The sequence below is a fragment of the Mesoplodon bidens genome, assembly GCF_964165515.1.
Source record: "Mesoplodon bidens genome assembly, chromosome: 2".
NCBI classification, from domain to species: domain Eukaryota; kingdom Metazoa; phylum Chordata; class Mammalia; order Artiodactyla; family Ziphiidae; genus Mesoplodon; species Mesoplodon bidens.
This window is the reverse complement of record NC_138177.1, coordinates 115327111-115471289: the sequence shown is the minus strand read 5'-3', so window position 1 is coordinate 115471289 and position 144179 is coordinate 115327111. Positions and strand designations below refer to the sequence as shown.

The 144179-nt window shown below is 35.7% G+C and overlaps 1 long non-coding RNA gene across 2 annotated transcripts; it reads right to left on the bottom strand.

Moving 5' to 3' along the window:
* Positions 1-59920: 59920 nt before the first annotated feature.
* On the bottom strand, positions 59921-135257 carry LOC308612933. Of its 2 annotated transcripts, XR_014015183.1 has the most exons (5): positions 135029-135257; positions 133493-133582; positions 74961-75876; positions 65847-65922; positions 59921-60038 (listed from the first exon to the last, which is right to left on the bottom strand). It is a non-coding gene; the product is annotated as an uncharacterized lncRNA (long non-coding RNA). The 2 variants fall into 2 exon arrangements; XR_014015184.1 differs by lacking the exons at positions 133493-133582; positions 135029-135257 and adding an exon at positions 81756-82194.
* Positions 135258-144179: the final 8922 nt, after the last annotated feature.

Below are 144179 nucleotides of genomic sequence, written 5' to 3'. Positions count from 1 at the left end.
CACTTCTCCAAGGAACACTATCTCTTTTTATTGGAAAATGGTACTTAGAAACCAAGATTTGGGCTTTTGTTGTGCTTATTACTACTAGTAGGTGTCACTGCTTAGGGTATACCTCAGGGGACAGAGCTAGAAAGAATATATATGTGTATACTCACCTATGGATATAATTATATCTGTATCTATCTGCATATATTTGAACTAAACATGAGGTCAATCTGATATCTTTGAGACTGACAAAATTTCCAAATGCAACTATTAAGTCAGCACAGATTTCATTCAAATATCCACACATTTAGACTGTGAGTTTTTTAAAAGCACTCTCAGAGTAGTCAGAGTTATAATCAAGTTCACTCTTGTCTAATGTTTTAAGTATTGTATTACATTGAACTTACTTGAAACAAAATAAGCAAATGTTACTTTACTAAAGAATTAAACTGACTACACATTGATTCCACAAGCATTTACTGAACACTTACTAAGCACAGAGAAAAGTAACAAGAGTAAGAATTTCAAGGCCCCTTAACTCATAGAATTTTATTTAGAGAGTACTATGCAATATTTCTATTGTTTTAATTGCCAATAATATACTAAGTTTTGTTGTATGTTTCATCATAAAAATACCTTCAAAATTCTTCTTGACCTCAGAATATTTGTGCTCCAAAGGGACAATATAAAGATGTCATAAAACTTTTACCTTCATCATATGAACATATATGAACATATTTTTTTAGATTCAGTTCCTATTTAAAATGTTTTTTGCCCTGTTTAATTCTCCATTTTTCTTAATAAGGTCTTAATGATCAATCAAATCAAAAGTATTGAAATGCTTGTTAGAATAAGTAATGTCATTTATGCCTTAAATAACTGATTAAACCCATCACAACAGCTTATATGAGATCAGGACTAACAGACTTCTTAGCAATATCAGTTGGAAATGAAGCCTTGATACCTATAGTTGTTGTATATACTTGGCCTCTTGACTGCCAAACCCATACCCATCTGTTTAGATGGCAGGTTGCCTACTCATAAGTTGGCTAGCCTCTTATACTAGACATGAGTTCCAGCCAATGAGAGCTAACAAAATGCTTCAGGAGGCAGCTCTTCTTACAGGAGGTCCTTTCTCATACCAGAGTTAGAAGCAGTTGGCATTATGCATCCATTTAAACTTTATTACACCTGTTGACAATTTTGTGCCAAAAGCAGACAATGCAACAAATGAACAAGAGAAAGCACAATGGATTGAATGAAGCTTAAAAATAACCCTTCTCACCCTCTTAGAAATAGATGCTTACTTTCATTGCTGATTACTTACACAGTTGACATTTAATTAATAGTAAGTGAGGATTGCCTTCTAGGTGACCAGAAAAGAGTGTGCAATAAGGTTCCTACATCTCCAGGATTTGGGCCTTTAACACTCCATATTGTGTCATGCAGTGAAAGTCAATAGTTACACTAAATATCTCTTTTGTATATCTTTCAAAAAATGCAGACATATGCCAATCAAAGAAGATCTCTTTTAAGGTATTTTTCTTTTACTAGAGAATTAAGGTAATTATTCCAATGATTCAGGCTCTCAAATGTACTGAAACTTAGATCGTCTCTTTTCTAGAACAGGTAAAGGCCAGTAGATGGGGAAGCGGGGGAGGTCCATTGTAACACTGTTCCAGAACTTCATTTTAACAAACATCAGATGACCACTTAAAGTATACATATTTCAATAAAATATTATGTTCAAATATAAGAATAAAATATGTTTATTTACGATTATATTCATTGCTTATATTGTTTTAATTAGCTGTGATTTACTGAGTTTTGTTGTATTTTTATCACAAACATACTCCAAAAATATGTCTCTGTAGATCAAATGAATTGTGTTTTCAGCAAGCGCTTTAATTAGGAGAGTGAAAAATTCCTCACCCCCTTCCTTAATTCTACTTAAATTGACACAAAGCTAGCACATCAGTTTTCTATTCAATGTCATAGAAACAATTCTGAGAAACAGGAAAAGTATTCACTTGTAATAATAATAATAAAAAAACCATAAAATGATTACAGTGGCAATACATAACGTCTCAAAGATTATAGGAAGTGGATGGGGTATCTAGTTGCCCTGCAAGAATCACAGTGGGCTCTTCCCAGCTTATTTCACAAGTGGAACAGCAACAGTAACAACGACAGCAGCAACTAGCATTTACTGATGACTTATTGTTTATCAATAAACAATTTAGGTTCTATGCTAAATTCCTTAGATTCATACCTCATCGAATGCTCAAAACACCGATTGAGAGACCATTTCTCCCTTTCACAGATAAGTAAACTGAAGCCCAGAGAGATTAAATAACTTGCCTCAGTGTAATAAGGAATAAGTGACACAGTACACCTTCAAATTCAAGCAGTCTGTCTTTTGAGACGCCAATCTTAATGACTGTATAACTCCAACTCATCTCTCATCGCTTTTATTTCATACTCTGTACTCCAATGGATACTGAACTATTTTTTTCCTTTGATTTAATTGAATTTTATTTTTTTAATAGATCTTTATTGGAGTATAATTGCTTCACAATACTGTGTTAGTTTCTGTTGCACAACAAAGTGAATCAGCTATATACATACACGTGTCCCCATATCCCCTCCCTCTTGAGCCTTCCTGCCATCCTCCCTATCCCACCCCTCTAGGTCATCGCAAAGCATGGAGCGGATCCCCCTGTGCTATGCTGCTGCTTCCCACCAGACAACTATTTTATATGTGGTAGTGTATATATGTCGATGCTACTCTCACTTCGCCCCGGATTTGACTTCCTACCCCATGTCCTCAAGTCCATTCTCTATGCCTACCTCTTTATTCTTGCTCTGCAACTAGGTTCATCAGTACCTTTTTTTTTTTTTTTTTTTTTTTTAGGTTCCATATATATGCGTTAGCATACTGGTATTTGTTTTTCTCTTTCTGACTTATTTCACTCTGTATGACAGACTCTAGGTCCATCCACCTCACTACAAATAACTCAGTTTTGTTTCTTTTTATGGCTGAGTAATATTCCATTGTATATATGTGCCACGTCTTCTTTATCCATTCATCTGTCGATGGACATTTAGGTTGGTTCCATGTCCTGGTTATTGTAGATAATGCTGCAATGAACATTGTAGTACATGTCTTTTTTAAAATTATGGTTTCCTTAGGGTATATGCCTAGTAGTGGAATTGCTGGGTCATATGGTAGTTCTATTTTTAATTTTTTAAGGAATCTCCATACTGTTTTCCTTAGTGGTTGTATCAATTTACATATCCACCAACAGTGCAGGAAGGTTCAATTTTAAAGTTCTTCCAACATACCATTCTCACTTGAACCCATTTTTTGCCTGAATTATACCCTTCCTCCCACTCACTTCTAAGGGATAACTTCTATTTGTCTTTAAGGTCCCAAAATTGATATCACTCTCTTCCTTGGTTTGATATCACTGCCTTCCTTGATGCCTCAAATTTTGGATCAGTATTTCTCCTGCATGTTCCCATTATACAGCTCTAAGAGCGTTTTTCATGTGGTATAGAAATTGAGTAAATTAATGTCTCTCTTCCAATCTAGATTATTGGTATTTTGAAGAGGAAGACCCCATCTATCTTGTTGACTTTGTAATTGCAGCACCTATCAAAGTGAACAACACCTAACCTATTCTTAGTAATTATCTGCTTTTCTATTCAATCATTCAGCAACTAGTATATGGCAGGCAGTGTTCTGGGGCTTAGGGATACAACAGTGAACATGATAGATAAAATGCTTGTTCTCATGAAGCTTATTTTTTTTGTTAAGGATTGGGTTAAGTAATAAAATGAATATGTAAACTAAGCAATAGATGGTAATAAATGCTGTAGAGAAAAGTAAGACAGTGAGCAAGAATAGAGTTTGTTGTTGGTTGAAGACTAAATAAGGAAGTTAAGGAAATCTTCATGGGGAAAGTGACATTGGAGGAAAGACTAAAAGGAGTAAGTGGTGAGCTGTATTAATATCTAGTGAGAGGGGCAGTTCAAAGTTGGAAGAAAAGTCAAAAGCAAATGTCCTTAAGCAGAAGCATGAATTGACTCATGGATTTAGCAACATGGCAGTCATTGGCACCCTTGGCGAGAACAGTTATGGTGGAGTGGTAGGAGAATCCTGACTGGAATGAAGACATGGAATAGAGATAACAAGGAGTTTATCTATGAAGAACAGCAGAGAAATGACAGTTGGAGGAGGAAGGAAGGTCATGAAAAGTTTTTTTTTTTTTTTAAGATAGTAGGAATAACATTATGTTTGTATAATGATGGGTAAATTCGAGCGAGAGTGAAAACTTGTTGATAGAGAAGGATTGCTAAACCTATGTACTTGAATAGATGAGATAGGAGAGTATCTTTATATAGAAGATCTGATTTGGCAATTACTTTTAAAAGATTGAAGTTTATTTTTCATCCATGTAATTGCCAATGTTCCTTCCTGGATACATCTTTCATATGAGAAGTATAACAACTTATACTTCAAGTTATTAATGTAGCAATTATTAATCACATGGTGATTTTCTGTTTATATGTTTTCCCATTAGATGCAAAGAAATATTCTTGAAAAATATTGACAAAAATATTAGATAGATGATAGATAGATAGATAGATAGATAGATAGATGGTGTACTCTATAAAGGTTGGTTGTGCTTATAGTGTTATGTGAAGTCAAGTTCAAATTCTAACTGTATTTTACACAGATTTTTGACTATGCAACCATTCTCTCTGTCTCATTTTACCCATTTATAAAATACGAATATTAATGTTATCTTTGTTATGGACTTAATGTTTGTGTACCCCAAAATTCATATGTTGAAATCCTTCCCGCAATGTGATGGTATTAGGAGGGAGGGGCTTTGAGAGGTGACTTGGATTAGATGAGGTCATGAGATTAGAGCCCTCATACATGGAATTAGTGCCTTTATAAAAGTCAGGAGAGAACTTGATGCTCTTGCTTTTGGCCATGTGGGAATTCAAGGAGAAGTTGGTAGCCTGTAACCTGGAAGAGGGCCTCACCAGAACTCAACTATGCCAACACACTGATCTAAGACTTCTAGAAGCATCCAGAACTCTGAGAAATTTCTTTTGTTTATAAGAACCAGTCTCTGGTACATTGTTAGAGCACCCCAACCAAATTAATACAATCTTATGTTTGTTATGATTAAATAAAATAGTAAATAATAACGTCTTTATTCAATTCCCAATGTATAAGGTACATAATGTATTTTCACTTAACTATATCTCCTTTCAGAAGATTGTATACCCCATGAAGGCAGAGATTTTATATTACTCACCACTGCATCCCCAATTAACAGTACCTGAATACTAGGTGCTAAATAAATAAATGTGAATGATTGTGAAGCCACTGATTCTAGCATTTTTTGCAAGCAGTATGAAAACATGACCCAGAGCCTGAGGTCTTTTTCCTTTCCAGAATTTTTTTTTTTATTATTACGTAGCTTCTGCCACTATACAGGCCCATTGCTCTATTATCATCACCTAAAAATAAGTGGTCCCATATGTTTGTTTATTGTATGTACATCAGATTGACCAACCTGATATCATTTTAAGTCAGTTTGTACCAATGTCAAAGGGCTTGAAGTTGTGCTGTCAGTATCTTTGTGTATCTTGTACCCATTGTGCTTGGATAACCCAGAGATCATTCATACTCCACAAAAGCCAGCCCAGTGGATTGTTTTAATATGAACTATAGTGCACATTTCTTTAATTAGCCTGGTCAGGCACCACCTGCTTGGTGCTGGGAAACTTTTACATCAAAGTAGAGAAATACTGGGATGCTGATTAAAATGTTTGAGAGACTGGATGTTAATATCTGTGACCCTACCAGTAGACCAGCAATATTGAAGGATAGAAACTTGTACTGCTCAGTGGACTATTTGCTTATTTTTTTAGAAATGGTCTATTAATGAATCAGAAATGAATTATCTTACATTTTGCCTTTATTCCTCTTGCTTAGTCAGAATATTAAATTCCATTTTGTGAAACAATATTTGATTAGTATCATTTCTGAAGACGTATGAAGTATTACTCCAGTAGACTGAGGTTCAACATTTTTGCAAAGTACTTGTAAAAATGCCTTCCATTGCAAATCCTCACCTAGACTTCTTTTACAACTGTATTTGAAAATTAACACTGCTTTTTTAATGGCATCATAAATAAAATATATTTTACTCCAAAAGTAAAAATGATATAAAATATTTTCAGGAAAAAAAAAAACTACAGGGCTTCCCTGGTGGCGCAGTTGTTGAGAATGTGCCTGCCGATGCAGGGGACACGGGTTCGTGCCCCGGTCTGGGAAAATCCCACATGCCGCAGAGTGGCTAGGCCCATGAGCCATGGCCGCTGAGCCTGCGCGTCCAGAGCCTGTGCTCCACAATGGGAGAGGCCACAACAGTGAGAGGCCCACGTACCGCAAAAAAAAAAAAAAAAAACTACAAAAGACTTTTTTTTCCTGGGTAGTTATAAATTACCAATACTGTATTATAGTCATGCCTGCTTTAAAAGAAATGAGGGAACAATAGATCTTGTTTATAAACTATGGTTTAAACTTAGGGTAGGAAAGAAACTATATTTTAAAAGTGTGTGCTTTCCACAAATTTCACTTTCTCTAAACCCTTTCCTCCCTTTATGCATCAGACCAAATCTCACTTTTACCCTGAAGGGAAGCTTTACATTCCACAAAAAAAAAGAAGAAACCAGCTGAAAACAACTATTCTCTAAACAAAGGAGTCTATATGTCTGAAGGCTTTTTCTTTTTTTAATGACTTTTTTTGCTAAGAAGGGAACATCTACTGTCTGGGTAGAGGTTTTGTAAGTATTTTTTAGTCCATATTTGTTACACTTTTATTAGCCTCAAAAATAGTTTCCATGGTAATAGCTCCATTTATATCTAATCTTAGAGCTGAATTATAGAAAACCTTCCCACTGGGTTGCACTTAATACCATTTGACGGTTTCATCTAGCCTATTATTTAGAGTAGGAATGATTTTAAATACTATCAAGTTGTTATATTCTATTCATGACTTCTCTTTTGTAACTCTCAAGTTAGTGAAATCCTTTGGTGTGTAATTTTGGAAGAACTGTGTTTAATTTCAATATGTATTCTTAATAATTTTTTATTACTTCTCTTTTTATAACTGCTTTATAAGCTTAGACATAGATGATAGTTTATTTTCTAACTTAAAACTCAAAAGGAATTATCAAAAAAACACAATTTTTAACATAAAATCTGTATTAAATCATTATATTATCGACTTCTAAGAACTCTTATATATAAGGGAATCACTTTCTCTAAAATGTACTCATAACTTATGAACAAGAGTCATAAATAAATGAACCATGAGCATAGATCCACAGGCTTTAACGGAACTTTGAGAGGTCATCTAGTTTATTCTTCCAAATTTAGTCTGAACAGAAATTAAATCATCCAATATGACCCCTTTCTAAAGAACATTCTGTAAAGATGACATTTCTATCTTCCATGATAATATATTTCAAAGTTTTACAACCTTTATTTTTCAGAAATCCTTCCCAGTTTTTAACTGAGGTGCATCCTGCATCAGTTCTACTACACCTTCCCTGGCTCTGTGTTATATTTTCCTACTGATGTCTCTAAAACGATCCTCGGAAAGTCTCTAATATGCTTTAAATTGAAATGTTGTTAACAACAGCAACCAGAAAATGAAGAAATGTAAAGAAACCATGTATTGACAATATAAGATTACTAGGAAAACAGATAAATCTACATACTAAAGAACCTCTAAAAATATTGGTTAAAAAGACTATTTTCAAATGAAAAGCCTTATGAAACATTGTAAAAGAAAAGGAGTCTATCACATTGTAGCATGAACAGATTTAAAAACATGTGCATATAGAAACAGAATAAAATGATATTTGCTCTGTTACAATATTGAAACAAGATATTTTTTCATATTCCATTTGCCAAGTTTTCACAATGTTTCATTATTTTATAATTTTTTTTTAAAGAGTAATGAATAAAAAGGATGGGGCAAGTACTATATGAAGCTAATCCAACCCCCATTTCAACTTTTCCTCTCTTGTTTGCCTTCACTTTATAAGCTAAAAGAGGCAAAATACAACCAAACCCTTCCCCAACTTCCTCAACAGAGAGTAATAATAATACAATGGAGTGTGGATGCTGAGATATAAGCAGACATCCAAGAAAACATGTGCTTTCCTGCTAAAAATGACAGATAGCTATTTGCTAGTCCTTTATCCCCTACTTACTCACCTATTTTTACAGCCTTTAACAGAGTCTTCATGTCTACACTGGATCCTCTATCTAAGAACCACTACAGAAAGTCTAATGTTGGTTTTGATAACATTTAGCTACTCCACCAACAGCAGCAATTTTGAGACTCCTGACATGAGAGAAAAATAAACCTGTATTTGTTTCAGCTACTACTGCCCAGATTTTCTGTTTCTTTCAGGCAAAATAATTTCTCTTTGATCTAATATGGCACATACAATTTCAATATCACTATGAGTTTGATACTTTTGTATCTCTATATGAAAAACCTTTTAAGAAATTTATCCTGCTTCCCAAATTCCTGGATTACAGAATAACTTGAACACTTTTGTGTTTAAATTTATTAAGGTTATATTATTTGCTAGTTGTTTAAAAAAAACTTTAAGGAATGCAAACATTTTCAATTGAAAAGATTAGTGCCACTAAATATGAATTAGCTCTCACAAAGATTTTGATGATGAAAAAATAGTATACATGAATGTCAAGTCAATGATTGTGTTTTTCCTGTATATGACAGTTTTACATATTCAAAGAAACAGGCTTGGCAAAATGCAGTTGTAATTTATCAAGACAAAGTTGCTTGGTTTTGAGTTTTTCTAGCTTTTGATTAATCTTTACCAAGTTAGCAAGACTGAAATTATCAACAAGTATGCTTTCTAAAAGAAATTTTAGTAACTCAGTAAACTATTATTATTTACATTGCAAAAGTTCCTCCAGAATACATGTGTCTTATGGATTATTGGGTCATGTTATCGAGTTAGTTAATGCTAACTTCAAGAATAAAATAAGAGATTTTGTGCTTTCATAGATGAATCAAAAGTATTAGAGAACATAAACCAAGAAAATGTCCTCATTTTGACACAGTCTTTTTGAACTCTATACAAATTTGGAGATTGCTATTTTTATTTTAACAAGTAGAAGGAGAGGCTGTCAAAATGGAGATAAGAGTAGGATCCGATCGTAAGTGGAGTGTCTCTGACTCCTCGCAGTTATTCCATTATTTCTGCCAGAGAAGTGGCAAAGATACCACCCACATTGCTCACCTTAGTATTTTTCTGAAAGTCATTCAGGCAAAGAATTTCCAATGCAATTTTCTTTAATAGGAATCCATCTACAACCATACTATTTTTCTTAGTGAAATCCAATGGCTCTCTTTCTTCATAAGGGATATTAATGTTCATTAACTTTCCTACTCCTGTGCATCACAGAAGCAACATCTTACTCTGCTTTTGCATGACCATGCTGAAATCCACAATCTTTGGAAATGTTCAGAAATTAGACACAAATGTTCTAAATAAAAGAGTAAAAGACCTGTTGGTACAGAGCATGTTTCCAGTAGTTCTTTGTAAAAACCATTTTAATACACTTTTCACACCATCTTTTTTCTTTACGAAAGAACATAGTTTTCTTTTCACTCTACAAATGTTCCTGGAAAACCACTTGTCTCCCAGGTAGGATTTCACCATTGAACAGTGGTTTCTTTACCTGGATGAGAAAAGATTATCACAAGAGAAGAAAATGGCAATATTGGGTGAATGCTGGATTTATGATTATAGTTACACTGCACAGTATTTTAAATATTTTTGTCATTAAAAATGTTAACATTTAAAAATATTATTTTCCTGGGCTTCCCTGGTGGCACAGTGGTTGAGAGTCCGCCTCCCAATGCAGGGGGTGCAGGTTCGTGCCGCAGTCTGGGAGGATCCCACATGCCGCAGTGCAGCTGGGCCCGTGTGCCATGGCCACTGAGTCTGCGCATCTGCAGCCTGTGCTCCACAACGGGAGAGGCCACAGCGCTGAGAGGCCCACATACTGCAAAAAAAAAAAAAAAAAAAAAAATTTCCAATTACATATTTATGATCTTATTTTTTATTATAAAAATTTCAGGGGCCTCCCTGGTGGCGCAGTGGTTGAGAGTCCGCCTGCCGATGCAGGGGATACGGGTTCGTGCCCCGGTCTGGGAGGATCCCATATGCCGTGGAGCGGCTGGGCCCGTGAGCCATGGCCGCTGGGCCTGCGCATCCGGAGCCTGTGCTCCGCAACGGGAGAGGCCACAACAGTGAGAGGCCCGCATACCGCAAAAAAAAAAAAAAAAAAAAAAAAAAAATTCAGTTTGACTGCCAAGATCTATGAAAATCCTCTTTAACTCCACTATTATTCTTAACATTTCTCATATAAAAATAAAGCTAATTTAAATAAAGCAATACTATCAGTGAATGTGTCTGAAATAAAAATGCTTCACATTTTATTATTACCTATTTATGTACCAAACTTTTCCTTTCAACTACAACAGTTTTCATCAATAACATCTTCAAAGATGTTTAATTATTAAGTAGCTCATACATGATTTGCAACTCTCCTTTGCTCCTTCATCCTTGCTACAAAAAGTTCCTGCAGTGTATCTAACCTACTGAAGTGTTTATGCCAAGGTAGGTATGAATAGGCTCACATATTTATGTTGTGTTTCAGTACGCATAATAATCCAAACTGATTTTCTCTGTCAGTAAAAATAGACCTGCTGTTCTAGGAACAATTGAACAAGAAAATATTTGATAAATTGAGCACAGGCAATTTAAGACCAATAAGAAAATAAGTAATCTTATGTGTTCTTATAAACAGATCGTTGGTGATATTTCCAAGAAACAAATTAAGTAAATTTTAACAGGAAGTATAACTATTTTGATTAAATAATCCTAATGTCATCCATTTAATGGAAATAAATGCCCTCCTATAACAGGAAGAATGGAATGAGAAGGATAAGAATTGAGATGACTTTCAGCAAGAAAAAGAATTTTAACACCTGTCTTATATATGGCTTTTTTTTTTTCCACACTAGTCATTGGGATAAACTGGCTTGGGGGTGGAGCCGAAGGAAGAACACTTAAATATATTCTGAGTTCTAATTGTCCTGAATGAAAAGATTTAAACTTATACTACTTTCAAAATTGTTTAACAGTCTCTGCCTGTGTAAGAATCACAATATTAAAATGTGGTTTATTTCTTAGTCAAATATCAAGAAATAAATTAAGCCAATTTAAAAAAGGTAATCATAAAGTTTTCTACCATTAAGTACCAGTAGGGTTGAAAATAGGTCAAATTTAGAACTTGATAACTGGTCCTTTTTTTTTTTAAGTGTGAGAAATAAAACACCATCAGGTGAAATGGACTTTGCCATGTTTGCAAACTTTATTAGAAATTAGCCGTTTTCAGGAAGCTAAAACATTTCAGCTGGAGCCAAGAGTGCAGAAGGGAGGAGATTTTGTGTTTTGAAAGAATAATGAAACCGAAGAGTTGCAGCCAAATTTTGAAGGAGAATCTGAATGCTGTTTGGGGAAAAGATGACTGAATGAATTACCAGTGGCTGTTTGTCACCTCCCAAAGTTCTGCTACAGAAAGACAGTACTGAATGCCTTTTATAATCTTTCTTTTAATCCTTTTCTTTCAAATCAATGCAAGCAGAATATAGTTAAAGGCTTAATTTTCACTGAAATCTTCCCTGCGAAATTAGACCTTCCAAATCCAACTTTTCCCAGCCATCTTTTTTCTTAAAACAGTAAGTAATCAGTGTTTAATTACTTGACTTTTACATGGTACAGCCTTTGAAACTTTGCTGACTTATTGAGGCCTCAACGTGCATTGTTCAGAATGTTCAGTGACCCTGGATGTCTTGTTAGTACTACCAATGCTAAGATTAGAAATGGGGAAAGTGGACTGTAACTCGCTCTTTGAGTACCATTGGAAACTCTCTAAAAGTCTTAGATTATTTAATTTTTGACGTGATTGGACATAAGGTAGAAATGGAAGTATAGTTCCATGCTTATGTGTTTGCTAATGAATGCAGTTTCATTACTGATAATTGGAGCTTGAGGCTTTCAGATGAGAGATATTGTTTTGTGAGTACAAAACAGAAAATGAAGAAAAGAGATGGAAGAAGTCCTTTTATTTTATTAGAAGAGACAAATGTGTATTTCAGAACCAAATTACTTTATTTATAATTTATAATCTTTATTTAGGTGAAGTATATTACCTCTTTTATTTAAAGTTTTGCATTGTTATAAAGCAGAAACTAATAAAAATAAATAAATAAATAAAAATAAAGTTTTGCAGATATAAGCTATAAGTGGAAAATTTTAAACTGACCCAAATTTAAACTTACATTACTTTCAAACTTGGTTTACAGTCTCTACCTGTATAAAAATCATAATATTAATATGTGGTTTTATTTCTTATTTTTAAATCAAATATTGGGAAATCTATGAAACCAATTTTTAAAAAGAAATCATAAAGCTCTCTACCTTTAAAGACCAGTAATGAATCAAAGATTTGCCTGTAATTTATGGAAAAATGAATCAAAAGAACTTGTGTGGTATTACATGTAATTTCTACCCTACTAACACCAAAGTTTCCTTTGAGATTTGTTACACCAGAGTACATATATAATAAAACACATATATAACAAAAGATCAAGTAGAAATCAAAAATCAAAAATCATAGAAATAATGACTTCATCTTAGCAAGACCTCATAATATGGAATTATTCATCAATTATTTTAATCTTTCAGGTTTATTACTTGTAATGAGTATAACCTGTTTCTGGTATTTTCTCTTCCAAAAACATTTTGACTCCTAGTGGGACAAGGTAGTACCACACTCTACCATCTTAAACATTTCTCATACTCCACATAGATAGAAATTTAATACACAATATTTTACAAATACTTTTCCCAGTGTCTTAAAGTATATGTCTTGATTCAAATCCCCCTAGAATAAGTTCATTAAGAAAAATTTGCCTTGAAATTTTTTTTTTTTATTCAACAAGGAAGAGGATGCTGGTGGGATGAATTGGGAGATTCAGATTGACATATATACACTAATATGTGTAAAATAGATAACTAATAAGAACCTGTTGAAAAAAAATAAACAAATAAAATAAAATTCAAAATAAAAAAACAAAGAAGAGGAAACAGAGGAAGAAAAGAAGGGGGAAGATTGAGAAGGAAGAAGAGAATCTTATGCTATTTTATATCTTGCAGCTTTTCTTTTCCCTTGCAGGTGTAAACTGTGTACCTGAATTATTTGTGTAATTCTAATATTCTTTCCTATTTATATACTACTATTGCTACTATTTATAGATGTCTCACATAACAAATTAGGTCATTTACATAAAAATAATCTCATTTAATTTATACAACTATCCTGTAAGATGGATATTTTCTCCATGTTAAAGATGAAACTGAGATTCACAGAGTCACACAAACAAAGAAAAGACTCAGACAGAATTTAAACTCCAGTTATTTATGCATATATGATTTTTTCAATCTTAATTTATATTTTCACTTAATATATTTTTTGCTATTCTAATGGCTAAAGTAATTTTTTTAATCATGTATTTAAGGATGTAATATGAACAGCAGCAGAAATTTTCATTTTAAAATTGTTATTTTGACACCTGTGCATAACAGGTGATTAGTACAGTTACCACACCTTTCCCCAATCACTTTTCCCCATGCTCCTCATGCTCCCTACACCTCAGACGGCCCTGTTACATTATTCTTTATCCCATAAATACTCCAGCCCTTTCTCTTCAAGGAGCCAGATTTGAGATTTGTTCTCCTGTCTACTCCTTGGCTGCCTTATGAATAAGCCATTTCTTTGCTGGAAACCTTGGATGCTTCAGTGTTTTTGGTTTGCTGTGTTTCTGACAAAGGGAGTCTGGCTTGGATAAATAACCCAGCAAAGAAAAATCCAAGATACAAGTCAATTGTTTACTCCAAGTGGCTGACAGAATCTTGGTGTTCTGGCCAGAAGTCAGGCCTAAGCCTCTGAGGTGGGAGAGTCGAGTTCAGGACATTGGATCACTGGAGGCCTCCTGGAACCATGTAATATCAGTCATTGAGAGCTCTCTCAGAGATCTCTGTTGATGCTAAGACCCAGCTCCACTCAATGACCAGCAAGCAATAGTGCTGGACACCCCATGCCAAACAACTAGCAAGACAGGAACACAAACCCACCCATTAGCAGAGAGGCTGTCTAAAAGCATAATAAATTCACAGACACCCCAAAACACACCATTGTATGCAGTCCTGCCAACCAGAAAGACAAGATCCAGCCTCATCCACCAGAACACAGCACCAGTCCCCTACACCAGGAAGCCTACACAATGCACTAAACAACTTTAGCCACTGGGGGCAGATACCAAAAACAGTGGGAACTACGAATGTGCAGCCTGTGAAAAGGATGCCTCAAACACAGTAAGTTAAGCAAAATGAGAAGACAGAGAATACACAGCAGATGAAGGAGCAAAGTAAAAACTCACTAGACCAAACAAATGAAGAGAAAATAGGTAGTCTACCTGAAAAAGAATTCAGAGTAATGATAGTAAAGTTGATCCAAAATCATGGAAATAGAATGGAGAAAATACAAGAAATGTATAACAAGGACCAAGAAGAACAAAAGAGCAAACAAATGATGATGAACAACACAATAAATGAAATTAAAAATTATCTAGAAGGAATCAATAGCAAAATAACTGAGCCAGAAGAACGGATAAGTGACCTGGAAGATAAAATATTGGAAATAACTACTGCAGAGCAGAATAAAGATAAAAGAAAGAAAGGAATCAAAGACAGTCTCAGAGACCTCTGGGACAACATTAAACACACCAACATTTGAATTATAGGGGTCCCAGAAGAAGAACAGAAAAAGAAAGGGACTAAGAAAATATTTGAAGATATTGTAGTTAAAAACTTCCTTAAATGGGAAAGGAAATAGTCAATCAAGTCCAGGAAGTACAGAGAGTCCCATACAGGATAAATCCAAGGAGAAACATGCCAAGACTCATATTAATCAAACTACTGAAAATTAAATACAAAGAAAAAATATTAAAAGCAGCAAGGAAAAGCAAAATATAATATACAAGGGAATCCTCCATAATGTTACAAGCTGATCTTTCAGCAGAAATTCTGCAAGCCAGAAGGGAGTGGCAGGACATATTTAAAGTGATGAAAGGGAAAAACCTAAAACCAAGATAAGTCTATCCACCAAGGATCTCATTCAGACTCGACAGAGAAATAAAAACCTCTACAGACAAGCAAAAGCTAAGAGAATTAAGCACCAAACCAACTTTAAAACAAATGCTAAAGGAACTTCTATAAGCAGAAACAAAAGAGAAGGAAAAGACCTACTATAACAAACTAAAACAATTAAGAAATGGTAATAGAAATATACATATTGATAATTACCTTAAATGTAAATGGATTTTCATGCAGTGGACTATGTACCGAAGGTTGCATCTTCACACCCCTCTTTACTCTCCAAGAATTTTGGACCTTTTGTTCAGTATTCTGGAAAAAAAAATGTAAATGGATTAAATGCTCCAACCAAAAGACATAGACTGGCTGAATGGACACAAAAACAAGATCTGTATATATGCTGTCTACAGGAGACCCACTTACAACCTAGGGACACATACAGACTGAGAGTGAGGGGATGGTAAAACATATCCATGCAAATGGAAATCAAAAGAAAGCTGGAGTAAAAATTCTCATATCAGACAAAATAAACTTTAAAACAAAGACTATTATAAGAGACAAAAAAGGACATTACATAATGATCAAGGGATCAATCCAAGAAGATATAAAAAATGTAAACATCTATGCAACCAAAATAGGAGAACCTCAATACATAAGGTAAATGCTAACAGCTATAAAAGGCGAAATCAACAGTAACACAAAGTACTAGGGGATTTTAACACCTCACATTCACCAATGGACAGGTCATCCAAAATGAAAATAAATAAGGAAACACAAGCTTAAATGACACTTTAAACAAGGTGGACTTAACTGATATTAATAGGACATTCCATCCAAAAATATCAGAATACACTTTCTTCTCAGGTGCTCATGGAACATTCTCCAAGATACATCATATCTTGGGTCACAAATCAAGCCTTGGTAAATTTAAGAAAATTGAAATCATATCAAGTATACTTTCCAAGCACAATGCAATGAGACTAGATATCAATTACAGGAAAAAAGTGGGAAAAAATACAAAGACATCGAGGCTAAACAATACACTACTAAAAAAACCAAGAGATCACTGAAGAAATCAAAGAGGAAATCAGAAAATACTTACAAACAAATGACGATGAAATCATGATGACCCAAAATCTATGGGATGCAGAAAAAGCAGTTCTAAGAGGAAAGTTTTAGCAACACAGTCCTACCTCTAGAAACAAGAAAAATCTCACACAAACAACCTTACCTTCCACATAAAACAATTAGAGAAAGAAGAACAAAAAACTCCCAAACTTAGCAGAAGGAAAGAGATCATAAATCTCAGATCAGAAATAAATGAAAAAAATGAAGGAAATGATAGCAAAGATCAATAAAACTAAAAGGTGGTGCTCTGAGAAGATAAAAAACTTGATAAACCATTAACCAGACTCATCAAGAAAAAAAGGGAGAAAACTCAAATCAATAGAATTAGAAATGAAAAAGGAGAAGTAATAACTGACACTGCAGAAATACAAAGGATCATGAGAGATTACTACAAGCAACTCTATGCCAATAAAATGGACAATCTGGGAGAAATGGAAAAATTCTTTAAAAAGCACAACCTTCCAAGACTGAACCAGGAAGAAATAGAAAATATGAACAGACCAATCACAAGCACTGAAATTGAGACTGTGATTAAAAATCTTCCAACAAACTAAAGCCCAGGACCAGATGGCTTCACAGGAGAATTCTAACAAACAATAGAGAAGACCTAACACCTATGCTTCTCAAACTCTTCCAAAATATAGCAGAAGGAGAAACACTCCCAAACTCATTCTATGAGGCCTCCATCATCCTGATACCAAAACCATATAAAGATACTACAAAAAAGGAAAACTACAGGCCAATATCACTGATGAACATAGGTGTAGAAAGTCTCAACAAAATACTAGCAAACAGAATCCAACAGCACATTAAGAGGATTGTACACCATGATCAAGTGGGGTTTATTCCAGGAATGCAAGGATTCTTCAATATACACAAATCACTCAATGTGATACACCATATTAACAAGTTGAAGGAGAAAAACCATATGATCATCTCAATAGATGCAGAAAAAGCTTTTGACAAAATTCAACACCCATTTATGATAAAAACTCTCCAGAAAGTAGGCATAGAGGGAACTAACCTCAACATAATAAAGGCCATATGTGACAAAAACACAGACAACATTGTTCTCAATGGTGAAAAAGTGAAACCATTTCCACTATGATCAGGAACAAGATAAGGATGCCCCTCTCACCACTATTATTCAACATAGATTTGGAAGTTTTAGCCACAGCAATCAGAGACAAAAAAGAAGTAAAAGGAATCCAAATTGGAAAAGAAGAATTAAAACTGTGACTCTCTATAGATAACATGATACTCTACATAGAGAATCCGAAATATGCTACCAGAAAACTACTAAAGGTAATCAATGAATTTGGTAAAGTAGAAGGATACAAAATTAATGCACAGAAATCTCTTGCATTCTTATACACTAATGCTGAAAAATCTGAAAGGGAAATTAAGGAAACACTCCCATTTACCATTGCAACAAGAAGAATAAAATACCTAGGAATAAACCTACCTAAGGAGACAAAAGATCTGTATGCATATAACTATAAGACACTGATGAAAGAAATTAAAGATGATACAAACAGATGGAGAGATATACCATGTTCTTGGTTTGGAAAAATCAACATTGTGAAAATGACTATACTACCCAAAGAAATCTACAGATTCAATGTAATCCTTACCAAACTACCACTGGCATTTTTCCAGAACTAGAACAAAAATTTTCAAAATTTGTATGGAAAAAAAAAGACCCCAACTAGCTAAAGCAATCTTGAGAAAGAAAAACAGAGCTGGAAGAATCAGACTCCCTAACTTCAGACTATTCTACAAAGCTACAATAACCAAGACAGTATGGTACTGGCACAAAAACAGAAATATAGATCTATACAACAGGGGAGACATTCCAGAGATAAACCCATGCACATATGGTCACCTTCTCTTTGACAAAGGAGGCAAGAATACACAATGGAGAAAAGACAGCCTCTTCAATAAGTGGTGCTGGGAAAACTGGACAGCTACATGGAAAGGAATGAAATCAGAAGACTCCCTAACACCATACACAAAAATAAACTGAAAATGGATTAAAAACCTAAACGTAAGACCAGACACTATGAAACTCTTAGAGGAAAATATAGGCAGAACATTCTATGACATAAATCACAGCAAGATACTTTTGGACCCACCTCCTAGAGAAATGGAAATAAAAACAAAAATAAACAAATGGGACCTAATGAAACTTAAGGTCTTTTGCACAGCAAAGGAAACCATAAACAAGACGAAAGGACAACCCTCAGAAAGGGAGAAAATATTCTCCAATGAAGCAACTGACAAAGGATTAATCTCCAAACTATATAAGCGGCTCATGCAGCTCAATATCAAAAAAAAGGAAAAAGCCAATCCAAAAATGGGCAGAAGACCTAAATAGACATTTCTCCAAAGAAGCTATATAGATTGCCAACAAACACGTGAAAGTATGTTCAACAGCACTAATCCTTAGAGAAATGCAAATCAAAACTGCAATGAGGTATCACCTCACACTAATCAGAATGGCCATCATCAAAACATCTACAAACAATAAATGTTGGAGAGGGTGTGGAGAAAAGAGAACCTTCTTGCATTGTTGGTGGGAGTGTAAATTGATACAGCCACTATGGAGAATACTATGGAGGTTCTTTAAAAAACTAAAAATAGAACTACTTTATGACCCAGGAATCCCACTCTTGGGCATACACTCTGAGAAAATTATAATTCAAAAAGAGTCATGTAATAGTTCACTGCAACGCTATTTAAAATAGCCAGAACATGGAAGAACCTAAGTGTCCATTGACAAATGGATAAAAATGATGTGACACATATATACAATGGAATATTACTCAGTCATAAAAGAAATGAAATTGAGTTATTTTAGTGAGAAGGATGGACCTCGAGTCTGTCATATAGAGTGAAGTAGGTCAGAAAGAGAAAAACAAAACCATATGTTAACACATATATATGGAATCAAAGAAAATATGGTTCTGAAGAACTTAGGGGCAGGACAGGAATAAAGACGCAGATGTAGAGAATGGACTTGAGGACACAGGGAGGGGGAAAGGTAAGCTGGGACAAAGTGAGAAGGTAGCACTGACATATATACACTACCAAATGCAAAATAGGTAGCTAGTGGGAAGCAGCCACATAGCACAGGGAGATCAGCTCGGTGCTTTGTGACCACCTAGAGGGGTGGGATATGGAGGGTGGGAGGGAGACACAAGAGGGAGGGTATATGAGGATATATGTATACGTATAGCTGATTTACTTTGTCATACAGCAGCAACTAACACAACAGTGTAAAGCAATTATACATCAATAAAGATGTTAATAAAAAATAGTTATTTTCTGCCTACAATACAGATGATTGCTTAAATTCAAGAGGCAATGAATTTCTTCTGTAACATTTTCAACCAAAATAAGAAGCAGTATTGTTTTTGCTTTACTCACTTCAAATATGGAAACTCTCCTCCATTAAAATATTCCTTTCAACTATTGACAAATAGAATATTCTGGATTATTTCATTGTTGCTGATTTTGAAATGTAAAATAAATTAGAAAAATAATGAGCAAAATCTTCTACATTTTTAAATTTAGAGTTTTTTATTAAATTCATATCACATACATCCTTTATTGTTACCTTGGAAAAAAAGCCTTATTTTCTTTACCCCCCCTTCAATACCCAAAACATATTTTTTTTGTCTACCTATTTTATCTGCACCTGATGTACTGAAGCAAAAATATTTAAATTTTCTATTTTAAAAAGTTACAAGTAAAATACCATTTGACTAATTATCCCACATTTCAAAAATTATTTTCATTTAATTTTAGTTATCTTTAAGCTAAAGCATTCTCCCAGTAAGTATATAAATTTTATATTTTATTTTCTCCAATGGTTTTATAGCTATCTGATGATTGGTTAGTCACCAAATTTGTAAAATTGCCATTTTTGTCTGGATTCTTTCCCTTTTTCAAGGAAACAAATACAAGTGATTGATATATTTTCTTGGTTGAGTCTGGTTTGAAGCTTGAAATAACTTGGAAGTAAACAACTGACCTAATGGTGTATGCAGTGGAGGTATTTAACAAACAACATACAAAGGCTGCCTTTCTTAAGTACAAAATAGAAGTGCTAGACTGTGTCCTCCTGTTCCTGTAGAAGTCATCACCATGACAGCATATTACATCAACTACCTGCCTAACACGAATAGTTCTTTACATCACAGACAATCCAGTTTGATAATAGAGGTTATGAAATGTGGGAAGAAAGTTAAAGCATTCAGAAGTTCTTCTTCAATCTGTATTTCTTTTCTTTAAAATGGTTAGGTTTTGGCTTCTTATTTTTGTTTTGGGGGATTGGGTTGTTTTTTGTTTGTTTGTTTATTTGTTTGTTTGTTTTTGGTTTTCAGGGTACGTAAGATTTCTCCCCGAATTGGAGAGAGTGGCTGGGGAGAAAACAAAGGAGGGGATATACTTACATTAAGAACAAAAAAGGAAAGAGATAAACTTTTCTTTCAAAACTGCATTATAGGAATATATGTATATCAATGAATTCAGGTGCCCTACCTGAATGGCCACAAATAGAAGTCACCTGTATCTTTGGGCTGCCAGGCTATGATAAAGTCTAAAGGGTTTCTGTTCAAAGATGATTTAATACTATTAACAGGGAAAGAATCAGCAGGGCATATCCTTTGGAGACTAATATTCTTCATATCTGAAATTCAGCTTTGGTTAAGGACTCCAAAAGAGACTTTAGACATTTGGGAACCTGCATGCTTTTGCACTGGAATTTGACAAGCATGACACTTCTTACATATCAGCCATGCCAGGTAGACTCATGAGAGAATCCTAGTTGCTTGTGTTTTTTGCTAAATTATAAGTTATTTTACAATACACAATTATCTTCAGATTTCAACTCTGAATATGTTTTGAAGTATGCATGTGTGTGTGTATGTCAGACAGGAGAGTTGGATTACCAATTGAAAAATTTGAAAACAGAAAGCAGTGAAGCCTTCCTCTTTTTTCCCCAAATCAGATATGAATAGTTAATTGAATTATTTCTTTTAACTTAATTGAAGAAAAATTAACAAATAAAATTGTATGTATTTGAAATGTACAGTGTGGTATTTTGATGTACATATACATTGTGGAATAATTACAAAGACTAAGATAATTAACACATCCATCACCTCACATAGTTAATTTTGTGTTTGTGTGGGTGTGTCTGTGTGTGAGTGTGTGTGTGTGGTGAGAATACCTAGGATCTACTCGTATACTTTCAAGTATACAAAAGCATATTATTAACTACAGTCATCATGCTGTACATATTGACTTACATCACCCCACTCTTCCTCCTCCCAGCCTCTGACAACCAACATTTTACTCTCTGTTTCTATAAAACTGGCTTTTTTCTCTTCTTTGATTCTACATGTAAGTGGTATACGTATTTGTCTTTCTCTATTTGGCTTACTTCACTGAGCACGATCCAGGTCTTTCCATGTCACAAAAGCAGGGGTTCCTTTTTTATGGCTGAATAAAATTTCATCACATATATATATACATATATATATATATATATATATATATACACATAGAGAGAGAGATGATAGATATACTTCATGTGTGTGTATATATATATTACCTTATATACATATATATCACATATTCTTTATTCACTCATTCATTGGTTGAAGGACATTTAGGTTGTTTTATATCTTACTTTGTGAGTAATGAGTCAATGAACATGGATGTGTGGCTATCTCTTCAAAATATTGATTTCAGTTCCTTTGGATATATACTCAGGAGTGAGAATACTGGATGATATGGTAGTTCAATTTTTAGTTTTTTGAGAAACTGCTATATTGTTTTCCATAGTGGCTGTATCAGTTTTCATTGCCATCCAAAGTGTATAAAGTGTCACATCCATGCCAACATTTCTCTCTTCTCTTTTTTATAAGAGCTATTCTAACAGGTGTGAGATGAAATCTCATTATGGTTTTGATTTGCATTTTCTTGATGATAAGTGATGTTGAGTACCTTTTCATGTACCTATTGGTCATTTGTATATCTTCTTTGGAAAAATGTCTATTTATGTTCTTTGCATTTTAATTGGATTACTTGTTTTATTGCTGTTGAATTTTATGAGTTCTTTTTATATTATCAATTGACAAATATATCCCCCTTTTTCAGTTTACTGATTATTTCCTTTGATGTGCAGTTTGATTTTTTCCTTTGATCTTCCTTTCTCTTTAGTTTGATGTGGTCCTCCCTGTTTATTTAAGCTTTTGTTGCCTAAGATTTTGTGTCTTATCCAAGAAATCATTGCCAAGACGAAGGTCAAAGATCTTTTTTTCTGTGTTTTCTTTGAGGAGTTTCAGTTTCAGGTCATACATATAAGTGTTTGGTTGTTTTTGAGTTAATTTTTCTGAGTGGTGTAAGAAAGAGGTCCACTTTCATTCTTCTGGATATTGCGGATATCCAATTTTTCTGAACCTATTTATTGAAGAGGCTATCCTTTCCCTACTCTATATTCTTGACATCCTTGTCAAAAATTAGTTAAACATATATGCACGGGTTTATGTCTGGGCTGTCTATTCTGTTCCACTGGTCTATGCACCTGTTTTTATGTCAGTGCCATACTGCAGGGGTCCCCAACCCCTGGTATTGGTCTGTGACCTGTTAAGAACTGGGCCACACAGCAGGAAGTGAGCAGCGGGCAAGCGAGCGAATTTTCATCTGTATTTAGAGCTGCTCCTCATCGCTGGCATTACTGCCTGAGCTCCGCCTCCTGTCAGATCAGCGGTGGCATTGTATCCTCACAGGAGCTCAAACCCTACTGTGTACTGTGCATGCAAGGGATCTATGTTGCACACTCCTTATGAGACCATAATGCCTGATGATCTGAGGTGGAGCTGAGGCGGTGATGCTAGCGCTGGGGAGTGGCTGCAGATACAGATTATCATTAGCAGAGAGGTTTGACTGCACAAAGACCATAATAAATCAGTTGCTTGCAGACTCATATCAAAACCCATCAGCGAGTGTCAAGTAACAATTAAGCTGCATCTGGTGGCAGGATTTAAGTCAGAATTGGACACTTATTTTAGTCCGTATATGGCCCACCCATTATTTTATTTACCACTTCCATCTGTGCCTCTTTCCTGCACTGCGTACTTGTCTCAGTCACAGTTTTGGTAAGCTCACAAGCTAACCCTAGCCAAAATGAGTAAAAAGCAAACGTCCCTGGAGAGCTTCTTTGAAAAGGGGGAAAGACCCAATGATCAGAGAGCAGAACACTCTAAGACTGCCAACAAAAAGAAAGCTGCATTTAAAAGAAAATACCAGGAGTCCTACTTAAACTACAGGTTCATTACAACAGGTGATTCACATTCTCCAAGCCATCTTTGTATAATATGTGATGACTAGCTATCCAATGAAGCCATGAAATCTTCAAAACTGCTTCATCACATGGAGACCAAGCATCCTGCATTAAAAAACAAGCCTTTGGAGTTTTTCAAAAGAAAAAATTGTGAACATGAAGAACAGAAGCAATTATTGAAGGCCACCACTTCATCAAATGTGTCTGCACTGAGATCATCATTCTTGGTGGCTAACTGCATTGCTAAAGCTAAGAAGCCCTTTATTATTGGTGAAGAGTTGATCCTGCCTGTTGCTAAGGACATTTGCCGTGAACTTTTAGGATAGGCTGCAGTTCAAAAGGTGGCACATGTTCCTCTTTCGGCTAGCACCATAACTAGACAAACTGATGAAATAGCAGGGGATACTGAGACACAATTGTTAGAGAGAACTAATGAGTCACCATGGTACGCAATCCAGGTTGACGAGTCTACCGATGTTGACAACAAGGCAACAATGTTTGCTTTTGTGTGATATATTTTTCGGGAGGATGTGCATGAGGATATGTTATGCACACTTTTGTTGCCAACCAACACCACAGCTGTGGAACTATTCAAGTCTTTGAATGATTACATATCAGGAAAACTGAATTGGTCATTTTGTGTCAGTATACACACAGACGGAACGGCTGACATGACTGGATGGCTTTCTGGTTTCACTACTCGGATCAAAGAGGTCGCTTCTGAATGTAAGTCTATGCGCTGTGTCACCCATAGAGAAATGCTGGCTAGCCGAGAAATGTCACCTGAACTTAACAACGTTTTGCAGGATGTGATTAAAATTATCAACCACATTAAAGTACATGCCCTTAACTTGCATCTGTTTGCACAGCTCTGTGAGGAAACGGACGCAGAGCACACACGTCTTCTCTGATATACAGAAGTGGGATGGCTTTCTAAAGGTAGATCACTGGCCAGAGTTTCTGAGTTATGAGAGCTGCTTCAAAGATTTCTTTTAGAAGAACAGTCACGACTGGCAGCATATTTCAGTGACACAGAATGGGTTGCAAAACTTGCTTACTTGTGTGACATATTCAACCTGCTCAATGAACTTAATCTGCCACGTCAGGGGAGAACAACAACTGTGTTCAAGTTGGCAGATGATGTGGCTGCATCAAAGCCAAACTAGAATTATGGGGACAACAAGTGAACATTGGGATTTCTGACATGTTCCAAACATTAGCAGAGATTTTGAAAGAGACTGAACCAGGGCCTTCTTTCTCCCAGCCAGTGCACGATCACTGATCTCAGCTTTCAAAAGAGTTTGAGCATTACTTCCCAACCACAAAAGACCTCTGAACTGGGAAGGAATGGATCTGTGACCCATTTGTGAATAAGCCAGGTGAATAGACTTTGTCCATGCTAGAAGAGGATCAACTGCTTGAGATTGCAAATGACGGTGGCCTTAAAACTATGTTGGAGACAACTTCAAATCTCCATACATTCTGGATTAAAGTCAAGGTGAGATGTCCTGAGATTGCCACAAAAGCAATGAAAAGCCTACTTCCATTTCCAATATCCTATCTTTGTGAAACAGGGTTTTCTGCAGTGACAGCAATCAAAACGAGATTATGGAGTAGACTAGACATAAGCAACACATGTCAGTGTCACTGTCTCCCATCACCTCCAGATGGGACCATTTAGTTGCAGGAAACAAGCTCAGGCCTCCCACTGATTCTACTTTATGGTGAGCTGTATAATTATTTCATTATATATTACAATGTAGTAATAATAGAAATAAAGTGTACAATAAATGTAATGTGTTTGAATCATACCAAAACCACCTCCCTCCCCCAGTCCATGGGAAAATTTTCTTCCATGAAACCGGTCTCTGGTGCCAGAAAAGTTGGGGAACTGCTGCCATACTGTTTTGATTACAAAAGCTTTGTAATATAGCTTGTAATCAGAAAGCTTGATGACTCCAGCTTTGTTTTTCTTTCTCAGGATTGTTTTGGTTATTCAGGGATTTTTGTGGTTTCATACATATTTTAAGATAATTTTCCTATTTCTGTGAAAAATGCCATTGGAATTTTGACAGGGAGTGCATTCGATCTGTAGATTGCTTTGGATGATATGGACTTTTTCACAATATTAATTTTTCCGATCCAAGAACATGAGATGTCTTTCCATTTATTTGTGTTTTCTTCAATCTCTGTCATCAATGCCTTATAGTTTACAGTATGCAGGTCTTCACTTCCTTGATTAAATTTATTCATAAGTATTTTATTGTTTTTTGATATTATTGTAAATGAAGTTTCTTAATTTTTCTTTTAGATAATTTGTTATTTGTGTATAGAAATACAACTGATTTCTGTAGTTGATTTTATGTCCTGCAAATTTACTGAATTCATTTATTAATTTTAACAGTATTTTTGGTGGAGTCTTCAGGGTTTTATAAATATAAGATTATGTCCTCTGCAAACAGATACAACTGTACTTCTTCTTTTTTGATTTGTATGGCTGATTTCTTTTAATTGCCTAGTTGCTCTGGCTAGAAATCTCAGTGCTATGTTAACGGAAAGACAGTGTTATAGAAACGGAAGGACTGGGTTCCCTTGTGTTCTTCCTGTTCTTAGAGGAAAGTCTTTAAATTTTTAACAGAGTATGATGTTAACTGTGGACTTGTCAAATATAGTCTTTAATATGTTGAGGAACATTCCCTCAATATATTAAAGTTATGCAATAATTTGAGAATTTTTATTATGAAAAGTTGTTGCTCTTTGTTAAATGCTTTTTCTACATCTATTGAAATGATCTTATGATTTTTATTCTTCATTCTGTGAATGTGGTGTATTACATTTACTGACCTACATATGTTGAATCATCCTGGCATCCCAGGAATGAATCCCACTTGATCATGTTGTATAATTCTTTTAATGTGCTCTTGAATTCAGTTTGCAAATATTTGTTCAGGATGTTTACATCTATGTTCTTCAAGGACATGGCCTGTAATTTTCTTTTCTTGTAATGTCTATGTCTGGTTTTGTATCAGGGTAATGGTGGCCTGGTAAAATGAGTTTGGAAGTGTTCCTTCCTCTTCAATTCTTTGGAAGAATTTGAGAAGGACTGGTATTAATTCTTCTTTGAATATTTGGTAGATTTCACCTGTGAAGCCATCTGGTCCTGTGCTTTTATTTGTTGGGGAATTTTTGACCACAGTTCAATCTCCTGGCCTGTTATTGGACTGCTTAGATTTTCTATTACTTCATGATTCAGTCTTAGTAAGTTGTGTGTTTCTAGAAATTTATCTATTTATCCTAATTTATCTGATTTGTTAGCACATAACTGCTCATAGTAGTTTCATTATTCTCTGTACCTCTGTGGTATCAGTTGTAAAGTCTCATTGTTTGTTAATTATTTTATTAATTTATGTCATCACTCATTTTTTCTGAGTTAGTTTTGCTAAAGATTTGTCAATTTTGTTTTTCTTTTCTAAAAACCAACTCAGTTTCATTAACCTTTTCTGTTGTCTTTTTAGTCTCTCATTTGTTTCTGGTCTGATCTCATTACTTCCTTCCTTCAGCTAAATGTAGGCTTAGTTTGTTCTTCCTTTTCTGGTTCTTTGAGATAAACTATTTTCAAATCTTCACAATAGTACTAATAATTTCTGAGTACATGTCACATAAATACAATTTCTTTCTCCTTAGGATAAATTTCCAAAATTCTTCCTTAGAACATGTTGTATTGAGCTTCTTACTTTCCTTCCACCTGATAGAGAATTTGAACTCAGAGCAGTTCAGTTTTAATAGTTAGCATCTATTGAAATTTGTCTTAACCTAGGCTTATAATATTATTAAATTCTTAAATGTAATATGTGTATATATATGTAGGTGCAATACCAATCCTAATTCTATTTTTTAAGAATGGCTTTCCCTAGTGGTATAGGAAAAGAAAATAATATGTGTTATTTAAAAAATCAGTTTGCAAAACACAATCTGAAATTTGAGGATAAAAAAATGAGCATATAATTTGTCAAAAGATGACTTCTTGAATAAATTCTTTAGGTAAAATAAAAACACTACATAATTTTACCCCAATTACATACATGTAAAGAAAAACAAGTCACTTTTCATGGATGAATGTAGATATGTCTATATTTTAAAACATTGAAACCACAAAATAATTATTTCATATCTGAATTATATAAGAATACAATGTACTGGAGAAAGATATAGAGATGAATGTGAAAAAAACAACTTCCCTTTTTGCACTGACAATCTAGAAGTAAATATTTTTCAGATGAACATATGAATAGGAAAATACATGGAATTAAGGGCAATTTTTAAAGAATATTTCTTAATTAAATATTTTTAAACCTTTGCCTTCTTTTTCAGAGGTGTAATAATGTTGCTGGACATACATGAGACAAAATGCTCTGCTGAAATATCTATTAATAGACTATACAAAATATATTGATTTTGTAAATTGTCTGCATACCAGCAGGATAATATCTTGTATTAAAACCTTTGCTAGACATGGAAAAAATATCTGATTCAGGAATAGTTTAATACAATATTATATTTGGCTAATCATGTTCTAACATAAAAAATGTCATTCAAGTCAGAAGTTATTTTGTCTTTTTGTAAAGTACGTTTTGCTGTTTATTCCAGCTTTGTTTGTTGTTTAGGTCTTTGGGCATAAAGGCTTAGAGCATTGGCTCTTGAAGCATCAAATGATCAGCAACTGTACACGGACCTTCTACCTCTAAACTGAATAAATTCAGACAGTTCTTTACCCTATTACAAATATCTCTAACCTCCCTTAACCTCAGTAACAGTATATTGCTTATAGTTTTTTCTGTATGAATTAAATAAGTTATTCTAGGTAGAGTTTGTTAGTTTGCCTAGGACATAGTAAATACTATATAAGCATTAGCTATTTTATCTGGAGGCATTGATCTTTACATGTGATAAATACTAACATCTAATTAAGTTACTACTCAATACTAACATCTAATTAAGTTGCTCTTTGTGCTTAGCAGTTGAAACTTAATCCATTTAATAATGTTAGCCTCATTTAATATATTTATTATAAATAACAAAAAATATTTCTTGGCTATTATAAGGGCATTAATGAATTATAAGAAAAGGCTAAATAGTTAAAGGTTTGGCTAATTTTGATTCAATTCCCTGTTCATTTTTCCTGCTCATTTTTCTCTTTTTTAACTATGGAAGGGAAGAGTCAATAGCTTTTACCATCTCTCTGTCTGTCCATCTATTATTTATCAGTCTATTCCTGGGGTGCCTATTGTTGTTCAACTAGTGTTCTGTCTAGTGCATATTGCAAGCTTCAGAGAAGCAACATGAAAAGGGAATTTGCAGAAGGCCTTGATTTGGCAGATCCAAAGGGAAAGGATTTTCAGGTGCAAGGGGCTTTGTTGTCTAGTGGGATAACAGGACAAAGAAAAAATATAGAGGATGAGCCAAGAGAGTTCTGAGCAATAGAAAGGAAATAAGGTATTTAAGTATTGTCAAATTTCTGAGAGTAAGAAGAGAATTAATGTCACATTTACGAACCAGGTAGTTTCCCAAAGAAGTTGCCTCTATTCAAAGCTTTACTGGCTTCAGAGTTTTCTTTCAAAGCAATATTTTTTCACTGGGGGAGGCATTTTATAACACACATGCATTTATAAAACACATTATTTTAAAGTCTCACATTTGGGGGATTTCACAGAAATCCTTTTTCCCTGAACATTTTCTGTAGGAATATATAGGTTCATTGGATTAATGGAAGTATCTTAAAGCAAAGATGTGAAACTCATAAAATCAGCTTAAATATTTTACCTACTCATATCTTTGACAAAAAAATTGTGTGAGTTGGTTACTATCATAATGAATGAATGAACCCAGTTAACTGAGGCTCATGGAGCTTCAATAACTGGACTGAGTTCACAGCTAATTTATGTGCCAGAGGTAAGATCCAAGTTCAGATCTGGGGAGATGAGTAAAGAATGGGCTACACAGAAACTACAAGTGAGGGATGTGTGTATGTGTGTGGGTGCACACATGCGCAGGGTGAGGGGAGAGGGAGGTTAGAGGAAAATCCAAACAGGCAAACATAACCCTTGGCAAAAGGAGAATGGTGAACTTTTGAACTCTGCCAGTATACAAAGCATGCAATAATACCCACCCACCCCGTTCTGCAGGTAATACAATCACAATTCTCAGAGTAAATAAAGTCTAATCTCACCAGAGTGTACTTCAAATAAGAACTTTGTTTCACTGGTATTAGTTCCTTATTTTTTCAGTTGTTTCTAAGTTCTTACATATTTGTATCATCAGTATCGCTCTGAGCTTCTATGCCTTTAAAGATAAAGACCAATAGTTTAAAAATTTTAAAAATTAAAAATAGTTTAAAAATTACCTAGTAATATACCAAGAATATAGAATATTTTATATAAATGCATAATACATGTTTTTTAATTATAATGGCATTTTCTGCTTATATTTCCCAAATGTAGATTAAATGTTTAATTATCTAATTCCATGTTAATTAAATAATTTTGGTATGTCATAAAAAGTGAATAAAATAATTCTTTTCAGAGATTAAAAAATTACTTTGTTACACATCTTAACTTCATAGGGCACAATTAAAAGAAGAGAAAAAAAATTTGTTGTTCTATCTTTCTAACATGTTTTAGTCCACCTAGTATAATCTGCATATTCATTGGATTTTATCTTTTTATTTTATTTTTTTATTTTTTATTTATTTATTTTTTTTTTGCTGTACGCAGGCCTCTCACTGTTGTGGCCTCTCCCGTTGTGGAGCAGAGGCTCAGGACGCACAGGCTCAGCAGCCATGGCTCACGGGCCCAGCCACCCCACGGCATGTGGGATCTTCCCGGACCAGGGCATGAACCCGTGTCCTCTGCATCAGCAGGCAGGCTCTCAACCACTGAGCCACCAGGGAAGCCCGATTTTATCATTTTTTTAATCTTTACTACTATTCAAGTTTGGCAACTCGTACCAAAAATGCAAGATGATTATTTTCAGACAAACTGTGAGCTAATGAATATCTATTGTTCATCCTCTTGCTTTTGACCAAAATATTACCAAGGTGAGGGGAAAAAAATCACATACAGGAAACTATGACAATGAAAAGCATGTGTGTGTACTCAAAATGGCAACACCAGATAATAATGCTGATGTTTATTGTATATAACATCACTTGGAATGTTATCATTCAGGGGAAGGAAAGCTAGGGGGGCACCCTGAAAATCAAGCAGAGGTATTTGAGGGTGGAGTAGCTTCAGCTTAATTGTAAGCAGAGAAGTAAATAAAAGACGAGAAGAGCAAGCCTGTAGGAAGGGCAATCATTGCTTCAGGAATATCCCACAGAGGAAAGGGATGAAGGCGTAAACGTAGAAAGACTCATGTGGATACACAGAAGAATGGGAATGGGCAGGAGGATGGCTGGGGGAGTTTATGCCCACGTGTCTATTTCTTCTGAGAGAAGGCAGCTGGGACCACCGTCATGGGGGAGGGAAAACAGTTGAGAGCAAGAGACTGGTAGAAGGATAAACATACAGAAAAGTGAGTCTGGGGAGTGGGTGAGAAAGGCAGCTCCATGTGATACAAGGTAGCTGAGAAGCCCTGAAATGTCACCTCAGATGGAGAAAATGTGTGAAATCAGACTGCTTATAGGAAGATCATCAGTGATGCCTGTCTTGTTCTATTCAATGGATGTGTTTCAATTTCTTTCTGAAGTATCAGTAGCATTCAACATTTTGAGTCTTCCTCCTTTCTTGAAATGCTTGTTTTTTCCATGAAATCGTACTCTCCTACCTTATGGCTCACTCCTTCTCAATCTGTTACTCCACTGCACAATCTCTGAAATATTAATGTTCCTTCGAGTTTGGTACCAGAAGCTTTTTAAATCCACTTTTGTCCTGTATGATTCCAACCACTCCAATAGCTTCATATCCCATCCAAACGCTGATGACGCCCCAACTTGTATCTCCTTTTGCTCAGATCCATTTGCCCAATGACCATTCTGACATCACCTTTTGTGAAGGTCTCACAGGGGTCTCAAATAAAATATGTGCCCTTAAAAAAAAAATAAAAATAAAAATAAAAAAATAAATAATGCTGATGTTTACCAATTGTTTCCTAATTACCAGCATTTGCTGTGGATTACTTAACTTCTCCTCCTGTATTCTTTGGAGTGGGTTCTATTACAATCTTCCCACTTTACAAGTGAGAAAAAAAGAGGCAGCAAGAAGTCATTTTTCCAAGAGGACACAACAAATAATTGCTAGAGCTAAGAGCCTTATACCAGGTCCCTGAACTTGACTTTACTTTCTTTTGTGAATTGTGATCTTTTGAGATTTAAACAAATAAATATTAGACTTCTTTTTCAATGTTTCTGGTTTTCTGCTACAGTTCTTTGAACATCAAAAATAAGAGTAAATGAACTATTAGACTGTTATAAAGTAAATTGAAGGTGTTCTCTATAATGCATGGCATTTGCTTTTTGTCACACAATCTGACCCAAATGTCAGATGAATATATTTTATAAAATTTAATTGAAAGCACAATACATATTACAAAGTTGAAAACTGTTACTAAAGGTGAAACAGCTGGGGCTGCAGGGCTTGAGTGTGTTCCCTGCCTGACTCCAGGCTCCATACCACATCCGGTCAGTGGATGCCTCCCTCTTCCCCAGCAGTGTACCTGTGGGCTGTCAGAACCTTGAATAGTCCAGGACGAAAGGTTGGCAGGTCCAGAAAATTATGAAAGCTTTTCCTGCAGACTCGGCTAAAGCTCAGTGAAAAGATGCAGGTGACACAACTAATGCAGTGTGGCTGACAGTGTCTTGGTGCTCCGGCCTGGAGTCAGGCCTGAGCCTGTGAGGTGGGAGAGCCGAGTTTAGGACATTGGACCATGAAAGACCTCCCGGGCCCAAGTACTATAAATCAGTGAAGGCTCTCGCAGAGATTTGCATCTCAATGCTAAGACCCAGCTCCACTCAAAGACCAGCAAGCTCTAGTGCAGGACACCCCATGCCACACAACTAGCGAGACAGGCACACAAACCAACCCAATAGCAGAGAGACTGCTTAAAATCCTAATAAGTTCACAGACATCCCAAAACACATCATCGGATGTGGTCCTGCCCACCAGAAAGACAAAATCCAGCCTCATCCACCAGAACACAGGTGCCAGTCCCCTCCACCAGGAAGTCTACACAACCCACTGAACCAACCTTACCCACTGGGAGCAGACACCAAAAACAACAAGAACTACAAACATGCAGCCTGCAAAACAGAGACCACAAACACAGTAAGTTAAGCAAAATGAGAAGACAGAGAAATACCCAGCAGATGAAAAAGCAAAGTAAAAACACACCAGACCAAACAAATGAAGAGGAAATAGGCAGTCTCCTGAAAAAGAATTCAGAGTAATGATAGTAAAGATGATACAAAATCGTGGAAATAGAATGGAGAAGATACAAGAAATGTTTAACAATGATCTAGAAGAACTAAAGAGCAAACACGCAGTGATGAATAATATAATAAATGAAATTTAAAATTCTCTAGAAGAAATCATTAGCAGAATAACTGAGGCAGAAAAATGGATAAGTGGCCTGGAAGATAAAATAGTGGAAATAACTACTCAGAGCAGAATAAAGGAAAAAGAATGAAAAGAATTGAGGACAGTCTCAGAGACTTCTGAGACAACATTAAACACACCAACGTTCGAATTATAGGGGTCCCAGAAGACGAAGAGAAAAAGAAAGGGACTGAGAAAATATTTAAAGAGATTGTAGTTGAAAAGTTCCCTAATAAGGGAAAGGATATAATCAGTGAAGTCCAGGAAGAACAGAGAGTCCCATACAGGATAAATCCAAGGAGGAACATGCCAAGACACATATTAATGAAACCATCAAAATTTAAATACAAAGAAAAAAGCAATGGAAAAGCAACAAGAAACATACAAGGAAATCCCCATAAAGTTACCAGCTGATCTTTCAACAGAAACTCTGAAAGTCAGAAGGGGGGGCAGGACATATTTAAAGTGATGAGAGAGAAAAACCTACAACAAAATTACTCTACCCAGCAAGGATCTCATTCAGATTCGACAGAGAAATAAAAACCTCTACAGACAAGCAAAAGCTAAGAGAATCCAGCACTACCAATCCAGTTTTACAACAAATGCTAAACGAACTACTCTAAGCAGGAAATACAAGAGAAGGTAAAGACCTACAATAACAAACCCAAAACAATTTTAAAAATGGCAATAGGAACATACATATCGATAATTACCTTAAATGTAAATAGATTAAATGCTCCAACCAAAAGACATAGACAGGCTGAATGGAAACAAAAACAAGACCCATATATATGCTGTCTACTACAAGAGACCCACTTCAGACCTAGGGACACATACAGACTGAAAGTGAGGGGACTGAAAAAGATATTCCATACAAATGAAACTCAAAAGAAACCTGAAGGAGCAATTCTCATATCAGACAAAATAGACTTTCAAATAAAGACTATTACAAGACACAAAAAGGACACTACATAATGATCAAGGGATCAATCCAAGAAGAAGATATAAAGATTGTAAATATTTATGCACCCAACATAGGAGCACCTCAGTACATAAGGCAAATGCTAACAGCCATAAAATGGGAAATCACAGTAACATAATAATATTAGGGGACTTTAACACCTCACTTTCACCAATGGACAGATCATGCAAAATGAAAATAAATAAGGAAACACAAGCTTTAAATGACACATTAAACAAGAGAGACTTAATTGATATTTATAGGACATCCCATCCAAAAACAACAGAATATACTTTCTTCTCAAGTGCTCATGGAACATTCTCCAAGATAGATCATAGCCTGGGTCACAAATCAAGCCTTGGTAAATTTAAGAAAATTGAAATCGTACCAATTATCTTTTCCGACCACAACCCTGTGTAAAAAATACAAACAGGGGTCTTCACTGGTGGTGCAGTTGTTGAGAGTTAGCCTGCCAATGCAGGGGACACGGGTTCATGCCCTGGTCCAGGAAGATCCCACATGCCACGGAGCGGCTGGGCATGTAAGCCATGGCCACTGAGCCTGCGTGTCCGGAGCCTGTGCTCTGCAACAGGAGAGGCCACAACAGTGAGAGGCCCGTGTACCTCAAAAAAACCCCACAAACATATGGTAGCTAAACACTATGCTACTAAATAGCCAAAAATCAATGAAGAAATCAAAAACTACCTAGAAACAGATGACAATGAAAACACAAAAGCCAAAAACCTATGGAATGCAGCAAAAGCATTCTAAGATGGAAGTTTATAGGAGTGCAATCTTACCTCAAGAAACAAAAAAATTTCAAGCCACCTAACCTTACACCTAAAGTAATTAGAGAAAGAAGAACAAAAACACCCCAAAGTTAGCAGAAGGAAAATAATCATAATGATCACCTTAGAAATAAATGAAAAAGAAATGAAGGAAACGATAGCAAAGATCAATAAAACTAAAAGCTGGTTCTTTGAGAAGATAAACAAAATTGATAAACCATTAACCAGACTCATCAAGAAAAACAGGGGGGCTTCCCTGGTGGCACAGTGGTTGAGAGTCCGCCTGCTGATGCAGGGGACACGGGTTCGTGCCCCGGTCCGGGAAGATCCCACATGCCACGGAGCATCTGGGCCCGTGAGCCACGGTCGCTGAGCCTGTGCATCTGGAGCCCGTGCTCCACAATGGGAGAGGCCACAACAGTGAGAGGCCCGCATACCGTGAAAACAAAGGGGAGGGGGAGAAGAGTCAAATCAACAGAATTAGAAATGAAAGAGGAAAAGTAACAATGGACACTGCAGAAATGCAAAGAATATAGAGGGATTGCTACAAGAAACTACATGCCAAAAAATGCACAATCTGGAAGAAATGGACAAATTCTCAGAGAAGCACAACCTTCTGAGTCTGAACCAGGAAGAAATAGAAAATATAAACATACCAATCACAAGCAATGAAATTGAAACTGTGATTAAAAATCTTCCAACAAACAAAAGCCCAGGACCAGGTTCCTTCACAGGCAAATTCTGTCAAACATTTAGAGAAGAACCAACACCTATCCTTCTCAAACTCATCCGATATATAACAGAGGGAGGAACACTCCCAAACTGATTCTACGAGGCCACCATCACCCTGATACCAACACCAGACAAAGATGTCACAAAAAAGAAAACTATAGGCTAAGATCACCGATGAATATAGATGTAAAAATCTTCAACAGAATACTAGCAAATGGAATCCAACAGCACATTAAAAGGATCATACACAATGGTCAAGTGGGGTTTATCCCAGGAATGCAAGGGTTACTTAAAGTATTTATATCAATCAATGTGGTACACCATATTAACAAATTGAAGAGTAAAAACCATATGATCTTCTCAATAGATGCAGAAAACACTTTCCACAAAATTCAACACCCAATTATGATTTAAAAAAACTCATAAAATAGGCATAGAGGGAACTTTCCTCAACATAGTAAAGGCCATATATGACAAACCCACAGACAACATCATTCTCAATACGGAAAAACTGAAACCATTTCCATTAAGGTCAGGAAGAAGACAAGGATGTCCACTCTCACCACTATTATTCAACATTGTTTTGGAAGTTTTAGCCACAGCAATCAGAGAATAAAAAGAAATAAAAGGAATCCAAATTGGAAAAGAAGAAGTAGAACTGTCACTGTCTGCAGATGACATGATACTATACATAGAGAATCCTAAAGATGTTACCAGAAAACTACTACAGCTAATCAGTGAATTTGGTAAAGTAGCAGGATACAAAAGTAATGCACAGAAATCACTTGCATTCCTATACACTAACAACAAAAAATCTGAAAGACAAATTAAGGAAACACTCCTATTTACCATTGCAATATTAAGAATAAAATACCTAGGAATAAACCCACCTAAGGAGACAAAAGGCCTGTTTTCAGAAAACTATAAGACACTGATGAAAGAAATTAACCATGATACAAACAGATGGAGAGATATACCATACCATGTTCTTGGATTGGAAGAATCAACATTGTGAATATGACTATACTACCCAAAACAATCTACAGATTCAATGCAATCCCTATGAAATTACCACTGGTATTTTTCACAGAACTAGGACAAAAAATTTTCCTATATGTATGGAAACACAAAAGACCCTGAATAGCCAAAGCAATCTTGAGAAAGAAAACGGAGCTGGGGGAATCAGGCTCCCCAACTTCAGACTATATACTACAAAGCTACTGTAATCAAGACAGTATGGTACTGGCACAAAAACAGAAATATAGATCAATGGAACTGGATTGAAAGCCCAGAGATAAACCCACGCACATATGGTCACCTTATCTTTGACAAAGGAGGCAAGAATATACAATGGAGAAAAGACAGCCTCTTCAATAAGTGGTGCTGGGAAAACTGGACAGCTACATGGAAAAGAATGAAATTAGAACACTCCCTAACACCATACACCAAAATAAACTCAAAATGGATTAAAGACCTAAATGTAAGACCAGACACTATCAAACTCTTAGAGGAAAACATAGGCAGAACACACTATGACATAAATCACAGCAAGAACCTTTTTGACCAACCTCTTAGAGAAATGGAAGCAAAAACAAAAATAGACAAATGCGACCTAATGAAACTTAAAACCTTTTGCACAGCAAAGGAAACCATAAATGAAATAAAAAGACAACCCTCAGAATGGGAGAAAATATTTGCAAATGAAGCAACTGACAAAGGATTAATCTCCAAACTATACAAGCAGCTCATGCAACTCAATATCAAAAAAGCAAAGAACACAATCAAAAAATTGGCATAAGACCTAAATAGACATTTCTCCAAAGAAGATATACAGATTGCCAATAAACACATGAAAGTGTGCTGAACATCACTAATCATTAGAGAAATGCAAGTCAAAACTACAATGAGGTATCACTTCACACCAGTCAGAGTGGCCATCATCAAAATATCTACAAACAATAAATGCTGGATATGGTGTGGAGAAAAGGGAACCCTCTTGCACTTTTGGTGGGAATGTAAATTGATACAGCCACTATGGAGAACTGTATGGAGGTTCCTTAAACAACTAAAAATAGAACTACCATATGACCCAGCAATCCCACTACTGGGTATATACCCTGAGAAAACCATATTTCAATGTTACGTACCACAGTGTTCATTGCAGCACTATTTACAATAGCCAGGATGTGGAAGCAACCTAAGTGTCCATTGTCAGATAAGTAGATAAAGAGGTGGCACATATATACAATAGAATATTACTCAGCCATAAAAATAAACCGTGAGTCATTTGTAGTTAGGTGGATGGACCTAGAGTCTTTCATACAGAGTGAAGTAAGTCAGAAAGAGAAAAACAAATACTGTATGTTAACACATATATATGGAATCTAAAAAAACAAAATTGTTCTGATGAACCTAGGGGCAGGACAGGAATAAAGATGCAGACATAGAGAATGAACTTGAGGACATGGGTGGGTGGGAATGGTTAACTGGGACTAAGTGAGAGAGTGGGATGGACATATATACAACATCAAATGTAAAATAGATAGTTAGTGGGAAGCAGCTACATAGCACAGGGAGATCAACTTGGTGCTTTGTGACCACTTAAAAGGTTAGGATGGGCAGGGTGGGAGGGATACGCATGAGGGCGGGTATATGGGGATATATATATATGTATAGCTGATTCACTTTGTTATACAGCAGAAACTAACACAACTTTGTAAAGCAATTATACTCCAATAAAGATGTTAAAAAAAAATTGAAAGTAAAAATGCAAAAAAAAAAAAAGTGTGAAACAGACATAGATAATTATGGTAGAAGACATTATGTTCCATGTAGCTAAAAAATATTAAAATTTAATGCATTGGTATCTATATAGAACAAATTTTATATCTAAGTTTATTAAATAAAATTTGAAGAATCATATGAAACACATTTATTGTTCTGGATTATTAGTGTAAGTTAGTTATGTAGCATACACACCAGTGCAAAGCAATTTGTGAAATCATTTGTTATATTTCTGAAAAATATATTGCTGTTTTCATAACATACACATTCACATTTCTGTTATTTCATACTATACAATACATGTTATTTATTTATGATACAAATAAATATATTCTTTGCATAAATACATATTTTCACTAGATAGTTTGATTTATATATTTTAACTATATAATAAATGCATATAGAATAAAATGAATACACATTTTGTTAAATTGTGAGTTACTTTTTTATTCATTTTGTATATGTATAATAAATATCACATATAATTTCATAATTCAAAAAAGTTTATATATAATGGTCATAATTAAAAAGATTTTATAACTTATAAAATTTTAATTATAATAAACAATTGGCCATTTGGCATTTATACCGGTAATATTTATCTCCAAGTGTCAGAGAAAGATTTTAAGAATACTTTGCAAAATAATCAAAGTGCATTTAGGTTATCTTCAGTTTGGTGGGGAAAGAGAAAGATCTTATCCATAACACTGCAAATTTAACCTTTGTAGGATTACTTTTGGTAACCCTTATGTCACTGTTTTACTTTGCAGAATTAAGTTTGTTCAGTTAATACCTAGCCATCATAAAATATTACAGCTTCTTTTAACTTCCACTTAACTTTTTAATTTAGTGTCCTTCACTGGTGAATTTCAAAGATGGGATTAAATCATAAGTGAATCTTCTGATTTTCATTTCTGAGTGCTGTATATATTTTTGCCATATTAAAAAGTTGTAAAAGTGAATAAAAATAAAAGTTAAATAAATACCTTTTTATTTGGGAATTGTCACATGTGGTATAAAAAAATCTTTGTCAATTATAAACCTTTATTCTTGTATTCTAGTACCTAGCACAGAACCTCATTTGTAGTAAGTATATAAGTACATATTGAATAAATATTTTATGTGTATATTTAATTTCATTGGAACCTATATGCAAAGAAAAATCTGTAGGTAGAATGTCATGATTGCATATAATATAACTTTAAATATGGCTTGAAAAAGAAAAGACAAAATATTAGAAATGCAGCAAGCAACTAACATTTCTTAGTAAGCTTCTTATTAAAAACATAAAATTCTTAATAAATCAATTAGAAACAGTGCTAATATTTCAAGGTCTTCAGACCTCTAGCAGCTAAGTTTAAATACAATTGCTTTCCATGAAAGACATCAAAAAATAATTCCCAAGCAAATCACTATCCATGAAATTTAAAATCATAATTCTGAGTAATATATTCCACTAACACACACATTTTTCTCCTTTCTTAAATCTATGAAATGTTATTCACTATTACTTTACTGTGCATATATTTTCTCTAGAAAAGCCAAAAGTCAATTCTGCATTTCCATAAATTCCTTTTTCATTCCATAATAAAAATCAACATATATTTAGAATCCATATAGTCATTTAGAGTCAAATGTCTTCATCCCTTAGACATCTGTAACTTAAATATCTGTACTTGTGTATGTCCCATTGCCAAATAGGACACTCTTTTTTATTGCCAAAGATGTGAAAGCCAGGAGTAATTATCTAGGTTTCATGTTAAGTCTTTGACTTAATCTAGACATTATGTACTATTGGTAAAAATCAAAAGGGGCTGGTGTTTTGAGTAGGGGAAAAATAATACATTTAACTAGAATTCTGTTTGTATTGCAAACTCTATTCATCTCTTTTTTTTCTTTATTGTGAGCAAATATATTCTCTTCATGTATCTTAGAATAAATTATTGTATTTATCATAGTTTCTATATAAAAAAAAACTGTATTTAAATTTTGTGCATCTTATATTTTGTAGTTGGATCCCAAATTCCACTCATAAATTGCCAATCACAAGCCCACAAATTACCTCACAAAATAGGATGCTAATTAATGAATGAGTTAAAACTTCTTCCCTTTATAGACAGTAGTTGCTAGTTTTGTTTCAGATCATCTTTTTCTAGATTATTTTTCAAAGGTAGTATAATTTATCTTCTTTCACAGAGTGTCTTAGAGCATATTGTCTTTTATTCAGATGGTATGTTATAGTGTTTTAAAAATACTAATATTTAACACTTCAATTAACTTTTAAAAATTAGGTAAAATAACACATTACATTCAAAACTAAAGAAAAGAATAATTTGCAAAATGTTATTATTATTAAACTATATGCTACTTCTTCCAAGAGAAGTAAAAAGATAAAAGTTCTCTAACAAATTATTTAAAATCACCCACCATACTACAGTAGTGACATATTGTCCTTGACATCTGATGGGTAATTTATACTTTCAAATGAAGGAGATATCCAATTAATATAAATAAAGAGAATTACTTTTCAGAAGAAAAAGTAAATCCAGGTGATCCATTCAGAGTCACAGTTCTGCAGTCATCTGGTATTTATGAACCTAAATGCCTGTATTTGTGTCTGTCCCATTACACATAGGATGTTATTTTCTTATTGTGAAAGACATGAAAATCAGGACTGATTACCAACTTTTCATGCTGAGTCTTTGACTTAATCCAGACAGTAGATTTTTTTTCCCTTACCTTCTAAATAAATTTTAATAATCAATAGTTTTCCCAGTATATCATTACCTTCTACAAGTTGTTACAGTTATTTTCTGAAGTGTTCTGTGCTTACAGATAGTAATAATCTTAGAAAAAAAAAGAGTTGCATGCAAATTTACTTCTCCAAATGTCTAGGTATTTTTCATAACTTTTGAGAATGAGGCTGTAAAGTAACAATTGTAAAGTTAATGCCTTTAACTAATGCCATTAGATTTTCATTACCATTGTTTAGATGAACTGTTTTAGGAGATTTAGGATTGTAGAATGTTAATATAAATCAAAGGAAATGTAAGAATCAATAAAACGCAGCAATGACTGACGTAAACAAGAAATAAAATTCTAAAATCTTGAAGGACTCCACAAACTAAATATTGGTCAGCTTAATAACTTATTCCTTTTATCTGGTTCTTTCATGACTGTATTAATTTATGTCTAGTATAAATTCAAGCAAATAAGACCTATTGAACAGTTGGCTGTGTGTCAGGCTATAGTTGTCTCTATAGAAGACTGTTCCAGAACAGGCACTTTCACACCATTTATATGGCTTTTCAATAATCAACAAACTGACTATCCCAGTCAGCATTCATGCCACCTCAACAGTCCCATAAACTTTTCTGAGATGTGACTTTATATTGTACAATGACTTTTTCTACTAAACTAAGGGCTACAATGTTGTATAAATGTCTATTTAGAAAAATCAGTTGAAACTCTTTGTCCAGACTTCTTATAAAGTGTCTTCAACATCTTATATTCATGTATCATGTTTTCAAAGTCTCTAATTTTTTTTCACATACAAAGGAATAAAACATTGTCCCCAAAGCATTGATTCAACTCCTTAAAAATGTAAATATTATTACTAAAATACATTACTACTTATAACAGAGTTCTTTACAGACTTTGGCCTTAGACAAGGTATTTTCAGAATAAAATAGAAACTTACTTTGAAAAGCCTTGGTGATTTGGGTTTTGCTTTCCTCTTCAGGCTCATGTCTCATGACTTCGTCTTGAACTACATTCTGTTATTGCCGAGAAAATACTCAAGTACTTCCAGTGTTTGAGGAGGCCGTTTTCTCTATCCCACCACAATCATTTCTTCACAGGTGCCTTCTCTTGGCTGAATTTACCAAGCTCCGTCTAAGCTGATAAGTCACTTTCTCCACAAGAAGGACATTACCTTAAAAAACTGAGCTTAATCTGCTCCAAATATATCAATATAGAGAGAATGGTATCATGAGCACAAGTAACTCAACTAAATATAGTCATCATTCTGCCATCCTTTGTAGCATATTTTTTATCACACTCTATTTGAATTGATGGTATATTGGGCATCACACCTGACTCTAACTTCAACAGTGAGTAGAACCAAGGCTGTCTGATTCACTATTTATGCCTACTGCCTAGCCAGCCAACTATCTGACACAAGGCATGTTTGCTAAATTATGAGTTCAGAGTCTTACAGTCTCAATAGGAACAGCCTACAGAATATACTGTTGATATAATTAATATTCAAAAAATTTACAGTGAGCTAACAGTTTTTTAACATCTTTATTGGATTATAACTGCTTTACAATGTTGTGTCAGTTTCTGCTGTAAAAAAGTGAATCAGCTATATGTAAACATATATCCCCATATGCCCTCCCTCTTGCGTCTCCCTCCCACACTCCCTATCCCACCCCTCTAGGTGGTCACAAAGCACCAAGCTGATCTCCCTGTGCCATGCACCTGCTTCCCACTAGCTATCTATTTTACATCTGGTAGTGTATATATGTTAATGCTACTCTCTCACTTCGTCCCAGCGTACATTCCCCCCCCCATGTCCTCTAGTCCATTCTCTACGTCTGCATCTTTATTCCTGTCCTGCCCCTAGGTTCATCAGAACCACTTATTTTAGACTCCATATATATGTGTTAGCATATGGTATTTGTTTTTCTCTTTCTGACTTACTTCACTCTATATGACAGACTCTAGTCCAACCACCTCACTACAAATAACTCAATTTTGTTTCTTTTTATGACTGAGCAATATTCCATTGAATATGTGTGCCACATCTCATTTATCCATTCATCTGTCGATGGACACTTAGGTTGCTTGCATGTCCTGAAAATGGTAAATAGTGCTGCAATGAACATTGCATTATGTGATTTTTTTGAATTATAGTTTTCTCAGGATACATGTCCAATAGTGGGATTGCTGGGTCATATGATACTTCTACTTTTAGTTTTTTAAGGAACCTCCATACTGTTCTCCATAGTGGCTATATCAATTTACATTCCCACCAACAGTACAAGAGGGTTCCTTTTTCTCCACACCCTCTCCAGCATTTATTGTTTGCAGATTTTTTGATGATGGCCATTCTGACCAGTGTGTGGTGATAGCCCATTGTAGTTTTGATTTTCATTTCTCTAAGGATTAGTGATGCTGAGCATACTTTCGCGTGTTTGTTGGCAATCTGTATATCTTTTTGGAGAAATGTCTATTTAGGTCTTCTGCCTATTTTTGGATTGAGTAGTTTGCTTTTTGATATTGAGCTGCATGAGCTGCTTGTATAGTTTGGAGATTAATCTTTTGTCAGTTGCTTCATTTGCAAATATTTTCTCCCATTCTGAGGGTTGTCTTTTTATTTCATTTATGGTTTCCTTTGCTGTGCAAAAGGTTTTAAGTTTCATTAGGTCGCATTTGTCTATTTTTGTTTTTGCTTCCATTTCTCTAAGAGGTTGGTCAAAAAGGTTCTTGCTGTGATTTATGTCATAGTGTGTTCTGCCTATGTTTTCCTCTAAGAGTTTGATAGTGTCTGGTCTTACATTTAGGTCTTTAATCCATTTTGAGTTTATTTTGGTGTATGGTGTTAGGGAGTGTTCTAATTTCATTCTTTTCCATGTAGCTGTCCAGTTTTCCCAGCACCACTTATTGAAGAGGCTGTCTTTTCTCCATTGTATATTCTTGCCTCCTTTGTCAAAGATAAGGTGACCATATGTGCGTGGGTTTATCTCTGGGCTTTCAATCCAGTTCCATTGATCTATATTTCTGTTTTTGTGCCAGTACCATACTGTCTTGATTACAGTAGCTTTGTAGTATATAGTCTGAAGTTGGGGAGCCTGATTCCCCCAGCTCCGTTTTCTTTCTCAAGATTGCTTTGGCTATTCAGGGTCTTTTGTGTTTCCATACATATAGGAAAATTTTTTGTCCTAGTTCTGTGAAAAATACCAGTGGTAATTTCATAGGGATTGCATTGAATCTGTAGATTGTTTTGGGTAGTATAGTCATATTCACAATGTTGATTCTTCCAATCCAAGAACATGGTATATCTCTCTATCTGTTTGTATCGTCTTTAATTTCTTTCATCAGTGTCTTATAGTTTTCTGCAAACAGGACTTTTGTCTCCTTAGGTAGGCTTATTCTTAGGTATTTTATTCTATTTGTTGCAGTGGTGAAATGGAATGTTTCCTTAATTTCTCTTTCAGATTTTTCATCATTAGTGTAGAGGAATGCCAGAGACTTCTGTGCATTAATTTTGTATCCTGCTACTTTACTAAATTCATTGATTAGCTCTAGTAGTTTTCTGGTAGCATCTTTAGGATTCTCTATGTATAGTATCATGTCATCTGCAAACAGTGACATTTTTACTTCTTTTTTGATTTGGATCATTTTATTTCTTTTTATTCTCTGATTGCTGTGGATAAAACTTCCAAAACTATGTTAAATATTAGTGGTGAGAGTGGGCATCCTTGTCTTGTTCCTGATTTTAGAGGAAATGATTTCAGTTTTTCCCCACTGAGAATGATGTGGGCTGTGGGTTTGTCATATATGGCCTTTATTACGTTGATTTAAGTTCCCTCTATGCCTACTTTCTGACGTTTTTTAATCATAAATGGCTGTTGAAAGTGTTTTCTGCATCTATTGAAATGATAATATGGTTTTTATTCTTCAGTTTGTTAATATGGTGTAGCACATTGATTGATTTGTGTACATTGAAGAATCCTTGCATTCCTGGGATAAACCCCACTTAATCATGGTGTATGATCTTTTTAATGGCTGTTGGATTCCATTTGCTAGTATGTTGTTGAAGTTTTGTTTTGTTTTGTTTTGTTTGTGGTACATGGGTCTCTCACTGCTGTGGCCTCTCCCATTGCGGAGCACAGGCTCCAGACGCACAGGCTCAGTGGCCATGGCTCATGGGCCTAGCCACTCTGTGGCATGTGGGATCTTCCCAGACCGGGGCACGAACCTGTGTCCCCTGCATCGGCAGGAGGACTCTCAACAACTGCGCCACCAGGGAAGCCCTTGTTGAAGATTTTTACATCTATGTTCATCAGTGATCTTAGCCTGTAGTTTTATTTTTGGGACATCTTTACCTGGTTTTGGTATCAGTGTGATGGTGGCCTTGTAGAATTAGGTTGGGAGTATTCTTCTCTCTGCTATATTTTGGAAGAGATTGAGAGAGGTAGGTGTTAGCTGTTCTCTATTGTTTGATAGAATTCATCTGTGAAGCCATCTGGTCCTGGGCTTTTTTTTGTTGGAAGATTTTTAATCACAGTTTCAATTTCAGTGCTAGTGATTCATGTATTTAAATTTTCTATTTCTTCCTGGTTCAGTCTCAAAGGTTGTGCTTTTCTAAGAATTTGTCCATTTCTTCCAGGTTGTCCATTTTATTGGCATATACTTGCTTATAGTGATCTCTCATGATCCTTTGTATTTCTGTAGTGTCAGTTGTTACTTCTACTTTTTCATTTCTAATTCTATTAATTTGAGTGTTCTCCCTTTTTTTCTTGATGAGTCTGGTTAATGGTTTATCAATTTTCTTTATCTTCTCAAAGAAAGAGCTTTCCGTTTTTTTGTTATTATTTCCTTCATTTCTTTTTCATTTATTTCTGATCTGATTTTATGATTTCTTTCCTTCTGCTTTACGGGAGTTTTTTTTGTTCTACTTTCACTAATTGCTTTAGGTGTAAGGTTAGGTTGTTCATTTGAGATGTTTCTTCCTTCATAAAGTAGGATTGTATTGCTATAAAATTCCCTCTTAGAACTACATTTGCTGCATCCCATTGGTTTTGGGTCATTGTGTTTTCATTTTCATTTGTTTCTAGGTATTTTTTGATTTCCTCAGTGATCTCTTGGTTATTACATAGTGCATAGTTTAGCCACCATATGTTTGTATTTTTTACACATTTTTTCCTGTAATTGATATCTAGTCTCATAGCGTTGTGGTCAGAAAAGATATTTGGTATGATTTCATTTTTTTAAAATTTACCAAGGCTTGATATGTGACACAAGATATGATTTATCCTGGACAATGTTCCATGAGCACTTGAGAAAAAAGTGTATTTTTTTTGTTTTTGGATGGAATGTCCTATAAATATAAATTAAGTCCATCTTGTTTCATGTATCATTTAAAGCTTGTGTTTCCTTATTTGTTTTCATTGTGGATGATCTGTCCGTTGGTGAAAGTGGTATGTTAAAGTCCCTTACTATGATTGTGTTACTGTTAATTTCCCCTTTTATGGCTGTTAGCATTATGTAGCACCTTATGTATTGAGGTGCTCCTATTTTGGGTGCAGAAATATTTACAATAGTTATATCTTCTTCTTGGATTGATCCCTTGATCATTATGTAGTGTTCTTCGTTGTCTCTTGTAACATTCTTTGTTTTATAATCTATTTTGTCTGTTATGAGAATTTCAACTCCAGCTTTCTTTTGATTTCCATTTGCACACAATATCCTTTTCCATCCCCTCACTTTCACTCTGTATGTGTCCAAGGTCTGAAGTGGCCCTCTTGTAGACAGCATATATACGGATCTTGTTTTTGTTTCCATTCAGCCAGTCTATGTCTTATGGTTGGAGCATTTAATCCATTTACATTTAAGGTAATTATTGATATGTATGTTCTTATTACCATTTTCTTGATTGTCTTGGGTTTATTATTGTAGGTCTTTTCCTTCTCTTGTGTCTCCTGCTTAGAGAAGTTCCTTTAGCATTTGTTGTAAAGCTGGATTGGTGGTGCTGAATGCTCTTAGTTGTTGCTTTTCTGTAAATTTTTAAATTTCTCCATCAAATCTGAATGAGATCCTTACTGGGTAGAGTAATCTTGGCTGTAGGTTTTTCCCTTTCATCACTTTAAATATGTCCTACCACTCCCTTCTGGCTTGCAGAGTTTCTGCTGAAAGATCAGCTGATAACCTTATGGGGATTCCCTTGTCTGTTATCTGTTGCTTTTCCCTTGCTGCTTTTAATATTTTTTCTTTGTATTTAATTTTTGATAGTTTGATTAGTATGTGTCTTAGCATGTTTCTCCTTGGATTTATCCTGTATAGGGCTGTCTGCACTTCCTGCACTTCATTGACTATTTCTTTTCCCATGTTAGCAAAGTTTTTAAATATAATCTCTTCAAATATTTTTGTAGTCCCTTTCTTTTTCTCTTCTTCTTCTGGGACCCCTATAATTCGAATGTTGGTGTGTTTAATGTTGTCCCAGAGGTCTCTGAGATTGTCCTCAATTCTTGTCATTCTTTTTTCTTTATTCTGCTCTGCGGCAGATATTTCCACTATTTTATCTTCCAGGTCACTTATCCGTTCTTCTGCCTCAGTTATTCTGCTATTGATTCCTTCTGGAGAATTTTTAATTTCATTTATTGTGTTATTCATCATTGTTTGTTTGCTCTTTAGTTCTTCTAATTCTTTTTACACATTTCTTGTATTTTCTCCATTCTATTTCCACGATTTTGGATCATCTTTAGTATTATTACTCTGAATTCTTTTTTAGGTAGACTCCTTATTTCCTCTTCATTTGTTTTGTCTGGTGGGTTTTTACCTTGCTCCTTTATCTGCTTTATCTGTCTTCTCATTTTGCTTAACTTACTCTGTTTGTGGTCTCCTTTCACAGGCTGAAGGTTCATAGTTCCCTTTGTTTTTGGTGTCTGCCCCCAGATGGTAAGGTTGGTTCAGTGGCTTGTGTAGGCTTCCTGGTGGAGGGGACTGGTGCCTGTGTTCTGGTGGATGAGACTGGATCTTGTCTTTCTGGTGGGCATGGTTGCGTCTGGTGGTGTTTTTTCAGGGTTTTCTGTGAACTTACTATGATTTTAGGCAAGCTCTCTGCTAATTGGTGGGGTTATGTTCCTGTCTTGTTAGTTTTTTGTCAAGGGGCATCCAGCACCGTAGCTTGCTGGCTGTTGGGTGGAGCTGAGTCTTAGCATTGAGACAGAGATCTATGGGGGAGCTCTTGCCGATTGATATTATGTGGGGTTGGGAGGTCTCTGGTGGTCCAATATACTGAACTCGGCTCTCCTACCTCAGAGGCTCAAATCTGACACCAGGCCGGAGAACCAAAACCCTGTCAGCCACACGTCTCAGAAGAAAAGTGAGAAAAAAAGAAAGATAGATTAATTAATTAATTAATTTTTAAGAAAATAACAATTATTAAAATAAGAAAGTAATAATAAAACTGAGAGCAGCCAAACCAATAAACAAATCCACCAATGATACAAGTGCTAAAAACTACACTAAGATAAACATAAAATTCAGAAAGACGCCTGTCACAGACAGTAAACTCCAATTCTACAGTTGCTCTCAAAGGCCACCACCTCAATTTTGGGTTGATTTGTTGTCTATCCGTGTGTTCCACAGATGCAGGTTACCTCAGGTTGACTGTGGGGATTTAATCCACTGCTCCTGAGGCTGCATGGAGAAATATCCTTTTCTCTTCTTTTTGCACAGCTCCTGGGGTTCAGCTTTGCTTTTGGCCCCACCTCTGCATGTAGGTCGCCCTCAGGCTTCTGTTCCTTCCCAGACAGAATGGGGTTAAAGCAGCGGCTGATTCGGGTACTCTGGCTCACTCAGGCCGGGAGTAGGGAGGGGTACGGTAGTTATAATTGGAATGCAGGGCAAGCCTGTGGCAGCAGAGGCCTGCATGATGTTACAACAGCCTGAGGCAAGCCGTGTGTTTTCCTCGTGTACTTGTCTCTGGATCATGGGACCCTGGCAGTGGCGGGCTCACAGTCTCCCAGGGGGTTGTGGATAGTGACCTGTGCTTGCACCCAGGATTCTTGATGGCTGCAGCAGCAGCTTTAGCTTTTCATGCCCGTCTCTGGGGTCCGAGCTGATAGCCGAGGCTCACGCCTGTCTCTGGAGCTCATTTAGGCGGTTCTCTGCCTTCTCTGGGCAGACAGGGAACGAATCCCGTCTCCTTGCACACCCCGAAACAATGGTCTCTTGCTTCTTAGGCAGGTCCAGACTTTTTCCCAGACTCCCTCCAGACTAGCCGTGGAGCACTAGCCCCTTCAGGCTGTGTTCACACAGCCAACCCCTGTCCTCTCCCTGGGATCTGACCTCCGAAGCCTGAGCCTCAGCTCCCAGCCCCTGCCCAGCCCAGCGGGTGAGCAGACAAGCTTCTCAGGCTGGTGAGTGCTGGTTGGCACCGATCCTCTGTGCGGGAATCTCTTTGCTTTGCCCTCTGCACCCCTGTTGCTGCGCTCTCCTCCACGGCTCTGAAGCTTCCCCCCCACGACCACCCTCCCGTCTCCACCAGTGAAGGGGCTTCCGAGTGTGTGGAATCTTTTCCTCCTTCAAAGCTCCCTCCCAGTGGTGCAGGTCCCATCCCTATTCTTTTGTCTCTGTTTTGTCTTTTCTCTTTTGCCCTACCCAGGTACCTGGGGAGTTTCTTGCCTTTTGGGAAGTCTGACGTCTTCTGCCAGCGTTCAGTAGGTGTTTTGTAGGAGTTGTTCCACATGTAGATGTATTTCTGATGTATTTGTGGAGAGGAAAGTGATCTCCATGTCTTAATCCTCCACCATCTTGAAGGTCCACCAAGTAACCAGTTATTAGTTAGTGACTGATTTATAGTATTTATCCACTTAAAATGATTTAAGTATATATGTCTATGTGTGTGCCTGTGTGTGTGTGTGTACTCAGTCAAATACAAACACATATGCTTTTGAGACAGGAGGTAAGCTGTCTCAAAAATACATATAATTGTTAAAGATATATAATCTATAACATGAAATTATTAGGTATATAATATATATTGATATCACTTACCTAAAAGATATAAAATAATCAAAGTAAATGAATCAGGAAAGAAAGCAATATGTTAAGGATATGGCTAATATAGATATTTTAAAGGAACACCATAATTAGCACTAAGCTTCCTGATAACCACAACACAGAAGAGTGCATATGATATATAATTCTAATTATCAGAAAGAGACTCTAGTTTTTCAAGAAAGACAATTTTGGAAGGGGTGGGGTAAGCTTAAACTATAAATGTGATTTAGTTTACAAATTTTATGCAGAAAAAGTATTTGAAATTATAATTAACAGTACTTTCAAAAACATATATTCTGATTTATTACTATTGCCTATCCATCGAAGTCAATTATATATATTAAGGATATTATATATACCCTTATATCCATGATATACACGTTTTCTTTTGTAATAAGAATAAAAAGTTAAGTGTAAAGATATAGATTTTAATTTTGAATAAGTTAAGGGATATGTATTTATTTAAATACATAGACTATCCTATATGATTTTTTATAGTACTGGACAGTTACATAAGTTCCATATCTTAGGTTTTGATCTCTCTAATTAACTTGTATGTAAGAATCACTCTAATTATCCAAGACTGATAATTGGCATTCAAAGAGTAGCAGAATGCACCTGCCACTCTGACCACTGCTGACCTTCACCATGAATTAACTTAAAAATCCATGTCAGGCTGCTAATTGAATGAAGCTGTTGACTTGTAAGTGGTAATGGTTATGATTAGTGTGTAACATACCACATAACAGTAATAATGTAATCTGGGTCTCCATAGACCTCAAATTGAAGTCTTAAGAGTCATAGTCTAATGAAAGAGAGAATAAATGACAATAAGAAAACTTTAAATGGACTGACAGAGCTCCTTTGCTCCTGTCTCCAAAAAGAGAAATAATCAATCAGATTTGAAAGGTTGGTGGGTATTACCCTGCCCCCTTGTACTTGATAACATGTTAAGGTAGATAGGCCTGTCAGCATGCCTTTCATTTAGGTCTGAGGAGTTATTCTTCATTTGCAACAGGGAGTGAGAAGTAAGATTCTCACTGCTGACCACTGCCTTTCTTAGCAGCCAGTGAATTTCACATTTCAATGAGGTGCATGCTGAGCATGGCATGTGTATGTGTAGTAGCTTACCAGTTACTTTTTTGTTGCATGTTTTCAGAGCTATTACACAAATGAGATTAGTGATGCACAAGCTGATCATGCTTTCTTTAGACATTACACTTTGTATACAAGTGACAAATATGAAGTGAGCAGCCAGAAAATGTCATTTGGTAAGAAAACACAATGTGTGGGTGTTCTGGCTAAGCACACACTGTGTGCAGGATGGAAGAGCTTTTGTGGACTAGACAAATCCTGCTGGGCTCTCAGCCTTAGTGCTCTCAGATAAAAAAGAAAGCTTGTCCTGTGTGAAGTTTGTTCCTGACTCCAGAGTCTATCCCATGCTTGTTAGAATATGACATAAATATCCTCAGCAAGACATGTTGCTGAACCCCTAAATGAGGAAAATGAAGCCTTTCATAACAAATGTATCAGCCCAGTGACCAGCTTCCTCACGAGCAGAAATTGAACATGTGTCCAGAAATGCAAAGTGAGGCTTTGGAATGTGCGGTCAGTTCAGGATATTCTAAATGTGATTGGTGCTTCTGTGATTCAACAGTATCCTGTGGTGTGTAAATGGGCTACACTTCTGGTATTCCTTTCCATAGATTCATATATTTACTACATAAATGATACTTGAAGTTAATGGTGACTAGGAAACTGCTTAATGGAACTCAAGAGCAGATCTGAGAAATGGCATCAGTCTACCAATAAACTTATTAGAATGGTCACATATTTGCATCACAGATGCTACATTAACCTTGCAAGTGCACCAACTAATTCCATAAAGCCTGGTGTGTTTATATTGTATCCTGTCAGTAGGTTTGCAAGCTGTCTGTAGTAAAACCAAAGTCATGGTCTGGGACTATTAGGGGTGCAGCATATGTCTACTGTGTGCAACCAGCATGAAAGGTAGATGGAATGTTCTTTTTCTTCCATACGTACAAAAGTTAGGCTAAGAAATATGTTTTCAGTTTGAGTAGAGATATTGATGAACAAAGAAATTCAAGATCCTGAATTAGATTAGGAGTATGCACAGCAAGCAAAAACTAGAAAGGAACATTATGATTAAGGAAAATACTGTGAGATGAGTGGTAATCTTATCTCAAAATGCTGAACTTTGTCTGTTAGGATATTGTTTTCACTACCTGAGTTTGAATTTGTATTAAATGTTTTTGAATTTAATAACTGGCAGCCAATTCAAACTAGAGATTTGTATAGTATCTGAAATTGTAAAAAAAAAAAAAAAAAGGAAAGAAAGAAAGAAAGAAAGAAAAAAGGAAGAAAGAAAGAAAGAAAGAAAGAAAGAAAGAAAGAGGGAGGGAGGGAGGACGGAAGGAAGGAAGGGAGGGAGGGAAGGAGGAAGGAAGGAAGGTCATGGCCTGAAAATCATCTTAAAATATGGATTGAAAATAGGTTCCTGGAACTTATACTTGGTATTGTAATTCTTGATTCTAACCCAATGAATGGAAAAGATTTTTAAAATAAGAAGCTTCTCTATTTCTTCAGTTAAGGTAATTGGGTGAGGGTTAAATGAAAAATTGTGAATATACAAAATTTCTCTTCTGGTAAAATCTTGTTTCACTTAACTGTTATTAATTTAATCAAGAACACTGAGAAATAAGATGATTTCTGCTAAAAAAAAAGAATATTTAGATCAGTATTTTACTTTTTAAAATATTGAAGTAAAAATTTATGTCTCCTCAAGTATTAGTTACACAGATTTTACCTCATTTATTTTTTTCTTTGTTCTGAATTCATACAGCACATTTCTATACTCTGACATATACATATATTTAATGTTATTGGTCTTTAGATTAAAGTTGTAGACAATAAATGCAAACCAAAATTGAATAAATATTACAATCTAATGTTTTTAAAAATGTTAGTTTTGTCATTATAGCAGATATTTGTCAACATTTCCAAACAAATCATTGGAGAGTCAAATTGACCATCTTATGCTTAGGAGATTATTTAAAGCTTTATGATGATTTGCAATATTATAGACCAATATGACATATACTAGATATATACCTAGATCTTTGGCAAGACATTATCATGTTAACTGTTCACAGATTTAGGTCTTTCCAGTCATCTGTTAAACTGACAGAGACCACAGATGTAGTTTTTAAAATTGCCAAAATATTACTACTGCATTTAACACATAAAATTTAGCACCATCTTATGCTCCAAATATTATAACACACATAAAGAAAGTCAATGTATGTTTAAGCCTGATTAGTCCAATTATCAATTCTGCTTTACCTAAGAATTTCAGAAACCTACATATCCATTCCTGGAAAATATTTACACTAGTTGAGCTGCAATGTATCTTGTATAGAAAAGTACATTAAAAATGAAAGAATTGTCAGCTAGACATTCTAACTTGCTTTTTAGTCAGTATTTTAGTTTTGAGGGATGGAAAGAATGTACATAGAAAGGATCACAGAAAGCAGTTTTGAATAGACAGGGTGGGGGTAGGAAATATTGAAAGTCAAAAAATGTTTTTAAATCAAACATGGTATTGTAAAGTTTGTATAACTCTAAATCACTTAAGTTGAAGAAAACCAAAATTTTAAAGGTATAGTTACAATCAGCACTAAATCTAACAGGGGTAAGAAAATAGTAAATACCACAAAATTTGAAAACCTTATTATCCAAGCACACTTATCTTCTTATACTCCCTCTATTTCCTTTTGTAGATTAATTCAAATTTAATGTCCATCAAGAGAGTAATAATTTTTATATTAAATTGTGAGGATGAAAAGCAAGACTTTTTTGTGAAGATTGCATTGAGGATAACTATTTATGAAAAAAATTGATAAAAGCAGTTGGTATGAAGTAATATTAGAAAAGTATAAATGCTCACCATGTTAGGAATGATATGAAAAGTCATGATTTTAAAAGTATTTTTTGGAATATATTTATATAACTTAAACAGAAATCTCAAAAAAATTTTCCCATCAAGTTTGAAAGCTCTAAAGAAAAGTTGAGCAGGTAAAAATAATTTTATTCTTACTTAGAAAAGTTTTTGTATTTCATAGTGGTTGTATTATTAATTTAACTTTGTTAGCATTTTATGCACTAAGAATGAAAACATCAGACATTCTTCAGAACACATGAATGTAAAACATTAGGAAACATAAGGAAGTCATAGAAGAGAATCCATTTAAGTTATCACCATGCACCTAATCAAAAGAACAAGGAACCACAATTACATCCTAGGGCCTGGTTTTTCACAATCACATTGGCATGGGGGATAAAACTCTGCTGATGGACTTTAGTGACCAAACTCTTAAATGCAAACTATCAGGCCCATGAAAGATATTTGGGTCCATTTCAGATCATTCATGACAAAGGCAGTGATGCTAGTAAAAGATTGTCCACTGAGAGGCTCAGTGTCTACCACAGCATTACTCCATTATTGTTATAATCAATTTAAATCGAATTATATGCCTAAATCTCATGATCTATTTTTTATAGAAACATGTCTTTAGAAACATAAGAACTTAAACAAAAAAGCAAAGTATAATCATAGTTTTCAAGTGGGTAGATAAATCGAAAAACCAGGAATGTCATGTGTTTGCACTTTAAATTTTTAATATGAAGAAATTGAAAACTTTGTGAGAAATATCATTAATTAATCTTTTAAGTTTAACAATCAGTTCATGTCTACTCAAAACAAAAGAAGCTGCTTTTTGGTGAAGCAAAACAGTCAAATTGATCATCTCCTAGTTGATTAAAAATAGATTTCATTTCATTATCCAAAACAAAAGAAAAAATGTGGCTGCATCTACTTGCTGCCAAACATAGATAAAATTTTTAAATAGAGGCAATTGCTTATATTTTGGAAATACCTAAATTTCTGACAGGAACAATTCCTTCGTATTTCTAAATATAATGGTATCATCAAAAGGTATAATAAAAATTCTATTCTTCCATATTTTGTTAAAAATTAAAATGTTTAATCCACATTAAAGAAATTGAAAAAAAAAAACCCTACATTTTCTGTTCTTTTGATGGCAACTAGGCTTTTTTAAAGTTTCTTTTTTCCTAATTTCTCCCTTACTGTAATGTATCAGATGGCATTTCAGACTCTTTTACTAAGATTTTTGTTAAAGTAATCTTAAGTTCTCTTTAACTGAAGCTTATGTACCTCTTATATTTTCACTTAATTTCACCTGTATTTTATATTTACACATTTTTCTCTATTTTCTGAGAATGTACTATACTCAGTACTATACTGTGGATAACAAGTTCAAAGAAAATTATCAGTCAATTGCAACTAGAATGTATATATTTAAAGTTCAACGTGTGACTATAAAAAATCATTCTGATTTTATTTCTACCAAAGTATAAGTACATAGAATTGCTATGTATGATTGGTCTAAAGTGTTGAAGTAAAACACATCTAACTTGCTGTCCTGGTTTTTGTTTATCTTTTGTTTTTGTTTTTGATTATTTTTTTTATGTTAATTCAGACTATACAGTTACTTTATACTTTTTGAAAAGAACTCTTCTGTAAGTTTTACTCATTACATATCTCAAATGGGTCTTTTACTAAAACTGGCAAATCTTCTTTTGGTTTTCTGAATGTAGGTATATGAGCTACCATTCAAGTCACGAACTCAGAAAAAAAATCTATTTTGTATATTTAATCAAGGTACCTAAAACTGAAAAAGTACATCTTATTTATATTATTCTCAGCGTTTTTTGGTTTGGGCTGTATCTTACAAATTAGTTTGTCATAACAAAACTCTAAAGTAGGTATCCCTTCATGCCTACCTTCTTTTTCCTTGACTTCTATCTTCAGCCTGCCATTGAGGTAAACACGATGTGTTTATTCTTAAACACCTATCTGGATGTTAAAATGAAATAGGGCATTGCTCCAAAAAAAGGGGGAAGAGGGAGAAACAAAAAGAAACTTCTCTATAATGCTGCTAGCAAGGCTTTATCTTTATGACGCTAACGATAATCCCCTGTGTAATTAACTGTGGAGTGGCTATGCATGCAGCATGCAGCCCATGACAAGCCTCATAGAAAATACATCAGTATTAGCCACAGGTGAATTCGTTTAGAAAGATTAATGACTGCACCTGAATTTTAATGTCAGAAAAGGGATGGAACACTGAATCCTTAATTAAAAAGTTGAATGACTGGTATGGTTTGTTTAACATCACAAATTTCAACAGGAGCATTTTGTATTCAAATGAAGTATGTAAAAGGAAACTTTCCTTAGAAAGTGGTGAAGTAAGGGTGAAAAGCAAAAATGTTTTATATGCTTTACTGTGTGTAAATCGATACATGGATCACTTGCTTTGATATGGATCAAATGTGGTGTAATTATGGCTCTTTTCTGTTTACAGGGAATGTGAAGCAAAGAATTTTTACAGAAACAGGAGCCAGCAACATTACCCTCAAACCAAGAGAAAGTTGAAGTAGGGGAGCAGTAAAACTCATGAGTGATCTTATTCTTTCCTTAATGGGAAGCAGTTTCTTCTTCATTATTATTTTACAGTTTTTGATGAAGAGAAAGTAACCTTGAAAAACAATTTGGCAATGCCATTCCCAGTAGAGTTTTAACTCTGCTTTGCAAACTCTTACTGAGTATGTTAAAACTTGTCACAGGCATAAGATTTTTCAATGACAACTTTAATCACCTTTTTTAGGACCTAGAAGGGGGCAAGAGGAAAGATGATTTGCGTATGCTTCTATCTAGAAGAGAAGGAAACGACTCATTAATCATTTGTCCTTTGGGTAAGAATAGCTAAAAGCAGATGTCTTAGGTAAGAATGACCTAAAGTATTATTTTGGTCACTGTGCTTACAACTTTTAAAATTTTCTTATTATTTTAAAATTAATCAGAGAAACAATTAACATGTACTGGAGCTTTAGCTAAATCTGATTTGGCAAAAAAAAAATAGAAAAAAAGAAAAATAATCGAAATAAAAAGAAAAGGAAAGGGGAAAAACAGAAGAAAAGGGTATACGAGGAAAAAACTGACATACTGTCATTGATCTATCCAGAGTTGAAAATTGACATATTTACCATAGAGCATAACTAAATTTCTTTTTCTTAAAAAAACAAGAAAAGAAACACTTAGTTTTTATTGTTATGACATAAGATATTTTAAAAATGAAACCAAAAATGTATCTGGTAGTTTTATACTAACATAGTTTATACAATTGTCTGCATTTCCTGTTTGTTCTTTGCCTGAAATGGGAATTCCACTGAAATTTCAGTTTAGAAGATATCAAAGCGCATGTAAAATTCCTTTGCCTTTTTATTTTCTAGGTCAGCATGCTGCTCACATCCATGGCAAAGTAGATTTTGATGCTCCTTGGCGTCACACATTGCCTGCTGTACCACTTTCTCTGCCAAGTAAAAGCATGGCTTTTAGTTCTGTCCGCTTTCCAAGGGAACACATTTTTAATGAAATGTCATTTAGGAGTATTTGTTCCTTCCTGTAAAAGCTTCTTTCATGGTTTTGTGTGTGTGTGTGTAAAGAAAAAAAATCCGCCTCTCAAAATGTTGTAGTTGTAACTGTTCCGAGTACTCAGAACACGGCGGGGGGGGGGGGGGGAACTCCAGGTCTCACAGATGTATCAGATGTTTTTAATAATGGATTGAAAAAGCATGTGTTCCACGTACTGCTAGCATCTCTGAGATTATTATAAAGCAAGTTTATCACTGCCGATTTCCATTACTTATAATTACCTGTGCCATAGCGTGAGGCGTTATTGGCACATGGACTAAAAATATTTTGCAGAGATCGGGTTTAGTTTTAAAGTAAACATTGACATCTTAGCATAAAGCCAAAACTGAAATGTAAAGAAATGCTAATGCTTTGGCAGCTCTTGTCTGCTAAATTCAGTTAATCCATTGGAAGTCAATCTGTGGGATAAGGTTTGAGGGGGCTTAAGGATTGATATTGTTAATACCAGTTAAAATAATTTACAAAGGTGTCCATTAAACCTGTCAGCAAAGTGTTGACGGACAAAAATAGGTTGAGTCTAGATCTGCCCACAGCTGTTCACATTAAATGTCAGTTAATAATGTCTGTTACAATTTTATTAAGTAAATGACTGAAAGTTCAGTATTATAGCTTTCTCCCAGTTATGTACCTAAATCTTTGGGCAAATATTTAAATCCTCACCACTAAAAGTTAAGCACAGTCTCAGTTGGTTCATAAGCATTTCTGGGAGAGTCCTTGTAATTTTCTCAAACTCCAGGGGGTCATGTTCACTCCTAAACAAAGTAAATCAGAAAGAATAAGCAAATTTCAAACTTAACAAAAGTTAAAGGATTAAAACCAAAAATATTTAAAGTTTCTTCTTAAATACTTTATTACTATTAATTTTAAAACAATCATTCAGAGTGATGGTTAAAGGGGAAATTGGTTAAAGAAAAAGTAATGTTATTGTTAAAAAACTGCATGGATCAAAATGTGAAATAGGACTAAAGTGCATAGTCATAAGTAAGCCTATATATATATATATATATATATATATATATATATATATGGGGTTCCCTAATATGTATATATATATACTATCTTTTTATCTGAAGTAATAAATAAACTATGATCTTGAAAGTGTGTGAAAATATATATAATTTTTATATATAATTTCTTGTATTTCATATATATATAATTTATTCTAAAAATCTTGTCCTAAATTCACTAGGTCCTGGTAACTCTGAAAGGTAGAATATAATTCTCACAATAACATGGCGTTTCTATGTGAGTCTTCCTTCCTCTCTCTCTCCCCAAAACACAACTAATTTGTGAAATTCCATCCTAATATATACACTATTTCTAAACACAGTTTAGAGTTCTTGGAATATTTATAGTCTAACTGGAAGGGATACCTATATATTTTGATAAAATAATTTAAACATATGTTTATATTTGTATATATAATCCATATAGTTACTTATTTTTTAGAAATACAGTATAATTACAGCAAATTGTCACTTTAATTCTCTGGGAAAATAAGTAGCAAATAGTAGCAAATACTATGATATATTGACTATTTATTATATGACAGTCAGTAGATTACAGGCTTTAAATGTTATAGCATTTTGACCTCAAGATATGTTTGCGATGAGTATGGTATTAACGTCATTTTATAGATTAAAAAAAACCTGAGGTTTAATGGATATTTTAAACTTAAAGCACTGTGCTGTGTTAAAAATATGAAGACTTTTTAAAAGTTTGCTATTTCTTTGCTCACTATATTTAACTATCTGTCATTGACTTTACTAGGGGCTATAAATCTTTACTCCAGAGTTCTAGAATGTTTGTCCTGGAGTCTGGAGATTTGTTATGCAATTTGTAGACAAACCTGTGGCAGCAAATGCGTAAGTAAGCAATTGTAGAAAACTGTAACTCCTTTCTTGGTCTGATGGTGATGGAACTGGATGTAAACTTTGCAACACTTACAAGCCATCCTCTCAGGCTGCACCTGCAAGATAACAGTGGATGCTGGCAACTTTTATGGAAACAAAACTCGGGAAAGTAATCAGCTGCCACCTATTTTAAATTTAACACACATTAAGTTTTTCTGTTTCTTTGTTTTTGGTTTGGGGTTTCTTTAAGTAGACAGGACACACGTTTCACTTTCTGTCAAGCTTTCAATCTGTTCCACTTCAAGCCTCTTTCTCACTCCTAGTCTGAAGTCCTCAGAGAACAGGAAAATATATAAATGACACTTCTCTTCTTGTGTTAAGATTCCTTTTCATTACATACTTTGCATGCCAGTAAAATCAAAGTCATTTAATGATTAAGAAATAAGACACATGATTTTTCTTACATGTTAAAAGCTTAAGATACAATATAGTAAAACTTAATTGTAGAAACTAAGTAATGTGTATTTGGGTGTTTACTGTAGAATACTTTCGACGTTTCTGTATGTTTGAAAATTTTCATATTAAAATGTTGGGTGGCGGAGGTTTACATACAATTGAGTAGAGTCTAGAAATTACACAGCAAACTAATGGTGTGAAGAGTAGGAATTAATGAGACTTTACTTCCTCCAAGTTGTTTATATTTTATGCAAAAGCTTAAATTACCTATTAGGAAAATTTATTTCCATTTTGTATGTAAAATAAAATTTGTAGAAAAGTTATCAGGGAAACAAAAAATGGATCACTGTACTGCTTTAAAATTTTCTATTTTTTGATGGAGTGTGAAGATGAAAAGGATGTCATTCATGTTGGAGAAATTTTTTCTCCCCATGAGTTGTGCCAGAAGAATTACTTTTTAAATTTCATTAAAATCCAAATAATAGAAAATTCAAAGAACAATCACAAATAGAGTATGTTGACACTCTGTTACATGCAGTACATTGTTAGAATCACACATACACACTATATATACAAATTTTCCCTATCTTCAAATTGCATATGATTTAGTTGGAGAAACAAAACTAACATAATAAAGGACAATTTAAAATCAAACTCTTGTTAAACAGAAATTCAGGACTGGAGCAGAGTGATCTGGCAGAATTAATATATTTGAGAAAAACTACAGGGGAGAGTCTGGGGATTGAAAAATCCCCCCAAACATGTAGATTAATTATATATATATATATAGCTAGATAATATAGATTAATTACACACACATATATCAGGATCACACTGCATAAGTGATTTTAACTCATTTTTATAAATATATTATAACATGAGCTCTTGCACATATCATTACTTATTCTTCAAGCTATGACTTTAATTGCTGCCTGGAATTCCATTCATGAGTATATCTTATTTTATTTTATCAGTCCTTATTTTGCAATGGTCATTTTGGTTAGCGTTTACTAGTATTCTAAATAATGTTGAAGAATATCTTTATATTGAATATTTGATATTTTTGTATAACAAAATACACCACTATTTTCCTTAAATTTTGGTTCTTCCTCTGCTTTTATCTTTGAAGTCTGGAATAATCCATGATATTTATATCATAAATGAGGTATAGCAACAGGTGCTCTGATTTAAGGAAAAGTCACATATTAAAATCAGTTTCTACAAGAGAGAAAACTGTGAACAAATTCTTCATTTTATATGAATGGTTTCCCACAAGGTCTCAAACTACAAATGTGCTTAAAGTATACTCATATTTATAACATATCAACTTATATGCCTTAGTGCACAAATTTCTGTTGATATGTGCCTTGTGTTTATTTTGCTATAATTTAGATACATTTTAAAAGATAAAATTAATTGATACAAATACTGTAAACTTTATTTTTATGTACTTTTAAAACTGATTTTATTAAGAATAAGCAGAATATTTTATATCAACATTATGCTGAGAATTATTTTTATATTGTCCAAAAGCTACTATTTGTATAAAGAGTATCAATAATTCAGATATTAAGATTTGGTGCGGTGGGAAAGAAATGATTCTCATAAATGCAGAGCTTGAGTAAGTTTTTCCAGGATTAATATATTATATTGCCAACACGATTTCTCTGGTAGTTTAAGTCTTCAGTTTCCTTTAAGGATTTAATATTTTTCCAAATGCAGCAGTATGCAAAAGCTAAAGTACAGCACTTCCTACGGAACCATTTGTCATTTACCTTCATTTACTGTGTTTACTGTCCTCTGTGTATTGCTAAACTTCACTTTTAATAGGAGAAAATAGGCCTTAAAGGGGAAGCAGTATTTTACTGCTGAGCAAGGAACTATTTGTATTCCTCTTTCAAAGCCTGCCCAGAAGCATGTAGAATGCCTCTTGACCAAAGGAGATGGTATGAATATTCATGTGTTTTATGAATCACAGAGTTGAGGCCGTATGGTTTTCCCATTTATCAATTACTGGTTTAGGATTATCCAGCCAAAGAGTTGAACTGATTAACAACGCTCTTTTTGTTTGCTCCGTGTTGAGGTGAAACAGCCCAGTGACAACTGTATTATTTCTTGCCTCTTCAGCTGTCCACACTTGTGCAATAAGCTTAACATCCTGTCAGGTTTCATCATGTAGCCTCTTTATTACCACGTTGTGAGAATTTGTATAGTTGTAAATAGAATGACTTTTTAAAGTTTAATTCCTCATTGCAGTAAAGACCCCATGGTTACTATGCCTAACAAGCATGGCTAATCATGCCCATCATAAGTGAACTCAGGTATGCTTGGCATGTGACTGGAAAATTAAAGTTTTAAAAGTTAATGCCACAGGCAGTTGAGAAAAGCAGCTGCAGTGGTACAAACTGACTGTTGTAGAGAAGCTAGAATAATTCACGCAAACTCACCTTGATTGACTAAGTTAGCATATTTATTTTGGTTTTGTTTTACATTTGTTGTTTTCCATTCTCTTTTCCTCCAAACTTCTATCTCAGTTCCTATTTAAACTGTCACTAGGAGATTTCTTCTAGGGCTATTCTACTCTTATAAAAATTAGGGGAAAAAAAGCCCAACAGTGAATTCTTTAGTGGTTTGAGAACTCTGCTTTTTAGAAACTCTAAATTCTTTTTGAAAAAGAGGCTTGATCCTTCTTTCCTTCTCTCTACCTCTCTCTGTCACTCTCTCTCAATCCCCCCAACTTCCCCTTCACCTCCTCTATGTTTACTTTCATTAGTATGCAATGGTACGTTTTAACAGGATAGTGTGAAAATAGCCAAAGCCTAAAGGGGCCTTCTTGAGTATATTCTCACTTTAAATGCTGAAGTAGCGATTTCTTTTTTCAAGAGAACAATAAACCTGCTCATCCAGTGTTTAGCAGCTTAGACTTAAATCCAAACTTTTCTTTTTGCATGGTTACATATTGATTCCCGCTTTATCCCTTTTCCTGTTTCTTTGTGGTTTTGTTTGCTGTCTTTGACTAGGGTCGCCTATTTCAGTTTGTGTGTGTATCAACATCCCCATGCTTTGTTCTCTTCCCTGGTGATGGGCAGCCAGTTTCAAATCTATAGAAGTCTATTTTTTTAATATATATTTTAAATTATTTCTAACATTCCACTATTATTGTGAATATTAAGGAAATCTGGCACCTCCCACAATCTATTGAACACCCCAGTGCAGTCTGAATTAGGTGTCATTTAATTCTCTCTTCATGTACACAACTTTTATTGCTAACCTATTTGAAAAGGAGCCAGGGAGAAGAGAGAATTGCCCTACACTTTAGTTGTGTAGAGCTAATATCTTTGCCATAGTGTGGGAGAATCTAATTTTCTCTGTGAATCCGCGCTACACAAGAGGCAAGTTAGCACCTTCTAGCACTTAGGAATCCCTCAAACAGCCTTTGCTGACAGAGTCTCTGAGTGATTGAATCACTTACCCTACAAAACAAACCTGATGCAAAAACACCTCTATATATTTTAAGAGGATGTAAAAGAAGTCTATATTTTGGGAAAATAAATTAAACCTTTTTTTGGGAAAAAAAATCCATTTGCCATGTACGACTCTATTACATCAAGACAGACTGTGTCAGTCCTGTTGAATTTCTTCTCTCAGATCCAAGCACATCATTCTGTACAGAGTGCCAGGCTTTGGCTGTCTGGGATTCTGAAAATTCTGTTTGTGGGGCAATGAACAGTTCAAATTCTTTGTTCAACATTCTGAACACCAAGTCTCACATTGTGAATTGTTTTTCTGGTTTCTAAATCCTGAGTGTTGCATGCAAAATATATGTGGGATAGAGATTAGAAAGATTCTGTCTGTACAAGTTTTTACTCCTGCCAAAGCAGGTGCTTTATTTGGTGAGTGCAACACAAGTATACCCATGATCCTTTTTCTTTTCTGATGAGTGAGTTAGATTCTTTTTTTTTTTTTTTTTTTGCGGTACGCGGGCCTCTCACTGTTGTGGCCTCTCCCGTTGTGGAGCACAGGCTCCGGACGCACAGGCTCAGCGACCATGGCTCACGGGCCCAGCCGCTCCGCGGCATGTGGGATCCTCCCGGACCGGGGCATGGACCCGTGTCCCCTGCATCGGCAGGCGGATTCTCAACCACTGCGCCACCAGGGAAGCCCTATATTCTTTGATTTACATATATGCTTTCAACATTATACACACTCTAAGGCTTTAGCACTGCATCTCATTTCTGATTTAGATTTGGTGTCTTCTAGATCACTATATGGCAAAAAAAGATTAGGTCTTTAACTGAGTAGTGAATAAAACATAAGGATAGATTTATGAACATGTAAGAAACAGAAAAATAACACAGTCTTCAATGTTGAGTATGTTTTTCAACAAGGTTGATCTCTCAGTTATTCTAGTGTCTTTCTTCCTCATACACTTTTCTCTTCCATTCATTTCCTTTCCATATTACAGTACATATAGAAAAATATCAAAAGCAAGAATCTTATATTTCTACATTGCCATTTTATAATTCAAAATCTTGCCTATTACATTCATTCATTCAGCTGTGTAGGCTGAAAAATAATGTATAAAATCCTTACAATTATCTACATGGTGATTACAACTTCAGAGAAAGCTGCATTCAGCAAACAACGGTGGAAAAGTTTTGCTTAAGACTCTCAAATTCACTAATAAGTGCACCTTAAACAGTAAATGATGGCAAATATAAAATCAATCTGAAGCATGAAACCAAATCTCTAAAATAATATATTAAATGTGTCACCTCTATTTATATAAATGAAGTATTACTCCCTCCCCCCTTTTTTTTTTTTGTGGTATGTGGGCCTCTCACTGTTGTGGCCTCTCCTGTTGCGGAGCACAGTCTCCAGATGCGCAGGCTCAACGGCCATGGCTCACGGGCCCAGCTGCTCCGCGGCATGTGGGATCTTCCCAGACCGGGTCACGAACCCGTGTCCCCTGCATCGGCAGGCGGACTCTCAACCACTGCGCCACCAGGGAAGGCCCCCCCCTTTTTAAATAGACTATTTTTAGAGCAGTTTTAGCTTCACAGTAAAATTGAGCAGAAAATACAGAGAGTTCCTTTACACCTCCTACCCTCACACAGTCACAGCTTCCTCCAATGTCAACGTCACACACCAGAGTGGTACATTTCTTTCCATTTACTTTTATATTTGTTAGTGAAAAGAGACAACTCTCAGGTGTTGAATTCATTGACACTCTAGATAAAAAAAAAAAAATCCTATTTTTAGCTCAGTGTCAAGTTTTGCTGAGGTGCATTATTCCAAGAGACTAATAATATTTTAAGCGCTGCTACATTCATGATAATAAATGTATCTGAGGACATATTGTGTTCAGTGCATGACACAGAAGGAAGGGATGCTAAAAGTAACAACTTGGAGAAGGTGTCGATAGAAGCACTAGTTGGTTTGTAGATGTAAATTGACAAATGTCTCACCAGAGATTAATACTGAGGATGCAGTACAGCTCTCTTTGAGACTTCGCCTCCTTTTGCTATTTGCAGTTGCTTCTACCTGTAGTGGGACAAAATTCCAGATGTAGTCATTCAACACTCAAGCCCTGCTTCCTCAGTCGGCTTCCTAGTGGGACTATTAAAATTGAAACTCTACAGAGAAATTAAAATAGTGGTTGTCATAACATCTTAGGAATAAATAAACATTTAAGCCAAACAAGCCCCAGTGTATAAGAGCAACAAAATAAAGAGCATAGACTTAAGAGCAGACTCAACCATCTGAAAGAGATGGTGATGAGAAATCATATATTCGTGAATAGCCTGGGTTTTTTCAGGCTATATAATATTATAAACATGCTTTGTCTGTGAAGTCAAATGGTGGATCTTTCTAATAGTAATTCTAGTTATGAATAACATACCAATCCTGAGCATTAAATACAGTTTGCTGAAGGTACTTGATAAGCCCATGAATCAGTAAGATATCTATCTTATTTGGCCATCCAGGTCTTGAATATTAAGTAGGAGAGGCTTAAAAAACCTTGGTTCTGTAAGCTTTCATTATATTGGAGACAGATGTATTTTTTAATGAATCAGGACAATGAATATTGATTCTATCAAAGAGTTCTGGGAATGTTAACAGAAGAGATTCTCATGACATCATGTCCCTCAACATAATGTGTGCATATAATCCATTTGGTCCATGTATATTTTATAAAATTATTGATGAGAAAAGGGACCCCTTTAAGCTCTTACTCTTTAAATGATGTTTCTCCACCATGTTCTTATAGTGTTGCTTTGAGGATTTTCTAAGAGGTTGCTCATTCATGTACCTACTCAGCTTTTCCACCAGCATCTCTCGGCTTCAAGAATTGTCCTAAAGCTTGCAGTCAGTCCTTATCAGAATTGCCCCCAATACACTGTCTCTATACCCCTTCCCATCTTACCCTAGTTCCACAAACCATTTACAAATAATTATTGTTTGAGTCAATTAAGCATTCACAGTTACTGCTTTGCAGGAAAATTGGTAGTGAAATTAATAAGCTGATACCTTGTTTATGGTTTCCTTTGCTATGCAACCCTCAGAATGGGAGAAAATATTTGCAAATGAAACAATGGACAAAGGATTTATCTCCAAAATATACAAACAGCTCATGAAGCTCAGTATCAAAAAAATCAAACAATTCAATTGAAAAATGGGCAGAAGACCTAAGTAGACATTTCACCAAAGAAGACATACGGAGGGCCAAGAGGCACATGAAAGGATGCTCAACATCACTAATGATTAGAGAAATGCAGATCAAAACTACAATGATGTATCACCTCACATCAGTCAGAATGGCCATTATCAAAAAATCTAGAAATGATAAATGCTGGAGAATGTGTGGTGAAAAGGGAACCCTCCTGCACTGTTGGTGGGAATGTAAATTGATACAACCACTATGGAGAACAGTGTGGAGGTTCCTTAAAAAACTAAAAATAGAACTACCATACGACCCAGCATTCCCACTACTGGGCATATACACTGAGAAAACCATAATTCAAAAAGAGACATGTACCACAATGTTCATTGCAGCTCTATTTACAATAGCCAGGACATGGAAGCAACCTAAATGTCCATTTACAGATGAATGGATAAAGGAGATGTAGTACATATATACAACGAAATATTACTCAGCCATAAAAAGAAACAAAACTGAATTATTTGTAGTGAGGTGGATGGACCTAGAGTCTGTCATACAGAGTGAAGTAAGTCAGAAAGAGAAAAACAAATACCATATGCTAACACATATATATGGAGTCTAAAAAAAAGGGGGGGGGGCTGATGAACATAGTGGCAGGGCAGGAATAAAGACCTAGACATAGAGAATGGTCTTGAGGACGTGGGAGGAGAGGGTGAGGCTGGGGTGAAGTGAGAGTAGCAGCGACATACATACACTACCAAATGTAAAATAGTTAGCTTGTGGGAAGCAGCAGCATAGCACAGGGAGATCAGCTCAGTGCTTTGCAACTACCTTGAGCCTCTCTCCCATCCTCCTAGGTAGGGAGGATGGGAGGGAGGCTCAAGAGGGAGGGGAATATGGGGATATATGTATGCATATGGCTGATTCACTTTGTTGTACAACAGAAACTACCACAGTATTGTGAAGCAATTATACTCCAATAAAGATCTATTTAAAAAAATCCTTAAAAGAAAAAAGCTGATGCCATCATCGAATTAGTATAACACTTATGAATGTACCTTTTAATTTCAAGGCCAATAGCATATAGCCAAAAAAAGGTATTTTTTTTCTTTTTTACTTTTTGAAATTATTATCATTGCTCAATATTTATTGAGAGCCAGTGGTATTTAAGTCACTTCTTATAACAAAAACTTATTTTTTTCCATTTTTATTTTAATGATTTTAAAAAAAATTTTGGATAAACAAATCATTTGCGTATCAACCCTTACTCACAAAAAGTGTTCTATAAATATTTATTGTATGAATGAATGAGAAAAAGATTTCCACTTGGCATTTGGGGTTTTCTTTTCGCAAGTAAAGTATTTAATGAAATAAGTATGGAAAAGCATTACCAAATCCACATGTATACATACCACAAAATATTTGGTTGTTACTATTTACTTAAGCATTAGATGTATTTCTTTTCTCCAGTTTTCTTGTTTATAAGACAATAACTGGTCTTTTATATTGGCATCATGTTGTCAAAAAATAAAAGACTGTGGATAAGAAAAGGGAGGCTTTTTTCATAGCTGTGCTCTGAGAGAAAGAAAGGATTGGTGGTTTCAATCTGTGTGCTACACAGTTGAGGGTAGACAGTTACTTAGGGCTCATTACCTGTGGTTTGAATGGCTAAGAATTTTTACGTTCAAAGCACAGATATCAGTGTCTTAAAAGCCACTCATGGGATAGACAACAGCTTTTTCTTTAAGCCACTTACTTTTTTTTGTCTCGAAATTAATATTTCATTATTCCTTGGAGCACTTGATATGGTGTTTATGGTTTGAAGATGTACAGCAACCACCATACGAACTAATGTTAAACTGCGTTTTCAAAACCCATAGAGAGAAGGGGCTGCAACTAAACAAACGCTTCAGCACAGAACTGAAGTAATTAACTGTAGTAGACAGATTTAATGCTATGACTGTTTGTCTTAACCAAGGACGAAGGTAGAGAGTTGCAGGACAAGAGATGAAATGGATACAGTGGGAAAGTAAAAAATTAAATAAATGTCAGTGTTGCCCATCTCAGGAACAGTGGCTCCCTGCTGCTTTCTGAACTATCATGTTCAAAGCTGTTGATTTAGGCTCCTGCTGGTAAACATGTTTTTTTATAACCTCAACACATCCATATTTCACACAAAAGACTTCATAAAAGAGACATATTATAATTTTCTGTTACTGAATTCAAGATTACCAATTATTTCTTTACTGAAATTTTTGCATCCTTTACTAGAATATGTATTCATAGCTTTATAGACCTTTTCTTTTTTCTCAGTCACTCAATTTAGATTTATGAAGCCTAAGAGTTTTCTCCTGCAGCAAGTCACAAAAACATTCTACTTCAAATTCACAGTGCCTCAATCAATGTAATTATTTCCAGAAACAAGCCACAAGTTTTAGAATTTATATGCTTTAATAATTCTATATTCTTAGATTATGTAATGATTTTGCATGAATGGGAAATAAGGATTTTCAAGGGCAGAATATATGGCAATAGTTAAAGATCCCTTTGTAGCTTAACTGGACATTCATATTTAGAATTTTAGCTTTTCTCTGTGTACAATCCAAGATGTAAAACTTTCCAAGCCATATCAATAACACACTTTCAGAACTCTGTGTTGAAGTTTGCATAAATAGCAGAGAAGTTCAACCCGAATATTTTACAGTGAAACTGAAAAAATGGGGTTAGGAAAGTTTCTGAAATGTGGGTGATATTTTGAGCCTGAGAGCTGAAAGTCAGTGTCCACAAAAGGATGAAGGACATGTCACCTCATCTACAGGTGCTGTGCTCTGCCCTGTTGACAGAGTTTTGACTCTGGTGCAGTTCTCAGATGTGTGGAATCTGTGGGGTTGTTAGAAATATATGGTCAGGCAAATTTCCTGTATTATGGTCTGAGAAATGGTTAGGACCTAGAGAAGAACTCTCTAAAACGTGTCTTAAAGAATCTGAGATTTCTGGGCTTCCCTGGTGGCGCAGTGGTTGGGAGTCCACCTGCCAATGCAGGGGACATGGGTTCGAGCCCTGGTCCGGGAGGATCCCACATGCCGTGGAGCAACTAAGCCCATGGGCCACAACTACTGAGCCCAAGCCCTAGAGCCCGTGAGTCACAACTACTTAGCCCACGTGCCACAACTACTGAAGCCCATGCTGCACAACAAGAGAAGCCACTGCAATGAGAAACCTGCACACTACAATGAAGAGTAGCCCCCACTAGCCACAACTAGAAAAAGCCAGCAACGAAGACCCAACACAGCCAAAAATAAATATATAAATTTATTTTTAAAAAAAATGATCTGGCATTTCTTACAGGGCTAAGAATAATCCTATTTCACCTGAAGACAATAGTGATGATCCCAAGGAAAGAGACACAGGGTTATCTCACACTCTGGCTTTTGAAGAATGAAAAAAGGAACCCCGAGCTCCAAGCAGATACAGCACCTCCCTGGCTTGCCAGAGCATATGGCCTGAGGAACAACAGAGAGGAGGCTGAATTTCATCCCTCCCACCCCCAAGCACCTAGTATGGACCTTGCACAGCCTCTTGTTACAGCCCCTGATTAAATCCCAGGCAGTTCAACAGCAAGGACTTGCACAGAAAGTAAGACCCAGATATCTCTACTTTCCAGACATCTCATCTGCAGCATTCCCTATGGACAGCTCTACCATACACTCATCACTCAGAATGAGAATATTCAATAAAGGTTTGCAGAATAAATAAATAAAACAGAAGTAAGTGTCTATAAAAGATGAGGAGCCATAGGTTACTCTCTAAGAATGAAAAATTATTTGCATCTAATGCTATGTGTCTAGCTAAATACTGTTTATATAAACTATATATACATGTTTTAGTGTATATAATCTTCATTTGATCTTCACAACAATCCTGTGAGATAGACAGAGACCAATATTTTTATCCAAATTTTCACATTAAGGAACAGTAATTCAGAGACATTAAGTGGCTTGCCTAAAACTACACAGAAAGTTAGGTAGCAACACAAGTAGAACTCATCTTCTGAAGACAAAAAGGAGACCGTAAGTACTATTGAGGTTCACATGCAAGAAACAGAATATTTTGGATTTTGAGAAGATTTTATGGAATGATTGTTTTCAGCTTTTGCTGAATATTGATGGATAGGAGAGTCCATGGAAAACACGGTGAGATCTTCCACAGTTGTATTAGTAGTTCTTTTTTTAGTTTTATCTTTCAGGCTTTTTTTTTTTTTTTTGGCTGCACTGTGCAGCTTGTGGGATCTTAGTTCCTGACCAGGGATTGAACCCACGCCCTCAGCAGTGAAAGCGCTGAGTCCTAATCACTGGACCACCAGGGAATTCCCAGGCATTTTTAAAATATACAATAACTCACATTAACTTTGACATATTTCTCAATTTGCTTTGTTTATGAATGTGTTTGTGTGAGTGTATAATTTGATATTGGATGCAAGAATAACTATGACCCATTGAACGAGGTCCAAAAGAGGATACAAGGATAAAATTTTTTGGCGAAAGATATTTTTTGCTGAAAATTGCTAATATAGATTATTGTAAGAAAGTTTATAAATAATATTATAGGATCATCTCTGATCATTCTCATATATAGGTAAGTTTTCACAGGGCACTCTTCCAAAATCAAAAAACAATAAGGTTATTACATGTTAATGACTCCTAGTTAAGTAATTTTCTTCTCTTGTCGTTGCCCAGAACTTTTAAAATTACATGAAAATCCCAGGTTAGGCTAGGTGGCCATTAAGCTAACATATTTTCTTAAGATGTCATGAAATTCAAGTGTTAAAATTCTTGAGATTGTAGAGGTAGTACAAGAATTGTAAATATTCTGTTTTACGAGTGATAGAATTATACTATATGTAATGTCAAACAAGTCACATTGCAAATGAGTTGAAATCGTGCAATTCTGAGTATTTGTTTACACTCAAGGGTATATTGTTTTTATATTTTAAAAACATAAATATAACAAAGTACAGTATCAGAGGCCCTTTATAGAGTTACATTTAGTGGTGCAAAGTCCAAGTTGCTATAATATCAAAAACACAGTATAACCTGAAGATAACAAAACAGAAAAAGAAAGCAAGAAAAAAAAAAACATGCATTTTATGTAAAATATTTTGGCTTACAGTATCCTGAATAGGGCAAAAAATTGTTGGGCTGTAACATTCACGTATTATTTATGAACATATTAATAGCAAGATCTGGGTTTCACAAAACCTGTCTTGGTCCATTAATTTTTCATCAGTATTTCTGTCCTTTAGCCTCTAAACAATACATTGAAAAGAGATGTATAATCAGTGAAATTTTCAAGATACATTTTGATAGAAATAAAATCATATTTTCTAGTGGTGAGCCACACCATATTGTATTCCAGCTTCTCTTAATGCACTAAATTTATCCTTTGTTGGTGTGTGACCCTTCAAAGAAACCATTTTGCAAGTACTTTTAAAGTACAAAAATTTTACATCTCAATTTTCATCTGTTTTCGTGGCTTAAGAATATGCAGCAATTTTTAAGTACTGTTGAAATGAGATACATAATAACGTAAAGTGAACAATGAAAGAAAAATCTAGGTATAGTAAGTGTTTAAAATGTCAATAGATTAAGAACTCCTTGGTTTTTACCACTACATTTTCAGATTTCTTTTTGAGGAGGAATCTGCTTTTACTCTATTTCCTTCTTTCTTTTTTTCATAAGATTTAGGAAATCCTCCCAAGATTTTGCAAGCTCCTTTTTGGGGGCTTTCCATAATGACGGCTGCAGGCTGTTACTTCAGGTGACTATGAAACCTTTTCCATAGAAGTCAGTTGAAATTATGCTCGTAGTAATCATACTAAATATACTGAGAGTAGAGAAAGCAGATAAGTATGTAAAGGATCAATTTTTACATTCAATTAAATATTTGCATTTTACTCCAATAATTAACATGAGGAGGAAAATGATCTTGTGAAACACATTATACACATTGATATAGCATGCATTACTTTACTAGGGTTAAAATATTATCATTATGCCTGATATGCACATGGGAAAGCAGATCCTAAGAATGAAGCATTTATAGTAAACATCCATATGTTTTAGTAAACACAACTGCATACTTTCCAGAGTAAGCAAATGTGTGAATTCTTTAAATGATACTGAAGAATTAAAGTAGTCACTTTTTATATCGCAAAAAGAAAAGAAAAAACACTAAGTAGCATGCATTGAGATTATAAAAAAATAATAATGATAAAAATAGTAATGGGTACCTATTTGGATTTATATATATATATATATATATATATATATATATGACCATTTTTCAGGACTTCATGATCTCATGACTTTGGGAAAAAATTTTGCGCTTCATTTGGGAACAATTTTTGCGTTTCATTCAGAGTTTAGTTCTGGGGTAGCTGCCTCTAGGTAAGGGAAATAATTTTAGGCTATCTGCTAGGTTGTCTCTTCAAGAGAGAAACCATAGGAAACAAGTGGCATACTGTATACAAAAACATGACTATGGGGCTTCCCTGGTGGTGCAGTGGTTGAGAGTCCACCTGCCGATGCAGGGGACGCAGGTTCGTGCCCCGGTCCGGGAAGATCCCACATGCTGCGGAGCGGCTGGGCCTGTGAACCATGGCCGCTAAGCCTGCGCGTCCTGAGCCTCTGCTCCGCAACGGGAGAGGCCACAACAGTGAGAGGCCCGTGTACCGCAAAAAAAAAAGAAAAAGAAAAACATGACTATGAAGGGTAATGAAAGTACTTTCTATGAAAAAGTCAAAGAAAATAAACTTTCATTAAATCAAGCAAAAAGGAACTATATAAACTCAACTGTTTCATAAGTATCCTCCCAGTATCCTTCTAGACATTTTGCATCCCCTAAGTTAGGAATCAGGGGGATCAGAAATCAGGCAGAATTTCAGGAATGTGCTGTCAGGGCTCTAGATACACCCTTTTTTACTCCACAGGAACACCACAGTCAGGATAAAGGCCATCTTCTAACTCTTTACCTGCTAAGACTTGGGTTCGGGGAGCATCATGAAACCAACCAATTCGAGTACTGCTCTGACATTCCATAAATGTGACTACATTTCTCACAGCTGTGGGAACCATATCTCCTCAGTCTCTTGCATGTTTTCTGACCCGAAGAAAAGGGCCAGAAGAAAGAAAATGGCTCTTTCACATTAGAGACCACGTGTCTTAAAACTTACCATCAGAGCCCAATCTCTTTGTCTTTGGGCTGGGTTTCATCTACAACTTCCAGCTTATGATTTTTGGAATGCATTTTACAACTAGCCTCATAACTCCTAGACTTGGATCCTGATAGAATCATTTCTCAAAACCCCAAGACTTCTCTTTTTCATTGAAATTCTATAATGCCTTGAGCACCTTTTAGACTCATTAAAATAGGATGTTAACTTTATATAGCTGCCCAATTTTCACCATCAGAGAGTGATGTTTCGCCAGTATGTGAGCCCTTACACAAGAACAGCACTATGTGGTACAGTGACAACTACTGACACAGGCTTATTCACTTGTGCACAAATTTGAGTTCGCACTGTGGGTCTTATTAAAAACCTTGCCCATATTTTCAGCCTTTCTAGTTAGTAAAACAACTGTTTAGTTTTAACCACTGGTCTTTCCTATCACCATTTCATTACTACTTATAAACTGACCTTAGTGACTAAGCCATTTGGGCAGGAGTGGGGATGGGGAGAGGGGAGGCAGGTGAGGTATTTGACAATCTAAGGCACAGAATAAGAATAAATGATGTTAGGAGAAAGCCTTGGTCCAATTTCCTTCTCAAGAGGACTTAGCAGGGCTGTGAGAGTTGGGAAAAACTGTACCTGGCAATGAGTCAAAGCGCTGAAATGCCGTTTCTTTCTTTGACCTCTTACCTCATCTTTTCTCTCCTGGTCCCGCTTTAAAATTCATTGTTGTGGGCTTCCCTGGTGGCGCAGTGGTCGAGAGTCCGCCTGCCGATGCAGGGGACACGGGTTCGTGCCCCGGTATGGGAAGATCCCACATGCTGCGGAGCGGCTGGGCCCGTGACCATGACCGCTGAGCCTGCGCGTCCGGAGCCTGTGCTCCACAACGGGAGAGGCCACAGCAGGGAGAGGCCTGCATACCGCAAATAAATAAATAAATAAATAAATAAAACTTAAAATTCATTGTTGTGTTATAAGCACCTAACAAAATGTGAAAGTCTTGTGCAACTGTTAATAATAATCAGTCTTCTACACCAAGACTTAGGGGAAAACAATCTCCATTCTCATTTCTTAGTTATGCGGGTTAGCAGACCACCACCTATCTGGCCAGGGAATGTTTTCACTCTAGCCTTGTATTTCTTCAGTGACCTATTAAGGACCCTCCCGAGTCGGTCCCCAACAAGGCTCCTTCTGCCCACTATCACTCTTGCCAATAGAACAAGACGGAGTTTGGTTCAGAAGCAAAGGAGAGCTTTATTCTTTCATCAGAAATGGAGAGATGCAAGCTCGCGCTCTAAAGTATACTCTCCCTGACAGGCTGAGGGCAGGGCTGCTGTGTAGGGTTCTTTTCCGCGAGGAGGAGGCGGAGTTCTCGTGGGTCAGGCGCAGGCGTGCTGCTCAGGTTCCAGATGGCAGTGCCCGGCACGGGTGCAGCGTCTCTGCACACAGCCTGCCGCCGCCATCTTGGATTCAGGGGTCGCTCGCGATGCTGCTGCCACAGCCCACCAATCTGAGGTGTCCACACCGTTTCACACAAGGGACTCTGGTCTGAAGGGCCAAGTGCAAGGCCTGTGCATGACACACACTATGTGCAAGTCAAACTAGACTGAACACAAAAGGAAAAAGAAAAGGTTAAACTTTATTTAATTATACAGATTCTCTATTTTTAATCCCAGGGAATTGTTAATGGGCTTTGCTGGTGACGGCCCTTCTCTTCTTGGAGCAAAATTTGGTTCTTAGGCTATCATCACAGTCCCTTAGTGTGCCACTATATGACTTTTTACAGATAAGATTTCTGATAATCAAAGTTTCTTGCTATTGGGTAGTTTTTAACAAAATAAGCTGGCAGGTATCAGATAATTGCCAGATCGGTCAAAATTAACTTTAGTCTCTTTTCTTAAATAAGGGGAAAAGAACCATTTGAGTCAATGTCTACTTAGGATATATTAACAGATTCATTTAATCATAACTATTTATAGCTCCAGAAGAGAATGGATTTTACTCCACTTAGTTATATATATATATATATTAACATCTTTATTTCAGTATAATTGCTTTACAATGGTGTGTTAGTTTCTGCTTTATAACAAAGTGAATCAGCTATATGTACACATATATCCCCATATACCCTCCCTCTTGTGTCTCCCTCCCACTCTCCCTATCCCACCCCTCTAGATGGTCACAAAGCACCAAGCTGATCTCCCTGTGCTATGCGACTGCTACCCACTAGCTATCTGTTTCACATTTGGTAGTGTATATATGTCCATACCACTCTCTCACTTTGTCCCAGCTTACCCTTCCCCCTCCCTGTGTCCTTAAGTACATTCTCTAGTAGGTCTGTGTCTTTATTCTCATCCGGCACCTAGGTTCTTCATGACCTTTTTTTTTTTTTTTTTTTTTTTGAGATTCCATATATATGTGTTAGCATATGGTATTTGTTTTTCTCTTTCTGACTTACTTCACTCTGTATGACAGTCTCTAAGTCCATCCACCTCACTACAAATAACTCAATTTCGTTTCTTTTTATGGCTGAGTAATATTCCATTGTATATATGTGCCACATCTTCTTTATCCATTGATCTGTTGATGGGCACTTAGGTTGCTTCCATGTCCCGGCTATTGTAAACAGAGCTGCAATGAACATTGTGGTACATGACTCTTTTTGAATTATGGTTTTCTCAGGCTAAATGCTCAGTAGTGGGATTGCTGGGTCATACGGTAGTTCTATTTTTAGTTTTTTAAGGAACCTCCATACTGTTCTCCATAGTGGCTTTATCAATTTACATTTCCACCAACAGTGCAAGAGGGTTCCCTTTTCTCCACACCCTCTCCAATATTTATTGTTTGTAGATTTTTTGATGATGGCCATTCTGACTGGTGTGAGCTAACTAATCTCACTATAGTTTTGAATTGCATTTCTCCAATGATTAATGATGTTGAGAATTCTTTCATGTGTTTGTTGGCAATCTGTATATCTTCTTTGGAGAAATGTCTATTTAGGTTTTCTCCCCATTTTTGGATTGGGTTGTTTGTTTTTTTGATATTGAGCTGCATGTGCTGCTTGTAAATTTTGGGGATTAATCCTTTGTCAGTTTCTTCATTGGCAAATATTTTCTCGCATTCTGAGGGTTGTCTTTTTGTCTTGTTTATGTTTTCCTTTGCTGTACAAAACCTTTTGAGTTTCATTAGGTCACATTTGTTTATTTTTGTTTTTATTTTCCTTTCTCTAGGAGGTGGGGCAAAAAGGATCTTGCAGTGATTTATGTCATAGAGTGTTCTGCCTATGTTTTCCTCTAAGAGTTTTATAGTGTCTGGCCTTACATTTAGGTCTTTAATCCACTTTGAGTTTATTTTTATATATGGTATTAGGGAGTGTTCTACTTTCATTCTTTTACATGTAGCTGTCCAGCTTTCCCAGAACCAGTTATTGAAAAGGCTCTCTTTTTTCCATGGTATATACTTGCCTCTTTTGTCAAAGATAAGGTGACCACATGTGCAGTGGTTTACCTTTGGGTTTTCTATCCTGTACTATTGATCTATATTTCTGTGTGTGCCAGCACCATACTGTCTTGATCACTGTAGATTTGTAGTATAGTCTGAAGTCAGGGAGCCTGATTCCTCCAGCTCCATTTTTCTTTCTCAAGATTACTTTGGCTATTCAGGGTCTTTTGTATTTCCATACAAATTGTGAATTTTTTTGTTCTAGTTCTGTGAAAAATGCCATTGGTAGTTTGATAGGGATTGCATTGAATCTGTAGATTGCTTTGGGTAGTATAGTCATTTACACAATGTTGATTCTTCCAGTCCAAGAATATGGTATATCTCTCCAACTGTTTTATCATCTTTAATTTCTTTTATCAGTGTCTTACAGTCTTCTGCATAGGTCGTTTGTCTCCTTATGTAGGTTTATTCCTAGGTATCTTATTTTTTGTTGTTGCAATGCTAGATGGGAGTGTTTCCTTAATTTCTCTTTCAGATATTTCATCATTAGTGGACAGGAATGCAAGAGATTTCTGTGCATTAATTTTGTATCCTGGTAGTTTACCAGATTCATTGATTAGCTCTAGTAGTTTTCTGGTAGCATCTTTAGGATTCTCTATGTATGGCACCATGTCATCTGCAAACAGTGACAGCTTTATTTCTTCTTTTCCGATGTGGATTCTTTTTATTTCTTTTTCTTCTCTAATGGCTATGGCTAAAACTTCCAAAACAATGTTGAATAATAGTGGTGAGAGTGGCAACCTTGTCTTGTTCCTGATCTTAGTGGAAATGGTTTCAGTTTTTCACAATTGAGGATGATGTTGGCTTTGGGTTTGTCAGATATGGCCTTTATTATGTTGAGGTAAGTTCCCTCTATGCCTACTTTCTGAAGGGTTTTTATCATAAATGGGTGTTGAATTTTTTTTCAAATGCTTTTTCTGCATCTATTGAGATGATCATATGGTTTTTATTTTTCAAATTGTTAATATGATGTATTACATTGACTGATTTGCATTTATTGAAAAATCCTTGCATTTCTGGGATAAAACCCTCTTGATCATGTTGTATGATCCTTTTAATGTGCTGTTGGATTCCATTTGCTAGTATTTTGTTGAGGATTTTTGCATCTATGTTCATCAGTGATATTGGCCTGTAGTTTTCTTTCTTTGTGACATCTTTGTCTGGTTTGGTATCAGAGTGATGGTGGCCTCGTAGAATGAGTTTGGGAGTGTTCCTTCCTCTGCTATGTTTTGGAAGAGTTTGAGAAGGATAGGGGTTAGCTCTTCTCTAAATGTTTGATAGAATTTGCCTGTGAAGTCATCTCGTCCTTGGCTTTTGTTTGTTGGAAGATTTTTATCACAGTTTCAATTTCAGTGCTTGTGCTTGGTCTGTTTATATTTTCTATTTCTTATTGGTTCAATCTCGAAGGTTGTGCTTTTCTAAGAATATTTCCATTTCTTCCAGGTTGTCCATTTTATTGGCATATATTTCCTTGTAGTAATCTCACATGATCCTTTGTATTTCTGCAGTGTCAGTTGTTACTTCTCCTTTTTCATTTCTAATTCTATTGATTTGAGTCCTCTCCCTTTTTTTCTTGATGAGTCTGGCTAATGGTTTATCAACTTTGTTTATCTTCTCAATGTTGAGAAGCTTTTAGTTTTATTGATCATTGCTACTTTTCCTTCATTTCTTTTTCATTTATTTCTGATCTGATTTTATGATTTCTTTCCTTCTGCTAACTTTGGGATTTTTTTGTTCTATTTTCACTAATTGCTTTAGGTGTAAGGTTAGGTTGTTCATTTGAGATGTTTTTTGTTTCTTAAGGTAGGATTGTATTGCTATAAAATTCTCTCTTATTATTTCTTTTGCTGTATCCCGTAGTTTTTGGGTCATTGTGTTTCCATTGTCATTTGTTTCTAGGTATTTTTGATTTCCTCTTTGATTTCTTCAGTGATCTCTTGGTTATTATGTAGTGCATAGTTTAACCTCTATATGTTTGTATTTTTTACACTTTTTTTTTCCTGTAATGATATCTAGTCTCATAGTGTTGTGGTCAGAAAAGATACTTGGTATGATTTCAATTTTCTTAAATTTACCAAGGCTTGATATGTGACCCAAATTATGATCTATCCTGAACAATGTTCCATGAGCACTTGAGAAAAAAGCGTATTCTTTTGTTTTTGGATGGAATGTACTATAAATATAAATTTAGTCCATCTTGTTTAATGTATCATTTAAAGCTTGTGTTTCCTTATTTATTTTCATTGTGGATGATCTGTCCATTGGTGAAAGTGGGGTGTTAAAGTCCCTTACAATGATTGTGTTACTGTCAATTTCCCCTTTTTTGGCTCTTAGCATTTGCCTTACATATTGAGGTGCTCCTATTTTGGGTGCAAAAATATTTACAATAGTTATATCTTCTTCTTGGATTGATATCTTGATCATTATGTAGTGTCCTTCTTTGTCTCTTGTAATACTCTTTGTTTTCAAGTCTATTTTGTCTGTTATGAGAATTGCAACTGCAGCTTTCTTTTGATTTCCATTTGCATGGAATGTCTTTTTCCATAACCTCACTTTTGGTCTGTCTGTGTCCCTAGTTGTGAAGTGGGTCTCTTGTAGACAGCATATATATGTGTCTTCTTTTTTTTTCCTTTCAGCCAGTCTATTTCTTTTAGTTGGAACATTTAATCCATTTACATTTAAGGTAATTATTGATATATATTTTCCTACTACCATTTTCTTAATTGTTTTCATTTTGTTATTGTAGGTTTTTTCCTTCTCTTGTGTTTCCTGCCTAGAGGAGTTCCTTTAGCATTTGTTGTAAAGCTGGATTGATGGTGCTGAATTCTCTTAGCTTTTGCTTTTCTGTAAAGTTTTTAATTTCTCCACCGAATCTGAATGAGATCCTTGCTGGGTAGAGTAATCTTGGTTGTAGTTTTTTCCCTTTCTTCACTTTAAATGTGTCCCTCCACTTCCTTCTGGCTTGCAGAGTTTCTGCTGAAAGATCAGCTGTTAACGTTATGGGGATTCCCTTGTATGTTATTTGTTGTTTTTCCCCGGCTGCTTTTAATATTTTTTCTTTTATTTCATTTTTGATAGTTTGATTAAAAAGTGTCTTGGTGTGTTTCTCCTTGGATTTATCCTGTTTAATACTCTTTGTGCTTCCTGGACTTGATTAACTATTTCCTTTCCCATATTATGGAAGGTTTCAACTATAGTGTCTTCAAATATTTTCTCAGTCCCTTTCTTTTTCTCTTCTTCTTCTGGGACACCTATAGTTCAAATGTTGGTAAGGTTAATGTTGTCCCAGAAATCTCTGAGACTGTCCTCAATTCTTTTCATTGTTTTTTCTTTATTCTGCTCTGAAGTAGTTATTTCCACTATTTTATCTTCTAGATCACTTATCTTTTCTTCTGCCTCAGTCATTCTGTTATTGATTCCTTCTAGAAAATTTTTAATTCATTTATTGTGTTGTTCATCATTGTTTGTTTGCTCTTTTGTTCTTCTAGGTCCTTGTTAAATGTTTTTTTTTTTATATTTTCTCCATTCTGTTTCCATGATTTTGGATCATTTTTACTATCATTACTCTGAATTCTTTTTCAGATAGACTGCTTATTTCCTCTTCATTTGTTTGGTCTGGTGGGTTTTTACCTTGCTCCTTCATCTGCTGTGTGTTTCTCTGTCTTCTCGTTTTGCTTAACTTACTGTATTTGGGGTCTCCTTTTTGCAGGCTGCAGGTTCATGGTTCCCGTTATTTTTGGTGTCTGCTCCCAGTGGGTAAGGTTGGTTCAGTAGGTTGTGTAGGCTTCCTGGTGGAGGGGCCTGCTGCCTGTGTTCTGGTGGATGAGGCTGGATCTTGTCTTTCTGGTTGGCAGGTCTGCATCAGGTGGTGTGTTTTGGGGTGTCTGTGACCTTATGATTTTAGGCAGCCACTCTGCTATTGGGTGGGGTTGTGTTCCTGTCTTGCTAGTTGTTTGGCACAGGGTGTACAGCACTGTAGCTTACTGGTCGTTGAATGGAGCTGGATCTTGGCATTGAGATGGAGATTTCTGGGAGATTTTTGCCGTTTGTTATTATGTGGAGCTGGGAGGTCTCTGGTGGACCAAGGTCCTGGACTCGGGTCTCCCACCTCAGAGTCACATGCCTGAAACTTGGCTGGAGCACCAAGACTTTGTCATCCACATGGGCCAGAATAAAAGGGAGAAAGAAAAAAGATGAAAGAAAAATAAATAAAATAAAATAAAGTTATTAAAATAAAAATTAAAAAATAATTATTAAAAATTTTTAAAAATTAATAATAAAAAAAAGAAAGAAAGAAGGCAGCAACCAAACCAAAGAACAAATCCACCAATGATAACAAGCACTAAAAACTATACTAAAAAAAACAAACAGACAGAGATACAGAACCCTAGGACAAGTGGTAAAAACAAAGCTATACAGACAAAATCACACACAGAAGCATACACATACACACTCACAGAAAGAGAAAAAGGAAAAATTTATATTGTTGCTCCCAAAGTCCTCTGTCTCAATTTTGGGATGACTCATTGTCTATTCGACTATTCCAGAGATGCAGGGTACATGAAATTGATTGTGGAGATTTAATCCGCTGCTCCTGAGGCTGCTGGGAGAGATTTCCCTTTCTCCTCTTTGTTCTCACAGATCCTGGGGTTCAGCTTTGGATTAGCCCCCTCCTCTGCATGTAGGTGGCCTGAGGGCGTCCTTTCTTCGCTCAGACAGGACAGGGTTAAAGGAGCAGCTGATTTGGGGACTCTGGGTCACTCAGGCCTGTGGGAGGGAGGGGTACAGAGTGCGGGGTGAGCCTGCAGTGGTAGAGGCCGGCGTGACGTTGCACCAGCCTGAGGCGCGCCGCGCCTTCTCCAGGGGAAGTTGTCCCTGGATCACGGGACCCTGGCAGTGGCGGGCTGCACAGGCTCCTGGGAGGGGAGGTGTGGATAGTGACCTGTGCTTGCACACAGGCTTCTTGGTGGCGACAGCAGCAGCCTTAGCGTCTCATGCCCGTCTCTGGGGTCCGCGCTGATAGCCGCAGCTCATGCTGTCTCTGGAGCTCATTTAGGCAGTGCACTGAATCCCTTCTCCTGGCGCACCAGGAAATAAAGAGGCAAGAAAAAGTCGTCTCTTGTCTCTTCAGCAGCTCCAGACTTTCTCCCAGACTCCCTCCCGGCTAGCCGTGGTGCACTAACCCCTTCAGGCTGTGTTCACGCCGCCAACCCCAGTCCTCTCCCTGGGATCCGACCTCCGAAGCCCGAACCTCAGCTCCCAGCCCTGCCCGCCCCAGCGGGTGAGCAGACAAGCCTCTCGGGCTGGTGAGTGCTGGTCGGCACTGATCCTCTGTGTGGGAATCTCTCCGCTTTGCCCTCCGCACCCCTGTTGCTGTGCTCTTCTCCACGGCTCCGAAGCTTCCCCCCTCCGCCACCCGCAGTCTCCGCCCGCAAAGGGGCTTCCTAGTTTGTGGAAACCTTTCCTCCTTCACACCTCCCTCCCACAGGTGCAGGTCCTGTCCCTATTCTTTTGTCTCTGTTTATTCTTTTTTCTTTTGTCCTACCCAGGTACGTGGGGAGTTTCTTGCCTTTTGGGAGGTCTAAGTTCTTCTGCCAGCGTTCAGTAGGTGTTCTGTAAGAGTTGTTCCACGTGTAGATGTATTTCTGACGTATTTGTGGGGAGGAAGGTGATCTCCAAGTCTTACTCTTCCGCCATCTTGAAGGTGTCCTCCACTTAGATATATTCTTGATGCAAAGTTTCATCTTTAGCCATAAATACTTTCACTCATATGAAAAAAGTCTCTGTAATTAGTTTTTCCTATATAATGGAAAGATATTCTACAATGTGTTTTTCTACATCAGATTAATTCTTCACTCAATCTTTACATCTAAAAGCCATACTTTTGATAACAAAGTCAAATCTGTCAAACTCACTAAAATCATTCTATTAACATTTGACCAGAATGATTTTTAAAATCATGTACTATTCCAATAATTGTGCTCTAAATATTGGCTAATATTTTTATTATCACCTTCTTATTGATATTTTTGAAATCACTTTAGTGCCTGACCTATAATAAAACTCATATATTCCATCTCAAGAAAATATTATCCCAATTTACACTGAAAAAACTGAGGCTATAAAGTTAGGTAACTTGTCAGGGATCAAACAGCTAGTTATTAGTGCAGCCAGAACTTAATTGCAGACCTGTCTGACTCTAAATGAAGCATAGGGAAAATTCCCCAAATTTTGCATGTCCTTTCTATTCACTTTTTCTTGTATATCTGAAAACTTAAAAGAGAACAAAAAATATAAAACTCATCACTAAAGTGTTTCATGATAGAGAGGAAAAATTAGAAGGAACAAAGGTTTGTGAGTATACCAACAGGTAGCACTATTTGATCTGAACTGTCAACTAAAGTATTTGATCATAGCAAAGACTCCATAATTCACATACCCTACCTGATCACTTCTTCCAGTGGAAAATGAATTCAGTGATAACAATAATGTGTCATTGCCTAAGCAAGTTAAGGGATGAAGGAGGGAAATTATGTATACATCTGTTTTAGCAACAGAGGGTATGGATGATTCATATTCAAATCACAATACTTTAGGATTCAATGCTTTGGGGATATTACAATCTAAAAATACTATTCGATCAAATACACATGACTACCCACTGCAAGCTTAGTGAAACAACCCATAAGAAACTAAAATGATAATGATTAAACTAAACCAACAGTTAATTTATAATTAAAAAACACAGATAACAACAATTAAAATAATGGCCAAATCTAGAAATTTCTGATTCACCGATAACAAATTGTCCTCCCTTAAAACTGAGGGAACATTGTCAAGCATTGTCAACACTTCTGAGTATAAAGCTGAATTAGTCTGCAGGAAGCTCTAGCAACTTGATATTTTTGGTATATAAATACCAAATGTTAATATCATACGTTACTAGTAAAATAAAACGAAACAAAAACCTCTTAGTTGTAAATAAAGATAAGATAGGTCTATGGAATAAAGCCTGATTTTTTCATTAATGATGTAAAGGATCACCTGTACATTTGAGCTCTTTAGGAGGTTGCTTAAAGACCACCAATGGGCCACAGAATATTCTTTGAGAATCACTGTTTTAGAAAATATTTATGTTCATCTCAAAGGAAGTAAAGGTAAATAGTTCATCTACTTTTTTGTCTCAAGTTATACTCTTTTTTAAACAATGGAAATTATTTTTTACGTCTCAGATGTGTTGTGGGCTTTATGGAGAACATAAGAAAGTGACATATTTTCCTCACTTTGAGAATTTTTTCCTTGCACCCCAACTTCTCTCTCCCAACTCTTCATTTGGTAAAATAGCACCATTCACACCAAATCTCTTTTCTTTTTTTCTCTCACATGAGCAAACACTCTCACCTCTACCTACAAATGTATCTCAAATTTAATCACTGTTAGGTTAGTCCAAGCTCTGGTCTTCCCTGGGTGCCTGCAACAGCTGCCGGATTAGACTTTCTCTTTCTATCTGTTCTTCCCTACTCTTCCTGCTCTACAGAGTGATCTTTTCAAAATGAGAATCAAAGCATAATACTTTGATGGTCTCAACCACCTGTGGCTTCCCATGATGTGGAAACCCAGCATCCTTCCCAATCAGCCTCAACTCCTACCCCTCCTCTCCTCTGTCCCTCAGGGTAGGTAGTCACGTGGCCTCCTTACTACATCAAACCAGAGATTTTCCCACCTCAGAGACTTCACACGTGGAATTTTCTCTGCCTGGAATGCTTTCCCCAGGAATAGGTACATGGCTTACATGTTTGTTGCATTTGTGTCTCATCCTTATGTCATTTCTTCAGAGATCTCTTCCCTAAAATGCCTATCCAAAATGCACAGTCTGTCCCTCTTTACCCTGCTTCATGTTTTTCTGCTTAGTCCTTATCACAATGTAACATCATATTATATATGCAATTGCTTAAATATTTATCAGCTCTCTCCCCTACTATAATGTACATTCTATGAGGCAGGGACTTTTTGTTTTATTTATCTCTGTAACCCTAGTTCCTAAAAGATTTCCTCATATATAGAGCATGTCAGTAAATATTTCTTAAGTGATCGAACATCTATATTTATATCTAAACTTAGGTCATTTTTTAGCTGAATTTAGATAACTGCCTAATGCCACATTCAGGTAGCAAATTGCTGGAGAGTTTCTCTAGAATTCTTACTCATTTGTAGTATAATTGATGGTTCTATAGGCTGCCTGAGACCCAGTGACCGTATTCCAATCTAGGGTGAAAGAAGAAGGATAGCAGGGTTGATTTCAGTTTCTCCCATTCACAGCTAGCTGGACATTTAGCATTCCAGACTTAATCTTTTGTTTAAAAAAAAAAATAGCTATCTCCCTACAATCTCCCCAGTCCCACTCTCAGTGATCTGAACCTCCAACCAAAGTGCGCCTATTCATAATTCTGAATGACAGCTATTGTAACCACACTCCTCCCCCTAATTTTGCTGCTCCTGGGGAAGAAAAAATAGTTTAAGAGCCTGAAACTTTAACAAGCGTCTGCCTTTATTTCATGTGACACTTTGACTTGTTAGCTAAAAGGATTGCAAATTGAAACTGAATTATATTTTAAAAGAGCTAAATATATTCCAATAGGGGAAATATATTTAAAAGATATATCCTAGCAATATCATGAAACTCTAATCCAATAAGAACTTTTTCAACTCTTCAAAGTAGAAGAGGTTAGATTTTTTTTGATTCATAACTACAGTTACAATAATTTTACCAAAAATAGTTGAATAATTAACATCAGAATATGATATCATAGTAATTGGAAACATGATGTAGGAAATAGAGGTATTTTATATTTTTATGTTAGTGATAAAAATAATAAGAAAAAAAATAATAGCTATAATACCATGGGACAGGCAATGTTACAAGCACTTTAGAACCGCTCTCTTCAAACCTGATGCAAGCAGCATCATGTCTCCTGAGGATTATTACAGTAGCTTCCAACCTTGTCTATCTGCTACTTGCCCTTGACCCCTACAACCTATTTGCAGTATATCTTAGCTAATGATGCTTTAAAGAATAAATAGTACCATATCATTTTCCTGCTCAAAACCCTTTGATGGCTTTCCACCTCTCCTAGTGTAACAGTCAAAGCCCTTACCCTGTCCTACTAGGTCCTACATAAGATGACCCCCAGGACTTCCCTGATATCATCTCCTTCTTGCTCACACTGGCTTTTGTTCCACCTCTTACACCTTCCAGGCATGCTTCTTCCCCTGGACCTTGAACTTGATACTCCCTCTGCCTGGGACATTTCCCCCAAATGTTTGTAAGACTGCTTACTTTTCCTCTTTTAGGTCTTTGCTCAAATGTCATCTTCTGGGTGACACCTCCTCTGACCACACAATTTAAAATTGTAGTACCCACCTCCTATACTTATAAGCATCCTACATATTATATACATTTACCCACTATTTTTCTTGTTTCCAGCCTCTACCCACTAGAATACAAGTTCCACAGAAGTCTTTTTTGTCTGTTTTATTCATTCCTGTAACCCCAGTCGTTAGAAGAGTGCCAGGTAAATAAAAGCTAACAAAAATTTGTTTAAAAAATAAATATATTAAACAACAATGAGATACTTTTACCTATCTATAAGAATGGATAAAATCCAAAACATTGACATGACAACAGCAAATGCTGGCAAGGATATGAAGCAACAGGAACTGCCACTCATTGCTGGTGGGAATGCAAAAAGGTACACACTTTGGAAGACAGTTTGGCATTTTCTTAAAAAACTAAACTTAATCTTACCATATGATCCAGCAATTGCACTTTTACCCAAATAAGTTGAAAACATATCCACACAAAAACCTGCCCACAAATGTTTTTAGCAGTTTTAGTCATAGTAATTAAAAACTGAAAGCGACCAAGATATCTTTCAATAGGTGAATGAATAAACAAACTGTAGTACAAGCATGCAAGGGAATATTACTCAGTAATAAAAAGAAATGAGTTATCAAGTCATGAAAAGTCATGGAGAATTATTAAATATACGTTGCTAAGTGAAAGAAGGAAGTCTAAAAAGGCTACATAATGTATGATTCCAACTATGTGACCTTCTGGTAAAGGCAAAATTATGGGAACAATAAAAGGATCAAGGCTTTGGGGGAGGGAGGGAGGGATAAATGGGTGGAGCTCAGGGAATATTTTAGAGCAATGAAGCTATTCTGCATGATACTGTACTGGTGAATGCATGACATTATGCATTTGTCAAAACCCATAGAACTGTATGACACAAAGAGTGAATCTTAATGTAAAGTATGGACTTCTTTAGTTAATAATAATGTATCAATATTGATTTATCAATCATAGCATATATACCACACTAATGCAAGATGTTAATAATCAGGGAGTTTCAGAGCAGGGAGTACATTCGAATTCTCTATACTTCCTGTGAAATTTTTCTGTAAACCTAAAAATGTCCCCCACAATGAAGTCTATTAAGTTAAATAAATAAATACATGTCATTAGTAACTTGGTAATAGATAAATATATAAATTTTTTAAATCCTTATAAAATCACTTTGATGTAGTTTACATGATCATCTCCATCTTGAAGATGGGGAAATTGACCCAGGTTATGTGACTCTTGTCCAAGCTCTTACTAGCTCATACACCTAGTTCTTGGGAGCTTCAGTGGTGGAACCCAGAATGTATCATCTCCAGAAGAAGCACTTTCAATTTTACCCTCACCAAAGGCATTAAATATACAAGGGGAATACAGTGATTAAAGAACAGCTATGGGGCCTCCCTGGTGGCGCAGTGGTTGAGAGTCCGCCTGCCGATGCAGGGGATACGGGTTCGTGCCCCGGTCTGGGAGGATCCCATATGCCGCGGAGCGGCTGGGCCCGTGAGCCATGGCCGCTGGGCCTGCGCATCCGGAGCCTGTGCTCCGCAACGGGAGAGGCCACAACAGTGAGAGGCCCGCATACCGCAAAAAGAAAAAAAAAAAAAAGAACAGCTATAACAAGACATGTTGGCCTAAGTATATTTCCTATCAAGTGTGCAGAGGTGGCCATGCCTTGTGGTCAAAGAGTGAAGCCATCTGTTTGTAGTAGCTGTGCTGAGAAGAAAATTACCATTGAAGAAGGAAGCCTGATGATAGTTTGAAGCGTTTGCTTGTGTCATTGTTTATTATCTTTCCTGTTGTCTTTGAAAGCAATCTGACCACTGTTGACATACATAGTCTTTTGGTAAATATGAACATTTTCTATTGCTACTGTATAGATCTCAATATGGATAGATTCAGAGACACATCTTTCCTATTTTGCTTTTCAATCCACTTGTGAGGCTAATACGTGGTGTGTGCTAAAAAGGGAAGGATGGGTTGTCTAATTTTTGTAAAGGATTTTGAAATATGCCTGAGGTGGCATTTATGTAAAATTAGAGATATGGCAGGACAAGTCATTGCGTGCCAAACAGGGAATTCCAGCTGACTGATGAGACCCCAGGCACATCATCTAGGGCTTATGGTTTTCTTCTTTAAAGTAATTTTTAGATATTCTGTTTTCATGGCAATTCTTCTTAAAGTCTAGATCTTCAAAGTGCCCTTTTCCCTGAGCTGCCCAAAATAGAATTTTCACTCCATCTCTGCCTGTGGCAGTAATAAAACAACCCTAATACTCAGCCTCTTTCCAGATTATACAGTCCATAATAGGAAATCATCATAGCTTTTTCCAAAGTATAATATTCATCCAATTAACCTTGAATATTTTTTAAGAAAACTCACAATAGAAAAGATAATTGCATAGTTGTCAAAAATTATGACTAACCAGGTACAATAAAGCCCCATAAAATAATTCTTATCAAAAGATTAACATTTACTGTGTTGCACTAATGAAACATATTGTAAGAGATTTAAAAATAAATAACTGGAAAAATAGTAAATAGTCATTGCATGAAAAATAAACAACCAAAATGAACTACAAAAGGGTAGAACAATACATTAAGCACAGTAAAGAAATATATTTTCTATATTTAACATAAGAATATGTCCCACCATATAGGAATTATTCTTCCCAAATGCTTGTTAAAGGAAGAACAGATGAACTAAAATGCTTTTCTTGCCCCTTTGTGGTGTCATGAGGTTATTCTATGGACAAGTTTCTACTATATCCCCTTACTAAAAGTCAGAGACTTTAAGGTATAGTCATTGGTGAGACAGAGCAGGGAAAACCTTTCACACATATAGAAATGGAGAAAATTGCTAAAGAAAGGGGGGAAAAAAGCCCCCTTGACAGATAAGCAATAGCTCTGCTTACACAGTAATTTATGGTAATACCGGAAAGCTTTTGAAAAAATTTCACACATACTGCAGGGTAGGACATTGGAGAAGATAAAAGACTCAAAGAGATAGGGGGAAATTAAACCATTTATAAGGGGGGAAGTATTTTGTTAAAAAAATGTGGCAATTGGTTTTGATAGTCAGAACCATTTATGTAATTTCTGTGTGCATTGGGCACTTGCTGTCTGAAAAAGTGGCAGCCTAGCATTTCCTCCATTGCTACAAAAAGTCAATTTTGAGGACAAAAAATAGGGGAAGGTTTAATATATATATATATACACACACACAAATCTATTGTAACACATTCAGTAGTGTTTGTGAGCTAAATTTCTACCATTTGACTAGTTTAGATGTTTTAAACTCTTATCTCTACTTTATTTGATAGCAAATCAATTTTCCAATAAACTAATTTGCCTTTGGGGTATTATAATGAAAAAGCAATTTAAAATATATTTCTATAAATACTGAAAAATACTTTCATACTAGATATGCAGTAAATGAATGAAGAAATATTCACACGAGTTGCTACTGCCTTTCTTGTTATCTGGAAAATAATGAGTCTTAATTTACATATTTCTTCATCAAACCCTGAAGCCTTTATTAAGGTCAAAGCTTGAATATAATATATCTGTTATTCTACAGAATTTTATATTTCAAATTTTGCAGTACTATTTGATGCTCTGATTTCACCTTCTGTATTAAAAATATAAAAGGCATTCATGAAGAGTTTTTAAATGAATTTTTTTTTAATTCTTCAATGGCCATTTTTAATAAAGCGGCTCTGCTATCCTCTGAAATTCAGTGGATATTTGGGCTATCATTGTGATTCTTATCACTGATTTCTCAACTCAGTTTCTGACCACGACCACTACGGAGATCTTCACTTGAGGAAACATAAAAAATTCTGTCATTCAAAAAGAACATATTATGAGAATTATGTTACTTGTTTTTAAAGAATGCTAACAGGAAGATTTGGAAGAAGAAATGCCAGTCTGTCTCTCTTCTCCCTAACAAATTTCTCCTGAGGCAGAGCTTTAATGTGTAGGTCTGGGAACTTTTTAAACAATATGTGTCACCGACCAGGATGGCTGACCCTTTCAAGCTGGCTGATGCTATTCAGGAAAGATACTATCAGAATCTGAAGTAACTGGTTTGAGTTTCTAAAGTATTCTGAGGAAATATTTTGTGAGAGTGGGAAGCGTATTCTAATGCCATTCACATGTTTCCTAGAGAATGAAAGCTGATCTGCCGGGGCGTTGAAAGCATTACAGGCTAATTTCATTGTAATTTCAGGGGCTGGGAAGGAGGTTGAGAGAACCAGGAGTTGGGGTGGGAGGCAGTTCAAGAACCTTGAGGTGAACACTGTTGACTCATTGGAAAATCTGGGACCCGATCTAATAGGCTCATGTTTTGAGCCTTTACAGCAATTGTGCAACTCTCTTGAAAGTTTACACTGTCTTTTTATTTATAGCAGATGTCTCTTAAAGCAAACATTTTTACTTTATACTATACAAATCTTACGGAAAATTGCAAACATAATGTGGAGTTTTGGTCATGCTGTAGAAATCTATAGTATGTTCTATAATGGATTATGAGCAAGGGGAAAAGACTGATACTGATCTAAGACTGAAGGATAAAGGGTAATCAAAACAAGCCTTCTGCAGATGCTTTTATGAAACTTGTTTTAAAAGAAAAGGCAAAAGTTGAAACTGTGGATTAAACCAACTAAATTAAATCATCTTGTATTCAAAATATATTCTGAACGTCGGAATGAAATGACCAGTAGCCAGACTGAAGCTTAAGCAAAGCACTCAGTTGCTGGGACAATTCCACTGTCTGGGCTATTAAAAAAAAATAGTTTTACTTGGATTTTCTTAAGTACACATAGTATTTGTTTCTTATGTACATGCAGTGAAAAGGAAAATCTAAGAATGTGCTTTATTTTTCTAGCTTGTTCTGAATTGTAGTTCTCTTATAATTCAATTTTGGTTATCGTGACTGAAATATATGTCTTGTGGCTGCTCAGAAGTTGCTGAACTGCCTTATAGAAAAGTCGTAGCATCTGAAATTCAGCTCTAAACTTAAAAATATAATGTTCAATTAAGGAGAAAGTAAATTCTGTCTGTAAAGTCAAACCAGGAAATATGAATAGGAAGAAAACAAGAGATATTACAATTTTACAAAAGTGAATGGCAGCAGCTTTAATTTTCCAAGGAATCCATCCAGCTACAAATATTTACTCTATATTTGTTTCCCTAATTATCAGAATTTAAAAACAGAGAATTATATAAATTTTGGAAATTGAAATCTAGAGAAGTAAAACCTATATTTCTGAGACCTTGCTGTTCATTATGCATGGTTCGTAACAATACACGTTTCAAAAAGGAAGTCATTAAAGTAATGTGGCTGTTATGTTTTCACAGGCTTTTGTGAGAATTTAACCAATACAACAGCATAATCTCTATGGACTTTAAAAACACAAATCCATGACAAGGACATGAGATTGATGGAATTTGTAATCACATATTTTTTACTCATGTAATAAATGTATCATTTCAAGAACATTATTCAAAACGGTCCCACTGTGTTACAATGTGTGGATTCCTTTTTGCATTTATGTCTGAAGGAAATTTCTAGATTCTTAACAATCTGTCGTTGGTGTTTCAGTGGGTTACTTACTATCATAATTCTGGTCACAGATGAGGGTTAAAATATCTCTGACCTTTACAAATGTATTATGTGGCACCACTGACACAGCTTTTATTGCAGATAAAATCTATGACAAATTTTCTGTATGACAGAAGAACATGACTTCATATTAAATTCTGATGATAGAAACATATTTCTCTGCTTGTACTTCTAAAATGTTTTGGAAATAGTAACAATGGGCAATAGTTCCTCTTCAATTACAACAGTAAAATCTCAAAATCCATTTTATTTTTATGGGTACAGAGCTTCAGTAAATATTTCTTAAGCAGAACTGAAAAACAGTGCAAAAAAATGTTCAGAATTCAGCTCACTTCTAACCTTGCTGATCAAAACAGACAAAACGTTCAGCTGGTTAGACATAATGAGAAGCAGACAGAGGAAGCTGCAAAAGAGCCTAGAAATTCAATGTTGCCATGAAGGTATATAAGAGCTCCAGCAAAATTTCTCAAATATAAGTGTCAAGATAATGGTAGGTCCCTCTGACAGTCATTTAAAAGAAAGAATAAAGCCTATTATAGTAACTTTATGGAGTTATAAAAGCACTTGAGTTTTCAGGGAACCACAGACTTGTAAAATGTTTCTGACATTCCATCAAAAAATTGGTATTATGACACTGTCATAATACATAATCATATAGTCAAGGAATGATTGGAAGTAAATCCATAATAGCAGATTTTTTTTAACAAATTTCATATTGCTTTCCCGACATTTTTATCTCCCTTCTTCCCTTACATTTGATGATGAAGAGAAAAAGTAGATAGAGAGGTACATTTTTTCTTTTGATCCCTTTCCAGACAGTCTCTTGGAAAAGATGAGAATTCTGGTTGGTTCATATTTTTTTCAGGTTTTGGGTTGTGAAGAGCCCCAAGAAAGCCCATGTCTGACGATCTAAACTGTCTAATATTGTACTGAACACCTCTAAATTTACCTACTTAGGAGAAATCATCCCTTTAAATTGCCAGGATGCCTCACAGCTATGTAAAGGCTCTATGCATTGTGTTTAAGATTCTTAAGGAACTGCTGAACTTGAATATCCTTCCATTGCCTTCTCTGTATGTCACTACAGACTGCCCTAGACTATTTAGGGAATAGGCCTTTACTCATAAGATTACCTGAAGCCAGACCCAAGCTTAACATATTGAGTAGCCAACAGTCACATAAATATGGCTTCCCACCCCCCCACCCCCAAAAATAGTAACATATGGCTTTAATTTTATTTAATTTATTTTTTCTTTCCATTTATTTTAAAAAATCCTTGCCCATTGCGTAAGCCTTTGGGCACACGTACATAATAAAAAACATTGCTGAGCATAAATAATGTATATTAACAGTGTCTATTGGGATTCTCAGAAAAAATCTATCAAAATGACTTATTTTATATTTCAAAGTCTCAATTCAAAATCTATTGGCAAAATAATTCTATTAAATTGTATGATATTTCTAATGTCAATTAATTACATTTATATCCAGCTCTATAGTGTAATGACTTTGTAATATTAATTTTGATTTTAATTTAGAAAGAGAACTTGTAAGTTTGCCCCAAGTTTTAGTGTTTAATGGTTTTTCCATATTTAGACTGTGTTCACAGATTGAGATTTTTTACATTTTTCTAGTCAAACAATCGGTCATTTTAAACGTTATCTTTCAGGATTTTTTTTTTTTTTTCTGAGTTAACCGATTGAATTTGCTTTGGGGCAGTAAAGAAAATCAGTAAAAAGGACAATTAAACTAAAAGTTACTAAAAAATAATGTTTCATTTTGGCCATGTAATGTTCACATTTGGATAAGACCAGTAACTTATTTTTACAAACATTGAAATTGAAATTTCCTATGGTTGAAAATAGAGAAACCCAATAATCTGATTTAAAAATAGAATATGTCATACCTGACACTAGTTAGCAAAACCAAGTAAGATGTCCATATTGCATCAGCACTAAGTTGATTCTTTCCCATAACCATCAAGTTTTACATCTAATCATTTCAACCAAGAAAGTAAACTGGCTCCAAATTTACTTGGGTCTGGATTTCAGCTCCTCCCTTGGCGAGTCACATACTTCTCTATGACTCTCATTTCTTCATTTATAAGAAAGATTGATGATGAATTGAGGTAGTAGATGTAAAGTGCTTAGAACAGAGTCTCACGCAAGTAATCAATAAATGTTTGCTACAGTTATTATTATTATCATAACCTAATATTGTTACTCAAGCTTTTCACTTTTCATGTGTTATATTCCTTGCCTGAAATGATCTCTGCTTTCTGTCTTATCTTTATAAATTTAATATTTTCTTCATGACTCAGTTGAGCACCAGTCCAAGGTGATCTCTTTTTTTTCAGAACTCATGTTGACGCTTTATCCCAAATCCCAGTTTAGAACATATGTTATTCTCTAAACATTTCTTATATCCACAAAACAAAAAAAGGACAAGTTGTTTTAAGGAGGCACTTCCTGTATTTCTTGTGCCTAGATTTAACAAGTAATATATGCTTTACAAACATCACAATTAATGCTGCACAGACTACAAGGAGTTAACTAGCCACTGTTTGTGGCATCCTTTATTTTTCCTGGTCAAGTCAGAGACCATGTTCTTTCAACAGGGAACTAGTTCATTTTTGTTTTCTTTTGTTTAAAACCAATAACTCATGTTTCTTTAACAGTGGCTCCGTATCTGCCTTTGGATTATAAAACACACTCTTGCACACTAAAATTCTTTGGATTGAGTTCAACTAGACCCAGGATTATATAGAGTTTCCCTCTATAATGCTGGTTATGAAATAGGCAATATTACTTGATGTTGCATTACAGAATATAAATATAAATTCTTGGATATGTCTGCCAGGCTCCTTTAAGTCCCTGAAACTAAGACAAATATGTCCACTATTATTGACACAGTTAAGGGCTGCAACTATTGGGCATAGTATGTGTATACAGGCAATTCTCACTGTCAACAATGGGACTTTCAAGTATTTAAGATTCCTCTGTGAATTTCATTTGAGCCCATTAAGTAAATGGCTTAGATGAAGGGAAGGTAGCCATCTGAATGCTTAAATGCCTAGAAGATAATTTTTTAAATTTTGTAATTGTCTTATAATAGTTTAAAAACATCTGCTTGCTTATTACAATGAAACCACCCAAAATCTGATCATAAGACTTATTTTGTTTTGTTACTTTGCTAAAAAACATTGGTCTCACCTAGCTATCATTCTTTTCATCATAAACCAGAGTTCTTTCATTCTTCCACTGTGTCATAAAAGATTCAATAAATTCTGATTTACATTTCAAATTCCACTCTTTTTTTTTTAGAAGGACATCAGATTAGATGACAATTACATCACTAATCTCTTTAGCAGTGACAGTGGGAAGCCAAGCTCAAACTCTTTCTGATTGAAGAATGTCATGTAATATTCTTCTTTATCACTAATAATGATTTTGTGTGTGTGAATTCTTCATTTCATTTTTATTAATTAATTAATATGTGCTCATTTAAGCCATTTGCTTTTGTTATATACTTCAGACTACTTGTCCCCTTCTTCTTTCATTAAGAAATGTGTGTCTTTATTTTTGCTACAAAAAGAGGAACACTGTCAGTGTTATTGGCCTCAGTAACTTTTTTTGTTAGCGATATTCTTCTAGAAATTTTGCATGAGAATAATTACCTCAGGTAAACATCCAACCATTTTGGAAAGATCTTTTTCCATTTTGTTTTTGTTGTTTTTTAAACAATTGAAATAACAAAAATCTTAAGTACTCATATGTGGCTGTATTTGTGTTTATATGTGTGTGTATAAATTTATAAACATAAATATTTATAAACATTTTGATGTCTAGTGCTAGGGAGAAAGAGAAATCTAGTGCTTGAATAAATGTTTGGTGAATCAATTTTTACTATTCTAGATTCCATGTAATGTTTTCTTCTCCTTTCAAAGACTTTTCATAGATACATCTGATTACATTGCAGAAACTACACACAGTTACAAAAGTTCTATTTCTGATAATTAATAAATATTGTTTGACTCTTTAAAGAAATAAGCAATACAAATTCACATAGAAGTCATTATCACAATTTAGTATATATTTTAATAAAGTGACTATCAAATATTATGATATATAGGCAATGAATAGAAACTAAAGAGAAAAAAGTATGTAAAGGAAATAATATAAATTTCTAAACTATTTAGTTATGTTATATGCAAGCAAAATAATTTTCTTTTATGGGAAGAGTGGAAATTTTATGTCTGAGGTTTTCTGAACTTTATCAAATTATTTGAAATTCTAATTATTTTATTAAATCACAATTTTAGTGTTTGAGTTATCCATATAAGAGCTATTAATCAATAATTATTTTTATATTACATTCAACAAATAAAAGTTTACCTTAGAAAACTTAGGGATAAGGTTGAGTGAAGAAGTACAACCACATCACAAAAACAAAAAGTATAAATGTCATTTCTGTATTTTTAAATCACTGTATCTGCTTTGACTGCACTGAACCTTGTAGTTAACCCAAACAGCTATTATATACACATATTGTTTCAAGTACAAAATGGGTGCTTAATAAACACTTGCTAAAATAGATTAAGGGGAAAAAAGTCAATAAATGACTTAACTTATTGTGACCAAGAAATTCCATTATTATAACAGATTAATCTGGTTAAATTACCCCAAAGTATTGTTGAGTTGGTCATGATTTAAATTCTGTGTAATTCTGTGTGTGTGTGTATAGACACAAGTTTAGAAAATTTTTAAAACAGTATCAAAAAGAAATTCAAAAGAAAAACAACAGTTACAATGCAACATGGAGATGTTTCCATGTAAATTTAGTACAAAATGCCTGTTCGGTTAAGGATTGTGTAATACTTAGGAAGTTAGGAAGGAAGAAATGAAATTTAAGAGTTTATTAAACCAATAAATAAATATTCATTTGACAAAAATAGTTGATACTAATGATGAAATAAATAGTAACTTTTCTTGATAAAGAGTTCTTATATTCACACCAATATAAGATTAGGTAAATATTTCTTTTATCCCTCCCCCTTCCTGTATAAATTCTTTATTTTGCACATTTTATGAATATAAAAATAAATATTTTGATATATTACTACATGATAAAATAAATTTCTGTTAGAACTGAATTCTATGAATTGTCTGTGTTAATTTATAATATATGTATATATAAAGACCTATTGATTATGTGACATATGTAATAAAGATGAACCTGTGTGATGAACTGAAACTGACATTTTTCTTAGAATAAACCTGATTATAGAAAAAATATCAGCAGTGAGCTCACAGTACATAGATTACTCTCTAGGTGTTAAAAGAGCATCCACAAATTTGTCTCTACTGAAACCAGAGTAGCTTTAAAAAAAAATCTGTATCGTTATTTAGTGATACTTGTTCATACAGATATTAAGAAACAGTTCTTTGGGGCTTCCCTGTTGGCGCAGTGGTTGAGAGTCCACCTGCTGATTCAGGGGACACGGGTTTGTTCCCCAGTCCGGGAGGATCCCATATGCCGCGGAGCGGCTGGGCCCATAAGCCATGGCCGCTGAGCCTGAGCGTCCAGGGCCTGTACTCCGCAATGGGAGAGGCCACAGCAGTGAGAGGCCCTCGTACCGCAAAAAAAAAGAAAGAAAAGAAAAAAAGCCTTTGTCTTATTGTCTTAAATTTATATTTTTGTACTTAAGACACCTAGGGAAATAGGTAGACAATTGAATGCCTTAAACAACCCAGATAGCAGAAAATATGTAAGGCCCTATTCTAGAAAGCTGCCAGAAAAAAATTCTGAGAAGTATAATTTATTACAGTACTCAACAGTATAAAAAAAATTAGTTATAAAAATAATAATAATGTTGAACATATTGAACTGATTTTAGTATAACAGTTTCAAATGTTTTCAACCAGGAACTGCTCTGACATTCACCTAAATTTCATAGACTTTAGCTTTTGTTTCATTTACCTTTCATACCCAAAGGCCAGTGCTAAAATAACTCCAGACTCAGGTTCCCTATATCATCTTCATCTGTGTTCTCTAAAACATTTGTTCTATCACCTATTCTACCTACATCTCTTATCCATCAAAAGTGCTATCCATCTCATTCTCATTTGTACTACATTCTCACTATGCTATCCTTAAAATCCATTGTATGGAACCATGTTCTATGTGAAAGTGTTATAATTAGATCCTTCTGGTTCATTTGGTAATAAATCCATCTGGATTTGATCCAACATGTACTAGTTTTATACCAAATCTGACCTATTATGGCTAGAATTACACTAAGGATCCTTTCCACATTCTTTCTTAGGATTTTAAGCAGTAAACTATGAAAACTAGTTTACATAAAGATAATTTAGTTAAAGAACACATTTTTAGGTGTGACTTTCCTAGAGGAGAACCAGGAACAAAGACAAATAATCTGGTTTGGTTTCTTCTGCTAATTAGAATGGTAATTCTCAAACTATTTTGAGCAGTTCTCATTTCAACATGGCAAATGACCCTGAAACTCATTTACATTGCCTGTTCTTAATCCCCACTGGAAATATTACTCCATGATAGAAATGAAGTGTCAATCACTGTACAATTAAATTTGGAAGAGGTTAGGGTTAGGTGATACGGATGATTCATATATAATTCACAATACCTATCTTAGAGTCGTTATAAGATTAGAAGACAAAAGAATTAGTGATAAAATTGTGCCTTGCTACCCACTATAGAATTAAATAAGCAATACACAACAAAGTGGATAATGATGAAGTTAAACTAGAGGGAACTTATAATTAAAAGCTAAGAATAATAATTAAAAAGTCATCACCAACCCAAGACAGTCTTCACAGCATTCATGCAAGCAACCTTCCTAAGGACGATGAAAGTGCCACTTATCTCTAGAGGCTTCTCAGAATCATCAAGCACTGTGTGTCAGAGACTATTTAGTAAAGAATGAAATCCAGCAAATCTAAGACTATACAAATTTTGGCTTATAAACACCAAATCATGGAACCTTGAATAAATTACATAGTATTTTCCTTATAACAGGGCTTTGTACATTGAGATGAAATCCTATAGAATTGCTTGTCACTGATCCAAAAGAACAAAGGAAGACCCTAACATCACTGCAGCAGTTTACAGTCTATCAGTAGACCAAGGAACTTAATTTTTTTAAAAAATCTGCTTGAGTCCTGAGCTCCTAAAAAAGTAGATGTATGTTTAGTTTGATAGTCTAAAATTTTGTCAGTAATCATACTGTGGATCATTGGATGACAACTCTTTAACCATGTACTGTAACTCACTTTTGACTCCCAGATACATATTTGTGTTCAGGATATCACTGGATCAATCTGCACCCCTATAATTGTCTAAGGCTAATGAGAAGTGTGCTTCATAGATAAATGAAGGGTACCTGCTCAATAAAGGCCAAATAATGTCATTTGAAATCCTGATAAAGATTTTTCTATAGTTTGATATAGAAACTGGTGAGAGAATTAAGTCATAATAAGTGACAAGTTAGCACTGGCATTCCAAGCTCAGAGGAGTCTGATTGTTATTTAGGTTGTGAGCAGCAATTTCATTTCCACAAAGCAACTTCATCTGTCCATTAAATTAATGATCTTAATTTAAATTTTATGAGTTTTGTAGTTTTTATTGACTTCTACTTGTAAAATGGTTTTTCTTATACATGATTTTATAAAGCTGATAAGCACACAGAGTTTATATGTATTTTTATGTTTAAATGTGTTTAAGTAATACTATAATAAGAATAATTAAGTCAAAGCTTAGGGTTATTAAGAAACTTTGCTCTTAAAGGGGACCTATACAATAGTGCCCTCGTTTGTGGTATAGAGAAGCAGCTATTCAGCCTGGTCACAGTTTGTCCCAGCTAATCCCCAAAAGAACAAAACCATAGGATGAATGGAGCAGGCTGAACCTAGGGAGAAAATGGGCACAGAGATTAGGAAACATTTCTGTAGTCAGCTGGGAGGATTATAGCAGGGAACTGCTGAACAAAAAGCTTCCACACGCCCTCTGAAGATTTTTAGAATATTATCTCCAGGGAAACCCAGGCAACTGGCACTTCCTGGTTCTTCTAAAGAGATCTATAAAGGCCTCAAAACATTTTTCTCAAACTTCCAGAAATATTGCATTTTGTCAATTCTCACTTGTCCTCACATCAAATCAAATACCAAGTCTGCTTACCTTCACACTCTCTTGCATCAGAGTTTTCCCCACTATCTCCATTGTCACTACCATTGCCAAAACTGATTTCTCCCTTAGGACACTGAAGGTAATTCCTCAAATGGTTCTTCAGTGTGAACTCTTCCTCCATGTCAAAGCCTTTTACACAGTGTTCAATATTCCCACAGCAAATTCAGATCATTTTGGTTGCCTTCTCAAAATCCATGAATATTCCACATTGTCAATTAAATTAGGCATTCAGGCAATCATCCAGACATTCAAAGTTTTTTGTGATTTGGCTTTATCCCTCTTCCCATGTGTGTTCCCCAATACTTCTTAAACTTTAACAACAGTAAGTTAGTGTTCATACCTATCATTTTATCAACTCTGTGAATTTATACAAGCTGTTTCCTTAAAGGAAACATCTTCTCCTGTCATAGGATGGGCTCCCTAAGAAACTGACTCTGGGATTGTGAAATGTATACACAGGGGTTTCACTGGGATGTGCTCTCTGGAATGATACCTGAAAAAGAGCAAGGGAAACAGGCAGAGGTTGAAGTTGCACTTGGATCAGTGGACTCAACTGACCCTACTGAGAACTCGGAAACTGGGAAGGTCTTTTAGAGAGGTCCCCAGCCTAAGTAAAGCAGATAGTCAGGCCTTTGTATCTTTGTATGTACCAGTCAATGGATGCAGGCTGCCCTGAAAATGGGACATAGCCTTTGGCAAGGCAGATTTCTTAAACTGGAGGTAAGAGAGAAGGATGTAACTAGCTGTAAATAGTCAGCCAAGACTCAAGCATGTCCAAAAAACAGACCAGTGCACCACAACACATCCATTTCAGCTGACCCCTTGTGCCACTCAGACCTACTTGCTTCATAGAGCAGGTTCACCCTATCCAGGAAAAACTCCAGAATTCTGGATAGGCTCTTTTCCTGGGACAACTTACAGGAGGAAGGTTAGTGTGACAAAGTAGAGCTCATGACTACATTTGATACTCATTGTCCTTCTTCCAAAATCTGCTGTAAATTATCCTCCCCCAGTCCTGTTAGTTTAAGTAGGTCACCATGTAAGTGAACTAGATCCTAATATTTGGTGTCTGGTTCCCTGGTCACCACAAATGTATCAGACGATAGCTGCTCTCTTTTCCTTTTACCACCAAGCTGTATAGGAGAATACTAAGAAATGCTTCAGTGGATCACCTGTGTGCCTAATCTATTCTTCTTTGTTCCCACTGTGTAACAGCAGCCCTACCTCCTCCTGATTATAAGAATGAGTTAACCTACAAAGGTCACTATTGCTCTCCTTGCCTGTTGGTCTCTTAGCAAAAATAATCAAATGTGACTGGGTGGGATCCATCATGTAAAGTTTAATGGAACTCATGATATATCCCCTGATCCCCCTGTAAGATTTAGTATTTCTAGGTATATGGAGCCTAGTGACAGATGTGGGAAGTACAAACTTCCCAAGTGGGTCACTGCAAAAAATATGAAGTGAGGCCACTTATATTTCTACACCCTGATTCCCAGACATGCATTTCATCTTTTGGGGACATAGCACCCTATAATGGTCATTTATTTTATTGACTAGTGCATCTCATGGAATGATACTTATCAACGCTGGGTATTATCAGCAAATTACTACCTCAGTTGTACCTTCAAGAGACTATTCAACCAGCAACAACTGGATGGTACAGTATATGATAGGACTGTACTGTATCCCATAACAATGTGCCCACTGTCACACCTCTATTGCTGTAAAGTAGGTTCATTGAGCCAAGAAAATGTTAAGCAGGATTCTATGTTTGTGGATCAAACACTCTCAGGTGTTGGTGCTGGCTGAGGCTCAGATGCTGGAAGTGAAAACCCATACCAAGAGCCTATCATGATCTCAGCCAATATCCGTCACAGCCCCTTCCAGAGTAAAAAGAATTCTGTGAAATCAGCTTGCCATTAATTTGGTGGTTGATCCCCTCGAGGGCTGGTGCCATATCAATGGCTCATCATTGGTTTCTGTTGCCAACATACTGGACTCTAAGTAGCAACAGTAGTTAGATTGGTCTTGGTAAGTAGGTGCACCTATTCTGGAACTCCATCTTTTCTACCATGGCTACTCTGTCCATAAACCCATTTTGGCAGCACTTGGGTGGCTGTTAACAAAAGGCTGACTGATATCAACCAGCTAATTGATGTTATCTACTTGGTTGATTAGTAACTTTTCCATAGTGAATGCTCTCTGGTGGAAATTAACATGCATTTCAGAGATCACCTCACTTTATGCCACTCACATAGGACTATTCATATTTCTCTTCTCTATTATGAATACTAATTTCTCTTTTCAAGCCACCTGACCAATGAGCTGAGCCATTTGACACTGTCCACAAGCCCAAATATATATTCTTAGCTGGGGTTCTTTCCACCTAGAGTGCTTGACTAGGGACACTGACCAAATCTGTGCTAAACAAGAGAATTTCCCTTTAACACAGAGTTGGGACCATCTCTGAGTGGAGCTCTCCAGCATTTGTACCCTCATTCCAAGCCAACCCAACTGTGAAACCCAATCAGCCATTTTTCTTTTCCATCACCTGGTCTAAAGGATACCCCCTCATGTGGCCATACGTGTAAGCCTAAGGAAAAGGTGACAGTGCAACTATGATAGATGACATGTGGTTCTGGGCAACCTGTTCAAGCCTGTTGTAGCCCATGGCTCTATTCATACCCCATCCCAAATGAGTTATTTCCATCATATGGAGTATACCTGGGCCTGCCTGAACTTATAATTCAGTGAGTCTGCCAGCACCCAGCTCACAGTGGGAATCTCTGGTCACATGAACATTTGATGTTTCATGGTCCCATTCTCCATGTCTGCCAGCAGTCAGTAGCACACAAAGAGTTGTTTATTTGAATAGTGTATAACTCTATGTTGCAGATGGCATGACTGACTCCAGATCGCTTCATGTCTATATTATGATTCTCTTTGGGAGTTTTACCCACCAAGATACCTAATACCAGAGGGAAGGCCAGATTGTATAGCCTAAGTGGCAAGACTGCTTAAAATGCAGCCTGGAGCATATTCCTTGCATGTGGCAGCTTTCCATGTAACTCAGTAAATGGATTGGAACAATAATTCTAAATGTGGAATATGCTGCCTCCAGGACCTGAAGAAGCTTACCACATATCATATTTATTTCTTAGTGGTAGGAATATGAGATGCAACCATTTGTCCTTACTTTGGAAAAGATGTGCTGGCATGCACTGGACCCCTAAAATGTCACCAATGAGTCAGTTTCCTGAATCTTTGTAGGGTTCATTTCTAATCCTTCAGAGTGCACATACTTACTAAGGCCATCAATGTACTTGCCGCTTTTTGCTCACCTGCTCTGATGAACATGATGTCATCAGTGTAGTAGTCCAATGTGATATTACTTGGCAGGTATAGGTGGTCTAGATCTCTTCTGATTATATTTTGATAGAGAGCACAAGATATGAAACAACATAGTAAATAAATACTTTTGTTCACCTTGTGAGAATTCAATTTGCTTCTGGTCCATCTTGTTGATGGAGATGAAAAAGAGTACATGCTCCAATTCACCGGTACTATACCATGTGCCTGAGGCCATGTTAATCTTTCTAGCACAGACAGCACATTTGGCATAACAGTTTCAATCGGTGTTACTACTTGGTTGATTCTGTAGAAGTCTGTTGTCATCTTCTAGGCTCCGTCTGTGTTTCCATAGAAACTAGACTGGAGAATTAAATGGAGGATATTATGGGGACCATCATCTTTGAAGTCTTTAATAGTTGCAGCAGTATCTGCCATTATTTCCAGATGGCAGTATTATTTTGATTAACTAATTTGGGTTAGGCCATTGAGGGAGAGGTTTCAGAGACTTCTGCTTGGCCTTTCCTGTGATGGCTCTTATTCCATAGAGTGAAGGAATCAGTGCAGTAGTTGGTTTTGCCAAATATCAAGTATGTCTCCTCTTGGGCCTCATATACTCCACTCTAACAGGTACCCCGGATAGCAAGATTAACTGAGACCCTTTATCCAACAGTCCTCAAAATGTCTGAGTAATCCTCTTTTACTAGTGTACAAGGGCATGAGTTCTTTACATAAAAAATTAGGGTGTTAGTTATTATATTTACTTGTTGTAGTATTATAGGGTCTTTCTTCCTGGGACCTTTTCTTCAGTCAGTGATGAGTCTAGACCTTAAAACAGGCTTAATAATAGAAACTGAGCAAGGGATATGATTTATTTATGGCAGTTTCCCTTATCCTTCTAGTTATCAATTCTTTTTCTAAAAAAGTGACATAGGGACTTCTCTGGTGGTGCAGTGGTTAAGAATCCTCCTGCCAGTACAGAAGACACCAGTCAAATCCCTGGTCCTGGAATATCCCACATGCCACGGAGCAACTAAGCCCATGAACCACAACTACTGAGACTGCATGCCACAACTATGGAAGCCCACGCACCTAGAGCCCATGCTCCACAACAAGAGAAGCCACCACAATGAGAAGCCCGCGCACCGCAATGAAGAGTAACCCCTGCTTGCTGCAACTAGAGAAAGCCGGCATGTAGAAACAAAGACCCAACACAGCTAAAAATAAATAAATAAAAAATAAATAAATTTATAAAAAATAAAAATGGCATATGTAAACAATATCCTTGATACCTGCCCATTTACCTAGAAAAACACATGTTCTAGTAATCATCTCCATTGCTCTCAGCAAGTCAACATCTCCCCACATCCTAGTTACCACTCCAATATTGCATCACAATTTCTCTTGCTTCTATTGTTCCTATTATTTTGGGGATCCTGTCATTCCCATTGTTATCAGGGCAATAGTTATTTTCCCAAATTATCAGGCTCAGCATTTATCTGCTGGATTTATTATTGTGATTTGAACTTATTTATTGGTCTGGCACCAGGAGATAAAGTAGGGTTAGGTGTAGAGGTTATGTATACTGTCTTGCAAAGCAGAGAGCTCAGTATCAAGCAGTAGACTTTAACTGGGAGCAGTGGCCCACTTCTGTAGTCCCAGAGAGTCTAAAGATTCAAGAATTTTAGAGCATAAAACCTTAACCCATTTTTCCCCTTGGCATAGCAAGTTTGCTAACATGGAGAATTCAACTTCCTCTGGAGATTTGTTACTCTTATAACTAAGCCCTGGACTGAACTTCAGCTTTTTCTTCCTTCAAACCACAGGAGATGAGAGTCTTTTTCACACTGTATGAGGAGGACCCCTGGCTTTCACACTTAGCTTGTAATTCGTGATTACTCTCAGACTTCCACTGGCTTTCTCCAATGTGTAGATTCCCTCAACACAGCCATCCAAGCCATGACACTTATAATTACAATTTCCCTCAAATCTCTCAAAATTTGAGATATTGCACCTGTTAGTGCATTCCCTTCCACCAATATCCTATACTAAATCCAACTCACCACTGCTAAAAAAGGAAAGTTTTAACAATTGCCCTACTATAGCATGTCAAGAGCTATCCATATTCCAGCCACCACCAGTGATGGAATCCTCATGGCCAGCTGGTCTGCCCAGCTCCAAAATTCCATTTTATGGTCTGCTTCCTAGCACCATTCTCAGTACCAACTGATACAAATTAGATTCCCTGGAAATAGACACTGAAAATCAGAGACGTGTGCAGAGGTTTATTGGGCAGTGTAATTGAGAACAATTATGAAGGCAGAGAAAGGAAAGCTGCAGTGGGCAGAAGGGGGAAGTCGAAATGTGACATAATTGCAGGTGATGACCTGAAAGCTATGAAACTGAGATGATCCTTCGGAGTTTAGCTCAATCAAGGCAAAGGAGCCAAATCTTTGTGATGCCACACTAACTAGTTCCTGGTTAAAGTCTTCCCCTGGAAGGAGGTGTAAGTTTGGGAGAGACATGTTCCTTTCAGTCAAAAACAATCAGTGGAGAGGAACACAGCTCTTAGCTCTTAGCACCCAATATTCACAAGATCTTGGGGAATGAGTATCTTGATTATGAAGAAAGATTTGGGTGCTACAACAGAGCATTCACTATACCATCTCTGAAAGCCCTCATCAAATTCTATTCTTATTCCTCCAAACTAGAAATATTTTCATTTTGCCTCTGAACCATCACTGAAATTTGCTATATATTTCTTATGACACTTTCTATCTTCTACTATATTTATAGATTAATCTCAGTTTTATATTTGAAATTTCTTTGGTCTGATTTATCTTTAAGTCTATTTCTGTACTTTCTCGTTGTGTAATCAATATTTGTTTTACCTTGCAAACTTCTATGTATCTTCAGATCTCAGTTTACAAAACGTTTTGTCAAGAAACCTCTCCTAACAGTCCAGACTCAGAAAGGTTATTGGTATTAACATCTTGCTTAACATTGCATTAATTACAATTATACTTAATTTGTCACAGAAGTAGTTGCTGGTAGAAAAAAAAAAACCATGAATCCTAAATCTAGGTCTTCTTTTTCACTGTTTATCTACAAAAATTAGCACCATGCCTGGTACATAACTGGTTGATAAATAAATAGTTATTGAGTGAGTGAAAGGATGAGTGAAGAGAAGAATCCCCTTCAGAATGAAAGTCACTTGGTAAATAATGGAAATTAACAGTCATTCCTAGATTGGTCCATGAGCTTACTTGCTTCCTAGGACTTTGCCAAAATCAGCAGCACCAAGGGGGATGAGAAATGATGAGGAAATAAAAGGATCAAACTATTTCAAGCATTCTGATTACAGGACAGAGCTGAGTGAAAGATTCAAGAGATCGGTCATCTGGAAAAGAATCTGAGGACCTTGAGCCTCTGAGGTTAAAGATAAGATAAAGAGTCATGGGACTTCCCTGGTGGCACAGTGGTTAAGAATCTTCCTGTCAATACAGGGGACATGGGTTTGAGCCCTGGTCTGGGAAGATCCCACATGCCATGGAGCAACTAGGCCCATGTGCCACAACTACTGAGCCTGCACTCTAGAGCCCGTGAACCACAACTACTGAAGCCCACGTGCCTAGAGCCTGTGCTCCGCAACAAGAGAAGCCACCGCAATGAGAAGCCCACACACTGCAACGAAGAGTAGCCCCCGCTCGCCGCAACTAGAGAAAGCCTGCGCACAGCAACAAAGACCCAATGCAGCCAAAAATCAATAAAGTAAAAATAAATTAAAAAAAAAAGAACATTCAAAAAAAAAAGATAAAGAGTCATGAATGAGGGATGTGGGGAGTAAAATAATATTGTCGAAGCCAAATATCTTGTTTGCTATTTCACCACATCCCTCCACCAATGAGGACTGCATTTGGATCATCCCAGAACCCTTATACATAAGCCACCACACTCTGATTTTAGAAAACAAAACCAATAGGAGTAATGTCCTTGTAGACTTTTTTTTCTAAGTTCCTTGACCAGATATTATTGTAGACACTAGGTATCACAAGTGCTCTCTTATTTAACCCCATCATGATCAGGGTTGACTCACAATATGTGAGTGTGTTTGTGTATATATATGCTTGTTTGTTGATAAATAAACATATATTCCATTTGCCAAGTGCCAATATATGTTATTTCATTTTAGTATATTTTTTTATAGAGGATAAAATTTGGCATCAGAATATCTGGGTTCAAATCCTGTGTAAACCACTTGTAAAACAAGCTGTCCCAGTTTCCTCATCTCCACAACTAAAGATAATAGGAAAAGCTGTCTCAGAGCTGTTGTAAGGAACAAATTAAGAAATCAATCCAAAAGCAATTTGTAGGTATAGGTGATAACCAGCCCTATGATTAGCTGTGACAGGCCATGCTCAGTAAAGAACTTTGTCAAGGCATTTATTGATAAGGTTATGGGCTTCTACTTGTCAATACTTTATCTGAGGCAGGTAAAAAAAAAAAAAAAAAAAAACACCATCATAATCTTAATAATTGATTTAAGTACTAAAAGGGCTTTAGAAGGGAGCACCTAGTATTAGAAGGGTACTAAGCAAGGCACTCACTCAATGACTGGTTGATGTTCATGGAGATTAGGCCAGAAATTTGGGGGACATTCTCAGTTGTTGTAAAGTCAGGTCATTACCAAATACACTTACAATGTGTCCTTTTTACATTGTGTATTGAAATTTAGGAAAATAATTGGCTTACTTCTCCAGGTCAAACTATATATTCAGACCTAGTCTTAGTTTTCTCATAGCCAAATATAATCTTTATTTTTTATGTCACTTACTTATGAAGAAATTCTTAAGGTCCACAGGGTCCCAAGTAAGTTTCTGCTAAAGGAATCTTCTAAGTAAATTTGTGACTACAGGGAACACTTTACCTTCCTGACAGCATGGCTCTGAGTGCAGAGCACAGGCCAAGCATCAGCACTGCTCTTTTCTAGCTCAAGCTCTTCCAAGTGGCACCATGAGCTTGGGCATGCCACTTAACCAGTGCCTGTGTCCTCATCTATAAAATTAGGAATCTATTTCAACTAGCATTTATTGATCATCCACTACAGTCAAGGAGTTGTGCAAGGAACAGATGGTTGTTCCAGGATATCTTTGACAGTAGAACAGATCCTAAAACCAGTGTTGTGCTTTTGGAATCTTGAAAATGATTCCTTTTACTCTCAACCCATTTTCTGCATGTTTCTTCTTCTTCCATTCATTCCTTTGTTGAAGACAGGATATGATACACATATGTACACAATCTACCAAGGCCCCACTTCAGGGTGTCTACAATGGCATTTCCTGTGTCTAGAAATTTCTTCCCATAGATAGTTCTGTCACTTGAACACTTAACACATTGCAATTTCAGTTCAACTGTCACTCCTCAAAAGATGACTTGCAGGCTTCCCTGGTGGTGCAGTGGTTGGGAGTCCGCCTGCCGATGCAGGGAACACGGGTTCGTGCCCCGGTCCGGGAGGATCCCACATGCCGCGGAGCGGCTGGGCCCGTGAGCCATGGCCGCTGAGCCTGCGTGTCCAGAGCCTGTGCTCTGCAACGGGAGAGGCCACAACAGTGAGAGGCCCGCGTACCGCAAAAACAGATGACTTGCCTGCCCATGCTACCTGAAATAATAGCTCCCTTTATTCTTTAATCATTTATCTAGGCTATTTCTCTTCATAACACTTCTCTATACCCAACATAAAGATAACTGTCAAAGTCATCAAAAGTAAGGAATGTCTGAAAAAATGTCACAGCCAAGAGTTGCCTAAAGAGACATGTAATGTGGTATATTGGATGGAATCTTGAGACATTAGGTAAAAACTAAACAAATCTGAATAAACTATGAACTTGGTTAATAATTTTACATTAATGTAAGATATTAATAATAGAAAAACCTGGGTATGAGGAAGTTCTCTGAACTATCTTTATAATTTTTCTATAAATCTAAAACTAATCTAAAATTAAAAGTTTATTTTAAAAAGGTTTTTGTGTTTGTGTGTGTCTACTATTTGTTTATTTTCCATCTCCCTAGAAACTCTTGTTCACTGCTTTATTACCAGTCTTAGAACAATGCCTGGCACAAAATGGACATTTGATAAATATTTGTCTAATTAATCAATCAATTATTTGTGGCATTTATACCTCACACGAACCCTATGATGAGCTCCAAGAGCTTAAGTAACATTTGCTAGGTTATACAAAAAGCAAGAGTTAGAACTAGGATTAAAACTCAGTTCAATCCAATTCCAGAGTTGGTGTACTTAACCAGAATTTAGGACTAAAAAAGGAAATCATATTACTACATTTTTAATCACTGTAGGTACAGTAAGGAACCATGGAAGGTTCTGAGCAGAGATAATAGAAAAGTGGATCTTTAAAGTGAAGAATGGATTAAGAAGGGCAGAGCCAGTGACAGGAAGGCCAATTTGAAGGTTATGACAATGATACAGATGAAAAGAAATGAGACCTAAGCTAGGCTGTTATGGGAATAAAAACACAGATGGGCACAAGATATTTTGATGTAGGGATATATAGGACTGACAATCGGTTCAAGGTAGTGAGCAAGAAGAAAAAATGGAGATTAAACTGAAGGTAATGATCTGAATGACTAGAAGAATGTTGATATCATCAATTAGAATGGGGAATAGTAATTTCTCTCTGACCTTCCTATATATTCACATGTTTCATTTGGTTATTATAAGCAGTAAATAAAATATAAATATAGGAAACAAATCACTTAAAAAAGTTAAAAATATTAAATAAAATATAAATTATTTTCAAAGTGATTTTTTATTCATAAGATTTCTAAATGAAAAACTAAAACAAAAGAGGGTATTATGCCATCTTAGTATATGCTTTGCTTTATCTGACAGAACATTATGAAAGGTTTTAATTTTTTCATGTCTCAGGTATAAAACTTTGGTAATTAAAAGAAAAATCCCAGTAGAAAGTATATTGAAACCTCTGCTCTTCACATCAGTCTTGGGGTTACTAAACAATAATTATTACTGTTACTTAATATCTATCTGAGTCTAACATACATACAACCTACGGAACAAATAAAATGTTTTACAGTGGAGCAAGGTAATTTTTTTATAATCAATAGTCTATCATTAGCGTAATGTTTATTTTATGCATCTGCAGACATTGTATCATTTGAATTGTGGTTTATAAATGTTAACCTGTTGATCTTTGCTGCTCTTCCATCTACTATAATTTCTGACAAACATCATCACTTCTTTATTTGTAGGTGAAGGACAAAACAATAAAGCAAATCTCTAGGTATCTGATGACTGCACATTGTCAGAGAAGTATTCAGAATCCAAGGGTGTCTAACCACATAAATTCCTTAAGCTTTCCTAAAGGCTTACATTCCTTCCAGCTTAGCCATAAAATCCAAGCTGATAATACGCTCTTTTAAATAAGAATGTAGAATGAGTACAATAACATAACATATATACTTTACTTAGCATTAGGACTTGTGACTTACATATGCTTTATAAATTATCAAATAACATGCTGTACTTGGTTTGTTTCATAAACATCTACTGCCATGTATTTTCTTTTATATTTTCTTTTTCAAGTTTTAGCAGCAATTTATGAAGCAAGATTTCCTGAATTCTTCCCTGGAAACATGTCTTTTCATTCTTTTGGGAGTTCCTTACACTAGATAGCAATCTGATTTCATTTAGGTAGTGAAGATCATTTCTTTGAAAGACCAAAATAATATACCCTTAAAAATAATTTTTTAAATACATTTAGAAGAATCTAAGAAATCCATTACCTTTCCTAAACTTTTTTTTTTTTTTTACTCTGTTTGAGAGGATTTCCTGATAAAACACTTTATTTGGTCCATTATTTCTCTAATTTATTTTGCTAAAGTAAACCTAAAACAAGACTGAGGCCTGGGATGAGAATTTAAGTTATATTTAATGAAAATTTAGAGCATAAAAGCACTTCAATTATTCATATTTCCTGATTTATACTGAAAAATATGTGCACATATGTGTGTTCCTTTGATAGGGTTCAAATTAGCAGGGAGCTTTTGAAAATTGGTCCTTAGTAGCTTCAACAAATTTCTTTTTACCAGCTTATCTGGATCAAAACAGAGACTTTTAAATCAAACTTCTATTTCATCTATTTCTTCCTTTATTACTGAAATGAATAAAGTAATTTTGTATGGAAACTTAAATGCTTATCAAAATTAGGAGGCAATAAGTACAACAATAAAACCATTTGTTAAAAGTTCTACATATTATTACATTATATTATTATGACTGGAGTGATACATTTGTCTTTTCATAAGGAGTTACATGGATTTCTAAAGCTGAAACCAGACATGCCAGGTCTGCACAAGGCAAAGAACCACAAATTATGTCCAGTTGAGTTCATTGAAATTTGTTTATGCAAAGGAACTTTAGAACTGGGAACTCACAGCCACCATTTCACCACTTGAAACAGAGAAAAGACTCTCAGTAACAGGTTTGACAAATCCACATTTAGTTCCATATGGTCATTTATCCTCCCTATGTCTTTGAAAGTAAAATACTGTGAAGGCGGCATTTGAGGTTTTGGTGACAAATTACTTTTCTCAATGGAATCAAAGGCTGTGGCCATCTGCAATGAGATAGATGAGCCACAGCTGGCTTTCATAATAATCGATCCTGATTGCAGCAGGACTGTGGCACTTCTGGATTGATTGTGAGGACCTGCTGTGACAAACAATACTGACCAATTTGGTCACACTGACAAGTTATTTCTCTGTTTAGATACATGTCATCAGAGGGAAGGGAAGAGATGGAAATCATCCAATATACTTAGCCAATAGTGGAAATATGAAAATTCTGAAAATCCTTAAACTAGATATGGAGACCTAAACTACATGATATGGCAAAACTGAGAGTACATCTATATTATATCAGTAAAATGGGGAACCATAGTTTGCTAGGGACTTTTACCATTACTGCCTCAACCTGCACATACATCCTAAAGAAAATGGCCTTACCAACAACTCCTGCTATATGAACAGTAAATCAGTAGATTCCATATTTTCTCTTTTTACCCCCTAGGCATAGATGATTCAACCATGGGTGGGCACCGATGGACAGGCAGACAGTTCATAAGCATGGTAGTGACTTTGTGGCCTAAGATAATCAATTTCCTCTTTTGGGAGTTTGTAATTGAGCATCTAAGACACTGAGTTAGTTAGATGTGGAGAATTAAGCTTAAAAGTTATATAATCTCTAAGGCTGGATAAACTGTTATAGCCAAAGTTAGCCGTGGAAAAGGAAAAGTAGTAATGGCTAACAAATGTTACAAATTTATTCTACATCAGAACCTCTGCTAAATGTTCATCATCCACTATCTCTTTTAAACCTCAGATCACTATTAAACCTGTTGGTAGATGGTATTATTATCCCATATGATGATGAAAAATCTGAAATTTGGAGAGACTAATTAAATTCCCCCTATCACATATGTGTAAAATGAAGACAGACCAAAATTTAATTCTGTTGGACTCTTCTGGGAATCGATGGGGAGTGGGGAGGTGGAGAAAGAGAGAGAGAGAGAGATAAAGCAGATAGAAGCAGAAATGACCTCACTATGTAGTCCTGAGATAGTGGTCTTCTCTCCTTATAGCCTCTGAGCTGCAGTTCCCATAGGTCTAAATGTTCATTGATCTCTGTCCTTGGGTTCTCATGAACACCCACTGTGTCTCTAGATGGGTTTACAGTACACAGTACTTTGGTTAGAACTATTGAGAGAACTATAGCAAAGGTAATATTTGTCTTCATTTCTTCAGATATTTATTTCAATGCTTGATAATTCACTTTGATTTCAGAAATTTGTTTTTCTGAATATAGGATATGTAACTATCTAGTAACTGTAAGTAAATGTGAAATTTCAATTTTTTCAGCAATTTCCAACTTTTCAATTTACAAGGAACACTGAAGATCAATAGGAAAAGCTTTATTTACTAATTATTAATAATCTACATAATATGTAAATATACATGTGCTTTTTCTTCCCTCTAGAATCATTTTCATATTGTGAGATTTTAAATCTGTTCCAAATGAACAGGTCACTGATGGCTTCAGCCCATTATAATATTTCAGTCCCTTAAACAAAACCCCAATTATTGGATAACAGAGCTTGTCCCTTTTCCCACTCTTCAGCAGCTAGATAAACTGTTACTCTAAGGATGAGAAATTGGGGAATTTATGCCCAACCTTCTCTTCTGAAAGTCTGCATAAAAGTGCAAAAGAAGAAAGCCTGAATAAAATTCAGATAGTCTGAAATTTCTGAAGAATTCTGATTCTGTATTATCTTACAGCTTATATTATTTGTGCATTTCAGTTTTTTTGACTTTATTATCCTATGCTTTATTTGAGGGTGGGGATTTTAATTCCATTGCCAAGTTGGGCAAATTCAAGTTTTAACTGTTCAAAGGCAAGGTTCTCCAAGGGCTCCATCACTAGTCATGTGGCTCAGTCTGGGCAGGGCCTTCATACTGTCTGGGAGTCCATCAGCATTTGTTTGTTCCATGTTCCACAAGCACACAGTACAATCAGGTTTTTCTTTTCCAGAGAATCAACTACTACTATGCTTGGCAGTAGTTAACTGTTTAAGCAAATATAGCATACCGGAACATCAATTTAAGATGTATAAGGAGACACAGAAATAGTTCCCTAGCTTTTTCCATTACTTTCATAATGCTTCACCATCATTATCTCTAAAATTGTTTCTCTTTATCTTTAAAGGGGATGGGTGATGGAAGCAAAGGTTATTTATTGCAAAAATGTAAAGATTTCTTTATTCTTTTTGATATTGTTCTCAAATTCTGTGCCATTATAGACAAATTGTTGAGACGACTTGTAGTTAATCTTGTCTCAGTTGCCTTAAACTCATTCCACTGTATTATTTCCCTAAAATAATGCCCCCCACTATAATGAAATTTCACATATATAAGCAGATACAGCCATTGATCTTTCTTCATGTTAAAAAACTATTAAATCTATATGTTGTATTTAGTGATATATAAATAAAATATATAAGCATCATTTAAATATATATACATTTATATTTTACATAATTCTACTCACTTAATAGCATATGTTTAAGGATTAATGATCCATTTTGCATTTCTTTGAGTTGTAGGGCTTTTACTACACCAAAAAAAAGGCTACCTTTTTAATATGATGCAAATATAATATATAAATTATACATTGAATATATGTGTAGTAGAAGGTTAAGTATAGCATTCCCTTTTTTCTTAGAGTTTTGTCCAAGATTCCAAAGGCTAAGGTCAACAGATGCTACAACATCTATGTAGGATATGTTAAAAGGTTGTGAAACTAGTTTAGCAACTATACCTTGAGGGTATATAAAAGTAAGCCAGGAGATTGATAGAAAAAGGGTTTCTTTGAAGATAGTTGTATGTGGGATCAAATGAAGGAACTTCTTGACAGCTATTCAAAATGCCTTACATATATCTCCTGGAGTTTGAGAGTAGGCACAGGGAGAAGTCCAAAGAAAGAGGTTGGCTAAGCACAGCAGGGAGAGGAGCAGTGCCTTCAGAGAGAGACAGCCTCTCTTCCACCAGACAAGGTAGGGGAGGGGTGGTGAAGGGCAAGAATAAAGGAATTTTCCTTTGGGTCAAGTAGACCCACAGAGGGTAGCTGGTCTTGAGTCAGTTTGAGAGGGATCTAAGGAGAAAGTGGAGTTGTGTCACTGAAAGCAAAAGCTGATGGGTGATTTTAGGCATGCAGTCAGAGCTAAGGAATAGTCCAGCAGGAGACCTTCAGCAGGAGGGTTTCTGAAGAATCCATAAAACTTTCCCCCCTAAATGAAATAGTCAATATTTGGGTATCTACCACACCCAGAAGGCACCTGCTCCAGTTTGCAGTGGTACCTTCAAATATTACCTCTATCACTTCTTACCTCGCTCTGACTTGGGAAGAGCAGGAGAGATATGAAATGGTTAAGACAGGAAAAGACTGAGGAAGCCAGCCATGACCCTCTTCCTCATTGCAGTTCACTCAGCTGAGTCAGGCCCAAACTGGTGCTTCCGCATTTTTAAATGAGAGCAGAGAATAAGACTGAACTAGGTTTAATAATCTGGAACAAGATTTTAAAGAGAGTGACCTGGAATGTAAGGAGAAAAGCTCACGAGTTTATATTGGGTCAGGGAAAACAATTCGACAGAGTATGCTGAAAGAGAAATTGAGAAAAAGAATAAAATTGTGTGCTACTTAAAACACTACAAAGTTCAGTTCCTTCACTATACACATACATTGAAATGTCTAAGCAGTATTAAACTAAGATACACTGGTTAAAAAATAATAATAATAATAATAAATAAACACACAAAATCTACTGGAGTAATACTGCATATTCACTTGAAATGTTTTCAGAAATATTAAAATGTCTTCTTGTGAAAAATATTATAAAGATAAGACAGAATAAGAGGGTTAGGGAGTGATGGAGGCAGAATGCTGTCATGTTATCAGAGACGTCATCTGTAACAAGGTGCCATTTGAGTAGAGATCTGCCAAACTGATGGAGTGCCTGTTCAGTTAGAGGGAAGATCATTTCAAACACAGAATGCAACACGTACAAAGGCCTGAGACTTGGACATGCTAGTTGTGTTCAAGGACCAGTGAGGGGGCCTAGGGGCTGGGATGGTTAGAAACAGAAGAGGGTGGTAAGAGGTATGGTCAGGGAGGTACCAGGTCAAGAAGGGCCTCACAGGCAGTGAAAGAGCTTTGCATTCTACTCTTGGAGAGAGGGGAAGCTACTGGAGGGCCTAAGCAAAGGAGTAACATGATCTAATGTACATTCCTAAAGGCTCGCTCTCTCATGATTTGCTTTTTTAATTACTGTGTGTGTTGTAGGGTCAGGCAGGGCATGCGCTGTCCAGCTGACTGGGGTTTACTATACTTGGTCTATTGTCTAATAGCAGGCCTGCTTCACTCATTCACTTTACTTTCTTGGCCCATGACAGCACTTGAATTTGTGATCCTCATTCCAGGCTCCTAGAATTTCTGCTTTTTACTGCACAATGGGAAACCACTCTTAAGACTTAAGCTCAAGCTGCTACTCTCATGTTTCATTTTTTATTTCAATGCGCCTGTTTTCCCCAGATATAACTATGTTCACATTCTCAATTATAACGCAGTTCTAAAACTTCTGAATCTTCTGGGACTTGCTATAGCAATCAGACTAGTTGAGGCCTAGGAAACTAGATCCTCCAGAAGTCTTGGTCTGGTTGCCAACTGGAGACCAGGTTGGTTCTAGAGATCACTGTAAGGTCTCTTGAAGAAGAACCAGGCAGAACTGGAACTGGAACTTGTGCCTAGACCAGGCCATCCCTAGGGAATGGGGAGGCCAATCACAGCACAAGATAAAATGCACTCCCTGACTCCAAATGTACTGTTGTAGAAATAAAATCAGTTGAAAATTCACTTCCAAGGCAGAATTGAAGAGGGAAAAAATTCTTCAAGGAGCAACCCAAATATGTGTAGAAGTGGAGAGAAGATGGTACCCACTTGTTCTGGTAATGGCATGCATAAGTGTCAAGTTATGCGAGAGAAAAAGGACCTCAGGTTTCTTTTCCTTGCAACATCCCCTCCCTTCAGCTTCCTCCTTGGGTATCAAGCATGGCAGTGGAGTTCAGAACAGTCACAACCAAGCAAAGAACATACTAGATACTCCAATTTAACATTGCACAGAAGATCAGATTTGTCATATTTTGGCATTTAGTTCACCCTCTTATGGAATTCTCAGCACTGGCTCAACAATACTCCAGGATTGAGCTCATAGAGTCTATAAAATTCCCCAAGCAAATTTAATTCTTATTCGTTCTGTTTAATATTCATTAGCAGTTAGACTTATTAAGCATATAGTATCTGTCAAACATTCTGGGCCCTGGATATTAGGCCTTGGGTATAACAAGACTAATAAGAATTATTTTGTCCTTGATGAATGCATGTTCTACTAGAGTAAACAGCACCATAGATAAATAAATGATGATTCATCTATCGTGTTATTATTAAGGTAAAAATAAAGTGTGAATATAAAGTGGATACCATCTTGCTGAATTGAGTCCCTAACTTTTCACTTGTCACTTTACATTTTAACTCATACTGCTATCCAGGAAACAATAATCTCATGTATCACAAAGCCTGTAATGTTGTAAAGGTAAGGTAGTAGATGGGCTTTAACAACATCTTAAAGACATCAAACTATAGCATGCTGTAGCAATGAGAATCCAATGAGGGCGTTTAAGCAGAGGAGATACCTGATTTTAACATTTCCTCATTTAAATCCCTAGACCAGGGCTCTTCTCTGAGCACATTATACACATATCCAACAGCCTATGTTCTTTCCATCATCTCCACTTGGAGGTATCATGGGCTCACAAACATAGCATTTTCAAATTCTTCAATCTTCTTCTTCCAATCTAGTTCTTCCCCTAAACTTTGCCATCTCTGACAGTGAGTGGCAGGACCATCTACCTACCACTAAAGCCAGAAACTTAGAAATCTTTCTCGAGTCTTTCTTTTTTCTCATCCCCATCACCAAGTCCTTTTATTTTTCTACATCCAGGTTGTATTTTAGATCCGTCCATTCCTATTTACTTCCATTACTACCATCTTAGTCCAAGCCACCCTTAGGCTACATCTCTATTATGTCAATGACCTCATCCTTAGTTTCCCCACTCGTTCTTGGTCTTGCTCCAGACCAACCTCTGCAGCAGACAAGAGTGATCTCAATATGGAAACTAGATGAAGTCACTCCACCTTACCTCTTCCCCATGCTAAGACAACATGCAAACTCCTCCAAGGTCTCCATATTATACATAGGAGAAAGTCAGAATGCTTATCATTGCTTGGAGTCTCAAAATACTCTGGCTTTCTTACTTCTCCATTTATACCCCGTAATTTCTAGTCCCGGCTTTCTTTTTGTTCCTAAATGTGCCAAATATTTTTCCTATGCAAAAGCATTGCACATGATGCTTTCTCTCCCTGCAATGTTTTTCCCCATCCCTCATATGGTAACTTTTTCATACTCTTCTATTTTCTTCATAAATCTGAAATATCCCTTGACCTTTCTCTATAATATTTTCTGGTCCTCCACTCATTATACTTATCTAATTTGTATCCTTCATAAAACATATTGTGGCCCACAATTAGATAGATAATGGTAATAAATTGAGATAGATAGAGAGAGAGAGAGAGAGAGGTAGAGAGAGAGAGAGAGATACAGAAAGGTGGCCTTTGTTTACTTATTTAACATTTGCCTCCCCAATTTGACCATTACAGTGGAACTTCCGTGGTCTGTTTTGTCTACTGTAACCCTCAGCGTCAAAGTGCTCAATAAATTGTTCTTGAATAAATAAAATATACTTTTCTCTTTTTTTATCACTTTTCATTGATCTTATATAACTAATTTGCATATATTTCTAAATTATTTCATTTAGATATACAAAAATTCCCTCCCCTGACAGCTTTCTAGTAGGTACAAAAAAGAATAGAAGAGATAACATAAAATCCAGCTAGTGCAAAGCACTAAGAAAGCAATTTTTCAGGATTTTTTAATGCTAAAATGCATTTTTTACTCCTAGTGACCACTGAATTTCTTATATTCCCATATATGACCAATTTCTAGATTTTTTTTTATTTTTTTAACTTTTTATTTTATATTGGAGTATAGCCGATTATTTATACTGATAGTTTCAGGTGCACAGCAAAGCGACTAAGCTATACATATGCATGTATCCATTCTCCGCCAGACTCCCCTCCCATCCAGGCTGCCACATAACACTGAGAAGAGTTCCCTGTGCTATACAGTAGGTCCTTGTTTGTTATCCTTTTTAAATATAGCAGTGTGTACATGTCAATCCCAAACTCCCTAACTATCCCTTCCCTCCACCCTTCCCCCTCTCCCAGTAACCATAAGTTCATTCTCCAACTCTGTGAGGCCGTTTCTGTTTTGTAAATATGTTCATTTCCATCACTTCTTTTTAGATTCCACATATAAGTGATATCATATGGTATTTCTCTTTCTCTGTTTGACTTACTTCACTCAGTCCCACAATCTCTAAGTCCATCCATGTTGCTGCAAATGGCATTATTTCATTCTTTTTATGGCTAAGCAATATTCCATTGTATATATGTACCACACCTTCTTTATCCATTCCTCTGTCGATGGACATTTATGTTACTTCCATGTCTTGGCTATTGTAAACAGTGCTGCAATGAACACTGGGGTTCATGTATCCTTTCAGTCCATGTTTTTCTCCAGATATATGCCCAGAAGTGGGATTGCAGGGTCATGTGGTAGCTCTGTTTTGTTTTTTAAGGAAACTCCATAATGTTCTCATTAGTGGCTGTACCAATTACATTCCCAACAACAGTGTAGGAGGGTTCCCTTCTCTCCACACCCTGTCCAGGATTAACTGTTTGCGGATTTTTTTTTAAATGAACAAGTACATTTAATTATCCCACCCCTTGTGACAGATATAAGGTATTTTACATTTTCCTCTATTATAAACAATATCTAGTTGAACGTCCATGTACATATATTTTTATGTACATGTATCGTTATACTGTTATCTTGATATTATCTTAGATAAATTTCTAGAACGAGAATCACAAGGTAAATAAGTGTATGCATTTAAAATTGGTACATATTTCAAAATTTTTCTTCAGAAAGCTGGTTATGTTTCATACTCCATTTCTAACATTTTCACTAATGCTAATTTGTATGATTTCCCTTTATAATCTTAGTCAATTCAAGAAATATAATTTTCTATTTTTTTTTAGTTTCTGCTTTATAACAAATTTAATCAGTTATACATATACGTATGTTCCCATATCCCCTCCCTTTTGCGTCTCCCTCCCACCCTCCCTATCCCACCCCTCCAGGAGGTCACAAAGCACCGAGCTGATCTCCATGTGCTATGAGGCTGCTTCCCACTAGCTATCTACCTTACGTTTGGTAGTGTATATATGTCCATGCCGCTCTTTCACTTTGTCACAGCTTACCCTTCCCCCTCCCCATATCCTCAAGTCCATTCTCTAGTAGGTCTGTGTCTTTATTTCTGTCTTACCCCTATGTTCTTCATGACATTTTTTTCTTAAATTCCATATATATGTGTCAGCATACAGTATTTGTCTTTCTCTTTCTGACTTACTTCACTCTGTATGACAGACTCTAGGTCCATCCACCTCATTACAAATAGCTCAATTTTGTTTCTTTTTATGGCTGAGTAATATTCCATTGTATATATGTGTCACATCTTCTTTATCCATTCATCCGATGATGGACACTTAAGTTGTTTCCATCTCTGGGTTATTGTAAATAAGGCTGCTATGAACATTTTGGTACATGACTCTTTGAATTATGGTTTTCTCAGGGTATATGCCCAGTAGTGGGATTGCTGGGTCATATGGTAGTTCTATTTGTAGTTTTTTAAGGAACCTCCATACCGTTCTCCATAGTGGCTGTACCAATTCACATTCCCACCAGCAGTGCAAGAGTGTTCCCTTTTTTCCACACCCTCTCCAGCATTTATTGTTTCTAGATTTTTTGATGATGGCCATTCTGACTGGTGTGAGATGATATCTCATTGTAGTTTTGATTTGCATTTCTCTAATGAGTAAAGATGTTGAGCATCCTTTCATGTGTTTGTTGGCAGTCTGTATATCTTCTGTGGAGAAATGTCTATTTAGGTCTTCTGCCCATTTTTGGATTGGGGTGTTTGTGTTTTTGTTATTGAGCTGCATGAGCTGCTTATAAATTTTGGAGATTAATCCTTTGTCAGCTGCTTCATTTGCAAATATTTTCTCCCATTCTGAGGGCTGTCTTTTGGTCTTGTTTATGTTTTCCTTTGCTGTGCAAAAGCTTTTAAGTTTCATTAGGTCCCATGTGTTTATTTTTGTCTTTATTTCCATTTCTCTAGGAGGTGGGTCAAAAAGGATCTTGCTGTGATTTATGTCATAGAGTGTTCTGCCTATGTTTTCCTCTAAGAGTTTGATAGTGTCTGGCCTTACATTTAGGTCTTTAATCCATTTTGAGCTTATTCTTGTGTATGGTGTTAGGGAGTGATTTAATCTCATACTTTTACATGTCCCTGTCCAGTTTTTCCAGCACCACTTATTGAAGAGACTGTCCTTTCTCCACTGTACATTCCTGCCTCCTTTATCAAAGATAAGGTGACCATATCAATTTCTTGATTTATTGGAATTTTCATTTAAATGCTTTTCCATTTATTATCTTCTATCATCAAAATGAAGCAGATTGTTAAGTCTGCTTCTGTATTGTTTGTGTCTTGAGCAAAATGTTTAAAAATCCATTCAAATCTTGTTTTAATGTAAGAAGCAGTGTAGGTAACTTTGCAAGTACACATAAACATTTCTCATGTTATTTCACTCCCAGCTTCTAGCCAAAACATTAAAAAAAGAAAAAAAAAAAAAAAAAAGACTGTTCTTGCAATCCTTGCAGAATTTCAAGGCTTAGTCGAAGAAGAAAGTCCCCAAAATCTTTTCAGAAATCCTGTTTGGGCGCCATTCCCAGCCTAATTTTGCAGACCAAGATGTTTAGGCAGTCCTGGTATGCTAGGGATAAGAAGTTGAGGATTTTTATCTGAATGAAACCCAAACTCCAACCCTAATTAACATACTGCAACATTGTTAACTCCTTGACTATGTTAGACATTGGTTTAGTTCAACTAATTCCACCTCTGGAATACTGCCTCTCATTTATGTTCTTGCTGATTGCTTATATTTTCATTTCCGCTCTCCCATTGCTTTTCAAAAGATAGAAGTATTGTCCCACTCTTTGTTGCTAGGCAAACATATCTGGAGTTAACACAAAGAAAGCAAAATTACTAAAGTCAGATAACATAGATATGGTAACAGGAACTTCTGGAGCTTTCTGTTTTATCCATTTTTCCCTCTCTGATGACTAAGGATGGTGCAAAAGATGTGACACTTTATTACTTTATTTATATTGCTTGATACATTTTGGAGACAGGAATACTGATATATATATATATATATATATATATAAAATTGGCTTTATATAAAACTAGAACAATGAATTATTGTAAGGTTATTTTTTGGAATAGCTATTTTTGTATGTACAAGTTAACGATACACTTACTTCTTTAGTTATACCAGGTATTATGTTGACCCAGTTTTCTTTAAGGTTCAGAGTTCAGGTAAGTTTCTTCTTTGCATATGTCACATGAGTTTCTTTAGGAATGCCTTACAGAAACCAAAGCTTTTCAAAAGAATTCTTTTCTTCCTTACTGATTTTCATTTTAGAATCTAAAATACAAAGGATTCATTAACGGCAATATGCCTCTACTGTTAAACAATGCCATTGTCTGGGAGACTCCCAGTGTTTTATAAATGGAAAAGGCAGCAAGCTGTTATCCTTTTTGAAGTGAAAACATGTAAGTACCTTGGAGATAGAGGTAAGAATTGAATTTAAAATCCCAGTGCCCGATCATTTTTACTAATGACTTCATTCCTAAAGCCCCATTCATTTTTCTCTGTTACTCCATATATCACAAAGAATTTACGCTACCTATCAACAAGCTCCTTTTCGAGTCTCTTACATCCTTCAGACTCTCTTTAATGTGAACCTCCTTCGACACTGAACCTGAATGTCTTCCAGAGCCTTATTGATCTAAGTACATCAACATGTTGTTTGTGCTGCTTGTCTGTTGCAGTTAGTGTAATAAGTCTATTGGACTACTCAGCTCTGTGTTTGGTAGTGTGCCTATGTTTTCAGTACCCTAGTGGTGTGGAAACAAAGTAGTAATCTGAGAAGTAATTCAGTGAGAGCAACTCCTGGAGAAAGTTAGGTCTCTGAAGAATGCTTTACTGCTCCAAGAACAAGCACATCTGGAAAGTAGAAACATAGAGAAGATCTATGAATATAGGAAGAGTAAGAGTTCAGTTCTTTGGAAACTGAAGGAGAAAGAGAAGTTGGTTCCGAATCAAGTATTGTTGACTGTTAGAAACTTGAGTCTGCTAAGTTTTATCTATGACTTTTATCAGGGACCTAAGCCTATGAAAGTTGAAGGATGGAGGAGGCTGGGTTGGGCAGGGAAAGCCTCAAAGGAGTCCTGCACTGGGCAGAAATGGAAAAGTCTTAAGAGCCCCATTATGCTTATTTATGGTCTAAGGACTGCCCAAGGAGGTGAATGGTGAATGTGCTAATAGCTGGAGACTGACAGCTAACTTCACTCCTTGCTACAGAACCACGAGGTTTTTCTTGAAGAGACATCTACGTGACATACCTCCTTGACTGCCATAGAAGTTTAAGTAGTTTAAAAATATTTGGGGAAGAGGTGAATGTTGAACTAAACTGCACTCTTTCCACATCCATGGGGGTCAGGGAAGGGCTACAATCCAAAGATAATTTAAAAGAATCCTATTGTATTCAGTCATTCTGTTAATCAGCATAATTTTGTAATCATTTGTGGTTTGGGTGCTCTTTCTGGAGGTTTTACTTGTCATTGTGTTTATGGGAAATTGACAGTTATTAATTGTTTTTAGACTTGAACCAGTCCTTATTAGAATTCAAATATATTTTCCACTACTGGGTCCAATATCTATGTAACCATTTACCTTACAGTGAATTTTACTGTAAGTGTAATATTTACAAGAAGCAATTTGTCATTCCTGGGTTAAGTATAGAAACTTCAATATTTTCTGGATAAATATGTCAAAACAGCCAAGATTCAAGCAATAGAAGAAAATGGGAAACTTATAATACAGCATTTTATATTAGAGTTGGGAGATTTGCTATCTGGTTTGACTCTGTTATCATTGCTTTTATAAATATGATTTTCCAATTATTAACCATCATTAGTATTAATGGCATTAATGCTGGTAATCTGTCTCACTAAGGATTTCAAAGTGCTGTATTTTTTATATGCTAAATGAGTTCCAGGGCTCCAGCGGTGATTTCTACCCTGATTTGCTTCATCACAAAGTCTCCAAACACAATTAAGTTTAATTCATATATCTGTATGCCATACAGCACTTTAGGTTAGGGAATGGGGTGGCAGATTCTCACAAACAATTTGGGGATATTTCAACTCCCCAAAGACTTAAATCTCTAATCTAATTGGCAATACATCCCCCTTTTCTCACTGGGGACAGCTCTCCTTGTCATTTAAATATATGCTTATGTGTGTGTTTGCAGGGGTGGGGAGCCCAGGTGAACATATGTACCAGGTGTACAGAGTAAGAAGAAGGTCGAACAGCTCCCATTTTGCCTTCATGAGTCTCATCAAACATTGTCCAGTTCATAAAGGTTTTCTTAATTACTCCAACTGTGCTTTTCCTCTGTGTTCTTTTCCTTTGTACAGATATCCAGTATTAGGATCAACCTGTTCACATACCTGTTTCCATCATCTCCACTAGAAATGAGAGCAAGGATCATCTATTATCTTTTCTTTTCTTTTCTTTTAATATTTATTTATTTATTTGGTTGCACTGGGTCTTAGTTGCGGCAGGTGGGCCACTTAGTTGTGTCTCACGGGCTCCTTTGTTGTGGCATGCGAACTCTTAGTTGCAGCATGCATGTGAGATCTAGTTCCCTGACCAGGGATCAAACCCAGGCCCTCTGCATTGGGGTGCGGAGTCTTATTCACTGTGCCACCTGGGAAGTCCCTATCTATTTTCATATATGTAGTCCAGGTTTTTGCTAACAAAACTCAATCCACTTTGTTGAATGAATAAATGAGTCCTTGTTCCTCATCCCAGTGCACCAGGGGCCAGCACCTCCACGTTACTCTCTGAGTGCCTGCTGCAGAGTCTCTCACATACTGGGACATCCAAGTGCACACGAGCATAAGTAGAGCACCATCCTTGTTAGGATTTCATCCCCACACACTCCTATATACCAAATGGGCTTTTATGCATCCTCATTGAAATCTGGCTTTTCCTTGGCATTGCTGATCTTCAGCAAGTTACTAGAAGCAAGGGTCTCTGATAGAATAATTAAAACAACTATGAATCCATGTGTTACTCTAAGTGTAAACTTGATGTGTTAATACTGCCAGTAGTATGTGCATTGAAAAAGAGAATGGGAAGCCAATAAAACATAGAAATGAACCCCTAATGGTGGCATTTCAGGAAATAAGAAGGGACAGATGGGAAGATATTTCTGGACCAGGAGCTTCTGGGTGCCCTTCACGTCATACCACACAAGCCATTTCCTATCCCCGTACATCAGGTGGATCTGCTGCTACAACACTGTCTAACCCTCCTGAGAATAGTATTTCTATTTCTGTCTTTTATAAAAAGGTAGAAGCACCAGCCCTTCTGGTTGTCAGGGACCAGGAAGAAGCCTTCCTCATACAATGGCCAGAAAAAGCCAAGAACAGACAAAGAAGTCCACCTTTTTCTACATCCAATAGACACCGTAATAACACTTCCCAGTTCAAAGAGAGGCAATCAAGTTCAATGGAAACAGATTTATAATAATTGTAGCAAGAGGTTACACTGATTAAGTGTTTACCAAGGTGCTATGCTAAGCCCTTTCCTTTTTTCCTTACACCAACAATATAATAAAGGTTATTTTATTATCCCCATTTTACAAACAAGTAATTTGCCCATGGTCACAAAGCTGGTAATTGTCCGAGTCAGCACTGGTGCTCAGAAAATTGTTACTCAAATCCTAAACATACCTTTTTATCTCTGGAACGTACCCCCTGGTATAATGAAGAAGGTACCTAATTAAGCTTACATGTCAATATACAATCCAGCACTGCTGCTATTGTTATTACAATCCTATATATGACAAGACATTTAAATTATATTTCATTCCTTTTATTTCATGTGGGTACAAGAAGAGATTATAATTTCTGAATCTAATTTTTACATGAAACAACTGGTAGAGAGAATATAAGTGCTTTGCCATTATTTCCAATATATTTTCTACAAACATTTAGGAAACATCTAAAATATGTAAAGAACACTTTCAAAATGTTTGAGGAAACAGTTTAAAGGATATTACATGGTCCCTGACTCCAAAGAGTTTACAACCTGAAAAGTACCATTAAGACCTCAGTAACATTCCAAATCTGACCTGTTTACAAGCTGTTTCCAAACTAATATCAGAAACCTGAGAACTCACCCACCCACTCAGAGAGCGATCAGACTATTGGATGTCAGAATCATAAAATAACTACTGTCTTCACCCTTTTACTTTCAAGCAATTGTTTCCTAAACACAGTTATAGTCACTAAGTCTGCAGACTTCAGAAATTCCAGATCTTCACTAAATCACATGGAAATATATGTTGGCATATTCCTGGAGATTTCTTTTAAAGTATCATTTCTGTCCATCAAATCAAAGTTCCTGTAAGTATCCTGTTTTTAAATTCTTTATCTTTCCTGACAGGAAAGATGTGGGTTCCCAGCGACAGCAAAAATCTAACTGGTCTCCTTACTACTTTCTGCAAATATCACGCACATGGTTTTGCTGAGAGTTTTAGTGTCATTTGTTGAAACACATTTAACTGATGTCATTTGGTTTACGACAAGTTAATACTGGCTTCCCCAAGGCTATGATCAATTCAGTCAACCAGCTGGTTTGACTGATTTTTCCTTTGAATTTGACCTAATTCCCTCGCTGTTTTGGGTATCCACAGACACCTTTACACAAAGAGAAGGCAGGCTTCCTGTTAACTTGCTAAATGAGGGTTATTCTTTTCTTCTGAGATCGGCCACGGACTTATTAAGTGACCGGTGGCAAGAATTACAATCATATGCTCCCTTCTTCTCTTTCTCATTCCAAAATGAGAATATGTATAAAGCTCTGAAGATGCTAAATGGGAAATCAAACAATTGTATACTTTAAGGTACATCTGTATTGTATAGAAAAACGGATTTCTTCTGTTCTGAAATGCCAGCAAGAGACAATATGAAGGGAAAAAAAAGAAACAATTAGCAACTTAAATTAAAAAGCCCTCTTTTTTTAGTTGTACATTTGGATCCTTTCAGATCATTAATCATTAATAAATATTTACATACCATTTTCTTTTTATATTGCAGTAGATACCACTAGCTCTTTAAAAGTTAACAGGTATTAATTTTCTTTCAAAATACATATTCTGTTTAACAACCAAATCTAGGTTTCTTTACTGACACATAGTCCAGTCGAGTCAAAGGTCTGATCTCATTCAAAACTCAGCGTTTTATCCAAATTTGTTTACCTGTCTACTAATCAAAAGATTTTCAGTATCTAAAATCCTGATGATAGAACAGTCATATAATGTTCATAAAAATCGGATCAGGTGGAGCATCCGCTGATCTGAGTAAATTGTTCCCTACGATTAACCAGTTCTTAATGACAGCCTTTTTTATCTTACAGCTGTGACATGAAGAGGGAGCTGTAGCTCTTCGGAGACAGTTCTGCCGGCGCCAGCTCATGCACGCTTTCCGATCGCGTGTCTGTTTCTCTTTCTCTCTCCCTCTCTTGCGCTGCCCCTCATTCATTCACTCTTCCATATCTTTGCCATTGTGCCAGCTCAATTTAAATGTATCTGCTCTGTATCTGTTCAAGTGGAGATAATCCATGCAAATCAGGAGCAGTGGCTTTCAATGCCTGGTTCACAGAGAGGACTCAGCTTGAGGAGGTCACTCGTTCACAGCCGCTCCTCCCATTATATTTTTCCCCTTATTGCAGAATTGCTGTATGTATACAGTGACTGAAAGGACTCAATTTACTGCAACTGCTGCCTGGCTTTACTTACAACTTTTTTTTTTTTATAAAGGAACTTACCTCCATCTGTCTTTTCAAGGTAGGAAGTCTGATTCTTCTAAAGACGTGTGTAATGCCTCCACTGTCTGCTCATTATCAAATGTCACTTGAATGCTTTATATTGTTGCTGGCATTAAGGCACAAATGCTGTGATTCCAGGTGCCTCACGCTTTTGTTACTTAACCGTATAGGTACAATTGTTTAAGTGCTGGGGAATTGTAATGTTTATTTTCCCTGCAGCCAGTTTCAGTTTGACAACGCCAGAAAGATGATAGTGTCCACTCTCTAATATAGAAATACAAACCTCTATCAAGTTTTCCTTCTTAAAAAAAATAATCTCTTAGTATGTTTTAACTTATCATGTATCCTGGCCGGTAATAGCCAAGTGTACAATTCAACCGTGCTTTTTTTTTTTAACCTGGAACATTCCTGCAGCATTTTCTGTGAAAAAGAACTAACTGTTGAAATGTTTTTAACAACAACAAGAAAAGGATAGATTTTACTTCATTCTGCTGCAAAGCAAGAAGCTGAAGGCCTTATTGCTAACAAGCCTGTCAGATAGATTTATTCTTCACAATTCATAGATTGTTACTAGGCTCTGTGGAAGTTAGGATTCAGTTACTGTCATTATACATGCTATTATTTATTGCTTTGAGATTGAAATTGCTTTATAAAAAAGTTTAATGTAACAAGGCTAAAAACAATCTTATGTTTGTATAACACCGTTTGATATCATCTTTTAAGACTGATTTCAATAGCCAAATGCTTACTTTTGGATTAAAAATGCATGTAAGAGGCTAACAAGATTTGACGATATACATGTTGATTTATGAAGGCAATTCCTGGGCTTACATTACTTCATATGTGTTTCCTTGAAGTTACTTGTAATGATTTTTTAATCATTTTTCAGTCATTTCAATTTTAAAACATACTAAATGTCTATGCAAAAATCTCTTTTTGATTAGTACAAATATAATTATAATATTCCAGTTATAATGTAGATTTCAATAAACCTAATATGTCTTTGAAAGCACTCCTTATTAATATCATTTTACATTTATTATCTTATTTTTCTGACAAGGTTTGACATGCAGCTATGACAAGACTATTTAATCTCTTGTACAGTATAGAATTGAACATAAACAGTAAACAAAGTTGACAGTCCTGAAAAGAAGAGAAAAAGATCCTCTGGTATACTGAATAGTTCTGATGACATAAATCTTAGATTTCATCTTCTAGGTAGATACTTGTAGTTAGTGGAGTTCGAGGGAAAAAAATTATTATCCACATAAAAAATCTCAGTGCCAAAAATGTGCAGTTCTTTTTCTTTTTGATACAGAGTCTTCTGTTTTAAAAGAATGCACTCTGATTTTTGAGTACAGTACAAGGCATGAAGCCCTGTCATTGTTAGCATAAAGAAGACATCTACACAAGTATTACTGTGCAGGGGGCAATCTTTCTGTCTTTGGAATTTGTTAGGTTACTGTACATAGAATTTAACAGATAAATATGTTCTGCTCCGTGGCATTTTAGTGATCCTATTGGCATGCAGGCTACTCTGCTAGGGTAGCAACAGAAAAAAAAAGATATATGTTTTATAGCAGTGGGTAATAAAAGCCCTTCACAGTGAGAGAAAAGGAATTTGACTTATTTCTTATACAGTAATTAGAATTTCTTTAGAACTCTTTGAAATATTGAGTGATAAAGCAAACTGAGCCTTCCCAAGAAAGGCTAATTGAATTTATCTATTCTAATCATGTAGTTGCCCATGAATATCTTCTTCCCAGACACTGTCACTGGAGGATTCCATTCACATCTTCAGTATTACAGGGGAGAAGAAAAAGGATTGGCCACTAATGGTAGAAGGTGATTCTTTCATAATTAAAACGACTTTGAGAGAAGCAACAGACACAGGAAAACCTTAGCAGATGGAAAGGTGTGTGGGATTGCCTGGCTGTGTGAACTTGAGACTAGTGTGAAACTAAAGGATGCCCTTTCAGAACAAAGGAACGCCATGTAATACTCTGTCAGCAGTCAAGCTGAGTATAGATATAAAAAGTGGCTAGGGAGATCTTTTGGGGACAGAGAAAATGCAAACAAGGAGGCATTCTCTTTTCAACCAAATTACTAGTATTTGATAGGTATGACGGCATTCCCCCATGGAGTCTCCAACCATCATTTCACAGAGTTATTTCAAAAGCACATATTTTATAGACTTTCACATTTGTTTGCAAACCTCCTAGGAAACTCTCCAAAGACCTAACTTGTATGCCTTAAGTTAGGTTTTACTGTGCATCCTAAATAAAATGGTCACAGTCTTCAACTCCCCTGGGTTTCTTTTGCTTCCTCTGTCAACTTGCCGTTCCTCTAGTAACTCATTCAAGCAACTGTTCAAGATAAGTTACATTTTATTCCATTTTAGTGTGCCTTGCAGCAGAATCTATAGAACTGGTAAACCTTGTAGCTGTATATAACAACATGTTGTTATTCCCACCTGGCTCTTTTCTGCTGGTTTTACTGAGTACAGTTAAAAAGATAAATTATCATCTTAAAATGATGCTATAGAGGGCGTTAATAAGTTCTCTGTAACTTCAGAAGTGTTCAGTCGGGCCAAAGAAACTTGCAACCCTGCCTGAGGGAAAATAATGTGTTTCATCAGCAGACATTCAATGCTTATATCATCTGTAGACGTGAAAAATTTCTCAGGAAGGATTGTATCATACCGTATTTATTTTCTAAATCTTGAAACTCATTGCTGTGTGTGAATTAAATGTAATGTTAAGTGAAAACTCAGCAGATACTAATTGTCCATCTGTCTTAATTTAATCTGTATAACACTATGAGGTCGATGGAACCATCACCCGCATTTCATAGATAAAGACACTGAGGTACAGAGAAGTTAAATAACTTAGCCAAGGCCACAGAGTTGTAGTAAAACTGAGATTTGAACCCATCTGCTTTGAAACTGGCTTTGAAACATCACACAATAATGCCTTCCTGGCTAATCAGCTCAGATAACTAAATACATAAGGACGTCCCTACACCTCATAGCAAAAACATTACTATTTACCCATTTGTAGTCTTGGTTCAAATATCTGATTCTGATTTTTCAACTCTTCACAGCTCTTCACTCCTATCTGTATTACATCATAGCAGAGGTTTTTTTTCAAGTATTGTCATTTAATACATGCCAGAAATGGTTACTCTTGCAGAACATTAGTCTTTTACCTCAAGGAGTTAAGAACTAAATCAGATCTGTAATTGACTGGCTTGTCTACTGACAGCCTTTGAAGCATTAACCCCCCGCCCAACACCTGCTTTTTTTTCCCCCTGTCTAAAGAACAAGATTGACATCTCTTTATATGTTTGGAATTTTTCACTGGTGTAAAGTGTTTGGTAATGATGGAAATTAACCTGGGGCTTTATCTAACTACCTTTCCTTGAAACTCCATTGAAGTTCTGGTAACAATTAAAATTTTCATACAAACAACTGTTTCCTTCAGAAAAAATATCTTCTTCTGTCTTGTCATCTTTCTTCAAAATCTCCTGGGTAGTGAAAAGAAGCCCTTTCCCTTGTCTTTCTTTCCATGGGCACATATGAATGAAAATTTCCCCCGTTGAAATATACCAGCGCATTCCAAAAGCAGATAAAGAACACAAATGAAGTGAAAATGCATTTTTAAATGGTGAGACTCTGAAACACTGAACTGATAACTATCTGTCCTTGTGTCGGAAGGTATTGTCTCCTTAGGGAGAAATGAGCAAGAACAGGTCCATACGGGGAAGCATTTGTGGCTTTAGTTCTGTCTGTTTATTCTGAATAACTTGGACTCTCTCCTGCTGTTCCTCACCCCACCCCTCCTGTGAAAGAAGATGAACTATTATACACAGAACTCATAGAAACCTAATTTAAAGACTGTGTTCATTTGACCTGCGAATATCAAATATGCAGTGTAAACAAAAATCTGAACAGGATTAACACATAATCAAGTGGCAGAAATGTGGGAAACATGGGTCAATAGCAACCGAGCAAGTTACACATTTCTCCAGTAACAAATGGAAAAAAAAAAAAAATTGATGTCTTTCTGTGATACCAGCATGCTTTTTAGATCTTATTTGAAGTATCAAGCAGATGGACTGCCCTATATATCCAGATCCTCTATCTGCTGGCAGGCAGAAAGCCTGCGAACCTATCTTTAAAGTTATTTTAAAATATCAGTTTTGCCTGGATTAGCTAAGTTAGACATAGACCACTGGTACAGGAAAGGTTGGGAATTAATTTAAATTTGAGCTTACCCTTCCATCATCTCTTGCTGAGTGAGTTCCTTAGCCTGTGAGACATTCCTTTCAGACTTGATTTCTCTATTACTTGGTTGATATCCTTACCTTGGGAAAAAAAAAAAAAGGTCAGAGGTGGGGTGGGAGGAGAACAGGGCATGGTGATTATAAGTTACGTGTTGATGTAAAAATTCAAAGGAGTTTAAAAATGACCTAAAACCATTGAAGGCCGTGTCCCTCATTGCTAAATTCGTCAGCTGTGTAACTGAATTTTCTATCTAAAAGATGTTCATTTCCTGAAATTAAAAATAAAATCAAAAGATTGTTCTCATTCTGGAAAGCCTGTGAGAAAGGCAAAAAATATTCAGATAACACAATTCTTAAATATATTAGCAATCAGTTTGGACTGAACAGTTATTAACACATCTGGGCTCAAAAATAAATCTTCCCTAGCTTTTAAGAACCAGGTTTGGAAAGCAAAGCCAAAATTTGTAAGAAGCCTTAAACCAGGGTTGGAAAGTCTGGTTTGTTTGTTTATGGATGTTGTTATATATGTTACTTTCCTATCTATCCTCTCCCAGAAATATTAATCAAGTGTCTTTCCCACAGTCATTGAGACCTCTTCCCTGCATATTCACAGAACTTACAGTTTACACCACACAAGTCAGCCTCTAACCGTGTTTTTTTTTAATATTTCCCTGTTTGTTTTATGGATTATATTCTTATATTTCAAGTAGCTTGTAAACTATTTAAGGGTAAAAATCATACTTACTTTGTGTTCTTAACAGACCTTGACTCAGTGTGAAGGTCAGAGAGTATTATTGATTCATATTTGAATGACTCACTGAATTTTTAAAAAATCTAGTTAGCTTAGTTTATATATTTAAAAAAAAATTGTTTCAAGGGCAAAGAGAGGGACATCCATCCATTTAAGACCTAGCTATATTCTGGACACTGGACCTATGCTCGGACAGAATATGAAAGTTTACACCTGCTCAATTTTAAAAATAGCAACAGAAAAAGAGATTGTTTCAATAGATAAGATTATATATATAATTTCTCATGTTTGGAAGTTAAAGAGAGAGGCAACTACTGAAGGAACTAAGGTGAAAGATCTAAGCAGGAGGAGAATGAAAAAGATAGAGAAAATAAGGCAATTTAGAAGGCAGGTGATGGAGGAATGGGGAAGGGAGAGAGATCTTGAGAGATGAAGAGAGAGGGTTTTAGAAGATGTTAAAGAATTCGGACCTTGGCATTTCTCGTTAACCACAGTTTACAGCTTTTTAACTTCTATCATTAAATCTTCATACACTATAAATGGAATAGAAATTGTAATTAATTTCAAAGAGAAATTATTTTCTGGCCTAAAGCTTTGGCTCCCTGGGAATGAACACACTAAATGGGGTTGGGATCCTAAATAAGGATGAAAGCAAAGAGGATATAAGGTGGCTTTTAATGCAAACTATACAGTAGTCAGTCCAGTAAGAAATCCCACAGAGGAAGTTTACAGCCGTGAATCAAATTCTAAAAGGAGTTTGGTAAATCCAGTCTTACCCAGCAGACATCGACACCTAAGCAGGGTAGAGATGGAGCCTGTCGGAGGAGTGGGTTTCAAGGCAGCTTGAAAGGTACGATTGTCAACCAACGCACTCCTGGAAAAAGGCTGGGATGCGTGGAATAAGACAGGCTTCAGGAAGCATTGCTGGCAGAAGTAAAACAGAAGAAGCAGTTTGGGGTTCACCACCTGCATAGGAAGCAGGGCTCCCCATCTATCCCCTTCTGGGTGCCAAGATCCAGGAGAAACAAAAATCTCTTAGTTCCTCAGAGGATTCAGGGTAAAGGCACTAAAATTATGGCTGCCCCTCCGCATTGGGGTACTCTGGCCTCTTGCTAGAGATATTTTGCTGTCTCAGCTCACGGTCACTTCATTTTTGGTCCTTAGCCATGGAGATGTTAAAGGTGATTTGTGAAATTCTTCTGATTAGCAAGTGAAAAGCCATTGCATTCTGGCTACTGAGATTTTGTTGGATTCAGAGAGGGATAGAGCAGCCTGCAGATGACTATGGAGGCATTATTTCTAATTGATGCAAGAGATATAGGACATGGTTTAAAGTCTGCATCCTTAATTGGAAGACAAAAATCAAAGGCATTTAAAATCACGTGAACTGAGTTTACAGAGGAAGTATAAAGAAACAGAAAGAACACTGGCTTCAGATAGACAGACCTGGGTTGGAATCCCAGCTAACGGGAATATTATTTAGTCTCTCTGAGTTTCTGGAAATAAAAATATCCACTTCTCAGTTTTATAGTAAAAAAGGAAATGATATCTCCTATGTGCTCCAAACAATGCTGAGATCATGGAAGACATTTAACAGTACTTCCTCATATCATTTCGTTTTCTGTCCAAAATCAAATTTCCATAACTCTGGATCCCACTCAGAGACATATGTATTTAGATGTTTCATGGCTTAATTTTAATTTGTAGCTAAGAAAAGAAAAGAGATTTGAGGGACAGCAGGACACTGATCCTAACTGTTAACTTAGTATTTGAGGATAGTCAGACTTAAAATTCTTAGGTCTTCTCATGTGGCAGTGAGCCTGATTATAGCCGTGAATAGCAAATTCTTAGGAAAGATGCTTCCTATGCTAGGGGTTATATTTATAATTTTGATTAAAATTAATAGTTTCAACTACCTCTGTTTCCCAGGTCCTGATTTAATATCCTTAAGTCTTGATGCCTAAAGACCAACACGTGTTAATTTCTATGGCTCTTAAAATGGCATGTCTGTCTGTACTCTCAGGCACTTTAGTGACAGGAGCTAACTACAGAACTTGCTGAATTTCCTTCCGAGTAATATCTGTGCAGGCCACTATGAGAGTTCCCAATACCCAAGTTCAAAAGCCAGAATGAGAACTTTTGGAAGTGTTGTCTATGAATTAGTCCAACATAAAATCCATTCAAGAGAATTTTTATTTTTTAGTTCTTTTAGTTTTTTCTAATGTGTGAAGTGAGCACAGAGCACATATCAGAAGAAAAGAAGCATGAGAAAATCAGGAGGGTATTTCACAGCTTTGCAAGATTTTTCTGATTTCTTTGGAAGCTATGTAAATGCATTTCTTAAACACAGACTGTCATTGATTTTTTTCCAATGTTCATTGATTACCTCATCATTGCTTCACATATGTGTTCTCCCAAAACATCTAGTATCAATATTTCTCTCCCTCAATTCTGTCCCCAATCCATTATAAGTATATCATTAAAATCTGTTTAATTTCCTATGAAAGATTATATTAAGTGCACTTTTAGTGTAATTATATCAATAGTGGAAGATAAACATGTATTAGGCGGCGCAAAATGCTGATTAACTGTCAGGATAAATCTGTTTATTTCAGATATAGCAATCTGACAACCCCCTGGTGTTAATCGAGAAAGTACATGCTCGTGCCAGGTAGAGATTGGTGAGTTTCTGACAGCAAAATGCTCTCAATAGCCTCCTGCTGTGACATAATCTTCATCATATATAAACCCATATGCATGTGTATCTATGTAATAAAATGCAGACGTGGATCATGTGATTTAGGCATATGTGTGGATCATGTGTTTTAGGCATATGTGATACACTTATACTTTGGTGTTTTTGCACATATAGAAAACAATGTATTTTGAGAAGTACCAACGTCCAGTCTACATGAACAACCCTGTGTAGAATGGAATGGCTTGAGAAAGGGGAGAGGGGATTACAGGAGTAGGCTGCTTTAGTTTGTGCCCAGGGCAGGGTTTGCCCTCAGTAATGTCAGCTCAGAACTATTTGTATTAATCCACAGAAAAAGGAAAGAGCCGGTACAAAGAAGGGGAATCAAGAAAGGGAGGTCTGGTATAGGATGTTCATCCGATTCTCAATGCAAACATGCTTCTTTTATTATTCTAACTTTTTTCCTTGAGATAGTACTTTCTAAATATATCCTAGAAACACTGCTGACTGCCAGCTGCTATTGGGCACGAAGTTCCTCTTAATGAGATAAAACATCATCAGGAAGTCAACATGCCACACATGCCATGGCTGAATTTTACCAGGTTTTCGTGCAGCAGAAAATGAATTGAAATGAAAATGAATTGAATATTCAGGCACAGTTTGCCAATCTCTCTGAAAAATAATTTTGTCTGACTTTATTACATTGTGATCATTTCCTGAATGCCATAAAATGCTGAGTAGAATAATAAAAATTGATATGTATATTGACATTTCAGTTTTTCTAAATAGAAGCTGAGAAAATATAAACAGCATTTGGCCTTTGCAACTCTCCAGGCCAACAATTCATCTGCTGACAAATTCACTTACTTTCAAATACCTCATTCGGCCTTAATATAAATGTCTTCTGAAATAATTTATCCCCGATAGATTATGCTCTTCTTCAGTTTGATTCAGAATTTACATGTGTAGTTTGCATATTTTTGCATCAGAGTGTCTGCTTTAAATTAGATAAAGGTCACTATCATTCATAATCAAGAAGAAGGTGGATTAAAGGTCAGAATTCAATAAAAAATCTGATTAGATGTAGAGTTTTGTTCATATGATTCGATATCATTGGATAAGTGGAAATCATGAGCCAACAAATTAACCTCGGTATAATGGGTGACTTGCTTCACTGTTATCAAAAATATTCACAGATTGTTTTTTTCCCCAATGTATAACTTATTTGTCTCTATGTAGCGATGACAGTCAATTCTGTTAATATTTTTACCAGGAAGAGTCTTTCATAATGTCATTTGGTTTTAGGAGTGACATAAATGACAATTTTATATCCAAAATAAAGTAGTAAGTTATAATGAATTAATAATAGACAGATGTGGATTAGAAAGTCTCTGGGGACTCTCATGAGAGTTACTTAGAAGTAACTCTCATGGTTACTTCTACCATTTTTTCCCTGAGATGCTTCCTAGTTCTTCCACTCTTTTTAAAGGATGGAGCTGTCACAGCACATTTCTTCTTTTACATACCATTTTATACCTCTCACATACACTTAAGAGCCCCTAAAAACCTTTCCAAATCTTGACATTTATCTACTCGGTATTTCTGTCTGTGATTAGAATGGATAAGTATAAAATAAATGTAGTCAGTGGCAGATAATTAGACTTTTTCAATTTGTTGAACTTTTTAGGGTATGCTTGACAATGACTTGAATAAGTGGAAAGAAGTTGAAAACAAACAAATGCTAAGTTGCAGTATATATTTCTTTTGTCCACAGTTCAATCTGAATACTGAAGGGATAATTGATATACCTTTCATTTTTGTTTAGAGGTTTGATTTAAGTACTGAGGTGTTAATATCAATGCTTACTGTAATGGAACTCACTGTTACTACCAAAAAGTAAAGAGTCTGATTTCCTCATCTTATAATATTTCTCCTCCTTTTCACATGTGCTCTTGACTTAAAGGGAAAATCTTACTTTTTTCCCTTAATTGCTTATCAACTCTATTTGCTATACTGACATCTTAGCATAGGATAGCCCACCAAGGAAAAAAAGAAAAAAGAAAAAGAAAGATAGATGAAGAGGCACCTCCTTTTTAAAGCACATTGTTTATTTTTCCAAAGAAAATCAAACATTTTTTGTGGGAACTATAAAGGTTAAATGGTTTAAGCAGATTATAATTAGTTAATTTTGTTAAACCTATACTGGATCAATTTTACATTATTTTAATTAGCTTTTGGAATAAATGGTTTGGTGAACAAATTCACTTGATGTTCAGGATCAAACAAAATTACCTTTCCTCTGGGTAGGCTTAAGTTTCACAAAATGATTTGGAAATGACCTCCTTTGCTTTCATCTAAAAATATCTTTGGATTTAGAAAATGATTGAAGTTGGATATATTGTATTTTAAGTCAATCATATTTTACCATTTTCATAGCTTATTCTTTCTTTAAAGAGGAATATAATGAAACTTCACTAACCAGATGTTCCCCCTTTAAAGAGACTTGGAATTCAGTATCATGGTGTCTGTAAAGTTGATTCAACTCATTTCTGCCACGAGACATATATTTTATCCTGATAAGTTCATGAAGTTTTTTTCTGACAAGACATAGGAATGAAAGGTAGGTAACCATTTAATATCGTGATCACGGCCAAATCAGAGGTATTCTGACTTATGTCTCTGCAATGTGTGTGTGTGTGTGTGTGTGTGTACCTATACTCATATACATAAATAGGCAATCCCTAAATTGTAAGTACTAGATCCTAGATAGTTGGGTAGTACATAAGAAATCCACATAACTATCTTTTATCTACCCCAATTTAGGACATCCAGGGAGCAACTTGGGAGAATGCAAATATGATTTGCCCTTTTTTTGTCAACATGAAGTTAGCAAATTAATCTAGTACCCAAAGATAGCCCTCTCTCTCTCTCTCTCTTTTTGCTTACAGAAATAGTTCTCAGAGATGATTTTGCTTTCCAGAGGACATTGGTAGTATATGGAGACATTTTGGGTTTGGGTAGAGGGGGGCAGGTATTCGTACTACTGACACTTAGTGGGTAGAAGTCAGGCAATGATGCTAAATGTACAGAACAGCTTCCACAACAAAGAATTATCCTGCTAAAAATGTCAATAGCCTCCAAGGATGAAAAACCTTCTCTTAAAGGAAAAAGGGAGAGGATTCTTCATTATGTGTCTCAACTCTATAATACATTTCTCCCCACACCCCAACTCCACATCATTCTCATCTGTGTCTAGCTAACTTCTCTTCATCCCTCAGAACCCTAAGGGCACTGATCACCTCATTCCTGGAAGTTCTACTGGTTTGTCATCTGATTATGATGGCACACCTTTGTGTTACCACACCACTGTATCCCTCTGAACTCGGATGATTGATTTGCTTTTCTCTATCCTGTACTAGACTATGAATCTCCTGAGAATTGTACTTTGTATTGCTAACATCTGGCATAGTCTGTGGGACAATAACTATCCTATTAAGACTTGTTAAATGAAATTAAGTTTACCTCTAGAAACAATACTGTACAAGGTGTTTGGGTTTAGCTTAAATAGCACTTAAGATACTACTTCAGGCATTGTGGATTAAATATATAAATTGTAGTTACTGACTTAAAAGCGTAACTGTTTTAAAATAATTTGAAACACAACCATTTGTAAGTACGGGGTCTGCTTGCATATTTATTTATATGTATATAGCTGGATGTGTTTAAAATATAATCATGTGTTTATGAAACATGGCATGATTGCACGTACACATATATATTTTTTCAATAAGGTATACATTTTAATGAAGACACTCCAAGGTAGTATCATGAATATATACACATACCTAAATGAAGTATATTTTCACATTTACATCATTAAATTTTCCAGACTCTAATGACTGTTTATAGTTAATTTGCCAAAATCATATTTGCAATAAAATAGGGAAAAGCACTCTCCACCTCTAAAGAACATGGATGCCTTTAATGAAATGACTGTTATTTTTATGTTTCTTGATATATGTGTTTTGGGTTGTGAATATGGTCAATAATAGTATCAAATTATGAAAATATATCTGTACATTGAATAATAAGTGATGAGTTAACTTACTAATTGATATTAATCCATGAGAGTCCAGAACTACCTTTTACATCAATTATTACATCTTTCAACAGTAATATTGATTACTCTGCACCTTGGCAACACTATGACCCTCTATTATTCCATGAAGAGAAAGAGTGAAGTCAAAATCTGGCAAGTCTTTGATTAATAAATGCTATTGTAAGATGTTAATTTGGGTAAATAATAAGTTTACTTCAATAGAGTTTAAAAATTAAGAATGCACCTTTAGAACCGAAAGATTTATACTCCATTTCTGGCTCTGCCATTTATAAGCTGTGAGACTTTAAGCAAGTTTTTTAACCCCCAAACCTCATGTTCATCTGTAAAATGGGCACAATGCTGACATTTACTAATACCTACTTCATATGGTTTTTGTATAGATAAAATAAATGATATATAAAAAGAATTTTTGTGTATCCATAGACACATAAGTTAGTTCAATAAGTGGTGTCTATTCTAACAGAGTAGTAGTTGCAGAGGTAACCATTTTAGTAATGATAGCAGTGGTAGGGCACTATCAATCCAGGGTTTCTTTTATAATCTGGGAAATATACCTAATAACATTCCTATAACATAAAATCAGATTTATATTGGAAAAAAAATTACAAAAGAAATTCTCTTACATGTTTTCTTCTTACTGCAGTCGTAATATTCAGCATAACTCATGTACTTAACTACTCTAATCTTCTGGGTTTTTTTCTCCTATTTCCGTCCTTCTGTTGCATATAACATTCATTTTATCTCCCATCAGTTTATAAAGTTGTTTGCAAGTTTGTTTGAAAAAGCTTTTGAGAGCAGTTTCCAGACTTACATTTCTTTGGTAAACCCAACAGCATTTATTTTTTACATCTCCACATCCTGCCATAGCTCACCAGAACAACATAATTATAAATACAAAACAAGATTTTTTAAATAGGGTGCTTCATAGATAAGAAGCTGTGAAATATGCAAATTTCTCATCAAACTAGAAGAATTCCATCCATTTCTCCTCCACAGATCCCAACAGGCCAATGTATCAACCTGCCTTTGAGAGTAACATTTCTACCAGGCTGATCACAGAAATGGAGCCCAACAAATGCTTTTCTGAATGGAATTTGAATAATGAATGTTCCTAGTGATTGGTTCTATAAAGACTAAAATAATCATGAGTCAAATTATCACAAGTTTTTTGGTATTCCATCCATTAATTTTATTTCTTAGAATAAGTCAATAACTAAAGAGAAAAGTAAGAGCCAGTTACCATTTTGTCTTCTAGGCCTTCTAGGTCAAAGTTTTTTAGAATTATTCTTTTCATCTTTATGTAAATATATATAGCTAAAGTTCATAAGATACGGTTATTATTAGACTTTAACAATTTTAACTTTTTGTTTTTAATTAATGTTAAAATAATTGAAGCACAACACTCATTTCAAAACTAAGGAAATAAAATGCTTTTGACTTTATATTTGGATGGACTACTACATTTTTATCAACATATTTTAAAAGCTTATTAAGTAAGCTTATTAAAACATATGAATTATATTATATATACATTATATTATACAATATGTATAATTATATGTAATATATATAATGTAATATAGCATGTGTATATATATATATATATATATATATACATATGTATATATACATGTATAATTATGAACAAAGTAGTGTGGATCCTGACCCCTACCTGAGGATGAGGAAGAGGTAAAACACAGAGTTCTATCTTTGGTACTTGCCTTTTCTATGTTGCACATGATCAAAGAAAACATGCTTATCCAGATTACACATGAAACAAACCTGAAAATGATAATTAATACAGTATATGACAATAAGAAATATAACTTGATACAAGATAAGTGATAATTCTGTAAATCATTAAAAACATGAAATGCACAACTTTAAGTGGAACTCTCTAGCTAAGAAACTTAGAAAGAAAAAGATTTATGGATTTTAGTTAATCATAAATTTAATATGCACCAATGGTGATATCTGGCTGCTAAAAAAACATACCCACCACCTTAGGCTAAATTAATAGACATTGTAAGAAAGACATTGAAAAGAATAGTCCCATTAAATTCTCTAATTATTAGATCACATCTAGCATATTGCAATTAGTCTTCTATATTCAAAGGAGAACATTGAAAAACACAATGTGTCAAAAAATATGTGGGCAAGTTGGAGAGGGATTTAAAAACTATGTCATATGAGGAATAGTATAGGAACCAAAGTGTTTGGCCTAGCAAAGAGAAGACTAAGGGGAGATATAATCAATGATGGATATGGATATCTTTCAACCAATATTTATTGACACCCAGTGGCAAGCACTGTGCTTAGTATTAGATAAACAGAGAAAATGAAAAATAAACTAATCTTTTATCCCTTTGTTAATGGACTTTAAAGTCAAGAGGAGGAGACAAGACTTTAAATAATCACACAAACAAACGTTTGATAATAAATAGTGATAAGAAAGGGAACACAACAATAAAAAAACATAAACGGATCTGATCTAATTGGGATGAAGCATATTGTCAAGGGAGGCTCTCTGAAGAAGCAACCTTTAAATCAAATAAAGGTTGGGGGTGGCAGGCTTCATTCCAAGTAGTGATAATAGCAAATGCAGTCTCATAATCAAGGCCCCTAAGGTGGAAAAGAGCTTGGTAAAACTGAGGAATGGAAAGAAGAAAGGGTGATTAAGGCATATATATGAATAAGAAAGAACAGTGAAAAAAAAAGTGGAGCCAGATTGTTGTAGCCCCTTTAGAGTAACAAAGTCTCCTATTCTAAGTGCCAGGAAAAGCTACAGAAGAATTTAAACACAGAGTAAGGTAAGTAGATTTGCTTTTTCACAAATTGTTTGGATCATGTATTAGAAAGGGGCTAGAGGTGATGGGGGATCTACTTCAGAGGTAATTGCAGTAGAAGAGGCAAGAGATAAAGGTCATTTGGCTTCAAGTGGAGAGGGTAGAGATTGAATTAAAAAAGAGAGGTTCAAAGGCATTTCAGAGGAAATATCAAGAGAATTTGATAATAGATTGAATGTAGCTTTGGAGAATGAAACATGGTGCCAAACAAGACCCCCATTTTCTGATATAACTAGATGAATTCTGAGAAAGAGGTGAAGAAACTT